The 144,179-nt window shown below is 47.7% G+C and overlaps 1 protein-coding gene across 1 annotated transcript; it reads right to left on the minus strand.

The window, feature by feature from the left end:
- Positions 1-17,039: 17,039 nt before the first annotated feature.
- LOC149975352 (solute carrier family 15 member 1-like) lies at positions 17,040-91,367 on the minus strand. Its single transcript, XM_090206949.1, has 23 exons — positions 91,098-91,367; positions 90,260-90,294; positions 76,409-76,493; positions 75,851-75,992; positions 74,714-74,833; positions 72,812-72,911; positions 69,756-69,846; positions 67,774-67,857; positions 67,565-67,647; positions 64,289-64,375; positions 62,900-62,989; positions 50,892-50,936; positions 49,762-49,794; positions 40,664-40,752; positions 36,496-36,577; positions 35,635-35,754; positions 35,380-35,520; positions 27,250-27,296; positions 26,706-26,804; positions 26,498-26,615; positions 25,745-25,882; positions 25,470-25,577; positions 17,040-17,696 (listed from the first exon to the last, which is right to left on the minus strand). Exons 1-23 carry the CDS (start codon positions 91,102-91,104, stop codon positions 17,427-17,429), a joined length of 2,214 nt encoding a protein of 737 aa, XP_090063075.1. The 5' UTR covers positions 91,105-91,367; the 3' UTR covers positions 17,040-17,426.
- Positions 91,368-144,179: the final 52,812 nt, after the last annotated feature.

Consider the following 144,179-nt stretch of genomic DNA (forward strand, 5'->3'; position numbering starts at 1 on the left):
CTGTGGTCTCCTGACTCCCCCCTGCTCCTCTCTGTGGTCTCCTGACTCCCCCCTGCTCCTCTCTGTGGTCTCCTGACTCCCCCCTGCTCCTCTCTGTGGTCTCCTGACTTCCCCCCTCTCCTCTCTGTGGTCTCCTGACTTCCCCCCTCTCCTCTCTGTGGTCTCCAGACTCCCCCCTGCTCCTCTCTGTGGTCTCCAGACTCCCCCCTGCTCCTCTCTGTGGTCTCCAGACTCCCCCCTGCTCCTCTCTGTGGTCTCCAGACTCCCCCCTGCTCCTCTCTGTGGTCTCCAGACTCCCCCCTGCTCCTCTCTGTGGTCTCCAGACTCCCCCCTGCTCCTCTCTGTGGTCTCCAGACTCCCCCCTGCTCCTCTCTGTGGTCTCCAGACTTCCCCCTGCTCCTCTCTGTGGTCTCCAGACTTCCCCCTGCTCCTCTCTGTGGTCTCCAGACTCCCCCCTGCTCCTCTCTGTGGTCTCCAGACTCCCCCTGCTCCTCTCTGTGGTCTCCTGACTTCCCCCTGCTCCTCTCTGTGGTCTCCAGACTCCCCCCTGCTCCTCTCTGTGGTCTCCAGACTCCCCCCTGCTCCTCTCTGTGGTCTCCAGACTCCCCCCTGCTCCTCTCTGTGGTCTCCAGACTCCCCCCTGCTCCTCTCTGTGGTCTCCTGACTTCCCCCTGCTCCTCTCTGTGGTCTCCAGACTCCCCCCTGCTCCTCTCTGTGGTCTCCAGACTCCCCCCTGCTCCTCTCTGTGGTCTCCAGACTCCCCCCTCTCCTCTCTGTGGTCTCCTGACTCCCCCCTGCTCCTCTCTGTGGTCTCCTGACTCCCCCCTGCTCCTCTCTGTGGTCTCCAGACTCCCCCCTGCTCCTCTCTGTGGTCTCCAGACTCCCCCTGCTCCTCTCTGTGGTCTCCAGACTCCCCCCTGCTCCTCTCTGTGGTCTCCAGACTCCCCCCTGCTCCTCTCTGTGGTCTCCAGACTCCCCCCTGCTCCTCTCTGTGGTCTCCAGACTCCCCCCTGCTCCTCTCTGTGGTCTCCTGACTTCCCCCTGCTCCTCTCTGTGGTCTCCAGACTCCCCCCTGCTCCTCTCTGTGGTCTCCAGACTCCCCCCTGCTCCTCTCTGTGGTCTCCAGACTCCCCCCTGCTCCTCTCTGTGGTCTCCAGACTCCCCCCTGTTCCTCTCTGTGGTCTCCAGACTCCCCCCTCTCCTCTCTGTGGTCTCCTGACTCCCCCCTGCTCCTCTCTGTGGTCTCCAGACTCCCCCTGCTCCTCTCTGTGGTCTCCAGACTCCCCCCTGCTCCTCTCTGTGGTCTCCTGACTCCCCCTGCTCCTCTCTGTGGTCTCCAGACTCCCCCCTCTCCTCTCTGTGGTCTCCAGACTCCCCCCTGCTCCTCTCTGTGGTCTCCAGACTCCCCCCTCTCCTCTCTGTGGTCTCCTGACTCCCCCTGTTCCTCTCTGTGGTCTCCTGACTCCCCCTGTTCCTCTCTGTGGTCTCCAGACTCCCCCCTCTCCTCTCTGTGGTCTCCAGACTCCCCCCTGCTCCTCTCTGTGGTCTCCAGACTCCCCCCTCTCCTCTCTGTGGTCTCCTGACTCCCCCCTGCTCCTCTCTGTGGTCTCCAGACTCCCCCTGCTCCTCTCTGTGGTCTCCAGACTCCCCCCTGCTCCTCTCTGTGGTCTCCAGACTCCCCCCTGCTCCTCAGGGCTGTTGCAGCAGTCTTTGTGCACCTCAGGTGAACGGCTTTAGATGGATGGCTCCTCCAAGCCACTGGGGGCACTGTGCTGTGTAGGATTTATTTGTAAACAAACCAAACTGTATATATGTTCAGCTGTCACTGACGTTGCAGACATCAGTCACCGTGTACAAACAGTCATGATGTGCTTTTGTAGATAATGTTGAAGGTAAATATTTAAGACTCTAATGGACAAAATGCCTTGACTTTGTTTTTTGAGATGCGTTGTAAACATTTGTTCAGCAGTTTTACTGAGCAGTGAAACTCAACAGCACTTGGTTTTCTTTGGGAGTTTGACCCTGTTGGGCTAGGTCAGTAACCATAGTAACCAACCACAGCAGGAAGTTCACTACAGAGGGACTGAGTTTACATGTGTTCTCACCCTCTGATCTGTACTCCCTTCAAGTGTGCACTTGTCCTTATAACAATCCACTGCTTTTAAACCCATGATGGGCAGTGAGTTCACCCAGGTCCTATCAGGTCAGTGTATATATGGACACTGTTCTGTTGATGGGTAGTGAGTTCACTCAGCTCCTCTCAGCTCAGTGTATATATAGGACTGTTCTGTTGATGGGCAGTGAGTTCACCCAGGTCCTCTCAGGTCAGTGTATATATGGACACTGTTCTGTTGATGGGTAGTGAGTTCACTCAGCTCAGTGTATATATAGACACTGTTCTGTTGATGGGTAGTGAGTTCACCCAGGTCCTCTCAGCTCAGTGTATATATGGACACTGTTCTGTTGACGGATAGTGAGTTCACTCAGCTCAGTGTATATATAGACACTGTTCTGTTGACGGATAGTGAGTTCACTCAGCTCAGTGTATATATAGACACTGTTCTGTTGATGGGCAGTGAGTTCACCCAGGTCCTCTCAGCTCAGTGTATATATAGACACTGTTCTGTTGATGGGTAGTGAGTTCACTCAGCTGTGTCGAGTGTTTGAAGGAAAAGAAGTGTTGCTAATGTCCGTCTTCTGCTATACGTTGACTCTGGCAGGGATTCAAACCTATTCCGGTTTATAGGCATTGCGGCTTTTAAAGGGGCACATTTTAAATTGAACCGCCCGTGAATGTGGTCTCCACCAACCCCTGAACAACACCTTCATCCCTTTAACTGGCACACCAAGAGAAACAATATCACCAAAAGGGTTCTGCAAAATATGTGTATTTAGCCTCAATATAGGCCGTAAATGAATCATTTTTGACTACATGACTTAAACTTTGATAGAGAATGCATCACAAACATCTCAACCCCGTTGGTTGACTTGACCAATCAGGGTAAACTGATTTAGTGTTGGATTTGCATAGACTTTTTAAATCATCTAAAAAAAAAAAATTATCCATTCATTTACATTGTCTGCTGAAGATAGGCCTAATTAAATCAGGACTGATATCTATATATTAACCAAATATTATACATTCGTGTTTAATATTTAAATGCATGTCAATTTATATTTTATATTTTACAGTTTATATGCGTAGAACACAATTAAAATGACACGCGCTGAATATATAGTGAAACACATGGAAGATGACAGGCAGTAAATAATGATATGCATTTTGAAAGGATTTTTGTATTTGCGCAGACCAGGAAATCCCATAACAATATGTCTCTATTGTCCGTCATCACTAGCTTTGATTTCATTCCTTTAATGGGCATCTCAATATGTCTCTATTGTCCGTCATCACTAGCTTTGATTTCATGGCTTTCCTTTAATGGGCAACTCAATATGTCTCTCTTGTCCGTCATCACTAGCTTTGATTTCATGGCTTTCCTTTAATGGGCAACTCAATATGTCTCTATTGTCTGTCATCACTAGCTTTGATTTAATTCCTTTAATGGGCATCTCAATATGTCTCTATTGTCCGTCATCACTAGCTTTGATTTCATGGCTTTAATGGGCATCTCAATATGTCTCTATTGTCCGTCATCACTAGCTTTGATTTCATTCCTTTAATGGGCATCTCAATATGTCTCTATTGTCTGTCATCACTAGCTTTGATTTCATTCCTTTAATGGGCAACTCAATATGTCTCTCTTGTCTGTCATCACTAGCTTTGATTTCATGGCTTTCCTTTAATGGGCAACTCAATATGTCTCTATTGTCTGTCATCACTAGCTTTGATTTCATGGCTTTCCTTTAATGGGCAACTCAATATGTCTCTCTTGTCTGTCATCACTAGCTTTGATTTCATTGCTTTAATGGGCAACTCAATATGTCTCTATTGTCTGTCATCACTAGCTTTGATTTCATGGCTTTAATGGGCATCTCAATATATCTCTATTGTCTGTCATCACTAGCTTTGATTTCATTGCTTTAATGGGCATCTCAATATGTCTCTATTGTCTGTCATCACTAGCTTTGATTTCATGGCTTTCCTTTAATGGGCAACTCAATATGTCTCTCTTGTCTGTCATCACTAGCTTTGATTTCATTGCTTTAATGGGCAACTCAATATGTCTCTATTGTCTGTCATCACTAGCTTTGATTTCATGGCTTTAATGGGCATCTCAATATGTCTCTATTGTCTGTCATCACTAGCTTTGATTTCATGGCTTTAATGGGCATCTCAATATATCTCTATTGTCTGTCATCACTAGCTTTGATTTCATGGCATTCCTTTAATGGACAACTCACCGACCTGCTAAAGCAGATGTTTCAAATTGTAAAACAACGTTAGAAATGAAATGCTCTTAAATTATGTTTTAGAGGTCAACAGCATTTTGCAACCTTGTCATTTCACATTTTAAACACACAATTAGCCCCTACGACCCTAGTACCCTACCGCTAGCCCCTATAACCCTAGAATGATACCGCTAGCCCCTATAACCCTAGTATGATACCGCTAGCCCCTATAACCCTAGTAGCCCCTTTAAGGGTTTAAAAGGGCCGATGGTATTGAATCCCAGCCTTATACGTTGACGATATGTTTCTGATTGACTACTGTAGCAACAAGGCTGAGGAGTTGCATCATCTACCCAGGGATGAAGAGAGATCTGACATGTTTATACCGTTAGAGTCCAGTATCAGAGTAAGGATATGGGCCGCAGACGGCCAACACTGAAACGCGGACATTTTGGTTCCTTTATACGATCTGCTGCTTTCTAGGACTGTCTGTGTGTATCACCTCTGCTTGTCATCCGAACCCCTCCAAGGTAATGGAAGCTCCTGTAGCTTTCAGTGACCTCACCAATAAACACTTCCTGCTAACAGACTCTGGTCCCTGGATGTATTTCTGTTCGTCACACGTGCAGAAGACCCTGGACACCACGTATCAAACTCCAGGCCTTGAGGGCCTTGTGTGTCTGGGGTTTTTCTCTCTTCACTTGATTTGATCAATTAAGGTCCTTAATGAGTTAGACTACCAGCCGAGGGGACTTCCTGTGTCGTAACTGGACAGGAAATAAGGTTGTGTCTACACTGACATGGGACTTCTGCGACCAGAATAGAAGATCACATTGAAAAGACGGGTTCTACACGCACACAAGTGTTCTTCCTGTTCAGATCTGTCTTGACCATTTCAGGTGGTGGTCGGGGATGTGCGCAGGTTTCCTCCTCAGTCTGGACCCAATCGGGCTCCTGAAAGAGCATACAGTGGTGACGTCATTACAGATGTCAGATGTCTACAGATCCACTGTATTAATGGAGGTGTGGAGGAGGTGGGTCTACAGATCCACTGTATTAATGGAGGTGTGGAGGAGGTGTCTACAGATCCACTGTATTAATGGAGGTGTGGAGGAGGTGTCTACAGATCCACTGTATTAATGGAGGTATGGAGGAGGTGTCTACAGATCCACTGTATTAATGGAGGTGTGTCTACAGATCCACTGTATTAATGGAGGTGTGCCTATTGATACACTGTATTAATGGAGGTGTGTCTATTGATACACTGTATTAATGGAGGTGTCTATTGATACACTGTATTAATGGAGGTGTGGAGGAGGTGTGTCTACAGATACACTGTATTAATGGAGGTGTGTCTATAGATACACTGTATTAATGGAGGTGTGGAGGAGGTGTGTCTACTGATACACTGTATTAATGGAGGTGTGGAGGAGGTGTGTCTACAGATACACTGTATTAATGGAGGTGTGTCTATAGATACACTGTATTAATGGAGGTGTGTCTATAGATACACTGTATTAATGGAGGTGTGGTGGAGGAGGTGTGTCTACAGATGCACTGTATTAATTAAGGTGTGGAGGAGGTGTGTCTACAGATACACTATTAATGGAGGTGTGTCTACAGATACACTGTATTAATGGAGGTGTGGTGGAGGAGGTGTGTCTACAGATGCACTGTATTAATTAAGGTGTGGAGGAGGTGTCTACTGATACACTGTATTAATGGAGGTGTGGAGGAGGTGTGTCTACTGATACACTGTATTAATGGAGGTGTGTCTACAGATACACTGTATTAATGGGGTTGTGGAGGAGGTGTGTCTACAGATACACTGTATTAATGGAGGTGTGTCTATAGATACACTGTATTAATGGAAGTGTGGAGGAGGTGTGTCTACTGATACACTGTATTAATGGAGGTGTGTCTGAAGATCCACTGTATTAATGTAGTTGTGGAGGAGGTGTCTACTGATACACTGTATTAATGGAGGTGTGGAGGAGGTGTGTCTACTGATACACTGTATTAATGGAGGTGTGTCTATAGATCCACTGTATTAATGGAGGTGTGGAGGAGGTGTGTCTACTGATACACTGTATTAATGGAGGTGTGTCTATAGATCCACAGTATTAATGGAGGTGTGGAGGAGGTGTGTCTACTGATACACTGTATTAATGGAGGTGTGTCTATAGATCCACTGTATTAATGGAGGTGTGGAGGAGGTGTGTCTACAGATACACTGCATTAATGGAGGTGTGGAGGAAGTGTGTCTACTGATACACTGTATTAATGGAGATGTGGAGGAGGTGTCTACTGATACACTGTATTAATGGAGGTGTGGAGGAGGTGTCTACTGATACACTGTATTAATGGAGGTGTGGAGGAGGTGTGTCTTCAGATCCAAGGTATTAATGGAGGTGTGTCTACTGATACACTGTATTAATGGAGGTGTGGAGGAGGTGTGTCTATAGATATACTGTATTAATGGAGGTGTGGAGGAGGTGTGTCTACAGATACACTGTATTAATGGAGGTGTGTCTATAGATACACTGTATTAATGGAAGTGTGGAGGAGGTGTGTCTACTGATACACTGTATTAATGGAGGTGTGTCTGAAGATCCACTGTATTAATGTAGTTGTGGAGGAGGTGTCTACTGATACACTGTATTAATGGAGGTGTGGAGGAGGTGTGTCTACTGATACACTGTATTAATGGAGGTGTGTCTGAAGATCCACTGTATTAATGTAGTTGTGGAGGAGGTGTCTACTGATACACTGTATTAATGGAGGTGTGGAGGAGGTGTGTCTACTGATACACTGTATTAATGGAGGTGTGTCTATAGATCCACTGTATTAATGGAGGTGTGGAGGAGGTGTGTCTACTGATACACTGTATTAATGGAGGTGTGTCTATAGATCCACAGTATTAATGGAGGTGTGGAGGAGGTGTGTCTACTGATACACTGTATTAATGGAGGTGTGTCTATAGATCCACTGTATTAATGGAGGTGTGGAGGAGGTGTGTCTACAGATACACTGCATTAATGGAGGTGTGGAGGAAGTGTGTCTACTGATACACTGTATTAATGGAGATGTGGAGGAGGTGTCTACTGATACACTGTATTAATGGAGGTGTGGAGGAGGTGTGTCTACTGATACACTGTATTAATGGAGGTGTGTCTATAGATCCACTGTATTAATGGAGGTGTGGAGGAGGTGTGTCTACTGATACACTGTATTAATGGAGGTGTGTCTATAGATCCACAGTATTAATGGAGGTGTGGAGGAGGTGTGTCTACTGATACACTGTATTAATGGAGGTGTGTCTATAGATCCACTGTATTAATGGAGGTGTGGAGGAGGTGTGTCTACAGATACACTGCATTAATGGAGGTGTGGAGGAAGTGTGTCTACTGATACACTGTATTAATGGAGATGTGGAGGAGGTGTCTACTGATACACTGTATTAATGGAGGTGTGGAGGAGGTGTCTACTGATACACTGTATTAATGGAGGTGTGGAGGAGGTGTGTCTTCAGATCCAAGGTATTAATGGAGGTGTGTCTACTGATACACTGTATTAATGGAGGTGTGGAGGAGGTGTGTCTATAGATATACTGTATTAATGGAGGTGTGGAGGAGGTGTGTCTACTGATACACTGTATTAATGGAGGTGTGGAGGAGGTGTGTCTATAGATACACTGTATTAATGGAGGTGTGTCTACTGATACACTGTATTAATGGAGGTGTGGAGGAGGTGTGTCTACAGATACACTATATTAATGGAGGTGTGTCTACTGATACACTGTATTAATGGAGGTGTGTCTATAGATCCACTGTATTAATGGAGGTGTGGAGGAAGTGTGTCTACTGATACACTGTGTTAATGGAGATGTGGAGGAGGTGTCTACTGATACACTGTATTAATGGAGGTGTGGAGGAGGTGTCTACTGATACACTGTATTAATGGAGGTGTGGAGGAGGTGTCTACTGATACACTGTATTAATGGAGGTGTGGAGGAGGTGTGTCTACAGATGCACTGTATTAATTAAGGTGTGGAGGAGGTGTGTCTACAGATACACTATTAATGGAGGTGTGTCTACAGATACACTGTATTAATGGAGGTGTGGTGGAGGAGGTGTGTCTACAGATGCACTGTATTAATTAAGGTGTGGAGGAGGTGTGTCTACAGATACACTGTATTAATGGAGGTGTGTCTACAGACACACTGTATTAATGGAGGTGTGTCTACAGATACACTGTATTAATGGAGGTGTGGAGGAGGTGTCTACTGATACACTGTATTAATGGAGGTGTGGAGGAGGTGTGTCTACTGATACACTGTATTAATGGAGGTGTGTCTACAGATACACTGTATTAATGGGGTTGTGGAGGAGGTGTGTCTACAGATACACTGTATTAATGGAGGTGTGTCTATAGATACACTGTATTAATGGAAGTGTGGAGGAGGTGTGTCTACTGATACACTGTATTAATGGAGGTGTGTCTGAAGATCCACTGTATTAATGTAGTTGTGGAGGAGGTGTCTACTGATACACTGTATTAATGGAGGTGTGGAGGAGGTGTGTCTACTGATACACTGTATTAATGGAGGTGTGTCTATAGATCCACTGTATTAATGGAGGTGTGGAGGAGGTGTGTCTACTGATACACTGTATTAATGGAGGTGTGTCTATAGATCCACAGTATTAATGGAGGTGTGGAGGAGGTGTGTCTACTGATACACTGTATTAATGGAGGTGTGTCTATAGATCCACTGTATTAATGGAGGTGTGGAGGAGGTGTGTCTACAGATACACTGCATTAATGGAGGTGTGGAGGAAGTGTGTCTACTGATACACTGTATTAATGGAGATGTGGAGGAGGTGTCTACTGATACACTGTATTAATGGAGGTGTGGAGGAGGTGTCTACTGATACACTGTATTAATGGAGGTGTGGAGGAGGTGTGTCTTCAGATCCAAGGTATTAATGGAGGTGTGTCTACTGATACACTGTATTAATGGAGGTGTGGAGGAGGTGTGTCTATAGATATACTGTATTAATGGAGGTGTGGAGGAGGTGTGTCTACAGATACACTTTATTAATGGAGGTGTGTCTACTGATACACTGTATTAATGGAGGTGTGTCTATAGATCCACTGTATTAATGGAGGTGTGGAGGAAGTGTGTCTACTGATACACTGTATTAATGGAGATGTGGAGGAGGTGTCTACTGATACACTGTATTAATGGAGGTGTGGAGGAGGTGTCTACTGATACACTGTATTAATGGAGGTGTGGAGGAGGTGTCTACTGATACACTGTATTAATGGAGGTGTGGAGGAGGTGTGTCTACTGATACACTGTATTAATGGAGGTCTGTCTATAGATCCACTGTATTAATGGAGGTGTGGAGGAGGTGTGTCTTCAGATCCAAGGTATTAATGGAGGTGTGTCTACAGATACACTGTATTAATGGAGGTGTGGAGGAGGTGTGTCTACAGATCCAAGGTATTAATGGAGGTGTGTCTATAGATACACTGTATTAATGGAGGTGTGGAGGAGGTGTGTCTACAGATACACTGTATTAATGGAGGTGTGGAGGTGTGTCCTACAGATACACTGTATTAATGGAGGTGTGGAGGAGGTGTGTCTACTGATACACTGTATTAATGGAGGTGTGGAGGAGGTGTGTCTACTGATACACTGTATTAATGGAGGTGTGTCTACAGATACACTGTATTAATGGAGGTGTGTCTATAGATACACTGTATTAATGGAGGTGTGGAGGAGGTGTGTCTACAGATACACTGTATTAATGGAGGTGTGTCTACAGATACACTGTATTAATGGAGGTGTGTCTACAGATACACTGTATTAATGGAGGTGTGGAGGAGGTGTGTCTACTGATACACTGTATTAATGGAGGTGTGTCTACTGATACACTGTATTAATGGAGGTGTGTCTACTGATACACTGTATTAATGGAGGTGTGTCTACTGATACACTGTACGGTACACTGTACCAACTCCATATTAATTCCTTCCCAGAAGAGTGGAGGCTGTTATAGCGGCAAAGGGGGGACCAACATCCTGTTAATGCCCATGATTTTGGAAAGAGATGTTTGACGAGCAGGTGTCCACATAGTAGTGTATTAGTCACTATCAGTATGTACTGTCAGTAGGCCTAATAACAACGCATATTACACTGCCAATCTACTGTTAGTTCCCTTGAGTTGGTATAGCGGGACCGACTTCAGTGGGCAAATGCTCACCTTCGATGGCCAATGGTGTGCTCTTCACGGATGAATCCCAGTTTCAATTGTTCCTAGGCAGATGGCAGACAGCATGGCATCAAATCAAATCAACGTTTATTTGTCACGTGCGCCGAATACAACAGGTAGACCTTTCAGGGAAAAGCTGAATACAACAGGTGTAGTAGACCTTAATACAACAGGTGTAGACCTTTCAGGGAAATGCTTACTTACAGGCTCTAACCAACAGTGCAAAAAAAGGTATTAGGTGAACAATAGGTAGGTAAAGAAATAAAAACAACAGTAAAAAGACAGACTATATACAGTAACCTGGAAGAATCCATTGAAGGGTTTAGGTAAACTGGGACCTGGTAGAATCCATTGAAGGGTTTAGATAAACTGGGACCTGCTAGAATCCATTGAAGGGTTTAGGTAAACTGGGACCTGGAAGAATCCATTGAAGGGTTTAGTTAAACTGGGACCTGGTAGAATCCATTAAAGGGTTTAGGTAAACTGGGACCTGGAAGAATCCATTGAAGGGTTTAGGTAAACTGGGACCTGGTAGAATCCATTGAAGGGTTTAGGTAAACTGTCTGGGACCTGGTAGAATCCATTGAAGGGTTTAGGTAAACTGGGACCTGGTAGAATCCATTGAAGGGTTTAGGTAAACTGGGACCTGGTAGAATCCATTGAAGGGTTTAGGGAAACTGGGACCTGGTAGAATCCATTGAAGGGTTTAGGTAAACTGGGACCTGGTAGAATCCATTGAAGGGTTTAGGTAAACTGTCTGGGACCTGGAAGAATCCATTGAAGGGTTTAGGTAAACTGGGACCTGGAAGAATCCATTGGAGGGTTTAGGTAAACTGGGACCTGGTAGAATCCATTGAAGGGTTTAGGTAAACTGGGACCTGGAAGAATCCATTGGAGGGTTTAGGTAAACTGGGACCTGCTAGAATCCATTGAAGGGTTTAGGTAAACTGGGACCTGGAAGAATCCATTGAAGGGTTTAGGGAAACTGGGACCTGGTAGAATCCATTGAAGGGTTTAGGTAAACTGGGACCTGGTAGAATCCATTGAAGGGTTTAGGGAAACTGGGACCTGGTAGAATCCATTGAAGGGTTTAGGTAAACTGGGACCTGGTAGAATCCATTGAAGGGTTTAGGTAAACTGGGACCTGGTAGAATCCATTGAAGGGTTTAGGTAAACTGGGACCTGGTAGAATCCATTGAAGGGTTTAGGTAAACTGGGACCTGGAAGAATCCATTGAAGGGTTTAGGTAAACTGGGACCTGGTAGAATCCATTGAAGGGTTTAGGGAAACTGTCTGGGACCTGGTAGAATCCATTGAAGGGTTTAGGTAAACTGGGACCTGGTAGAATCCATTGAAGGGTTTAGGTAAACTGGGACCTGGTAGAATCCATTGAAGGGTTTAGGGAAACTGGGACCTGGTAGAATCCATTGAAGGGTTTAGGTAAACTGGGACCTGGTAGAATCCATTGAAGGGTTTAGTTAAACTGTCTGGGACCTGGTAGAATCCATTGAAGTGTTTAGGTAAACTGGGACCTGGTAGAATCCATTGAAGGGTTTAGGTAAACTGGGACCTGGTAGAATCCATTGAAGGGTTTAGGTAAACTGGGACCTGGTAGAATCCATTGAAGGGTTTAGGTAAACTGTCTGGGACCTGGTAGAATCCATTGAAGGGTTTAGGTAAACTGGGACCTGGTAGAATCCATTGAAGGGTTTAGGTAAACTGTCTGGGACCTGGTAGAATCCATTGAAGGGTTTAGGTAAACTGGGACCTGGTAGAATCCATTGAAGGGTTTAGGTAAACTGGGACCTGGTAGAATCCATTGAAGGGTTTAGGTAAACTGGGACCTGGTAGAATCCATTGAAGGGTTTAGGTAAACTGGGACCTGAAGAATCCATTGAAGGGTTTAGGTAAACTGGGACCTGGTAGAATCCATTGAAGGGTTTAGGTAAACTGGGACCTGGTAGAATCCATTGAAGGGTTTAGGTAAACTGTCTGGGACCTGGAAGAATCCATTGAAGGGTTTAGGTAAACTGGGACCTGGAAGAATCCATTGGAGGGTTTAGGTAAACTGGGACCTGGTAGAATCCATTGAAGGGTTTAGATAAACTGGGACCTGGTAGAATCCATTGAAGGGTTTAGGTAAACTGGGACCTGGAAGAATCCATTGAAGGGTTTAGTAAACTGGGACCTGGTAGAATCCATTAAAGGGTTTAGGTAAACTGGGACCTGGTAGAATCCATTGAAGGGTTTAGATAAACTGGGACCTGCTAGAATCCATTGAAGGGTTTAGGTAAACTGGGACCTGGAAGAATCCATTGAAGGGTTTAGTTAAACTGGGACCTGGTAGAATCCATTAAAGGGTTTAGGTAAACTGGGACCTGGAAGAATCCATTGAAGGGTTTAGATAAACTGTCTGGGACCTGGAAGAATCCATTGAAGGGTTTAGGTAAACTGGGACCTGGTAGAATCCATTGAAGGGTTTAGGTAAACTGTCTGGGACCTGGTAGAATCCATTGAAGGGTTTAGGTAAACTGGGACCTGGTAGAATCCATTGAAGGGTTTAGGTAAACTGGGACCTGGTAGAATCCATTGAAGGGTTTAGGGAAACTGGGACCTGGTAGAATCCATTGAAGGGTTTAGGTAAACTGGGACCTGGTAGAATCCATTGAAGGGTTTAGGTAAACTGTCTGGGACCTGGAAGAATCCATTGAAGGGTTTAGGTAAACTGGGACCTGGAAGAATCCATTGGAGGGTTTAGGTAAACTGGGACCTGGTAGAATCCATTGAAGGGTTTAGGTAAACTGGGACCTGGAAGAATCCATTGGAGGGTTTAGGTAAACTGGGACCTGCTAGAATCCATTGAAGGGTTTAGGTAAACTGGGACCTGGAAGAATCCATTGAAGGGTTTAGGGAAACTGGGACCTGGTAGAATCCATTGAAGGGTTTAGGTAAACTGGGACCTGGTAGAATCCATTGAAGGGTTTAGGTAAACTGGGACCTGGAAGAATCCATTGAAGGGTTTAGGGAAACTGGGACCTGGTAGAATCCATTGAAGGGTTTAGGTAAACTGGGACCTGGAAGAATCCATTGAAGGGTTTAGGGAAACTGTCTGGGACCTGGTAGAATCCATTGAAGGGTTTAGGTAAACTGGGACCTGGTAGAATCCATTGAAGGGTTTAGGTAAACTGGGACCTGGTAGAATCCATTGAAGGGTTTAGGTAAACTGGGACCTGGTAGAATCCATTGAAGGGTTTAGGGAAACTGTCTGGGACCTGGTAGAATCCATTGAAGGGTTTAGGTAAACTGGGACCTGGTAGAATCCATTGAAGGGTTTAGGGAAACTGGGACCTGGTAGAATCCATTGAAGGGTTTAGGTAAACTGGGACCTGGTAGAATCCATTGAAGGGTTTAGGTAAACTGGGACCTGGTAGAATCCATTGAAGGGTTTAGGTAAACTGGGACCTGGTAGAATCCATTGAAGGGTTTAGGTAAACTGGGACCTGGAAGAATCCATTGAAGGGTTTAGGTAAACTGGGACCTGGTAGAATCCATTGAAGGGTTTAGGGAAACTGTCTGGGACCTGGTAGAATCCATTGAAGGGTTTAGGTAAACTGGGACCTGGTAGAATCCATTGAAGGGTTTAGGTAAACTGGGACCTGGTAGAATCCATTGAAGGGTTTAGGGAAACTGGGACCTGGTAGAATCCATTGAAGGGTTTAGGTAAACTGGGACCTGGTAGAATCCATTGAAGGGTTTAGTTAAACTGTCTGGGACCTGGTAGAATCCATTGAAGTGTTTAGGTAAACTGGGACCTGGTAGAATCCATTGAAGGGTTTAGGTAAACTGGGACCTGGTAGAATCCATTGAAGGGTTTAGGTAAACTGGGACCTGGTAGAATCCATTGAAGGGTTTAGGTAAACTGTCTGGGACCTGGTAGAATCCATTGAAGGGTTTAGGTAAACTGGGACCTGGTAGAATCCATTGAAGGGTTTAGGTAAACTGTCTGGGACCTGGTAGAATCCATTGAAGGGTTTAGGTAAACTGGGACCTGGTAGAATCCATTGAAGGGTTTAGGTAAACTGGGACCTGGTAGAATCCATTGAAGGGTTTAGGTAAACTGGGACCTGGTAGAATCCATTGAAGGGTTTAGGTAAACTGGGACCTGAAGAATCCATTGAAGGGTTTAGGTAAACTGGGACCTGGTAGAATCCATTGAAGGGTTTAGGTAAACTGGGACCTGGTAGAATCCATTGAAGGGTTTAGGTAAACTGGGACCTGAAGAATCCATTGAAGGGTTTAGGTAAACTGGGACCTGAAGAATCCATTGAAGGGTTTAGGTAAACTGGGACCTGGAAGAATCCATTGAAGGGTTTAGGTAAACTGGGACCTGAAGAATCCATTGAAGGGTTTAGGTAAACTGGGACCTGGTAGAATCCATTGAAGGGTTTAGGTAAACTGGGACCTATAATAATTAATTGTATGGTTTAGGTGAACTGTCTTGGAGGTATGAGTATTTGTAGACGAATTGGTGTACATTAATGTCCTAAGTAGACAGAATATTGAGTTCTTAAACAAAGGTGCAGATGGAGCAAGGTAATTAGAGAGGAGGTGGGTTGTCTTGTAAATGTATTTTGTATAATAAGGGTGTAGGTAGGAGGCATATGTACTGGTGCAGACAATATTACAGTAACTGAGATATTGGTAAATGAAGCCTAGGAAGAGTTAGGAAGCCTGGTGAACCAACCCCCTGATACCAACCCCCTGATACCAACACATTTCCTCACTTTGCTGCAGACATATTGAATGTGATGGTTCCAGGGTAACTGTTACAACTCAGAGGAATCCAGGGGATGTTCCATTTCATTCCCAAACATTCAGATTCACTCTTTTATTATGTTTTAATTATGTAATACATAATTTCAGGTTATAACCCAGCAGGTTATTGATATAGATTAGTATGGTAGAAGACCCAGCAGTAAAGTTATTGATATAGATTAGTATGGTAGAAGACCCAGCAGTCAGGTTATTGATATAGATTAGTATGGTAGAAGACCCCGCAGCAAGGTTATTGATATAGATTAGTATGGTAGAAGACCCAGCAGTAAGGTTATTGATATAGATTAGTATGGTAGAAGACCCAGCAGTCAGGTTATTGATATAGATTAGTATGGTAGAAGACCCCGCAGCAAGGTTATTGATATAGATTAGTATGGTAGAAGACCCAGCAGTAAGGTTATTGATATAGATTAGTATGTTAGAAGACCCAGCAGTCAGGTTATTGATATAGATGAAGAATAACAAGGTCTAATTATCCAACCCTGTGGTACGCCTGGACATCTTGGCCCTAGTAGATGTACAGCCGTTTGTGTTCTAGTTCCTGCCAACATCAAACTCCACACAGCCATTGAAGAGGAATGGGACATTCACAATCATCAGGCTGATCAGCTCTATGCATCACGCTGCACAAGGTAAATGGTGGTCACACCAGAACCTGACTGGTTTTCTGATCCATGCCCCTACCTTTTTTTAAGCTATCTGCATTCTCAGGCACGTGAAATCCATAGTATAGGGCATAATGAATGTATTTCAATTGACTGATTGATTTCCTTATGTGAACTGTATCTCAGTAAAGTATTTGAAATTGTTGCATGTTGTGTGTATATATAATTTACAATCCTCTTATACAAATGGCTTACTCATTTACCTAGCTCTTATCAACAGCTAAGAAAGGTGTTATCGTGCTGAAGTTCAAGGTCAGAAAACACGTAGAGAGAAAACTGCATAAAAAGGGAATGACGTTCCATTTAAGGGCGCTTACCTCGGGTTGGAATTCCGCCCTAGGAACCAAACCTAACTGGGATGGAGCGGTCTGAACTGGGATGGCGCGGTCTGATCTGGGATGGAGCGGTCTGAACTGGGATGGAGCGGTCTGAACTGGGATGGAGCGGTCTGAACTGGGATGGAGCGGTCTGATCTGGGATGGAGCGGTCTGAACTGGGATGGAGCGGTCTGAACTGGGATGGAGCGGTCTGATCTGGGATGGAGCGGTCTGAACTGGGATGGAGCGGTCTGAACTGGGATGGAGCGGTCTGAACTGGGATGGCGCGGTCTGATCTGGGATGGAGCGGTCTGAACTGGGATGGAGCGGTCTGAACTGGGATGGAGCGGTCTGATCTGGGATGGAGCGGTCTGAACTGGGATGGAGCGGTCTGAACTGGGATGGAGCGGTCTGATCTGGGATGGAGCGGTCTGAACTGGGATGGAGCGGTCTGAACTGGGATGGAGCGGTCTGAACTGGGATGGAGCGGTCTGATTTTGTCCAAAATAAACTAATTTTCATTGCAAAACAAAGTGGTTTGCTACGGTTTGGATGATTACCTTACACCTGGCTAACAATATCACCACACAAAGTTAGACTCATCCTCTTTATTGAAGCACTTGACTGCCAGGGACTCACTTGGTGTGGAATTAATACCAAGAGTCCCTGGCAACATCAAACCCAAAACAACTACATATCCAGCACACAAAACACTGTACTGGGAAATGAATAGGAATGGTCATTCATACAGTATGTCCTCTTTTGAATAAATTATAATGAGCAAAAATACATTCATAATGTTGCTTTTGCTAAATGGTGCAAAATAAATCGTTGTAAAAAATTATTTACAATATATCAAAGTCAAAATTTGCCCATAAAGCTGTATCGAAGGATTAATGTTCATAAGATTAAGTTCCAATGGTTCTCTCCCTGAGACCTCTGATTGGTTCAGGAGGAGGAAGTGGTGTGAATGGGGAGTTTTACATCTTGCTCTGTTTGACGTCTTGGTTATGCTGCTCAACAACAGAATCCCTCTTCTTCTTGTCAGAACCCTTGCTGCTCTTGCTGCAGTCTGAGTCCTTTCTCTCCATCTCAACCCGATCTCTCTTCTTCTCCTCCGGCTCGTGTTCCGGCTGGCTGAACTGGGCCTCGATCTCCGCTGGGTCAGTGTAGGTGTAGAAGTAGGACATGACGGCGAACACAATACACACCACCGCAAGGAGAGAGGCAAACAAGATGTATTCTGCCCACTGGAACACACAGACACACAGGGGTTAATATCACTACTCTGCCACCTGGAACACACAGGGGTTAATATCACTACTCTGCCCCCTGGAACACACAGACACACCGGGGTTAATATCACTACTCTACCCCCTGGAACACACAGGGGTTAATATTATTACTCTGCCCCATGGAACACACAGGGGTTAATATCACTATTCTGCCCCCTGGAACACACAGACACACCGGGGTTAATATCACTACTCTACCCCCTGAAACACACAGGGGTTAATATCATTACTCTGCCCCCTGGAACACACAGGGGTTGATATCACTATTCTGCCCACTGGAACACACAGACACACAGGGGTTAATATCACTACTCTACCCCCTGGAACACACAGGGGTTAATATCACTACTCTGCCCCATGGAACACACAGGGGTTAATATCACTACTCTGCCCCCTGGAACACACAGGGGTTAATATCACTACTCTACCCCCTGGAACACACAGGGGTGAATATCACTACTCTACCCCCTGGAACACACAGGGGTTAATATCACTACTCTGCCCCCTAGAACACAAAGGCACACAGGGGTTAATATCACTACTCTGCCCCCTGGAACACACAGACACACCGGGGTTAATATCACTACTCTGCCCCCTGGAACACACAGGGGTTCATATCATTACTCTGCCCCATGGAACACACAGGGGTTAATATCACTATTCTGCCCACTGGAACACACAGACACACAGGGGTTAATATCACTACTCTACCACCTGGAACACACAGGGGTTAATATCACTACTCTACCCCCTGGAACACACAGGGGTTAATATCACTACTCTACCCCCTGGAACACACAGGGGTTAATATCACTACTCTACCCCCTGGAACACACAGGGGTTAATATCATTACTCTGCCCCCTGGAACACACAGGGGTTAATATCACTACTCTGCCCCCTGGAACACACAGGGGTTAATATCACTACTCTACCCCTGGAACACACAGACACACAGGGGTTAATATCACTACTCTGCCCCCTGGAACACACAGCCATACAGGGGTTAATATCACTACTCTGCCCCCTGGAACACACAGGGGTTAATATCACTACTCTACCCCCTGGAACACACAGACACACAGGGGTTAATATCACTACTCTTCCCCCTGGAACACACAGACACACAGGGGTTAATATCACTACTCTGCCCCCTGGAACACACATGGGTTAATATCACTACTCTGCCCCCTGGAACACACAGGGGTTAATATCACTACTCTACCCCCTGGAACACACAGGGGTGAATATCACTACTCTACCCCCTGGAACACACAGGGGTTAATATCACTACTCTGCCCCCTAGAACACAAAGGCACACAGGGGTTAATATCACTACTCTGCCCCCTGGAACACACAGACACACCGGGGTTAATATCACTACTCTGCCCCCTGGAACACACAGGGGTTCATATCATTACTCTGCCCCATGGAACACACAGGGGTTAATATCACTATTCTGCCCACTGGAACACACAGACACACAGGGGTTAATATCACTACTCTACCCCCTGGAACACACAGGGGTTAATATCACTACTCTACCCCCTGGAACACACAGGGGTTAATATCATTACTCTGCCCCCTGGAACACACAGGGGTTAATATCACTACTCTGCCCCCTGGAACACACAGGGGTTAATATCACTACTCTACCCCTGGAACACACAGACACACAGGGGTTAATATCACTACTCTGCCCCCTGGAACACACAGCCATACAGGGGTTAATATCACTACTCTGCCCCCTGGAACACACAGGGGTTAATATCATTACTCTACCCCCTGGAACACACAGACACACAGGGGTTAATATCACTACTCTTCCCCCTGGAACACACAGACACACAGGGGTTAATATCACTACTCTGCCCCCTGGAACACACAGGGGTTAATATCACTACTCTGCCACCTGGAACACACAGGGGTTAATATCACTACTCTGCCCCCTGGAACACACAGGGGTTAATATCACTACTCTGCCCCCTGGAACACACAGGGGTTAATATCACTACTCTACCCCCTGGAACACACAGGGGTTAATATCACTACTCTACCCCCTGGAACACACAGGGGTTAATATCACTACTCTGCCACCTGGAACACACAGGGGTTGATATCACTATTCTGCCCACTGGAACACACAGACACACAGGGGTTAATATCACTACTCTACCCCCTGGAACACACAGGGGTTAATATCACTACTCTGCCCCATGGAACACACATGGGTTAATATCACTACTCTGCCCCCTGGAACACACAGGGGTTAATATCACTACTCTACCCCCTGGAACACACAGGGGTTAATATCACTACTCTACCCCCTGGAACACACAGGGGTGAATATCACTACTCTGCCCCCTGGAACACACAGGGGTTAATATCACTACTCTGCCCCCTAGAACACAAAGACACACAGGGGTTAATATCACTACTCTGCCCCCTGGAACACACAGACACACCAGGGTTAATATCACTACTCTGCCCCCTGGAACACACAGGGGTTCATATCATTACTCTGCCCCATGGAACACACAGGGGTTAATATCACTATTCTGCCCCCTGGAACACACAGACACACAGGGGTTAATATCACTACTCTACCCCCTGGAACACACAGGGGTTAATATCACTACTCTACCCCCTGGAACACACAGGGGTTAATATCACTACTCTACCCCCTGGAACACACAGGGGTTAATATCACTACTCTACCCCCTGGAACACACAGGGGTTAATATCACTACTCTACCCCCTGGAACACACAGGGGTTAATATCACTACTCTACCCCCTGGAACACACAGGGGTTAATATCATTACTCTGCCCCCTGGAACACACAGGGGTTAATATCACTACTCTGCCCCCTGGAACACACAGGGGTTAATATCACTACTCTACCCCTGGAACACACAGACACACAGGGGTTAATATCACTACTCTGCCCCCTGGAACACACAGCCATACAGGGGTTAATATCACTACTCTGCCCCCTGGAACACACAGGGGTTAATATCATTACTCTACCCCCTGGAACACACAGACACACAGGGGTTAATATCACTACTCTTCCCCCTGGAACACACAGACACACAGGGGTTAATATCACTACTCTGCCCCCTGGAACACACAGGGGTTAATATCACTACTCTGCCACCTGGAACACACAGGGGTTAATATCACTACTCTGCCCCCTGGAACACACAGGGGTTAATATCACTACTCTGCCCCCTGGAACACACAGGGGTTAATATCACTACTCTACCCCCTGGAACACACAGGGGTTAATATCACTACTCTACCCCCTGGAACACACAGGGGTTAATATCACTACTCTGCCACCTGGAACACACAGGGGTTGATATCACTATTCTGCCCACTGGAACACACAGACACACAGGGGTTAATATCACTACTCTACCCCCTGGAACACACAGGGGTTAATATCACTACTCTGCCCCATGGAACACACATGGGTTAATATCACTACTCTGCCCCCTGGAACACACAGGGGTTAATATCACTACTCTACCCCCTGGAACACACAGGGGTTAATATCACTACTCTACCCCCTGGAACACACAGGGGTGAATATCACTACTCTGCCCCCTGGAACACACAGGGGTTAATATCACTACTCTGCCCCCTAGAACACAAAGACACACAGGGGTTAATATCACTACTCTGCCCCCTGGAACACACAGACACACCAGGGTTAATATCACTACTCTGCCCCCTGGAACACACAGGGGTTCATATCACTACTCTGCCCCCTGGAACACACAGGGGTTAATATCACTACTCTACCCCCTGGAACACACAGACACACAGGGGTTAATATCACTACTCTACCCCCTGGAACACACAGGGGTTAATATCACTACTCTACCCCCTGGAACACACAGGGGTTAATATCACTACTCTACCCCCTGGAACACACAGGGGTTAATATCACTACTCTACCCCCTGGAACACACAGGGGTTAATATCACTACTCTACCCCCTGGAACACACAGGGGTTAATATCACTACTCTACCCCCTGGAACACACAGGGGTTAATATCATTACTCTGCCCCCTGGAACACACAGGGGTTAATATCACTACTCTGCCCCCTGGAACACACAGGGGTTAATATCACTACTCTACCCCCTGGAACACACAGACACACAGGGGTTAATATCACTACTCTGCCCCCTGGAACACACAGCCATACAGGGGTTAATATCACTACTCTGCCCCCTGGAACACACAGGGGTTAATATCACTACTCTACCCCCTGGAACACACAGACACACAGGGGTTAATATCACTACTCTTCCCCCTGGAACACACAGACACACAGGGGTTAATATCACTACTCTGCCCCCTGGAACACACAGGGGTTAATATCACTACTCTGCCACCTGGAACACACAGGGGTTAATATCACTACTCTGCCCCCTGGAACACACAGGGGTTAATATCACTACTCTGCCCCCTGGAACACACAGGGGTTAATATCACTACTCTACCCCCTGGAACACACAGGGGTTAATATCACTACTCTACCCCCTGGAACACACAGGGGTTAATATCACTACTCTGCCACCTGGAACACACAGGGGTTGATATCACTATTCTGCCCACTGGAACACACAGACACACAGGGGTTAATATCACTACTCTACCCCCTGGAACACACAGGGGTTAATATCACTACTCTGCCCCATGGAACACACATGGGTTAATATCACTACTCTGCCCCCTGGAACACACAGGGGTTAATATCACTACTCTACCCCCTGGAACACACAGGGGTTAATATCACTACTCTGCCCCCTGGAACACACTGGGGTTAATATCACTACTCTGCCCCCTAGAACACAAAGACACACAGGGGTTAATATCACTACTCTGCCCCCTGGAACACACAGGGGTTCATATCATTACTCTGCCCCATGGAACACACAGGGGTTAATATCACTATTCTGCCCACTGGAACACACAGACACACAGGGGTTAATATCACTACTCTACCCCCTGGAACACACAGGGGTTAATATCACTACTCTACCCCCTGGAACACACAGGGGTTAATATCACTACTCTACCCCCTGGAACACACAGGGGTTAATATCACTACTCTACCCCCTGGAACACACAGGGGTTAATATCATTACTCTGCCCCCTGGAACACACAGGGGTTAATATCACTACTCTGCCCCCTGGAACACACAGGGGTTAATATCACTACTCTACCCCCTGGAACACACAGACACACAGGGGTTAATATCACTACTCTGCCCCCTGGAACACACAGCCACACAGGGGTTAATATCACTACTCTGCCCCCTGGAACACACAGGGGTTAATATCACCACTCTACCCCCTGGAACACACAGACACACAGGGGTTAATATCACTACTCTTCCCCCTGGAACACACAGACACACAGGATTTAATATCACTACTCTGCCCCCTGGAACACACAGGGGTTAATATCACTACTCTGCCACCTGGAACACACAGGGGTTAATATCACTACTCTGCCCCCTGGAACACACAGGGGTTAATATCACTACTCTGCCCCCTGGAACACACAGGGGTTAATATCACTACTCTACCCCCTGGAACACACAGGGGTTAATATCACTACTCTACCCCCTGGAACACACAGGGGTTAATATCACTACTCTGCCACCTGGAACACACAGGGGTTAATATCACTACTCTGCCCCCTGGAACACACAGGGGTTAATATCACTACTCTGCCCCCTGGAACACACAGGGGTTAATATCACTACTCTGCCCCCTGGATCACACAGGGGTTAATATCATTACTCTGCCCCCTGGAACACACAGGGGTTAATATCACTACTCTGCCCCCTGGAACACACAGGGGTTAATATCACTACTCTGCCCCCTTGAACACACAGGGGTTAATATCACTACTCTGCCCCCTGGAACACACAGGGGTTAATATCACTACTCTACCCCCTGGAACACACAGGGGTTAATATCACTACTCTGCCCCATGGAACACACATGGGTTAATATCACTACTCTGCCCCCTGGAACACACAGGGGTTAATATCACTACTCTACCCCCTGGAACACACAGGTGTTAATATCACTACTCTACCCCCTGGAACACACAGGGGTGAATATCACTACTCTGCCCCCTGGAACACACAGGGGTTAATATCACTACTCTGCCCCCTAGAACACAAAGACACACAGGGGTTAATATCACTACTCTGCCCCCTGGAACACACAGACACACCGGGGTTAATATCACTACTCTGCCCCCTGGAACACACAGGGGTTCATATCATTACTCTGCCCCATGGAACACACAGGGGTTAATATCACTATTCTGCCCACTGGAACACACAGACACACAGGGGTTAATATCACTACTCTACCCCCTGGAACACACAGGGGTTAATATCACTACTCTACCCCCTGGAACACACAGGGGTTAATATCACTACTCTACCCCCTGGAACACACAGGGGTTAATATCACTACTCTACCCCCTGGAACACACAGGGGTTAATATCATTACTCTGCCCCCTGGAACACACAGAGGTTAATATCACTACTCTGCCCCCTGGAACACACAGGGTTTAATATCACTACTCTACCCCCTGGAACACACAGACACACAGGGGTTAATATCACTACTCTGCCCCCTGGAAAACACAGCCACACAGGGGTTAATATCACTACTCTGCCCCCTGGAACACAGGGGTTAATATCACTACTCTACCCCCTGGAACACACAGGGGTTAATATCACTACTCTACCCCCTGGAACACACAGGGGTTAATATCACTACTCTGCCACCTGGAACACACAGGGGTTAATATCACTACTCTGCCCCCTGGAACACACAGGGGTTAATATCACTACTCTGCCCCCTGGAACACACAGGGGTTAATATCACTACTCTGCCCCCTGGAACACACAGGGGTTAATATCACTACTCTGCCCCCTGGAACACACAGACACACAGGGGTTAATATCACTACTCTGCCCCCTGGAACACACAGGGGTTAATATCACTACTCTGCCCCCTGGATCACACAGGGGTTAATATAATTACTCTTCCCCCTGGAACACACAGGGGTTAATATCACTACTCTGCCCCCTGGAACACACAGGGGTTAATATCACTACTCTACCCCCTGGAACACACAGGGGTTAATATCACTACTCTGCCCCCTGGAACACACAGGGGTTAATATCACTACTCTGCCCCCTGGAACACACAGGGGTTAATATCACTACTCTACCCCCTGGAACACACAGTGGTTAATATCACTACTCTGCCCCCTGGAACACACAGACACGCAGGGGTTAATATCACTACTCTACCCCCTGGAACACACAGGAGTTAATATCACTACTCTGCCCCCTGGAACACACAGACACACAGGGGTTAATATCACTACTCTGCCCCCTGGAACACACAGGGGTTAATATCACTACTCTGCCCCCTGGAACACACAGGGGTTAATATCACTACTCTGCCCCCTGGAACACACAGGGGTTAATATCACTACTCTACCCCTGGAACACACAGACACACAGGGGTTAATATCACCACTACTCTGCCCCCTGGAACACACAGACAACAAGGTTTAGATATCAATGAACTTAGGCCCAATCTGACCTCAGTACAGTGGTCAGTATTGTTTAGAGGGTTTTATAGGGTTCTAGAGGTTAGAAGATCTGTAGTAACCTGATCTGGGAGCTGTGCTGCCTCGGCAACAATCAGCACTATGATGTTTCCCACAGCGACGGTGAACAGCCAACCAGCCTGCAGCACTGACTTCATGTTGCTAGGTGCCTGCAGAGCAAGAAGAGGTGTGCATTAGGTTTTGGGTTGAGATGAGAATTGAAAGTTAATTGACACAGTAACAGGTCGGAGTTGAGTTGTGTTTGGATGACAGAGAAGAGAGCCACTAGAGATCAAGGCTAGTGTGACGGGTGATAGAGGACAGTGGCGCCCCCTACCTGCGAGTAGGAGAACTCCAGGCCAGTCACAGAGAACACCACCTCTCCTGCTGTCATGAGGAAGTACTGAGGGATCTGCCAGCCCATGTGGATGGTGTTGGGCTTGATGTCTTCTACCACCTGGATGGCCTGCCAACACTGGACACAGTAATCAACACATGACACACTATTACTACAAAAAGAATACACAGGAAACAACAGAAACACATGTTTTAAAACCCTGGTAAACAGGCCAACATGGGCCTTCACCACACAATCAGACACAGCAAACAGAAAACCTGCTGTAAAACCCTGGTAAACAGCCCAACATGGGCCTTCACCACACAATCAGACACAGCAAACAGAAAACATGCTGTAAAACCCTGGTAAACAGCCCAACATGGGCCTTCACAACACAATCAGACACAGCAAACAACAGAAACACATGTTTTAAAACCCTGGTAAACAGGCCAACATGGGCCTTCACCACACAATCAGACACAGCAAACAGAAAACCTGCTGTAAAACCCTGGTAAACAGCCCAACATGGGCCTTCACCACACAATCAGACACAGCAAACAGAAAACATGCTGTAAAACCCTGGTAAACAGCCCAACATGGGCCTTCACCACACAATCAGACACAGCAAACAGAAAACATGCTGTAAAACCCTGGTAAACAGCCCAACATGGGCCTTCACAACACAATCAGACAGAGCACATTGCTAGTTTGGTTGAGGGTTAGGTATCAGGGGTTATAGGATAGAGGACTTACATCAGGGATTCCAATGTTGAATGTGGATGGTATGACGAGGGTGAAGGCGCTGCCAAAGCCCAGCTCTTTAGAGTACAGACACGATGCACCACCACTGTTCATGATGGTAAATTCCGCCCTGAGACACACAACAGCCAATCAGAGCTCTCTCCTTGTCCCCCCCCATACGGTATGAATGTGTGTTGATATGAAGCAAAAAGCCACTCACTTTCCCTGTGGAACCAGACTGTAGTTGGAGACAGACAGAGGAGCGATGTCACCGACTCCCAACGTAACGTTCAACGGACTGCCCAAACCATTCACAAATCTACGGTATGAAAGAGCAAAACAACAGGTCAGCAACATTTTAGATGGATAACTCATTGATCAGTTCAGAACCCAGACCCTAACCACTAACAGGACTGTTGGTAACACTCAGGGTCCTGACCCTAACGGAACTGTTGGTAACACTCAGGGTCCTGACCCTAACCACTAATGGGACTGTTGGTAACACTCAGGGTCCTGACCCTAACCACTAACGGGACTGTTGGTAACACTCAGGGTCCTGACCCTAACCACTAATGGGACTGTTGGTAACACTCAGGGTCCTGACCCTAACCACAAACAGGACTGTTGGTAACACTCAGGGTCCTGAGCCTAACCACTAACGGGACTGTTGGTAACACTCAGGGTGCAGACCCTAACCACTAACGGGAATGTTGGTAACACTCAGGGTTCGGACCCGAAACACTAATGGGACTGTTGTAACTAACCTGATGGCGTTCATGCCGTCATCGGGCTTCTTGCTCAAGTCGTAAACCTGGACAGAGCAGACGAGAGAGAAACAGGAGGGGATGTTACATTCCATAGTGGCTGACTGATAAAAACAACAGACATAGTGGCTGATAGACTGATATCAACAGCAGATATAGTGGCTGATAGACTGATATCAACAACAGATATAGTGGTTGATAGACTGATATCAACAACAGACATAGTGGCTGATATCAACAACAGATATAGTGGCTGATAGACTGATATCAACAACAGATATAGTGGTTGATAGACTGATATCAACAACAGATATAGTGGCTGATAGACTGATATCAACAACAGATATAGTGGCTGATAGACTGATATCAACAACAGACATAGTGGCTGATAGACTGATATCAACAACAGACATAGTGGCTGATAGACTGATATCAACAACAGACATAGTGGCTGATATCAACAACATATATAGTGGCTGATAGACTGATATCAACAACAGATATAGTGGCTGATATCAACAACAGACATAGTGGCTGATATCAACAACATATATAGTGGCTGATATCAACAACAGACAGTGGCTGATATCAACAACAGACATAGTGGCTGATATCAACAACATATATAGTGGCTGATATCAACAACAGATATAGTGGCTGATATCAACAACAGATATAGTGGCTGATTTCAACAACAGATATAGTGGCTGATATCAACAACAGATATAGTGGCTGATTTCAACAACAGACATAGTGGCTGATATCAACAACATATATAGTGGCTGATATCAACAACATATATAGTGGCTGATATCAACAACAGACAGTGGCTGATTTCAACAACAGACATAGTGGCTGATATCAACAACAGATATAGTGACTGATATCAACAACATATATAGTGGCTGATATCAACAACAGATATAGTGGCTGATTTCAACAACAGACATAGTGGCTGATATCAACAACATATATAGTGGCTGATATCAACAACAGACATAGTGGCTGATATCAACAACATATATAGTGGCTGATATCAACAACAGACATAGTGGCTGATATCAACAACAGATATAGTGACTGATATCAACAACAGACATAGTGGCTGATATCAACAACAGACATAGTGGCTGATTTCAACAACAGACATAGTGGCTGATATCAACAACAGATATAGTGACTGATATCAACAACAGACATAGTGGCTGATATCAACAACAGACATAGTGGCTGATTTCAACAACAGACATAGTGGCTGATATCAACAACAGACAGTGGCTGATTTCAACAACAGATATAGTGGCTGATTTCAACAACAGACATAGTGGCTGATATCAACAACAGATATAGTGGCTGATATCAACAACAGATATAGTGGCTGATTTCAACAACAGATATAGTGGCTGATATCAACAACAGACATAGTGGCTGATATCAACAACAGACATAGTGGCTGATATCAACAACATATATAGTGGCTGATATCAACAACAGACATAGTGGCTGATATCAACAACAGACATAGTGGCTGATATCAACAACATATATAGTGGCTGATATCAACAACAGACATAGTGGCTGATTTCAACAACAGATATAGTGGCTGATATCAACAACAGACATAGTGGCTGATATCAACAACAGACATAGTGGCTGATATCAACAACAGATATAGTGGCTGATATCAACAACAGACATAGTGGCTGATATCAACAACATATATAGTGGCTGATATCAACAACAGACATAGTGGCTGATATCAACAACAGACATAGTGACTGATATCAACAACAGATATAGTGGCTGATAGACTGATATCAACAACAGACATAGTGGCTGATATCAACAACAGACATAGTGGCTGATATCAACAACAGATATAGTGGCTGATATCAACAACAGACATAGTGGCTGATATCAACAACATATATAGTGGCTGATATCAACAACAGACATAGTGGCTGATATCAACAACAGACATAGTGACTGATATCAACAACAGATATAGTGGCTGATAGACTGATATCAACAACATATATAGTGGCTGATTTCAACAACAGACATAGTGGCTGATATCAACAACAGACATAGTGGCTGATATCAACAACAGATATAGTGGCTGATATCAACAACAGACATAGTGGCTGATATCAACAACATATATAGTGGCTGATATCAACAACAGATATAGTGGCTGATTTCAACAACAGACATAGTGGCTGATATCAACAACATATATAGTGGCTGATATCAACAACAGACATAGTGGCTGATATCAACAACATATATAGTGGCTGATATCAACAACAGACATAGTGGCTGATATCAACAACAGACATAGTGGCTGATATCAACAACATTTATAGTGGCTGATATCAACAACAAATATAGTGGCTGATATCAACAACAGACATAGTGGCTGATATCAACAACAGATATAGTGGCTGATAGACTGATATCAACAACATTTATAGTGGCTGATTTCAACAACATATATAGTGGCTGATATCAACAACAGACATAGTGGCTGATATCAACAACAGACATAGTGGCTGATTTCAACAACATATATAGTGGCTGATATCAACAACAGATATAGTGGCTGATTTCAACAACATATATAGTGGCTGATATCAACAACAGACAGTGGCTGATATCAACAACAGACATAGTGGCTGATATCAACAACAGACATAGTGGCTGATATCAACAACAGATATGGTGGCTGATAGACTGATATCAACAACATTTATAGTGGCTGATATCAACAACAGATATGGTGGCTGATATCAACAACAGATATAGTGGCTGACAGACTGATATTAACAAGAGGCCTAGTGGCTGATATCAACAACAGATAGAGTAGCTGATAGACTGACATCATCAACAGACAAGGTCGCTGATAGACTGATATCAACAACAGATATAGTGGCCGATAGACATATCAACAACAGACATCTTGACTGATAGACTGATTTCAACAACAGACATAGTGGCTGATATCAACAACTTATATACTGGCTGATATCAACAACAGATATAGTGGCTGATATCAACAACAGACATAGTGGCTGATATCAACAACAGATATAGTGTGCTGATATCAACAACAGATATTGTGGCTGATATCAACAACATACAGTTGAAGTCAAAAGTTTAAATACACTCAGGTTGGAGTCATTAAAACTAGTTTTTCAACCACTCCACTAATTTCTTGTTAACAAACTACAGTTTTGGCACTAAGTTACACTAAGTTGACTGTGCCTTTAAACAGCTTGGACAATTCCAGAAAATGGTGTCATGGCTTTAGAAGTTTCTGATAGGCTTATTGACATCATTTGAGTCAATTGGAGGTGTACCTGTGGATATATTTCAAGGCCTTGCCTCTTGGCTTGACATCATGGGAAAATCAAAATAAATCAGCCCTGACCTCAATCCTATAGAAAATGTGTGGGCAGAACTGAAAAAGCGTGTGCGAGCAAAGAGGCTTACCAACCTGACTCAGTTACACCAGCTCAGTCAGGAGGAATGGGCCAAAATTCACCCATCTTATTGTGGGAAGCTTGTGGAAGGCTACCCGAAACGTTTGACCTAATTTAAACAATTTAAAGGCAATGCTACCAACTACTAATTGAGCCTATGTAAACGTCTGACCCACTGTGAATGTGATGAAAAAAATAAAAGCTCAAATAAATCACTCTCTCTACTATTATTCTGGCATTTCACATTCTTAAAATAAAGTGGTGATCCTAACTGACCTAAAACAGGGAATTTTTACTAGGATTAAAATGTCAGGAATTGTGAAATAATATCAACAACAGACATAGTGGCTGAGAGACTATCAACAACAGACATAGTGGCTGAGAGACTGATATCAACAACAGACATAGTGGCTGAGAGACTGATATCAACAACATACATAGTGGCTGAGAGACTATCAACAACAGACATAGTGGCTGAGAGACTGATATCAACAACAGACATAGTGGCTGAGAGACTGATATCAACAACAGACATAGTGGCTGAGAGACTGATATCAACAACAGACATAGTGGCTGAGAGACTGATATCAACAACAGACAGTGGCTAGAGTGAGTCTTGGACTGAGACTAGAATGGTAGATCAACAGACCAAGACTAGAATGGTAGATTAACTCAGACCATGACTAGAATGGTAGATCAACAGACCAAGACTAGAATGGTAGATCAACAGACCAAGACTAGAATGGTAGATCAACAGACCAAGACTAGAATGGTAGATCAACAGACCAAGACTAGAATGGTAGATCCTATGACTATGGACCAAGACTAGAATGGTAGATCCTATGACTATGGACCAAGACTAGAATGGTAGATCCTATGACTATGGACCAAGACTAGAATGGTAGATCCTATGACTATGGACCAAGACTAGAATGGTAGATCCTATGACTATGGACCAAGACTAGAATGGTAGATCCTATGACTATGGACCAATACTAGAATGGTAGATCCTATGACTATGGACCAAGACTAGAATGGTAGATCCTATGACTATGGACCAAGACTAGAATGGTAGATCCTATGACTATGGACCAAGACTAGAATGGTAGATCCTATGACTATGGACCAAGACTAGAATGGTAGATCCTATGACTATGGACCAAGACTAGAATGGTAGATCCTATGACTATGGACCAAGACTAGAATGGTAGATCCTATGACTATGGACCAAGACTAGAATGGTAGATCCTATGACTATGGACCAAGACTAGAATGGTAGATCCTATGACTACGGACCAAGACTAGAATGGTAGATCCTATGACTATGGACCAAGACTAGAATGGTAGATCCTATGACTACGGACCAAGACTAGAATGGTAGATCCTATGACTATGGACCAAGACTAGAATGGTAGATCCTATGACTATGGACCAAGACTAGAATGGTAGATCCTATGACTATGGACCAAGACTAGAATGGTAGATCCTATGACTATGGACCAAGACTAGAATGGTAGATCCTATGACTATGGACCAAGACTAGAATGGTAGATCCTATGACTATGGACCAAGACTAGAATGGTAGATCCTATGACTATGGACCAAGACTAGAATGGTAGATCAACAGACCAAGACTAGAATGGTAGATCAACAGACCAAGACTAGAATGGTAGATCAACAGACCAAGACTAGAATGGTAGATCCTATGACTATGGACCAAGACTAGAATGGTAGATCCTATGACTATGGACCAAGACTAGAATGGTAGATCCTATGACTATGGACCAAGACTAGAATGGTAGATCCTATGACTATGGACCAAGACTAGAATGGTAGATCCTATGACTATGGACCAAGACTAGAATGGTAGATCCTATGACTATGGACCAAGACTAGAATGGTAGATCCTATGACTATGGACCAAGACTAGAATGGTAGATCCTATGACTATGGACCAAGACTAGAATGGTAGATCCTATGACTATGGACCAAGACTAGAATGGTAGATCCTATGACTACGGACCAAGACTAGAATGGTAGATCCTATGACTATGGACCAAGACTAGAATGGTAGATCCTATGACTATGGACCAAGACTAGAATGGTAGATCCTATGACTATAGACCAAGACTAGAATGGTAGATCCTATGACTACGGACCAAGACTAGAATGGTAGATCCTATGACTATGGACCAAGACTAGAATGGTAGATCCTATGACTATGGACCAAGACTAGAATGGTAGATCCTATGACTTTAGACCAAGACTAGAATGGTAGATCCTATGACTATGGACCAAGACTAGAATGGTAGATCCTATGACTATGGACCAAGACTAGAATGGTAGATCCTATGACTATGGACCAAGACTAGAATGGTAGATCCTATGACTATGGACCAAGACTAGAATGGTAGATCCTATGACTATGGACCAAGACTAGAATGGTAGATCCTATGACTATGGACCAAGACTAGAATGGTAGATCCTATGACTATGGACCAAGACTAGAATGGTAGATCCTATGACTATGGACCAAGACTAGAATGGTAGATCCTATGACTATGGACCAAGACTAGAATGGTAGATCCTATGACTATGGACCAAGACTAGAATGGTAGATCCTATGACTATGGACCAAGACTAGAATGGTAGATCCTATGACTATGGACCAAGACTAGAATGGTAGATCCTATGACTATGGACCAAGACTAGAATGGTAGATCCTATGACTATGGACCAAGACTAGAATGGTAGATCCTATGACTATGGACCAAGACTAGAGTGGTAGATCCTATGACTATGGACCAAGACTAGAATGGTAGATCCTATGACTATGGACCAAGACTAGAATGGTAGATCAACAGACCAAGACTAGAATGGTAGATCAACAGACCAAGACTAGAATGGTAGATCAACAGACCAAGACTAGAATGGTAGATCCTATGACTATGGACCAAGACTAGAATGGTAGATCCTATGACTATGGACCAAGACTAGAATGGTAGATCCTATGACTATGGACCAAGACTAGAGTGGTAGATCCTATGACTATGGACCAAGACTAGAATGGTAGATCCTATGACTATGGACCAAGACTAGAATGGTAGATCAACAGACCAAGACTAGAATGGTAGATCAACAGACCAAGACTAGAATGGTAGATCAACAGACCAAGACTAGAATGGTAGATCCTATGACTATGGACCAAGACTAGAATGGTAGATCCTATGACTATGGACCAAGACTAGAATGGTAGATCCTATGACTATGGACCAAGACTAGAATGGTAGATCAACAGACCAAGACTAGAATGGTAGATCAACAGACCAAGACTAGAATGGTAGATCAACAGACCAAGACTAGAATGGTAGATCCTATGACTATGGACCAAGACTAGAATGGTAGATCCTATGACTATGGACCAAGACTAGAATGGTAGATCCTATGACTATGGACCAAGACTAGAGTGGTAGATCCTATGACTATGGACCAAGACTAGAATGGTAGATCCTATGACTATGGACCAAGACTAGAATGGTAGATCAACAGACCAAGACTAGAATGGTAGATCAACAGACCAAGACTAGAATGGTAGATCAACAGACCAAGACTAGAATGGTAGATCCTATGACTATGGACCAAGACTAGAATGGTAGATCCTATGACTATGGACCAAGACTAGAATGGTAGATCCTATGACTATGGACCAAGACTAGAATGGTAGATCCTATGACTATGGACCAAGACTAGAATGGTAGATCCTATGACTATGGACCAAGACTAGAATGGTAGATCCTATGACTATGGACCAAGACTAGAATGGTAGATCCTATGACTATGGACCAAGACTAGAATGGTAGATCCTATGACTATGGACCAAGACTAGAATGGTAGATCCTATGACTATGGACCAAGACTAGAATGGTAGATCCTATGACTATGGACCAAGACTAGAATGGTAGATCCTATGACTATGGACCAAGACTAGAGTGGTAGATCCTATGACTATGGACCAAGACTAGAATGGTAGATCCTATGACTATGGACCAAGACTAGAATGGTAGATCAACAGACCAAGACTAGAATGGTAGATCAACAGACCAAGACTAGAATGGTAGATCAACAGACCAAGACTAGAATGGTAGATCCTATGACTATGGACCAAGACTAGAATGGTAGATCCTATGACTATGGACCAAGACTAGAATGGTAGATCCTATGACTATGGACCAAGACTAGAGTGGTAGATCCTATGACTATGGACCAAGACTAGAATGGTAGATCCTATGACTATGGACCAAGACTAGAATGGTAGATCAACAGACCAAGACTAGAATGGTAGATCAACAGACCAAGACTAGAATGGTAGATCAACAGACCAAGACTAGAATGGTAGATCCTATGACTATGGACCAAGACTAGAATGGTAGATCCTATGACTATGGACCAAGACTAGAATGGTAGATCCTATGACTATGGACCAAGACTAGAATGGTAGATCCTATGACTATGGACCAAGAATTGAATGGTAGATCCTATGACTATGGACCAAGACTAGAATGGTAGATCCTATGACTATGGACCAAGCTTTGTTCTGTAGAGTCATTTCATCAGACGTTAGGATAAGTACATATAGTGTCAACCTCACCAGGTTCATATCCAGGGTTGGAGAAACCAGGGCTGTGCGTCGGGTCTGGGACATTAAGGGCAGATCCGTCCCCGCTGACGTGTTCTTGTTGAACACCACTCTGACTGGTTTGTCAAACGTCAAGTAGCCCCCAGTATTCACCTGAAGGAAGCAGGGTCATGGTCATGGAAACAGGGATCAGAATGTGTCTTCAATGACAGACAAGAATAGTTTTTGAGCACCACTTGACATGAAAGTAGAGGCTAAATGACTTGCCTGGTGAGCTGGTACAGACACATCAGCTGTCCCATCGATAGTAACAGTCAGCGGGGCCTGGTTGAGATTCAGGAACTTGACCTGGCCTGCCACACCTTTGGGCAGCTTGGGAAGGGTTTGCTGCAAGAACAATTAAAACGTGCCCTTACCCTGCCACTCTCTTCTGCTCTCTCACTGTGTGTGTGTGTGTGTGGGTGGGGGGGGTGTGTATCTGTGGGGGGGTGTATGTGTGTTTGGAGGGGGTGTATGTGTGTGGGGGGGTGTATGTGTGTTTGGGGGAGGTGTATGTGTGTTTGGGGGGTGTATGTGTGGGGGGGTGTATGTGTGTTTGGGGGGGTGTATGTGTGGGGGGGGGTGTATGTGTGTTTGGGGGAGGTGTATGTGTGTTTGGGGGGGTGTATGTGTGGGGGGGTTGTATGTGTGTTTGGGGGGGTGTATGTGTGTGGGGGTTGTATGTGTGGGGGGGTGTATGTGTGTTTGGGGGGGTGTATGTGTGGGGGGGGTGTATATGTGGGGGGGTTGTATGTGTGTTTGGAGGGGATGTATGTGTGGGGGGGGGATGTATGTGTGGGGGGGGTGTATGTGGGGGGGGGGGGGTGTATGTGTGTGTGGGGGGGTGTATGTGTGTGTGTATGTGTATATATACTATATGTATGTGTGTGTGGGGGGGTGTATGTGTGTGTGTATGTGTATATATACTATATGTATGTGTGTGGGGGGGGGGGTGTGTGTATGTGTATATATACTATATGTATGTGTGTGGGGGGGTGTATGTGTGTGTGTATGTGTATATATACTATATGTATGTGTGTGGGGGGGTGTATGTGTGTGTGTATGTGTATATATACTATATATACTCACATCAATCTGTAACTGCAGCAGGGCAGCGGCTACAAAAGCCAACGCAGCAATCAGCATCCCTACTGTCATCCTCTTCAGAGGCCTACACACACACACAGACACAGACAGACACACACACACACACACACACACACACACACACACACACACACACACACACACACACACATACACACACACACCCAGACACAGACACAGACACAGACACAGACACAGACACAGACACAGACACAGACACACCCAGACACAGACACAGACACACCCAGACACAGACACAGACACACACACACATAACACACACCCAGACACAGACACACCCAGACACAAACACAGACACACACACACACACACACACACACAGACACAGACACAGACACACACACAGACACACACACACACACAACACACACACACAGACACAGACACAGACACAGACACACACACAGGTCACACAACAACGCGAGGCCCAATCTGTGTGACTCTGTTACAGTTTTTTCCAACTGCTTACACACAAAATCTTTTCATGTCACACGAGTTTTGAAACCTCTCACTCAAAGTGCAAAACCACACACCAAATATCCAAAACCATAGTGCAAAACCACACACCAAATATCCAAAACCATACTGCAAAACCACACACCAAATATCCAAAACCATAGTGCAAAACCACACACCAAATATCCAAAACCATACTGCAAAACCACACACCAAATATCCAAAACCATACTGCAAAACCACACACCAAATATCCAAAACCATACTGCAAAACCACACACCAAATATCCAAAACCATACTGCAAAACCACACACCAAATATCCAAAACCATACTGCAAAACCACACACCAAATATCCAAAACCATAGTGCAAAACCACACACCAAATATCCAAAACCATACTGCAAAACCACACACCAAATATCCAAAACCATAGTGCAAAAACACACACCAAATATCCAAAACCATAGTGCAAAACCACACACCAAATATCCAAACCATACTGCAAAACCACACACCAAATATCCAAAACCATAGTGCAAAACCACACACCAAATATCCAAAACCATAGTGCAAAACCACACACCAAATATCCAAAACCATACTGCAAAACCACACACCAAATATCCAAAACCATAGTGCAAAACCACACACCAAATATCCAAACCATTAGCTATTTCTCAGCCTTTGACTCAGTTGTCAATTGCATGAAACACTTTTTTCAAAACACTACACACAATTCTAACAGGAAGTGACTTGTTTTCCTTTTCCAAACACAACCAATCAAAATGCTACGCTTATTCACCAGGTCACACACACACTCCTCACATGTGCAAACACTAATAGCTTAACTGATCACTAACCAATCACTGCTTTACTGTAGTATAGGCCTATAAATAGGTCAAAGGTCAGATTACCTGTTTTGAACAATGGATGTCAACAATGGACAGAGAGCAAGAGGAGTAGGAGGGAGAGGAAGAGGAAGAAGAGGACGAGGGCAAAGAAGAGAAGGAAGGAGAGCCATCTCTGATGAGATTAGGGCAACACTTGTTGATCATGTGATCAACCACGGTTTGACCATGAGAGAGACTGGACTGAGAGTCCAGCCCAACTTGAGTCGATTTACAGTGGCGTCCATAATTCGACCCTTCAGAAATGAGAACAGGTATGCAACTATATAATGACTATTTTAGCATTACAGTAATGTACTGTAAAATACGTATGACTGCATAGTATTGCATAAACATTTGTAACTCTAAGCCATCCATTTACTGCACTGCATTGAATGAATGAGGTTGGTTATCATACTGTACTACATTTTGTACATTGTTTACAGTTCCTCTGCTGAACACAGACTGTGTTTGAATTCTGTCCAGAGTTGAAAGGCAAAGACATCATGGAGGACGAGGACGCTTGTTTACAGATGTACAAGAGACTGCAATTATAAATATGGTTTTGGCCGACAATGCAATTAGGATTCGAGAGATAAGAGAGCATATCTTGAATAATGACACCATATTTAACAACATCAATGCTGTAAGCCTGTCGACCATACAACGCATCCTCCAACGGCACCGAGTGACGATGAAACAACTTTACAAGGTGCCATTTGAGAGAAACTCTGACAGAGGCAAGAATATGCGACATGACTTTGTAGAGGTATGAATGCAACACTACATCCAGTACTTCAGACCATATTTACTCCTCTGTATATCCTTTTGTCTGTTACAGAGAGTATTGGAGCTGGATGCCCATGTAGTTCTCCATGATTTTATTTATGTGGATGAGGTTGGCTTCAACCTCACCAAAACCAGGCGCCGTGGAAGAAATGTAATAGGACAGAGGGCAATTACCAATGTCCCTGGACAGCGTGGGGGTAATATAACTATGTGTGCTGCCATCGCTCAAAACGGGGTCCTCCATCACAACGCCACACTGGGTCCGTACAACACCGGCCATATGCTCACTTTTCTGGATGCTTGTCCCTGATCCAGATCAGGAGCCTGCTAGATTTGTGGTTTTATGGGACAATGTTAGTTTTCACCGGGCTGTTCTGGTCCAAAACTGGTTTGCCACCCATCCACAATGTGTAGTTTTGTACCTACCCCCATATTCACCTTTTCTAAATCCCATAGAGGAATTCTTCTCAGCCTGGCGCTGGAAAGTGTATGATCGCCAACCCTATGCCCGCATGCCGCTTCTCCAGGCAATGGAGGACGCATGTGGGGACACAGAGGTTGCCTCTGTCCAAGGTTGGATACGCCATGCTAGGAGATACTTCCCTCCATCTGGGGACATAGAGGTTGTCTCTGTCCAAGGTTGGATACACCATGCTAGGAGGTACTTCCCTCCATGTGGGGACACAGAGGTTGCCTCTGTCCAAGGTTGGATACGCCATGCTAGGAGGTACTTCCCTCCATGTGGGGACACAGAGGTTGTCTCTGTCCAAGGTTGGATACGCCATGCTAGGAGGTACTTCCCTCCATGTGGGGACACAGAGGTTGTCTCTGTCCAAGGTTGGATACGCCATGCTAGGAGGTACTTCCCTCCATGTGGGGACACAGAGGTTGTCTCTGTCCAAGGTTGGATACGCCATGCTAGGAGGTACTTCCCTCCATGTGGGGACATAGAGGTTGCCTCTGTCCAAGGTTGGATACGCCATGCTAGGAGATACTTCCCTCCATGTGGGGACACAGAGGTTGTCTCTGTCCATGGTTGGATACGCCATGCTAGGAGGTACTTCCCTCCATGTGGGGACATAGAGGTTGTCTCTGTCCAAGGTTGGATACGCCACGCTAGGAGATACTTCCCTCCATGTTTGGCAAGAGAAAACGTATCTTGTGATGTGGACGAAGTATTGTGGCCAGACCCAGGTCGGAGAAGAGATGAAGAGTAGCTTAGCACTGGTGACTGCCCCCCCCCACCAATTCCTGGACTAACCCCCCAGGACCCCACACACACAATTGTGTTCTTTACTGTATTCTAAAGAATATACTTTTGGTTTACATATGTTTATGGGTTTGTTGTATGCTACTGTATACAACAGTAATGTTTGGCCTAATAAATGTTTTCTGTCTCTGCATTGCATTGGTGTTTACAGTGTACTTGTTACCCCTCTCAGCAGATGATTTTCACTGTAGAACATTGCATTGGTGTTTACAGTGTACTTGTTACCCCTCTCAGCAGATGATTTTCACTGTAGAACATTGTATTGGTGTTTACAGTGTACTTGTTACCCCTCTCAGCCGATTACTTTCACTGTAGAACATTGTATTGGTGTTTACAGTGTACTTGTTACCCCTCTCAGCCGATTACTTTCACTGTAGAACATTGTATTGGTGTTTACAGTGTACTTGTTACCCCTCTCAGCAGATGACTTTCACTGTAGAACATTACATTGAAATGTAGATATAAGCCTATGAAAGACCAAGGAGCTTTAGATTTAGAACAACCGTGTTTACATGGTAGATCCAGAAATGTACTATTATGAAAGCAGTGTTTGCCATTTGATGCCAATGCTTCATTCTGACATGTGTTTATGGCATTTTGAATGCAGTGTTACATTTTGTAGGAGATGTGAGGCATTTTGTGTGTGCAGTTTTGGGAATTGCGTGTAGAGTTTTGAAAAAAGGAGACAGTTTTGAAAACGTGTGTCAGCAGTCACACAACTCACGTAAAGTTCAGGTGGCATTTCTTTATGAGAGGGTAGACCAGGCTGTCCATGATGGGGACCAGGGCCAGGATCAGGATGGGGTTGACAGTCTGACAGACAGGAAGCAGAACATGGGAAGAGCATGTCACGCCTACAAATTATAGTATATATTTAATCAATAAGGCCAGAGGAGGTCTGGTATATTTAATCAATAAGGCCAGAGGAGGTCTGGTATATTTAATCAATAAGGCCAGAGGAGGTCTGGTATATTTAATCAATAAGGCCAGAGGAGGTCTGGTATATTTAATCAATAAGGCCAGAGAAGGTCTGGTATATTTAATCAATAAGGCCAGAGGAGGTCTGGTATATTTAATCAATAAGGCCAGAGAAGGTCTGGTATATTTAATCAATAAGGCCAGAGGAGGTCTGGTATATTTAATCAATAAGGCCAGAGGAGTCTGGTATATTTAATCAATAAGGCCAGAGGAGGTCTGGTATATTTAATCAATAAGGCCAGAGAAGGTCTGGTATATTTAATCAATAAGGCCAGAGGAGGTCTGGTATATTTAATCAATAAGGCCAGAGGAGGTCTGGTATATTTAATCAATAAGGCCAGAGGAGTCTGGTATATTTAATCAATAAGGCCAGAGGAGGTCTGGTATATTTAATCAATAAGGCCAGAGGAGGTCTGGTATATTTAATCAATAAGGCCAGAGGAGGTCTGGTATATTTAATCAATAAGGCCAGAGGAGTCTGGTATATTTAAGCAATAAGGCTAGTATATAGAGTTAGTATAGTTAGTATATATAGTTAGTATATAGTATATATAGTTAGTATAGTTAGTATATACAGTTAGTATAGTTAGTATATAGAGATAGTATATATAGTTAGTATATAGAGATAGTATATATAGTTAGTATAGTTAGTATATAGAGATAGTATATATAGGTAGTATAGTTAGTATATAGAGATAGTATATATAGTTAGTATAGTTAGTATATAGAGATAGTATATATAGTTAGTATAGTTAGTATATAGAGATAGTATATATAGTTAGTATATAGTATATAGAGTTAGTATAGTTAGTATATATAGTTAGTATAGTTAGTATATAGAGATAGTATATATAGTTAGTATAGTTAGTATATATAGTTAGTATAGTTAGTATAGTTCGTATATAGAGATAGTATATATAGTTAGTATAGTTAGTATATAGAGATAGTATATATAGTTAGTATAGTTAGTATATAGAGATAGTATATATAGTTAGTATATAGTATATAGAGTTAGTATAGTTAGTATATATAGTTAGTATAGTTAGTATATAGAGATAGTATATATAGTTAGTATATAGAGATAGTATATATAGTTAGTATAGTTAGTATATAGAGATAGTATATATAGTTAGTATAGTTAGTATATATAGTTAGTATAGTTAGTATAGTTCGTATATAGAGATAGTATATATAGGTAGTATAGTTAGTATATAGAGATAGTATATATAGTTAGTATAGTTAGTATATAGAGATAGTATATATAGTTAGTATAGTTAGTATATAGAGATAGTATATATAGTTAGTATATAGTATATAGAGTTAGTATAGTTAGTATATATAGTTAGTATAGTTAGTATATAGAGATAGTATATATAGTTAGTATAGTTAGTATATATAGTTAGTATAGTTAGTATAGTTCGTATATAGAGATAGTATATATAGTTAGTATAGTTAGTATATAGAGATAGTATATATAGTTAGTATAGTTAGTATATAGAGATAGTATATATAGTTAGTATATAGTATATAGAGTTAGTATAGTTAGTATATATAGTTAGTATAGTTAGTATATAGAGATAGTATATATAGTTAGTATATAGAGATAGTATATATAGTTAGTATAGTTAGTATATAGAGATAGTATATATAGTTAGTATAGTTAGTATATATAGTTAGTATAGTTAGTATAGTTCGTATATAGAGATAGTATATATAGTTAGTATAGTTAGTATATAGAGATAGTATATATAGTTAGTATATAGAGATAGTATATATAGTTAGTATATAGAGATAGTATATATAGTTAGTATAGTTAGTATATATAGTTAGTATGGTTAGTATATAGAGATAGTATATATAGTTAGTATAGTTAGTATATAGAGATAGTATATATAGTTAGTATATACAGTTAGTATAGTTAGTATATAGAGATAGTATATATAGTTAGTATATAGAGATAGTATATATAGTTAGTATAGTTAGTATATAGAGATAGTATATATAGTTAGTATAGTTAGTATATAGAGATAGTATATATAGTTAGTATAGTTAGTATATAGAGATAGTATATATAGTTAGTATAGTTAGAATATAGAGATAGTATATATAGTTAGTATATAGAGATAGTATATATAGTTAGTATAGTTAGTATATAGAGATAGTATATATAGTTAGTATAGTTAGTATATATAGTTAGTATGGTTAGTATATAGAGATAGTATATATAGTTAGTATAGTTAGTATATAGAGATAGTATATATAGTTAGTATATACAGTTAGTATAGTTAGTATATAGAGATAGTATATATAGTTAGTATATAGAGATAGTATATATAGTTAGTATAGTTAGTATATAGAGATAGTATATATAGTTAGTATAGTTAGTATATAGAGATAGTATATATAGTTAGTATAGTTAGTATATAGAGATAGTATATATAGTTAGTATAGTTAGAATATAGAGATAGTATATATAGTTAGTATATAGAGATAGTATATATAGTTAGTATAGTTAGTATATAGAGATAGTATATATAGTTAGTATAGTTAGTATATAGAGATAGTATATATAGTTAGTATAGTTAGAATATAGAGATAGTGTATATATAGTTAGTATATAGAGATAGTATATATAGTTAGTAAAGTTAGTATAGTTTGTATATATAGTTAGTATATAGAGATAGTATATATAGTTAGTATAGTTAGTATATAGAGATAGTATATATAGTTAGTGTCACGTTCTGACCTTTATTTCCTTTGTTTTGTCATTATTTAGTATGGTCAGGGCGTGAGTTGGGATGGTCAGTCTATGTTTGTTTTTCTATGATTTGGGTATTTCTATGTTTCGGCCTAGTATGGTTCTCAATCAGAGGCAGGTGTCATTAGTTGTCTCTGATTGAGAATCATACTTAGGTAGCCTGGGTTTCACTGTGTGTTTGTGGGTGATTGTTCCTGTCTCTGTGTTTGCACCAGATAGGGCTGTTTTGGTTTTTTCACATTTCTTGTTTTGTTAGTTTATTCATGTATAGTGTCTTTATTAAAGAACCATGAATAACCACCACGCTGCGTTTTGGTCCGCCTCTCCTTCACCTCAAGAAAACCGTTACAGAATCACCCACCACAACAGGACCAAGCGGCGTGGTAACGGGCAGCAGCAACAGCGGTGCAAAGAGGAATGGACATGGGACGATGTATTGGACGGCAAGGGTTGCTACACATGGGAGGAGATCCTGGCGGGAAAGGATCGCCTTCCATGGGAACAGGTGGAGGCAGCTAGGAGAGCAGAGGCAGCCGGAGAGAGGAGCCGGCGATATGAGGGAACACGGCTGGCAAGGAAGCCCGAGAGGCAATTTCTTGGGGGTGGCACACAGGAAGTGTGGCGAAGCCAGGTAGGAGACCTGCACCAACTTCCTGTGCTTACCGGGGGGCTGGAGAGACCGGGCAGGCTGTGAAGTGTACGGTGTCCCCAGTGCGGGTGCATAGCCCGGTGCGGTACATTCCAGCTCCGCGTATCGGCCGGGCTAGAGTGGGCATCGAGCCAAGTGCCATGAAGCCGGCTCTACGCATCTGGTTTCCAGTGCGTCTCCTTGGGCCGGCTTACATGGCACCAGCCTTGCGCATGGTGTCCCCGGTTCGCCTGCATAGCCCAGTGCGGGCTATTCCACCTCGCCGCACTGGCAGGGCGACCGGGAGCATGCAACCAGGTAGGGTTGGGCAGGCTCGGTGCTTAAGAGCTCCAGTGCGCCTGCATGGTCCGTCTATCCGTCACCACCTCCACGTACCAGCCCTCCAGTGGCAGCCCCCCGCACCAGGCTGTCTCTCCGGCTCATCCTTACAGGTGCTCCCGCCTGTCCAGCGCTGCCGGAGCCTTCCTCCTCTCCAGCGCTGTCGGAGTCTCCCGCCTCTCCAGCGCTGCCAGAGCCTTCCTCCTCTCCAGCGCAGCCGGAGTCTCCCGCCTGTTCGGCGCTGCCAGAGCTCCCGCCCCTCAGTCCAGAGACGCTAGAGCCCCTCATTCCAGAGGCGCCAGAGCTACTCAGTCCAGCGCTGCCAGAGCCTTCCTCTCCAGCGTTGCCGGAGCTTCCCGTCTGCCCAGCGCCATCTGAGCTACCAGTCTGCCCAGCGCCGCCAGTCTGCCCAGCGCCGCCAGTGCCGCCAGTCTGCAAGGAGCCGCCAGTGCCGCCAGTCTGCAAGGAGCCGCCAGTGCCGCCAGTCAGCCAGGGACCGCCAGTCAGCCAGGGGTCGCCAGTGCCGCCAGTCAGCCAGGAGGCGCCAGAGCCCCTCAGCCCAGAGGTGCCAGAGCCCCTCAGCCCAGAGGCGCCAGAGCCCCTCAGCCCAGAGGCGCCAGAGCCCCTCAGCCCAGAGGCGCCAGAGCCCCTCAGCCCAGAGGCGCCAGAGCCCCTCAGCCCAGAGGCGCCAGAGCCCCTCAGCCCAGAGCTTCCACCCCTCTGTCCCGAGCTGCCCCTCTGTCTAGTGGGGTCATTTAGTGGGGTCGCCGTGGTTAGGAGGCCACGGAGGCGGACAATAAGGCGGACTAAGACGATGGTGAAGTGGGGTCCGCGTCCCGCGCCAGAGCCACCACCACGGACAGACGCCCACCCAGACCCTCCCCTATAGGTTAAGGTTTTGCGGCCGGAGTCTGCACCTTTGGGGGGGGGGGGGGGGGGGGGGGTACTGTCACGTTCTGACCTTTATTTCCTTTGTTTTGTCATTATTTAGTATGGTCAGGGCGTGAGTTGGGGTGGGCAGTCTATGTTTGTTTTTCTATGATTTGGGTATTTCTATGTTTCGGCCTAGTATGGTTCTCAATCAGAGGCAGGTGTCATTAGTTGTCTCTGATTGAGAATCATACTTAGGTAGCCTGGGTTTCATTGTGTGTTTGTGGGTGATTGTTCCTGTCTCTGTGTCTCTCTTTGCACCAGATAGGGCTGTTTTGGGTTTTCCCATTTCTTGTTTTTGTTAGTTTGTTCATGTGAAGTGATTTATTAAACATGAATCAAAATAACCACGCTGCGCTTTGGTCCGCCTCTCCTTCACCTCAAGAGAACCTATAGAGTTAGTATAGTTAGTATATATAGTTAGTATAGTTCGTGTAGATAGTGTATATATAGTTAGTATATTTAGTGTATATATAGTTAGTATAGTTAATATATATATATAGTTAGTGTAGTTAGTGTGTATATATATATATAGTTAGTATAGTCAGTATAGTTAGTATATATATATAGTTATTATAGTTAGTATATATAGTCAGTGTATATATAGTTAGTAAAGCTAGTATATATAGGCAGTATAGTTAGTATACATATATAGTTAGTATATATATATAGTTAGTATATTTCGTTAGTATATTTCGTTAGTATAGTTAGTATAGTTAGTATATTTCGTTAGTATAGTTAGTATATGTAGTTAGTATAGTTCATATATAGAGTTAGTATAGTTTGTATATATAGTTAGTGTAGTTAGCATATACAGTGGGGAAAAAAGTATTTAGTCAGCCACCAATTGTGCAAGTTCTCCCACTTTAAGTTAAAAAAATGAGAGAGACCTGTAATTTTCATCATAGGTACACTTCAACTATGACAGACAAATTAGAAAAAAAATCCCAAAAATCACATTGTAGGATTTTTAATGAATTTATTTGCAAATTATGGTGGAAAATATGTATTTGGTCAATAACAAAAGTCTATCTCAATACTTTGTTATATACCCTTTGTTGGCAATGACAGAGGTCAAACATTTTCTGTAAGTCTTCACAAGGTTTTCACACACTGTTGCTGGTATTTTGGCCCATTCCTCCATGCAGATCTCCTCTAGGCAGTGATGTTTTGGGGCTGTTGGTGGGCAACACGGACTTTCAACTCCCTCCAAAGATTTTCTATGCTTCTAACGAAGCCACTCCTTCGTTGCTCGGGCGGTGTGTTTGGGATCATTGTCATGCTGAAAGACCCAGCCACATTTCATCTTCAATGCCCTTGCTGGGTTAGGGTTAGCATAACCCTAACCCTAATCCTAACCCTAACCCTTGGTTTTCACTCAAAATCTCACGATACATGGCCCCATTCATTCTTTCCTTTACACGGATCAGTCGTCCTGGTCCCTTTGCAGAAAAACAGCCCCAAAGCATGATGTTTCCACCCCCATGCTTCACAGTAGGTATGGTGTTCTTTGGCAGCAACTCAGCATTCTTTGTCCTCCAAACACGACGAGTTGAGTTTTTACCAAAATGTTATATTTTGGTTTCATCTGACCATATGACATTCTCCCAATCTTCTTCTGGATCATCCAAATGCTCTCTAGCAAACTTCAGACGGGCCTGGACATGTACTGGCTTAAGCAGGGGGACACGTCTAGCACTGCAGGATTTGAGTCCCTGGCGGCGTAGTGTGTTACTGATGGTAGGCTTTGTTACTTTGGTCCCAGCTCTCTGCAGGTCATTCACTAGGTCCCCCCGTGTGGTTCTGGGATTTTTGCTCACCGTTCTTGTGATCAATTTGACCCCACGGGGTGAGATCTTGCATGGAGCCCCAAATCGAGGGAGATTATCAGTGGTCTTGTATGTCTTCCATTTCCTAGTAATTGCTCCCACAGTTGATTTCTTCAAACCAAGCTGCTTACCTATTGCAGATTCAATCTTCCCAGCCTGGTGCAGGTCTACAATTTTGTTTCGGGTGTCCTTTGACAGCTCTTTGGTCTTGGCCATAGTGGAGTTTGGAGTGTGACTGTTTGAGGTTGTGGACAGGTGTCTTTTATACTGATAACAAGTTCAAACAGGTGCCATTAATACAGGTAACGAGTGGAGGACAGAGGAGCCTCTTAAAGAAGGTCTGTGAGAGCCAGAAATCTTGCTTGTTTTTAGGTGACCAAATACTTATTTTCCACCATAATTTGCAAATAAATTCATAAAAAATCCTACAATGTGATTTTCTGGATTTTTCCTCTCATTTTGTCTGTCATAGTTGAAGTGTACCTATGATGAAAATTACAGGCCTCTCTCATCTTTTTAAGTGGGAGAACTTGCACAATTGGTAGCTGACTAAATACTTTTTTGCCCCACTGTATATATATATATATATATAGTTAGTATATATAGTTAGTATAGTTAGTAAATATAGTTAGTATAGTTAATATATATATATATATATATATATATATATATATATATATATATATATATATATATATATATATATATATATAGTTAGTATATATAGTTAGTACATATAGTTAGTATATGGTTTATAGAGTTGGTATATGGTTTGTAGAGTTAGTATAGTTAATATATATATATATATATATATATATAGGTAGTATAGTTAATATATATATATATAGTTAGTATAGTTAATATATATATATATATATATATATATGTAGGTAGTATAGTTAGTATATATAGTTAGTATATGGTTTATAGCGTTAGTATATGGTTTATATAGTTAGTATATGGTTTATATAGTTAGTATATATAGTTAGTATATGGTTTATATAGTTAGTATATGGTTTATATAGTTAGTTTATGGTTTATATAGTTAGTATATATAGTTAGTATATGGTTTATAGAGTTAGTATATGGTTTGTATAGTTAGTCTATGGTTTATAGCGTTAGTATATATAGTTAGTATATATATAGTATATATAGTTAGTATATGGTTTATATAGTTAGTATATGGTTTATATAGTTAGTATATATAGTTAGTATATATAGTTAGTACATATAGTTAGTATATGGTTTATAGAGTTAGTATATATAGTTAGTATATATAGTTAGTATATATAGTTAGTATATGGTTTATATAGTTAGTATATGGTTTATAGAGTTAGTCTATGGTTTATATAGTTAGTCTATGGTTTATAGAGTTAGTATATATAGTTAGTATATATATAGTATATATAGTTAGTATATGGTTTATATAGTTAGTATATGGTTTATATAGTTAGTATATAGTTAGTATATATAGTTAGTACATATAGTTAGTATATGGTTTATAGAGTTAGTATATATAGTTAGTATATATAGTTAGTATATATAGTTAGTATATGGTTTATATAGTTAGTATATGGTTTATAGAGTTAGTATATATAGTTAGTATATGGTTTATATAGTTAGTATATATAGTTAGTATATGGTTTATATAGTTAGTATATGGTTTCTAGAGTTAGTACATAGAGTTAGTATATGGTTTATATAGTTAGTCTATGGTTTATAGAGTTAGTATATTATATAGTTAGTATATATAGTTAGTATATGGTTTATAGAGTTAGTATATGGTTTATATAGTTAGTATATATAGTTAGTATATATAGTTAGTATATGGTTTATAGAGTTAGTATATGGTTTGTATAGTTAGTATATGGTTTATATAGTTAGTATATATAGTTAGTATATATAGTTAGTATATGGTTTATATAGTTAGTATATGGTTTATATAGTTAGTATATGGTTTATAGCGTTAGTATATGGTTTATATAGTTACTATATGGTTTATATAGTTAGTACATATAGTTAGTATATGGTTTATAGAGTTAGTATATGGTTTATGTAGTTAGTACATATAGTTAGTATATGGTTTATAGCGTTAGTATATGGTTTATATAGTTAGTATATGGTTTATAGAGTTAGTACATATAGTTAGTATATGGTTTATAGAGTTAGTACATATAGTTAGTATATGGTTTATAGAGTTAGTATATGGTTTATATAGTTAGTATATATAGTTAGTATATGGTTTATAGAGTTAGTATATGGTTTATATAGTTAGTATATGGTTTATAGAGTTAGTCTATGGTTTGTATAGTTAGTATAGTTTAAGTTGTTAGCATATAAAGATAGGGGAAGTGGCTCACCTGCATCTGATCTGGCTGCACCATGAGAATTCCCTGCGGAGGAGAAACAGCAGTTAGTTACGCATGTTCTTGGGTGTCTTTAATTCAGGTGAACATGTCCCATTCATTCTTTCCTTTACACGGATCAGTCGTCCTGGTCCCTTTGCAGAAAAACAGCCCCAAAGCATGATGTTTCCACCCCCATGCTTCACAGTAGGTATGGTGTTCTTTGGCTGCAACTCAGCATTCTTTGTCCTCCAAACACGACGAGTTGAGTTTTTACCAAAAAGTTATATTTTGGTTTCATCTGACCATATGACATTCTCCCAATCTTCTTCTGGATCATCCAAATGCTCTCTAGCAAACTTCAGACGGGCCTGGACATGTACTGGCTTAAGCAGGGGGACACGTCTAGCACTGCAGGATTTGAGTCCCTGGCGGCGTAGTGTGTTACTGATGGTAGGCTTTGTTACTTTGGTCCCAGCTCTCTGCAGGTCATTCACTAGGTCCCCCCGTGTGGTTCTGGGATTTTTGCTCACCGTTCTTGTGATCAATTTGACCCCACGGGGTGAGATCTTGCGTGGAGCCCCAAATCGAGGGAGATTATCAGTGGTCTTGTATGTCTTCCATTTCCCAGTAATTGCTCCCACAGATGATTTCTTCAAACCAAGCTGCTTACCTATTGCAGATTCAATCTTCCTTAATTGTGTCTTTAATTCAGGTGAATTCAGGTGAACATGTCCCTGGGTGTCTTTAATTCAGGTGAACATGTCCCTGGGTGTCATTAACTCAGGGTAACATGTCATTGGGTGTCATTAATTCAGGTATACATGTCCTTGGGTATCATTAATTCAGGTTAACATGTCCTTGGGTGTCATTAATTCAGGTAAACATGTCCTTGGGTGTCATTAATTCAGGTAAACATGTCATTGGGTGTCATTAATTCAGGTAAACATGTCATTGGGTGTCATTAATTCAGGTAAACATGTCCTTGGGTGTGATTAATTCAGGTAAACATGTCTTTGGGTGTCTTTAATTCAGGTAAACATGTCCTTGGGTGTCATTTATATTGAATTCAAATATCATTTGATCAATAGTAATAACCCTAACCCTTATATCATTGTTGTTTCTGAGGGTTGAATTACACGTACAAAGTTTCCGTCCATGGTGGTGGCCTGGAGGGTCCATCTGGAGCCCTGGGGAGGAGACACAGGAGTTTAGGAGGATCTCAACCGCCTTAAAATACTGTCAGTCTACTGCCAAGGTGTAGTCTGTGGTTCTATGGCACAGCTCAGTCTACTGCCAAGGTGTAGTCTGTGGTTCTATGGCACAGCTCAGTCTACTGCCAAGGTGTAGTCTGTGGTTCTATGGCACAGCTCAGTCTACTGCCAAGGTGTAGTCTGTGGTTCTATGGCACAGCTCAGTCTACTGCCAAGGTGTAGTCTGTGGTTCTATGGCACAGCTCAGTCTACTGCCAAGGTGTAGTCTGTGGTTCTATGGCACAGCTCAGTCTACTGCCAAGGTGTAGTCTGTGGTTCTATGGCACAGCTCAGTCTACTGCCAAGGTGTAGTCTGTGGTTCTATGGCACAGCTCAGTCTACTGCCAAGGTGTAGTCTGTGGTTCTATGGTACAGCTCAGTCTACTGCCAAGGTGTAGTCTGTGGTTCTATGGCACAGCTCAGTCTACTACCAAGGTGTAGTCTGTGGTTCTATGGCACAGCTCAGTCTACTGCCAAGGTGTAGTCTGTGGTTCTATGGCACAGCTCAGTCTACTGCCAAGGTGTAGTCTGTGGTTCTATGGCACAGCTCAGTCTACTGCCAAGGTGTAGTCTGTGGTTCTATGGCACAGCTCAGTCTACTGCCAAGGTGTAGTCTGTGGTTCTATGGCACAGCTCAGTCTACTGCCAAGGTGTAGTCTGTGGTTCTATGGCACAGCTCAGTCTACTGCCAAGGTGTAGTCTGTGGTTCTATGGCACAGCTCAGTCTACTGCCAAGGTGTAGTCTGTGGTTCTATGGCACAGCTCAGTCTACTGCCAAGGTGTAGTCTGTGGTTCTATGGCACAGCTCAGTCTACTGCCAAGGTGTAGTCTGTGGTTCTATGGCACAGCTCAGTCTACTGCCAAGGTGTAGTCTGTGGTTCTATGGCACAGCTCAGTCTACTGCCAAGGTGTAGTCTGTGGTTCTATGGCACAGCTCAGTCTACTGCCAAGGTGTAGTCTGTGGTTCTATGGCACAGCTCAGTCTACTGCCAAGGTGTAGTCTGTGGTTCTATGGTACAGCTCAGTCTACTACCAAGGTGTAGTCTGTGGTCCTATGGCACAGCTCAGTCTACTGCCAAGGTGTAGTCTGTGGTTCTATGGCACAGCTCAGTCTACTGCCAAGGTGTAGTCTGTGGTCCTATGGCACAGCTCTTGTGCACAAAGTATTTACAAAGTATCCTTAATATCTAGCAGGGCTGTTTGGGCAGTAGTGTTAGGGGTTAGGGTGAGTAGTCTTAGGGGTTAGGGTGAGTAGTCTAGGGGTTAGGGTGAGTAGTCTTAGGGGTTAGGGGTTAGGGTGAGTAGGATTAGGGGTTAGGGTGAGTAGTCTTAGGGGTTAGGGTGAGTAGTCTAGGGGTTAGGGTGAGTAGTCTTAGGGGTTAGGGGTTAGGGTGAGTAGTCTTAGGGGTTAGGGTGAGTAGTCTTAGGGGTTAGGGTGAGTAGTCTTAGGGGTTAGGGGTTAGGGTGAGTAGGATTAGGGGATAGGGTGAGTAGTATTAGGGGTTAAGGGTTAGGGTGAATAGTCTTAGGGGTTAGGGGTTAGGGGTTAGGGTGAGTAGTCTTAGGGGTTAGGGTGAGTAGTCTTATGGGTTGGGTTAGGGGTTAGGGTGAGTAGTCTTAGGGGTTAGGGTGAGTAGTCTTAGGGGTTAGGGTGAGTAGTCTTATGGGTTAGGGTGAGTAGTCTTAGGGGTTAGGGGTTAGGGTGAGTAGTCTTAGGGGTTAGGGGTTAGGGTGAGTAGTCTTAGGAGTTAGAGGTTAGGGGTTAGGGGTTAGGGTGAGTAGTATTAGGGGGTAGGGGTTAGGGTGAGTAGTCTTAGGGGTTAGGGGTTAGGGTGAGTAGTCTTAGGGGTTAGGGTGAGTGGTCTTAGGGGTTAGGGGTTAGGGTGAATAGTCTTAGGGGTTAGGGTTTAGGGTGAGTAGTCTTAGGGGTTAGGGGTTAGGGGTTAGGGTGAGTAGTCTTAGGGGTTAGGGTGAGTAGTCTTAGGGGTTAGGGTGAGTAGTCTTAGGGGTTAGGGGTTAGGGTGAGTAGTCTTAGGGGTTAGGGTGAGTAGTCTTAGGGGTTAGGGGTTAGGGTGAGTAGTCTTAGGGGTTAGGGGTTAGGGTGAGTAGTCTTAGGGGTTAGGGTTTAGGGTGAGTAGTCTTAGGGGTTAGGGGTTAGGGTGAGTAGTCTTAGGGGTTAGGGGTTATGGTGAGTAGTCTTAGGGGTTAGGGATTAGGGTGAGTAGTCTTAGGGGTTAAGGGTTAGGGTGAGCAGTGTTAGGGGTTAGGGGTTAGGGTTGGTAGTCTTAGGGGTTAGGGGTTAGGGTGAGTAGTCTTAGGGGTTAGGGATTAGGGGTTAGGGTGAGTAGTCTTAGGGGTTAAGGGTTAGGGTGAGCAGTGGTAGGGGTTAGGGGTTAGGGTGAGTAGTCTTAGGGGTTAGGGTGAGTAGTCTTAGGGGTTAGGGGTTAGGGTGAGTAGTCTTAGGGGTTAGGGGTTAGGGTGAGTACTCTTAGGGGTTAGGGGTTAGGGTGAGTAGTCTTAGGGGTTAGGGTGAGTAGTTTTAGGGGTTAGGGGTTAGGGTGAGTAGTATTATGGGTTAGGGGTTAGGGTGAGTAGTCTTAGGGGTTAGGGGTTAGGGTGAGTAGCCTTAGGGGTTATGGGGTTAGGGGGTAGGGTGAGTAGTATTAGGGGTTAGGGGTTAGGGTGAGTAGTCTTAGGGGTTAGGGGTTAGGGTAAGTAGTCTTAGGGGTTAGGGGTTAGGGTGAGTAGTATTAGGGGTTAGGGTTTAGGGTGAGTAGTCTTAGGGGTTAGGGGTTAGGGGTTAGGGTGAGTAGTCTTAGGGGTTAGGGGTTAGGGTGAGTAGTCTTAGGGGTTATGGGGTTAGGGGGTAGGGTGGGTAGTATTAGGGGTTAGGGGTTAGAGTGAGTAATCTTAGGGGTTAGGGGTTATGGTGAGTAGTCTTAGGGGTTAGGGATTAGGGTGAGTAGGCTTAGAGGTTAGGGGTTAGAGTGAGTAGTCTTAGGGGTTAGGGGTTAGGGGGTAGGTTGAGTAGTCTTAGGGGTTAGGGGTTAGTGTGAGTAGTCTTATGTGTTAGGGGTTAGGGTGAGTAGTCTTAGGGGTTAGGGGTTAGGGTGAGTAGTCTTAGGGGTTATGGGGTTAGGGGGTAGGGTGGGTAGTATTAGGGGTTAGGGGTTAGAGTGAGTAATCTTAGGGGTTAGGGGTTATGGTGAGTAATCTTAGGGGTTAGGGGTTAGGGAGAGTAGTCTTAGGGGTTAGGGGTTAGGGTGAGTAGTCTTAGGGGTTAGGGGTTAGGGTGAGTAGTCTTAGGGGTTAGGGGTTAGGGAGAGTAGTCTTAGGGGTTAGGGGTTAGGGTGAGTAGTCTTAGGGGTGAGGGGTTAGGGTGAGTAGTCTTAGGGGTTAGAGGTTAGGGGTTAGGGTGAGTAGTCTTAGGGGTTAGGGGTTAGGGTGAGTAGTCTTAGGGGTTAGGGGTTAGGGTGAGTAGTCTTAGGGGTTAGAGGTTAGGGGTTAGGGTGAGTAGTCTTAGGGGTTAGGGTGAGTGGTCTTAGGGGTTAGAGTGAGTAGTCTCAGGGGTTAGGGTGAGTAGTCTTAGGGGTTAGGGGTTAGGGTGAGTAGTCTTAGGGGTTAGGGGTTAGGGTGAGTAGTCTTAGGGGTTAGGGGTTAGGGGTTAGGGTGAGTAGTCTTAGGGGTTAGGGTGAGTAGTCTTGGGGTTAGGGTGAGTAGTCTTAGGGGTTAGGGGTTAGGGTGAATAGTCTTAGGGGTTAGGGGTTAGGGTGAGCAGTCTTAGGGGTTAGGGGTTAGGGTGAGTAGTCTTAGGGGTTAGGGTGAGTAGTCTTAGGGGTTAGGGGTTAGGGTGAGTAGTCTTAGGGGTTAGGGGTTAGGGTGAGTAGTCTTAGGGGTTAGGGGTTAGGGTGAGTAGTCTTAGGGGTTAGGGGTTAGGGGTTAGGGTGAGTAGTCTTAGAGGTTAGGGTGAGTCGTCTTAGGGGTTAGGGTGAGTAGTCTTGGGGTTAGGGTGAGTAGTCTTAGGGGTTAGGGGTTAGGGTGAATAGTCTTAGGGGTTAGGGTGAATAGTCTTACGGGTTATGGGTTAGGGTGAGTAGTCTTAGGGGTTAGGGGTTAGGGTGAGTAGTCTTAGGGGTTAGGGGTTAAGGTGAGTAGTCTTAGGGGTTAGGGGTTAGGGTGAGTAGTATTAGGGGTTAGGGGTTAGGGTGAGTAGTCTTAGGGGTTAGGGTGAGTAGTCTTAGAGGTTAGGGTGAGTAGTCTTAGGGGTTAGGGTGAGTAGTCTTAGGAGTTAGGGGTTAGGGTTAGGGGTTAGGGTGAGTAGTCTTAGGGGTTAGGGGTTAGGGTGAGTAGTCTTTGGGGTTAGGGGTTAGGGTGAGTAGTCTTAGGGGTTAGGGGTTAGGGTGAGTAGTCTTAGGGGTTAGGGTGAGTAGTGTTAGGGGTTAGGGGTTAGGGTGAGTAGTCTTAGGGGTTAGGGGTTAGGGTGAGTAGTCTTAGGGGTTAGGGTGAGTAGTCTTAGGGGTTAGGGTGAGTAGTCTTAGGGGTTAGAGGTTAGGGTGAATAGTCTTAGGGGTTAGGGGTTAGGGTGAATAGTCTTAGGGGTTAGGGTTTAGGGTGAGTAGTCTTAGGAGTTAGAGGTTAGGGTGAGTAGTTTTAGGGGTTAGGGATTAGGGTGAGTAGTCTTAGGGGTTAGGGGTTAGGGGGTAGGGTGGGTAGTCTTAGGGGTTAGGGGTTAGTGTGAGTAGTCTTATGTGTTAGGGGTTAGGGTGAGTAATCTTAGGGCTTAGGGGTTAGGGAGAGTAGTTTTAGGGGTTAGGGGTTAGGGTGAGTAGTCTTAGGGGTTAGGGGTTAGGGTGAGTAGTCTTAGGGGTTAGGGGTTATGGTGAGTAGTCTTAGGGGTTAGGGGTTAGGGTGAGTAGTCTTAGGGGTTAGGGGTTAGGGTGAGTAGTCTTAGGGGTTAGAGGTTAGGGGTTAGGGTGAGTAGTCTTAGGGGTTAGGGTGAGTGGTCTTAGGGGTTAGGGTGAGTGGTCTTAGGGGTTAGAGTGAGTAGTCTTAGGGGTTAGGGTGAGTAGTCTTAGGGGTTAAGGGTTAGGGTGAGCAGTCTTAGGGGTTAGGGGTTAGGGTGAGTAGTCTTAGGGGTTAGGGTGAGTAGTCTTAGGGGTTAGGGGTTAGGGTGAGTAGTCTTAGGGGTTAGGGGTTAGGGGTTAGGGTGAGTAGTCTTAGGGGTTAGGGTTTAGGGTGAGTAGTCTTAGGGGTTAGGGTTTAGGGGGTAGGGTGAGTAGTCTTAGGGGTTAGGGGTTAGGGTGAGTAGTCTTAGGGGTTAGGGGTTAGGGTGAGTAGTCTTAGGGGTTATGGGGTTAGGGGGTAGGGTGAGTAGTATTAGGGGTTAGGGGTTAGAGTGAGTAATCTTAGGGGTTAGGGGTTATGGTGAGTAGTCTTAGGGGTTAGGGATTAGCGTGAGTAGTCTTAGGGGTTAGGGGTTAGAGTGAGTAGTCTTAGGGGTTAGGGGTTAGGGGGTAGGGTGAGTAGTCTTAGGGGTTAGGGGTTAGTGTGAGTAGTCTTATGTGTTAGGGGTTAGGGTGAGTAATCATAGGGGTTAGGGGTTAGGGAGAGTAGTCTTAGGGGTTAGGGGTTAGGGTGAGTAGTCTTAGGGGTTAGGGGTTAGGGTGAGTAGTCTTAGGGGTTAGGGGTTAGGGTGAGTAGTCTTAGGGGTTTGGGGTTAGGGTGAGTAGTCTTAGGGGTTAGAGGTTAGGGGTTAGGGTGAGTAGTCTTAGGGGTTAGGGGTTAGGGTGAGTAGTCTTAGGGGTTAGGGGTTAGGGTGAGTAGTCTTAGGGGTTAGAGATTAGGGGTTAGGGTGAGTAGTCTTAGGGGTTAGGGTGAGTGGTCTTAGGGGTTAGAGTGAGTAGTCTTAGGGGTTAGGGTGAGTAGTCTTAGGGGTTAAGGGTTAGGGTGAGCAGTCTTAGGGGTTAGGGGTTAGGGTGAGTAGTCTTAGGGGTTAGTGTGAGTAGTCTTAGGGGTTAGGGGTTAGGGTGAGTAGTCTTAGGGGTTAGGGGTTAGGGTGAGTAGTCTTAGGGGTTAGGGGTTAGGGGTTAGGGTGAGTAGTCTTAGGGGTTAGGGTGAGTCGTCTTAGGGGTTAGGGTGAGTAGTCTTGGGGTTAGGGTGAGTAGTCTTAGGGGTTAGGGGTTAGGGTGAATAGTCTTAGGGGTTAGGGTGAATAGTCTTAGGGGTTATGGGTTAGGGTGAGTAGTCTTAGGGGTTAGGGGTTAGGGTGAGTAGTCTTAGGGGTTAGGGGTTAAGGTGAGTAGTCTTAGGGGTTAGGGGTTAGGGTGAGTAGTATTAGGGGTTAGGGGTTAGGGTGAGTAGTCTTAGGGGTTAGGGTGAGTAGTCTTAGAGGTTAGGGTGAGTAGTCTTAGGGGTTAGGGTGAGTAGTCTTAGGAGTTAGGGGTTAGGGTTAGGGGTTAGGGTGAGTAGTCTTAGGGGTTAGGGGTTAGGGTGAGTAGTCTTTGGGGTTAGGGGTTAGGGTGAGTAGTCTTAGGGGTTAGGGGTTAGGGTGAGTAGTCTTAGGGGTTAGGGTGAGTAGTGTTAGGGGTTAGGGGTTAGGGTGAGTAGTCTTAGGGGTTAGGGGTTAGGGTGAGTAGTCTTAGGGGTTAGGGTGAGTAGTCTTAGGGGTTAGGGTGAGTAGTCTTAGGGGTTAGAGGTTAGGGTGAATAGTCTTAGGGGTTAGGGGTTAGGGGTTAGGGGTTAGGGTGAATAGTCTTAGGGGTTAGGGTTTAGGGTGAGTAGTCTTAGGAGTTAGAGGTTAGGGTGAGTAGTCTTAGGGGTTAGGGATTAGGGTGAGTAGTCTTAGGGGTTAGGGGTTAGAGTGAGTAGTCTTAGGGGTTAGGGGTTAGGGGGTAGGGTGAGTAGTCTTAGGGGTTAGGGGTTAGTGTGAGTAGTCTTATGTGTTAGGGGTTAGGGTGAGTAATCTTAGGGGTTAGGGGTTAGGGAGAGTAGTCTTAGGGGTTAGGGGTTAGGGTGAGTAGTCTTAGGGGTTAGGGGTTAGGGTCAGTAGTCTTAGGGGTTAGGGGTTAGGGAGAGTAGTCTTAGGGGTTAGGGGTTAGGGTGAGTAGTCTTAGGTGTTAGGGGTTAGGGTGAGTAGTCTTAGGGGTTAGAGGTTAGGGGTTAGGGTGAGTAGTCTTAGGGGTTAGGGGTTAGGGTGAGTAGTCTTAGGGGTTAGGGGTTAGGGTGAGTAGTCTTAGGGGTTAGAGGTTAGGGGTTAGGGTGAGTAGTCTTAGGGGTTAGGGTGAGTGGTCTTAGGGGTTAGAGTGAGTAGTCTTAGGGGTTAGGGTGAGTAGTCTTAGGTGTTAGGGGTTAGGGTGAGTAGTCTTAGGGGTTAGAGGTTAGGGGTTAGGGTGAGTAGTCTTAGGGGTTAGGGGTTAGGGTGAGTAGTCTTAGGGGTTAGGGGTTAGGGTGAGTAGTCTTAGGGGTTAGAGGTTAGGGGTTAGGGTGAGTAGTCTTAGGGGTTAGGGTGAGTGGTCTTAGGGGTTAGAGTGAGTAGTCTTAGGGGTTAGGGTGAGTAGTCTTAGGGGTTAGGGTGAGTAGTCTTAGGGGTTAGGGGTTAGGGTGAGTAGTCTTAGGGGTTAGGGGTTAGGGGTTAGGGTGAGTAGTCTTAGGGGTTAGGGTGAGTCGTCTTAGGGGTTAGGGTGAGTAGTCTTGGGGTTAGGGTGAGTAGTCTTAGGGGTTAGGGGTTAGGGTGAATAGTCTTAGGGGTTAGGGTGAATAGTCTTAGTGGTTATGGGTTAGGGTGAGTAGTCTTAGGGGTTAGGGTGAGTAGTCTTAGGGGTTAGGGGTTAAGGTGAGTAGTCTTAGGAGTTAGGGGTTAGGGTGAGTAGTATTAGGGGTTAGGGGTTAGGGTGAGTAGTCTTAGGGGTTAGGGTGAGTAGTCTTAGAGGTTAGGGTGAGTAGTCTTAGGGGTTAGGGTGAGTAGTCTTAGGGGTTAGGGGTTAGGGTGAGTAGTCTTAGGGGTTAGGGGTTAGGGTGAGTAGTCTTAGGGGTTAGAGGTTAGGGGTTAGGGTGAGTAGTCTTAGGGGTTTGGGTGAGTCGTCTTAGGGGTTAGGGTGAGTAGTCTTGGGGTTAGGGTGAGTAGTCTTAGGGGTTATGGGTTAGGGTGAGTAGTCTTAGGGGTTAGGGGTTAGGGTGAGTAGTCTTAGGGGTTAGGGTGAGTAGTCTTAGGGGTTAGGGTGAGTAGTCTTAGGGGTTAGAGGTTAGGGTGAATAGTCTTAGGGGTTAGGGGTTAGGGGTTAGGGTGAATAGTCTTAGGGGTTAGGGTTTAGGGTGAGTAGTCTTAGGAGTTAGAGGTTAGGGTGAGTAGTCTTAGGGGTTAGGGATTAGGGTGAGTAGTCTTAGGGGTTAGGGGTTAGAGTGAGTAGTCTTAGGGGTTAGGGGTTAGGGGGTAGGGTGAGTAGTCTTAGGGGTTAGGGGTTAGTGTGAGTAGTCTTATGTGTTAGGGGTTAGGGTGAGTAATCTTAGGGGTTAGGGGTTAGGGAGAGTAGTCTTAGGGGTTAGGGGTTAGGGTGAGTAGTCTTAGGGGTTAGGGGTTAGGGTGAGTAGTCTTAGGGGTTAGGGGTTAGGGAGAGTAGTCTTAGGGGTTAGGGGTTAGGGTGAGTAGTCTTAGGTGTTAGGGGTTAGGGTGAGTAGTCTTAGGGGTTAGAGGTTAGGGGTTAGGGTGAGTAGTCTTAGGGGTTAGGGGTTAGGGTGAGTAGTCTTAGGGGTTAGGGGTTAGGGTGAGTAGTCTTAGGGGTTAGAGGTTAGGGGTTAGGGTGAGTAGTCTTAGGGGTTAGGGTGAGTGGTCTTAGGGGTTAGAGTGAGTAGTCTTAGGGGTTAGGGTGAGTAGTCTTAGGTGTTAGGGGTTAGGGTGAGTAGTCTTAGGGGTTAGAGGTTAGGGGTTAGGGTGAGTAGTCTTAGGGGTTAGGGGTTAGGGTGAGTAGTCTTAGGGGTTAGGGGTTAGGGTGAGTAGTCTTAGGGGTTAGAGGTTAGGGGTTAGGGTGAGTAGTCTTAGGGGTTAGGGTGAGTGGTCTTAGGGGTTAGAGTGAGTAGTCTTAGGGGTTAGGGTGAGTAGTCTTAGGGGTTAGGGTGAGTAGTCTTAGGGGTTAGGGGTTAGGGTGAGTAGTCTTAGGGGTTAGGGGTTAGGGGTTAGGGTGAGTAGTCTTAGGGGTTAGGGTGAGTCGTCTTAGGGGTTAGGGTGAGTAGTCTTGGGGTTAGGGTGAGTAGTCTTAGGGGTTAGGGGTTAGGGTGAATAGTCTTAGGGGTTAGGGTGAATAGTCTTAGTGGTTATGGGTTAGGGTGAGTAGTCTTAGGGGTTAGGGTGAGTAGTCTTAGGGGTTAGGGGTTAAGGTGAGTAGTCTTAGGAGTTAGGGGTTAGGGTGAGTAGTATTAGGGGTTAGGGGTTAGGGTGAGTAGTCTTAGGGGTTAGGGTGAGTAGTCTTAGAGGTTAGGGTGAGTAGTCTTAGGGGTTAGGGTGAGTAGTCTTAGGGGTTAGGGGTTAGGGTGAGTAGTCTTAGGGGTTAGGGGTTAGGGTGAGTAGTCTTAGGGGTTAGAGGTTAGGGGTTAGGGTGAGTAGTCTTAGGGGTTTGGGTGAGTCGTCTTAGGGGTTAGGGTGAGTAGTCTTGGGGTTAGGGTGAGTAGTCTTAGGGGTTATGGGTTAGGGTGAGTAGTCTTAGGGGTTAGGGGTTAGGGTGAGTAGTCTTAGGGGTTAGGGGTTAAGGTGAGTAGTCTTAGGGGTTAGGGGTTAGGGTGAGTAGTATTAGGGGTTAGGGGTTAGGGTGAGTAGTCAGGGGTTAGGGTGAGTAGTCTTAGAGGTTAGGGTGAGTAGTCTTAGGGGTTCAGGGTTAGGGTGAGCAGTCTTAGGGGTTAGGGGTTAGGGTGAGTAGTCTTAGGGGTTAGGGTGAGTAGTCTTAGGGGTTAGGGGTTAGGGTGAGTAGTCTTAGGGGTTAGGGGTTAGGGTGAGTAGTCTTAGGGGTTAGGGGTTAGGGGTTAGGGTGAGTAGTCTTAGGGGTTAGGGTGAGTCATCTTAGGGGTTAGGGGTTAGGGTGAATAGTCTTAGGGGTTAGGGGTTAGGGTGAGTAGTCTTAGGGGTTAGGGGTTAAGGTGAGTAGTCTTAGGGGTTAGGGGTTAGGGTGAGTAGTATTAGGGGTTAGGGGTTAGGGTGAGTAGTCTTAGGGGTTAGGGTGAGTAGTCTCAGAGGTTAGGGTGAGTAGTCTTAGGGGTTAGGGTGAGTAGTCTTAGGAGTTAGGGGTTAGGGTTAGGGGTTAGGGTGAGTAGTCTTAGGGGTTAGGGGTTAGGGTGAGTAGTCTTAGGGGTTAGGGATTAGGGTGAGTAGTCTTAGGGGTTAGGGTGAGTAGTCTTAGGGGTTAGAGGTTAGGGTGAATAGTCTTAGGGGTTAGGGATTAGGGGTTAGGGTGAATAGTCTTAGGGGTTAGGGTTTAGGGTGAGTAGTCTTAGGGGTTAGGGGTTAGGGTGAGTAGTCTTTGGGGTTAGGGATTAGGGTGAGTAGTCTTAGGGGTTAGGGGTTAGGGTGAGTAGTCTAAGGGGTTAGGGGTTAGGGTGAGTAGTCTTAGGGGTTAGGGGTTAAGGGTTAGGGTGAGTAGTCTTTGGGGTTAGGAGTTAGGGTGAGTAGTCTAAGGGGTTAGGGTTTAGGGTGAGTAGTATTAGGGTTTAGGGGTTAGGGTGAGTAGTATTAGGGTTTAGGGGTTAGGGTGAGTAGTATTAGGGGTTAGGGTGAGTAATCTTAGGGGTTAGGGGTTAGGGTGAGTAGTCTTAGGGGTTAGGGGTTAGGGGGTAGGGTGAGTAGTCTTAGGGGTTAGGGGTTAGGGTGATTAGTCTTAGGGGTTAGGGTTTAGGGTGAGTAGTATTAGGTGTTAGGGGTTAGGGAGAGTAGTCTTAAGGGTTAGGGGTTAGGGTGAGTAGTTTTAGGGGTTAGGGGTTAGGGTGAGTAGTCTTAGGTGTTAGGGTGAGTAGTCTTAGGGGTTAGGGGTTAGGGTGAGTAGTCTTAGGGGTTAGGGTGAGTAGTCTTAGGGGTTAGGGGTTAGGGGTTAGGGTGAGTAGTCTTAGGGGTTAGTTTAAGGGTTACGGGGTAGTTTAGGGGTTCCCAACATGTGGGTAGGTTCAAATCTACCTTCATAATTCCATTAATTTTTCAAACCAGCACCGGGTACCGTCAGATGAATTGTCTCATGTTCTGCCAAAGAGCGCTCTCGCTCTGCCACCTTTCACTGCCGATGCTGAACATCGGCGGACGATTGGATTGAGACGCAGCCAATGCAAAAAATATATCTATCTTAAATTGATATCTGTACCATAAACAGATCTGTCTAGCTGAAACCGATCTATCTAGCTGAAACTGATCTCTCTAGTTGAAACAGATCTATCTAGCTGAAACCGATCTATCTAGCTGAAACCGATCTATCTAGCTGAAACCGATCTATCTAGCTGAAACCGATCTATCTAGCTGAAACCGATCTATCTAGCTGAAACTGATCTCTCTAGTTGAAACAGATCTATCTAGCTGAAACCGATCTATCTAGCTGAAACCGATCTATCTAGCTGAAACCGATCTATCTAGCTGAAACCGATCTATCTAGCTGAAACCGATCTATCTAGCTGAAACCGATCTCTCTAGCTGAAACTGATCTGTCTAGCTGAAACTGATCTCTCTAGCTGAAACTGATCTCTCTAGCTGAAACGGATCTATCTAGCTGAAACGGATCTCTCTAGCTGAAACTGATCTGTCTAGCTGAAACTGATCTGTCTAGCTGAAACTGATATCTCTAGCTGAAACAGATATCTCTAGATTAAACTGACACATTTTGATAGGGATTTTTTCATTATGTTACTTAGATGGATGGGTTTAGAGTTAGGGTTCTTACCTGTTGGTCAAACAGAGTCCAGAACATGGGAAGGGGGATGTAGAGAAACAGAACCTTCAGCACCATCTTCACCTGGGCCACCAGCAATTTCTGGAGGAGAGGAGGAGGAACGTGGAGGACGGGCAGGAGGAGGAGAGAGGAGAGAAGGAGGAGGAGAGAGGAGTACGGGAAGAGGAGAGAAGAAAGGAGAGGAGGAGGAGAGAGGAGGATGAGGAGGAGGAGAGCAGAAAGGAGAGGAGGAGGAGAGAGGAGGCCGGGAGGAGGAGGAGGAGAGCAGAAAGGAGAGGAGGAGGAGAGAGGAGGATGGGAGGAGGAGGAGAAAGGAGAGAAGAAGGAGGAGGAGAGAGGAGGATGGGGAGGAGGAGGAGAGAGGAGAGGAGAAGGAGGAGGACGGGAGGAGGACGGGAGGAGGACGGGAGGAGGAGGATGGGAGGAGGAGAAAGGAGAGAAGAAGGAGGAGGAGAGAGGAGGATGGGGAGGAGGAGGAAAGCAGAAAGGAGAGGATGAGAGAGGAGGATGGGAGGAGGAGGAGAGCAAAAAGGAGAGGAGGATGGGAGGAGGAGGAGAAAGGAGAGAAGAAGGAGGAGGAGAGAGGAGGATGGAGAGGAGGAGGAGGAGAGAGTAAAGGAGAAGGAGGAGGAGAAGGAGGAGGAGAGAGCAGGACAGGAGGAGGAGGAGAGCAGAAAGGAGAGGAGGAGGAGAGAGGAGGATGGGAGGAAGAGGAGAGCAGAAAGGAGAGGAGGAGGAGAGACGAGGACGGGAGGAGGAGGAGAGAGGAGGATGGGAGAAGGAGGAGAGCAGAAAGGAGATGAGGAGGAGAGAGGAGGACGGGAGGAGGAGAGCAGAAAGGAGAGGAGGAGGAGAGAGGAGGACGGGAGGAGGAGAGAGGAGGATGGGAGAAGGAGGAGAGTAGAAAGGAGAGGAGGAGGAGAGAGGAGGACGGGAGGAGGAGAGCAGAAAGGAGAGGAGGAGGAGAGAGGAGGATGGGAGGAGGAGAGCAGAAAGGAGAGGAGGAGAGAGGAGGATGGGAGGAAGAGGAGAGAGGAGGACGGGGAGGAGGAGGAGAGAGGAGAGAAGGAGGAGGTGAGAGGAGGACGGGGAGGAGGAGGAGAGCAGAGAGGAGAGGGGAAGGAGAGAGGACGGGAGGAGGAGAGAGGAGAGAAGGGGAAGGAGAGAGGAGGATGGGAGGAGGAGAGCAGAAAGGAGAGGAGGAGGAGAGAGAAGGAGAGCAGAGAGGAGAGGAGAAGGAGGAAGAAGAGGAGAGGAAGGATTTATTAATGAGTTCTCTGTGTTGTAAACATCCTTCAGTTGACTTTCATTTTCAACAGTTTTATGAACTGCTAATTTGGTTGTGCTGGTTTTCCCATTGGCCGATGAACATGGCCCTACGTCATATTTCTCATGGGCCCAGTCCATCCAGTGTTCTCTCTTAGGGAACGTCTTGCTGCGATGTCTGAAGCGGTTCTTTATGGCAAACTAGAGAGGAGCGAAAGAACACAAAAACACTTAATAGCTCTGCTGAAAACCAGACATTGTTGTTGAATATCACATTCACTTCCTGTAGAGTTTCACATGGAAAGATATGACACTGTAAGTCTTCTACTGTCTGTATTTTATTACTGTCTCATCCCTTACTGTCTGTATGTTATTAGACTGTCTCATCCCTTACTGTCTGTATGTTACTAGACTGTCTTACCCCCCTTACTGTCTGTGTGTTATCTGACTGTCTAACCTCCTTACTGTCTGTATGTTACTAGACTGTCTTACCTCCTTACTGTCTGTATGTTATTAGACTGTCTCATCCCTTACTGTCTGTATGTTATTAGACTGTCTCATCCCTTACTGTCTGTATGTTACTAGACTGTCTTACCCCCCTTACTGTCTGTGTGTTATCTGACTGTCTAACCTCCTTACTGTCTGTATGTTACTAGACTGTCTTACCTCCTTACTGTCTGTATGTTATTAGACTGTCTCATCCCTTACTGTCTGTATGTTATCTGACTGTCTTACCCCCTTACTGTCTGTATGTTATTAGACTGTCTTACCTCCTTACTGTCTGTATGTTATTAGACTGTCTAACCTTCTTACTGTCTGTATGTTATTAGACTGTCTTACCACCTTACTGTCTGTATGTTATTAGACTGTCTCATCCCTTACTGTCTGTATGTTATTAGACTGTCTCATCCCTTACTGTCTGTATGTTACTAGACTGTCTTACCACCTTACTGTCTGTATGTTATTAGACTGTCTTACCTCCTTACTGTCTGTATGTTATTAGACTGTCTCATCCCTTACTGTCTGTATGTTACTAGACTGTCTTACCACCTTACTGTCTGTATGTTATTAGACTGTCTCATCCCTTACTGTCTGTATGTTACTAGACTGTCTTACCCCCTTACTGTCTGTATGTTATTAGACTGTCTTACCTCCTTACTGTCTGTATGTTATTAGACTGTCTCATCCCTTACTGTCTGTATGTTACTAGACTGTCTTACCACCTTACTGTCTGTGTGTTATTAGACTGTCTCATCCCTTACTGCCTGTATGTTATTAAACTGTCTCATCCCTTACTGCCTGTATGTTACTAGACTGTCTCATCCCTTACTGTCTGTGTGTTATTAGACTGTCTCATCCCTTACTGTCTGTATGTTATTAGACTGTCTTACCTCCTTACTGTCTGTATGTTATTAGACTGTCTCATCCCTTACTGTCTGTATGTTACTAGACTGTCTTACCCCCTTACTGTCTGTATGTTATTAGACTGTCTTACCCCCTTACTGTCTGTATGTTATTAGACTGTCTTACCTCCTTACTGTCTGTATGTTATTAGACTGTCTCATCCCTTACTGTCTGTATGTTACTAGACTGTCTTACCCCCTTACTGTCTGTATGTTATTAGACTGTCTTACCTCCTTACTGTCTGTATGTTATTAGACTGTCTTACCTCCTTACTGTCTGTATGTTATTAGACTGTCTCATCCCTTACTGTCTGTATGTTACTAGACTGTCTTACCCCCTTACTGTCTGTATGTTATTAGACTGTCTTACCCCCTTACTGTCTGTATGTTATTAGACTGTCTTACCTCCTTACTGTCTGTATGTTATTAGACTGTCTCATCCCTTACTGTCTGTATGTTACTAGACTGTCTTACCCCCTTACTGTCTGTATGTTATTAGACTGTCTTACCCCCTTACTGTCTGTATGTTATTAGACTGTCTTACCTCCTTACTGTCTGTATGTTATTAGACTGTCTCATCCCTTACTGTCTGTATGTTACTAGACTGTCTTACCCCCTTACTGTTTGTATGTTATTAGACTGTCTTACCTCCTTACTGTCTGTATGTTATTAGACTGTCTTACCTCCTTACTGTCTGTATGTTATTAGACTGTCTCATCCCTTACTGTCTGTATGTTACTAGACTGTCTTACCCCCTTACTGTCTGTATGTTATTAGACTGTCTTACCCCCTTACTGTCTGTATGTTATTAGACTGTCTTACCTCCTTACTGTCTGTATGTTATTAGACTGTCTCATCCCTTACTGTCTGTATGTTACTAGACTGTCTTACCCCCTTACTGTCTGTATGTTATTAGACTGTCTTACCCCCTTACTGTCTGTATGTTATTAGACTGTCTTACCTCCTTACTGTCTGTATGTTATTAGACTGTCTCATCCCTTACTGTCTGTATGTTACTAGACTGTCTTACCCCCTTACTGTCTGTATGTTATTAGACTGTCTTACCTCCTTACTGTCTGTATGTTATTAGACTGTCTTACCTCCTTACTGTCTGTATGTTATTAGACTGTCTCATCCCTTACTGTCTGTATGTTACTAGACTGTCTTACCCCCTTACTGTCTGTATGTTATTAGACTGTCTCATCCCTTACTGTCTGTATGCTACTAGACTGTCTCATCCCTTGCTCTCTGTATGTTACTAGACTGTCTCATCCCTTACTGTCTGTATGTTATTAGACTGTCTCATCCCTTACTGTCTGTATGCTACTAGACTGTCTCATCCCTTGCTGTCTGTATGTTACTAGACTGTCTCAACCCTTACTGTCTGTATGTTATTAGACTGTCTTATCCCCTTACTGTCTGTATGTTATTAGACTGTCTTACCCCCTTACTGTCTGTATGTTATTAGACTGTCTCATCCCTTACTGTCTGTGTGTTATTTGACTGTCTTACCCCCTTACTGTCTGTATGCTACTAGACTGTCTCATCCCTTACTGTCTGTATGTTACTAGACTGTCTCATCCCTTACTGTCTGTATGTTATTAGTCTGTCTCATCCCTTACTGTATGTTATTAGACTGTCTTATCCCCTTACTGTCTGTATGTTATTAGACTGTCTTACCCCCTTACTGTCTGTATGTTATTAGTCTGTCTCATCCCTTACTGTATGTATGTTACTAGACTGTCTTACCCCCTTACTGTCTGTATGTTATTAGTCTGTTTCATCCCTTACTGTCTGTATGTTACTAGACTGTCTTACCCCCTTACTGTCTGTATGTTATTAGTCTGTCTCATCCCTTACTGTATGCTACTAGACTGTCTTACACCCTTACTGTCTGTGTGTTATTAGACTGTCTCATCCCTTACTGTCTGTATGTTATTAGACTGTCTTACCCCCTTACTGTCTGTGTGTTATTAGACTGTCTTACCCCGATACACTTGCAGACCTCCAGCATAATGTTGCCTTTAGGAGCAGTCTTGTTGTACATGCCACTGCCCATAATGAACACGACTGTGGAAACACAGAAATACGTCCACCTCTGTTAACTAGACAGAGACAGAGTTCAGATCAATACTGATGGTTGATAGAGGCAAGGAGAGGAAGGAAGCTCCTCCATGTAGTGGTAACAGTACTCACTGAGAGCCACCACCATGAGGGCTGCAGGGACGCCGAAGGCCAGAGGATAACACTTCTGTTGGGAGTGGATACCACACTCCTGACCTGGAGGAGGGAACACACATGCTTCTGGCTCACTGCGCTATTGGATGGAGGAACTGGCCCTATTGCACAGGCATAACCATAGTCAAGTCTGACCAGGCATTGTGTTAGTTTAGAGTTAGTAATGTCAAGTCTGACCAAGTATTGTGTTAGTTTAGAGTTAGTAATGTAAAGTCTGACCAGGTATTGTGTTAGTTTAGGGTTAGTAATGTAAAGTCTGACCAGGTATTGTGTTAGTTTAGGGTTAGTAATGTAAAGTCTGACCAGGTATTGTGTTAGTTTAGGGTTAGTAATGTAAAGTCTGACCAGGTATTGTGTTAGTTTAGAGTTAGTAATGTAAAGTCTGACCAGGTATTGTGTTAGTTTAGGGTTAGTAATGTAAACTCTGACCAGGTATTGTGTTAGTTTAGGGTTAGTAATGTAAAGTCTGACCAGGTATTGTGTTAGTTTAGAGTTAGTAATGTCAAGTCTGACCAGGTATTGTGTTAGTTTAGAGTTTATAGTAGTCAAGTCTGACCAGGTATTGTGTTAGTTTAGAGTTTATAGTAGTCAAGTCTGACCAGGTATTGTGTTAGTTTAGAGTTAGTAATGTAAAGTCTGACCAGGTATTGTGTTAGTTTAGAGTTAGTAGTAGTCACGTCTGACCAGGTATTGTGTTAGTTTAGAGTTAGTAATGTAAAGTCTGACCAGGTATTGTGTTAGTTTAGAATTAGTAGTAGTCAAGTCTGACCAGGTATTGTGTTAGTTTAGAGTTTATAGTAGTCAAGTCTGACCAGGTATTGTGTTAGTTTAGAGTTAGTAATGTAAAGTCTGACCAGGTATTGTGTTAGTTTAGGGTTAGTAATGTAAAGTCTGACCAGGTATTGTGTTAGTTTAGGGTTAGTAATGTAAAGTCTGACCAGGTATTGTGTTAGTTTAGAGTTAGTAATGTAAAGTCTGACCAGGTATTGTGTTAGTTTAGGGTTAGTAATGTAAAGTCTGACCAGGTATTGTGTTAGTTTAGAGTTAGTAATGTAAAGTCTGACCAGGTATTGTGTTAGTTTAGAGTTAGTAATGTAAACTCTGACCAGGTATTGTGTTAGTTTAGGGTTAGTAATGTAAAGTCTGACCAGGTATTGTGTTAGTTTAGAGTTAGTAATGTAAAGTCTGACCAGGTATTGTGTTAGTTTAGGGTTATGGTCGTACCTCTGAGGATGGGTGTAATGACAGTAGACAGGAGAACAGGTATTGTGTTAGTTTAGGGTTAGTATTAGTCAAGTCTGACCAGGTATTGTGTTAGTTTATAGTTAGTAATGTAAAGTCTGACCAGGTATTGTGTTAGTTTAGAGTTAGTAATGTAAAGTCTGACCAGGTATTGTGTTAGTTTAGAGTTAGTAATGTAAAGTCTGACCAGGTATTGTGTTAGTTTAGAGTTAGTAATGTAAAGTCTGACCAGGTATTGTGTTAGTTTAGAGTTAGTAATGTAAAGTCTGACCAGGTATTGTGTTAGTTTAGGGTTATGGTCGTACCTCTGAGGATGGGTGTAATGACAGTAGACAGGAGAACAGGTATTGTGTTAGTTTAGGGTTAGTATTAGTCAAGTCTGACCAGGTATTGTGTTAGTTTATAGTTAGTAATGTAAAGTCTGACCAGGTATTGTGTTAGTTTAGAGTTAGTAATGTAAAGTCTGACCAGGTATTGTGTTAGTTTAGAGTTAGTAATGTAAAGTCTGACCAGGTATTGTGTTAGTTTAGAGTTAGTAATGTAAAGTCTGACCAGGTATTGTGTTAGTTTAGAGTTAGTAATGTAAAGTCTGACCAGGTATTGTGTTAGTTTAGGGTTATGGTCGTACCTCTGAGGATGGGTGTAATGACAGTAGACAGGAGAACAGGTATTGTGTTAGTTTAGGGTTATGGTCATACCTCTGAGGATGGGTGTAATGACAGTAGACAGGAGACTACCAGCGTTGATTGACAGGTAGAAGATGGAGAAGAACGTGCTCCTCTGTTTCTCCTGGAGAATGTATGGACAGGAGGACAGGAGGACAGGAGACAGGAGGACAGGAAGACAGGAGACATGGACAGGAGGACAGGAGACAGGAGGACAGGAGGACAGGAGGACAGGAGACATAGACAGGAGGACAGGAGGACAGGAGACATGGACAGGAGGACATGAGGACAGGTGACATGGACAGGAGGACATGAGGACAGGTGACATGGACAGGAGGACAGGAGACAGGAGGACAGAAGGACAAGAGGACAGGAGACATGGACAGGAGGACAGAAGGACAAGAGGACAGGAGACATGGACAGGAGGACAGAAGACATGGACAGGAGGACAGGAGTACAGGAGACATGGACAGGAGGACAGGACACAGGAGGACAGTTGACATGGACAGGAGGACAGGAGACATGGACAGGAGGACAGGAGACATGGACAGGAGGACAGGAGGACAAGAGACATTGACAGGAGGACAGGAGACAGGAGGACAGAAGGACAAGAGGACAGGAGACATGGACAGGAGGACAGGAGACATGGACAGGAGGACAGGAGACATGGACAGGAGGACAGGTGGACAGGAAGACAGGAGGACAGGAGACATGGACAGGAGGACAGGAGGACAGGAGGACAGGGGACATGGACAGGAGACATGGACAGGAGGACAGGAGGACAGGAGACATGGACAGGAGGACAGGAGGACAGGAGACATGGACAGGAGGACAGGAGACATTTACAGGAGGATAGGAGGACAGGAGGACAGAAGGAGGACAGGAGACATGGACAGGAGGACAGGAGACATGGACAGGAGGACAGGAGGACAGGAGACATGGACAGGAGAACAGGAGGACAGGAGACATGGACAGGAGGACAGGAGGACAGGATACATGGACAGGAGGACAGGAGGACAGGAGACATGGACAGGAGGACAGGAGGACAGGAGACATGGACAGGAGGACAGGAGGACAGGATACATGGACAGGAGGATATGAGGACAGGAGGACAGGAGGAGGACAGGAGACATGGACAGGAGGACAGGAGGACAGGAGACATGGACAGGAGAACAGGAGGACAGGAGACATGGACAGGAGGACAGGAGGACAGGATACATGGACAGGAGGACAGGAGGACAGGAGACATGGACAGGAGGACAGGAGGACAGGAGACATGGACAGGAGGACAGGAGGACAGGATACATGGACAGGAGGATATGAGGACAGGAGGACAGGAGGAGGACAGGAGACATGGACAGGAGGACAGGAGGACAGGAGACATGGACAGGAGGACAGGAGGACAGGAGACATGGACAGGAGAACAGGAGGACAGGAGACATGGACAGGAGGACAGGAGGACAGGATACATGTACAGGAGGACAGGAGGACAGGAGGACAGGAGACATGGACAGGAGGACAGGATACATGGACAGGAGGACAGGAGGACAGGAGGACAGGAGGACAGGAGGACAGGAGACATGGACAGGAGAACAGGAGGACAGGAGACATGGACAGGAGAACAGGAGAACAGGAGAACAGGAGGACAGGAGACATGGACATGAGATCAGGAGGACAGGAGAACAGGAGGACAAGAGACATGGACAGGGGGACAGGAGGACATGAGACATGGACAGGAGACATGGACAGGAGAACAGGAGGACAGGAGAACAGGAGGACAGGAGACATGGACAGGGGGACAGGAGGACATGAGACATGGACAGGAGACATGGACAGGAGAACAGGTTTAGAACTGCAAACATCTGACCTTGGCATTTGTATCTAACCATAGCTAGCAGCACCATCTATCTGCTGGAGATTCAAGGTGTTTAGATTAATCCACAATCAGCAACATGATGCTCTATAACCTTTGACCTAAATGCACCTTCCAGTAGGTAACCAGGGTTAATGGTTATTAAACAACCATCTGGGATGTGTTCTGCTGGATCAGCACTGATAATGACTGAAGTCACGTTGATAAACCATGCTGATCACTACTTCCTGAGTCTGGAGTCTACACTATTGTAATGACTGAGGTCAGTAGAGACGGACTCTAACCGAGGTCGGTAGAGACAGACTCAAAAATGGAGTCTACACTATTGTAAAGACAGAGGTCGGTAGAGACAGAATCTAAAATGGAGTCTACACTATTGTAAAGACCGAGGTCAGAGGTCAGTAGAGACAGACTCTAACCGAGGTCGGTAGAGACAGACTCTAAAAGAGAGTCTACACTACCTTATAGACCGAGGTTGGTAGAGACAGACTCTAAAATGGAGTCTACACCACTGTACTGACCGAGGTCGGTAGAGACAGACTCTAACCGAGGTTGGTAGAGACAGACTCTAACCGAGGTCGGTAGAGACAGACTCTAACCGAGGTCGGTAGAGACAGACTCTAACCGAGGTCGGTAGAGACAGACTCTAACCGAGGTCGGTAGAGACAGACTCTAACCGAGGTCGGTAGAGACAGACTCTAACCGAGGTCGGTAGAGACAGACTCTAACCGAGGTTGGTAGAGACAGCCTCAAAAATGGAGTCTACACCACTGTATAGACCGAGGTCGGTAGAGACAGACTCTAACCGAGGTTGGTAGAGACAGACTCTAAAATAGAGTCTAAACTACCGTATAGACCGAGGTTGGTAGAGACAGACTCTAAAATGGAGTCTACACTACTGTATAGACCGAGGTCGGTAGAGACAGTCTCTAAAATGGAGTCTACACTACTGTACTGACTGAGGTCAGTAGAGACAGACTTTAACCGAGGTCGGTAGAGACAGACTCTAACCGAGGTCGGTAGAGACAGACTCTAAAATAGAGTCTACACTACCGTATAGACCGAGGTCAGTAGAGACAGACTCTAAAATGGAGTCTACACTACTGTAAAGACCGAGGTCGGTAGAGAAAGACTCTAAAATTAAGTCTACACTACAGTAATGACCGAGGTCGGTAGAGACAGACTCTAAAATGGCTGCTCCGCTAGCGTTACCAACCTGGTGGTCTTCAAACTGGTCTCCTCCAAAGGCAGCGACACAGGGTTTGATGCCCCCCGTCCCCAGAGCGATGAGGAACAGGCCAACCATAGACATGGCACTGAGGGGAGAGAACAGCACATCACTTATCAGTTCAACTAATGGAACTCATATCATAGCAGTTGAGTCAACATGAATTGACTAAGTTTACACAACTAAAATATTTTTACAATGCTGTTGTACAGGCTTATATACGGTGCCTTGCGAAAGTATTCGGCCCCCTTGAACTTTGCGACCTTTTGCCACATTTCAGGCTTCAAACATAAAGATATAAAACTGTATTTTTTTGTGAAGAATCAACAGCAAGTGGGACACAATCATGAAGTGGAACGACATTTATTGGATATTTCAAACTTTTTTAACAAATCAAAAACTGAAAAATTGGGCGTGCAAAATTATTCAGCCCCCTTAAGTTAATACTTTGTAGCGCCACCTTTTGCTGCGATTACAGCTGTAAGTCGCTTGGTGTATGTCTATCAGTTTTGCACATCGAGAGACTGACATTTTTTCCCATTCCTCCTTGCAAAACAGCTCGAGCTCAGTGAGGTTGGATGGAGAGCATTTGTGAACAGCAGTTTTCAGTTCTTTCCACAGATTCTCGATTGGATTCAGGTCTGGACTTTGACTTGGCCATTCTAACACCTGGATATGTTTATTTTTGAACCATTCCATTGTAGATTTTGCTTTATGTTTTGGATCATTGTCTTGTTGGAAGACAAATCTCCGTCCCAGTCTCAGGTCTTTTGCAGACTCCATCAGGTTTTCTTCCAGAATGGTCCTGTATTTGGCTCCATCCATCTTCCCATCAATTTTAACCATCTTCGCTGTCCCTGCTGAAGAAAAGCAGGCCCAAACCATGATGCTGCCACCACCATGTTTGACAGTGGGGATGGTGTGTTCAGTGTGATGAGCTGTGTTGCTTTTACGCCAAACATAACGTTTTGCATTGTTGCCAAAAAGTTCAATTTTGGTTTCATCTGACCAGAGCACCTTCTTCTACATGTTTGGTGTGTCTCCCAGGTGGCTTGTGGCAAACTTTAAACAACACTTTTTATGGATATCTTTAAGAAATGGCTTTCTTCTTGCCACTCTTCCATGAAGGCCAGATTTGTGCAATATACGACTGATTGTTGTCCTATGGACAGAGTCTCCCACCTCAGCTGTAGATCTCTGCAGTTCATCCAGAGTGATCATGGGCCTCTTGGCTGCATCTCTGATCAGTCTTCTCCTTGTATGAGCTGAAAGTTTAGAGGGACGACCAGGTCTTGGTAGATTTGCAGTGGTCTGATACTCCTTCCATTTCAATATTATCGCTTGCACAGTGCTCCTTGGGATGTTTAAAGCTTGGGAAATCTTTTTGTATCCAAATCCGGCTTTAAACTTCTTCACAACAGTATCTCGTACCTGCCTGGTGTGTTCCTTGTTCTTCATGATGCTCTCTGCGCTTTTAACGGACCTCTGAGAGTGCAGTGCAGTGCAGGTGCATTTATACGGAGACTTGATTACACACAGGTGGATTGTATTTATCATCATTAGTCATTTAGGTCAACATTGGATCATTCAGAGATCCTCACTGAACTTCTGGAGAGAGTTTGCTGCACTGAAAGTAAAGGGGCTGAATAATTTTGCACGCCCAATTTTTCAGTTTTTGATTTGTTAAAAAAGTTTGAAATATACAATAAATGTTGTTCCACTTCATGATTGTGTCCCACTTGTTGTTGATTCTTCACAAAAAAATACAGTTTTATATCTTTATGTTTGAAGCCTGAAATGTGGCAAAAGGTCGCAAAGTTCAAGGGGGCCGAATACTTTCGCAAGGCACTGTAGGATGTTGTGTTTGGGGTGCACAGCAGATGAACTCACACATGGAAGGTCATGTTGTCAGGGGTCCCGTCCCTGTCTGTGTCTGTGATGTCGTGTATGGCGCTTACTGCCATGACGACCTGTCCCACCGTATAGACAATGGATAAATAGACAATAGTCCTGGGGAGAGAGAGGAAAGAGAGAGAGGAGAGAGAGAGGAGAGAGCGAGAGGAGAGAGAGAGGAAAGAGAGTGGAGAAAGAGAGAGGAGAGAGAGGAGAGAGAGGAAAGAGAGAGAGGAAAGAGAGAGGAGAGAGAGAGAGGAGAGAGAGAGGAGAGAGAGAGGAGAGAGAGGAAAGAGAGAGGAAAGAGAGAGAGGAGAGAGAGAGAGGAGAGAGAGAGGAAAGAGAGAGAGGAGAGAGAGGAAAGAGAGAGAGGAGAGAGAGAGGAGAGAGAGAGGAAAGAGAGCGAGAGAGAGAGAGGAGAGAGAGGAAAGAGAGAGAGGAGAGAGAGAGGAAAGAGAGAGAGGAGAGAGAGAGGAAAGGGAGAGAGGAGAGAGAGAGGAAAGAGAGAGAGAGGAGAGAGAGAGGAAAGAGAGAGAGGAGAGAGAGAGGAAAGAGAGAGAGGAGAGAGAGAGGAAAGAGAGCGAGAGAGAGGGGAAAGAGAGAGAGAGAGAGAGAGAGAGAGAGGAAAGAGAGAGAGAAGAGAGAGAGGAGAGATAGAGGAAAGAGAGAGAGGAGAGAGAGAGGGAGAGAACAATTCGAAAACAAACCCAATCTTGATAAACTCCCATATCTACTGGGTTAAATTCCACAGTGTGCCATCACAGCAGCATGATTTGTGACCTGTTGCCACAAGAAACGGGCAACCAGTAAAGAACACACACCATTGCAAATACAACCCATATTTATGTTGATTTATTTTCCCTTTTGTACTTTAACCATTTGGACATCATTAAAACACTGTAAATATACATAATATGGAACTTTTGTGAGTATTATGTTTACTGTTCATTTTTTATTTAACTTTTCTATATTATCTATTTAATTTGTTTTTGCAAAGTAAAAAGTGTGTGAGGGGAGAAAAACAAATGAAAGGGATTTACCAGGAGGGCAGACAACTACAAGCGAGGGAACTACAATCCCCAGATATCCTATAGAAGATCAGATAATATGTGGATGTACTGGGTTTGGACTCACTTGAACTTCCCCAGCCAGGAGTCTGCCACTATGGCCCCCAGTATAGGAGTCAGGTAGCAGAGAGCGATGAAGGTGTGATAGATAGAGGTGGCCAGGTCATCATCCCACTTCAGGAAATACCTGAAGTACAGGACCAACACCGCTACGGGGGGACAACAGAACCTCTCAATATGTCCATCTACAGGACTAACACCGCTAGAGGAGACAACAGAACCAGTCAATATGTCCATCTACAGGACCAGTCCTTAACATTGGTCAATGAAATGTAACTACCAAAGACTTATTTACATTCTGTAGTAAACACTGCTATCTGTCAACATAGAGAGGTGTGATTGGCTCAGCTCTCTGCTATTTGTCAACAGAGAGAGGTGTGATTGGCTCAGCTCTCTGCTATCTGTAAACATAGAGAGGTGTGATTGGCTCAGCTCTCTGCTATCTGTCAACATAGAGAGGTGTGTTGTGTGATTGGCTCAGCTCTCTGCTATCGGTCAACATAGAGAGGTGTGATTGGCTCAGCTCTCTGCTATCTGTCAACATAGAGAGGTGTGATTGGCTCACCTCGCATGCCATAGTAGGAGAAACGTTCACAGAACTCATTGACCACGATGAAGAAGATACTGAGAGGATACCCGCACACATCCACCTGGACACAGAGTAGCAGACACATTTGGAGTTGACCTTTATTTGACCAAATCAAATCACATTTTATTTGTCAAATACACTTGTTTAGTAGACGTTATTGCGGGTGTAGCGAAATGCTTGTGTTTCTAGCTCCAACAGTGCAGTAATATCTAACTATTCACAACAACACACATAATACACTCAAATCTAAAAGTAAAAGAATGGAATTAAAAAATATATAAATATTTGCACGAGCAATGTGGGAGTGGCGTTGACTAACACACAGTAGAATAGAATACAGTAAATACATATGAGATGAGCAATGTGGGAGTGGCGTTGACTAACACACAGTAGAATAGAATACAGTAAATACATATGAGATGAGTAGCAGTATGTACACAGTATTAAAGTGACTAGTTAGTAAACACAGTAGAATAGAATACAGTAAATACAGTAGAATAGAATACAGTAAATACATATGAGATGAGTAGCAGTATGTAAACAGTATTAAAGTGACTAGTTAGTAAACACAGTAGAATAGAATACAGCAAATACATATGAGATGAGTAGCAGTATGTAAACAGTATTAAAGTCACTAGTTAGTAAATACAGTAGAATGGAATACAGTAAATACATATGAGATGAGTAGCAGTATGTAAACAGTATTAAAGTGACTAGTTAGTAAACACAGTAGAATAGAATACAGTAAATACATATGAGATGAGTAGCAGTATGTAAACAGTATTAAAGTGACTAGTTAGTAAATACAGTAGAATAGAATACAGTAAATACATATGAGATGAGTAGCAGTATGTAAACAGTATTAAAGTGACTAGTTAGTAAACACAGTAGAATAGAATACAGTAAATACAGTAGAATAGAATACAGTAAATACATATGAGATGAGTAGCAGTATGTAAACAGTATTAAAGTGACTAGTTAGTAAACACAGTAGAATAGAATACAGTAAATACATATGAGATGAGTAGCAGTATGTAAACAGTATTAAAGTGACTAGTTAGTAAATACAGTAGAATAGAATACAGTAAATACATATGAGATGAGTAGCAGTATGTAAACAGTATTAAAGTGACTAGTGTTCCATTATTAAAGTGTTGTGTCGTCTGCAAACTTGATGATTGAGTTGGAGGCGTGCTTGGCCATGCAGTCATGGGTGAACAGGGAGTACAGGAGGGGGCCCCTGTGTTGAAGATCAGCGAAGTGGAGATTATGTTTCCTACCTCCAACACCTGAGGGCGGCCCGTCAGGAAGTCCAGGACCCAGTTGCACAGCAGGGTGGGATTGAGACCCAGGGCCTCGAGCTTAATGATGAGCTTGGAGGGTACTATGGTGTTGATTGCTGAGCTATAGTCAATAAACAGAATTCTTACATAGGTATTCGTCTTGTCCAGATGGGATAGGGCAGTGTGCTGCTCAATGGCAATTGCATCGTCTGTGGACCTGTTGGGGCGGTATTCAAACTGAAGTGGATCTAGGGTATCAGGTAAGGTGGAGGTGACATGATCCTTAACTAGTCTCTCAAAGCACTTCATGATGACAGTATTGAGTGCTACGGGGTGATAGTCATTCAGTTCAGTAATCTATGACTTCTTGGGTTCAGGAACAACGGTGGCCATCTTGAAACATGTGGTGACAGCAGACTGGGATAGGGAGAGATTGAATATGTCCGTAAACACTCCAGCCAGCTGGTCTGGTCATGCTCTGAGGACGCGGCTGGGGATGCCGTCTGGGCCGGCAGCCTTGCGAGGGTTAACACGTTTAAATGTCTTAAATGTCAGTGTCCGTGATGTGACTGGTCTTCCCTTTGTAATCTGTGATGTGACTGGTCTTCCCTTTGTAATCTGTGATTGTCTGTAGACTGGTCTTCCCTTTGTAATCCGTGATTGTCTGTAGACTGGTCTTCCCTTTGTAATCTGTGATGTGACTGGTCTTCCCTTTGTAATCTGTGATTGTCTGTAGACTGGTCTTCCCTTTGTAATCTGTGATTGTCTGTAGACTGGTCTTCCCTTTGTAATCTGTGATTGTCTGTAGACTGGTCTTCCCTTTGTAATCTGTGATTGTCTGTAGACTGGTCTTCCCTTTGTAATCCGTGATTGTCTGTAGACTGGTCTTCCCTTTGTAATCTGTGATTGTCTGTAGACTGGTCTTCCCTTTGTAATCTGTGATTGTCTAGACTGGTCTTCCCTTTGTAATCTGTGATTGTCTGTAGACTGGTCTTCCCTTTGTAATCTGTGATTGTCTGTAGACTGGTCTTCCCTTTGTAATCTGTGATTGTCTAGACTGGTCTTCCCTTTGTAATCTGTGATTGTCTGTAGACTGGTCTTCCCTTTGTAATCTGTGATTGTCTGTAGACTGGTCTTCCCTTTGTAATCTGTGATTGTCTGTAGATTGGTCTTCCCTTTGTAATCTGTGATTGTCTGTAGACTGGTCTTCCCTTTGTAATCCGTGATTGTCTGTAGACTGGTCTTCCCTTTGTAATCTGTGATTGTCTGTAGACTGGTCTTCCCTTTGTAATCTGTGATTGTCTGTAGACTGGTCTTCCCTTTGTAATCTGTGATTGTCTGTAGACTGGTCTTCCCTTTGTAATCTGTGATTGTCTGTAGACTGGTCTTCCCTTTGTAATCTGTGATTGTCTGTAGACTGGTCTTCCCTTTGTAATCCGTGATTGTCTGTAGACTGGTCTTCCCTTTGTAATCCGTGATTGTCTAGACTGGTCTTCCCTTTGTAATCTGTGATTGTCTGTAGACTGGTCTTCCCTTTGTAATCTGTGATTGTCTGTAGACTGGTCTTCCCTTTGTAATCTGTGATTGTCTGTAGACTGGTCTTTCCTTTGTAATCTGTGATTGTCTGTAGACTGGTCTTCCCTTTGTAATCCGTGATTGTCTGTAGACTGGTCTTCCCTTTGTAATCTGTGATTGTCTGTAGACTGGTCTTCCCTTTGTAATCTGTGATTGTCTGTAGACTGGTCTTCCCTTTGTAATCCGTGATTGTCTGTAGACTGGTCTTCCCTTTGTAATCCGTGATTGTCTGTAGACTGGTCTTCCCTTTGTAATCCGTGATTGTCTAGACTGGTCTTCCCTTTGTAATCTGTGATTGTCTGTAGACTGGTCTTCCCTTTGTAATCTGTGATTGTCTGTAGACTGGTCTTCCCTTTGTAATCCGTGATTGTCTGTAGACTGGTCTTCCCTTTGTAATCTGTGATTGTCTGTAGACTGGTCTTCCCTTTGTAATCTGTGATTGTCTGTAGACTGGTCTTCCCTTTGTAATCTGTGATTGTCTGTAGACTGGTCTTCCCTTTGTAATCTTTGATTGTCTGTAGACTGGTCTTCCCTTTGTAATGCGTGATAGTCTGTAGACTGGTCTTCCCTTTGTAATCCGTGATTGTCTGTAGACTGGTCTTCCCTTTGTAATCCGTGATTGTCTAGACTGGTCTTCCCTTTGTAATCTGTGATTGTCTGTAGACTGGTCTTCCCTTTGTAATCTGTGATTGTCTGTAGACTGGTCTTCCCTTTGTAATCTGTGATTGTCTGTAGACTGGTCTTTCCTTTGTAATCTGTGATTGTCTGTAGACTGGTCTTCCCTTTGTAATCCGTGATTGTCTGTAGACTGGTCTTCCCTTTGTAATCTGTGATTGTCTGTAGACTGGTCTTCCCTTTGTAATCTGTGATTGTCTAGACTGGTCTTCCCTTTGTAATCTGTGATTGTCTGTAGACTGGTTTTCCCTTTGTAATCTGTGATTGTCTGTAGACTGGTCTTCCCTTTGTAATCTGTGATTGTCTAGACTGGTCTTCCCTTTGTAATGCGTGATAGTCTGTAGACTGGTCTTCCCTTTGTAATCTGTGATTGTCTGTAGACTGGTCTTCCCTTTGTAATCCGTGATTGTCCGTAGACTGGTCTTCCCTTTGTAATCCGTGATTGTCTGTAGACTGGTCTTCCCTTTGTAATCCGTGATTGTCCGTAGACTGGTCTTCCCTTTGTAATCCGTGATTGTCTAGACTGGTTTTCCCTTTGTAATCCGTGATTGTCTGTAGACTGGTCTTCCCTTTGTAATCTGTGATTGTCTAGACTGTTCTTCTCTTTGTAATCTGTGATTGTCTGTAGACTGGTCTTCCCTTTGTAATCTGTGATTGTCTAGACTGGTCTTCCCTTTGTAATGCGTGATAGTCTGTAGACTGGTCTTCCCTTTGTAATCTGTGATTGTCTGTAGACTGGTCTTCCCTTTGTAATCCGTGATTGTCCGTAGACTGGTCTTCCCTTTGTAATCCGTGATTGTCTGTAGACTGGTCTTCCCTTTGTAATCCGTGATTGTCTGTAGACTGGTCTTCCATTTGTAATCCGTGATTGTCTAGACTGGTCTTCCCTTTGTAATCCGTGATTGTCTGTAGACTGGTCTTCCCTTTGTAATCTGTGATTGTCCGTAGACTGGTCTTCCCTTTGTAATCCATGATTGTCTGTAGACTGGTCTTCCCTTTGTAATCCGTGATTGTCCGTAGACTGGTCTTCCCTTTGTAATCCGTGATTGTCTGTAGACTGGTCTTCCCTTTGTAATCTGTGATTGTCTAGACTGGTCTTCCCTTTGTAATCTGTGATTGTCTGTAGACTGGTCTTCCCTTTGTAATCTGTGATTGTCTGTAGACTGGTCTTCCCTTTGTAATCTGTGATTGTCTGTAGACTGGTCTTCCCTTTGTAATCTGTGATTGTCTGTAGACTGGTCTTCCCTTTGTAATCCGTGATTGTCTGTAGACTGGTCTTCCCTTTGTAATCTGTGATTGTCTAGACTGGTCTTCCCTTTGTAATCTGTGATTGTCTGTAGACTGGTCTTCCCTTTGTAATCCGTGATTGTCTGTAGACTGGTCTTCCCTTTGTAATCCGTGATTGTCTGTAGACTGGTCTTCCCTTTGTAATCCGTGATTGTCTAGACTGGTCTTCCCTTTGTAATCTGTGATTGTCTGTAGACTGGTCTTCCCTTTGTAATCTGTGATTGTCTGTAGACTGGTCTTCCCTTTGTAATCCGTGATTGTCTGTAGACTGGTCTTCCCTTTTTAATCCGTGATTGTCTGTAGACTGGTCTTCCCTTTGTATTCCGTGATTGTCTGTAGACTGGTCTTCCCTTTGTAATCTGTGATTGTCTGTAGACTGGTCTTCCCTTTGTAATCTGTGATTGTCTGTAGACTGGTCTTCCCTTTGTAATCCGTGATTGTCCGTAGACTGGTCTTCCCTTTGTAATCTTTGATTGTCTGTAGACTGGTCTTCCCTTTGTAATCTGTGATTGTCTAGACTGGTCTTCCCTTTGTAATCTGTGATTGTCTGTAGACTGGTTTTCCCTTTGTAATCTGTGATTGTCTGTAGACTGGTCTTCCCTTTGTAATCTGTGATTGTCTAGACTGGTCTTCCCTTTGTAATGCGTGATAGTCTGTAGACTGGTCTTCCCTTTGTAATCTGTGATTGTCTGTAGACTGGTCTTCCCTTTGTAATCCGTGATTGTCCGTAGACTGGTCTTCCCTTTGTAATCCGTGATTGTCTGTAGACTGGTCTTCCCTTTGTAATCCGTGATTGTCCGTAGACTGGTCTTCCCTTTGTAATCCGTGATTGTCTAGACTGGTTTTCCCTTTGTAATCCGTGATTGTCTGTAGACTGGTCTTCCCTTTGTAATCTGTGATTGTCTAGACTGGTCTTCTCTTTGTAATCTGTGATTGTCTGTAGACTGGTCTTCCCTTTGTAATCTGTGATTGTCTAGACTGGTCTTCCCTTTGTAATGCGTGATAGTCTGTAGACTGGTCTTCCCTTTGTAATCTGTGATTGTCTGTAGACTGGTCTTCCCTTTGTAATCCGTGATTGTCCGTAGACTGGTCTTCCCTTTGTAATCCGTGATTGTCTGTAGACTGGTCTTCCCTTTGTAATCCGTGATTGTCTGTAGACTGGTCTTCCCTTTGTAATCCGTGATTGTCTAGACTGGTCTTCCCTTTGTAATCCGTGATTGTCTGTAGACTGGTCTTCCCTTTGTAATCCGTCATTGTCCGTAGACTGGTCTTCCCTTTGTAATCCGTGATTGTCTGTAGACTGGTCTTCCCTTTGTAATCTGTGATTGTCTGTAGACTGGTCTTCCCTTTGTAATCTGTGATTGTCTGTAGACTGGTCTTCCCTTTGTAATCCGTGATTGTCTGTAGACTGGTCTTCCCTTTGTAATCTGTGATTGTCTAGACTGGTCTTCCCTTTGTAATCTGTGATTGTCTGTAGACTGGTCTTCCCTTTGTAATCCGTGATTGTCTGTAGACTGGTCTTCCCTTTGTAATCCGTGATTGTCTGTAGACTGGTCTTCCCTTTGTAATCCGTGATTGTCTAGACTGGTCTTCCCTTTGTAATCTGTGATTGTCTGTAGACTGGTCTTCCCTTTGTAATCTGTGATTGTCTGTAGACTGGTCTTCCCTTTGTAATCCGTGATTGTCTGTAGACTGGTCTTCCCTTTGTAATCCGTGATTGTCTGTAGACTGGTCTTCCCTTTGTAATCCGTGATTGTCTGTAGACTGGTCTTCCCTTTGTAATCTGTGATTGTCTGTAGACTGGTCTTCCCTTTGTAATCTGTGATTGTCTGTAGACTGGTCTTCCCTTTGTAATCCGTGATTGTCCGTAGACTGGTCTTCCCTTTGTAATCTGTGATTGTCTGTAGACTGGTCTTCCCTTTGTAATCTGTGATTGTCTAGACTGGTCTTCCCTTTGTAATCTGTGATTGTCTGTAGACTGGTTTTCCCTTTGTAATCTGTGATTGTCTGTAGACTGGTCTTCCCTTTGTAATCTGTGATTGTCTAGACTGGTCTTCCCTTTGTAATGCGTGATAGTCTGTAGACTGGTCTTCCCTTTGTAATCTGTGATTGTCTGTAGACTGGTCTTCCCTTTGTAATCCGTGATTGTCCGTAGACTGGTCTTCCCTTTGTAATCCGTGATTGTCTGTAGACTGGTCTTCCCTTTGTAATCCGTGATTGTCCGTAGACTGGTCTTCCCTTTGTAATCCGTGATTGTCTAGACTGGTTTTCCCTTTGTAATCCGTGATTGTCTGTAGACTGGTCTTCCCTTTGTAATCTGTGATTGTCTAGACTGGTCTTCTCTTTGTAATCTTTGATTGTCTGTAGACTGGTCTTCCCTTTGTAATCTGTGATTGTCTAGACTGGTCTTCCCTTTGTAATGCGTGATAGTCTGTAGACTGGTCTTCCCTTTGTAATCTGTGATTGTCTGTAGACTGGTCTTCCCTTTGTAATCCGTGATTGTCCGTAGACTGGTCTTCCCTTTGTAATCCGTGATTGTCTGTAGACTGGTCTTCCCTTTGTAATCCGTGATTGTCTGTAGACTGGTCTTCCCTTTGTAATCCGTGATTGTCTAGACTGGTCTTCCCTTTGTAATCCGTGATTGTCTGTAGACTGGTCTTCCCTTTGTAATCCGTGATTGTCCGTAGACTGGTCTTCCCTTTGTAATCCGTGATTGTCTGTAGACTGGTCTTCCCTTTGTAATCCGTGATTGTCTGTAGACTGGTCTTCCCTTTGTAATCCGTGATTGTCTGTAGACTGGTCTTCCCTTTGTAATCCGTGATTGTCTGTAGACTGGTCTTCCCTTTGTAATCCGTGATTGTCTAGACTGGTTTTCCCTTTGTAATCCGTGATTGTCTGTAGACTGGTCTTCCCTTTGTAATCTGTGATTGTCCGTAGACTGGTCTTCCCTTTGTAATCCATGATTGTCTGTAGACTGGTCTTCCCTTTGTAATCCGTGATTGTCTGTAGACTGGTCTTCCCTTTGTAATCTGTGATTGTCTGTAGACTGGTCTTCCCTTTGTAATCCGTGATTGTCTGTAGACTGGTCTTCCCTTTGTAATCCGTGATTGTCTGTAGACTGGTCTTCCCTTTGTAATCCGTGATTGTCTAGACTGGTTTTCCCTTTGTAATCCGTGATTGTCTGTAGACTGGTCTTCCCTTTGTAATCTGTGATTGTCCGTAGACTGGTCTTCCCTTTGTAATCTGTGATTGTCTAGACTGGTTTTCCCTTTGTAATCCGTGATTGTCTGTAGACTGGTCTTCCCTTTGTAATCTGTGATTGTCCGTAGACTGGTCTTCCCTTTGTAATCTGTGATTGTCTGTAGACTGGTCTTCCCTTTGTAATCCGTGATTGTCTAGACTGGTTTTCCCTTTGTAATCCGTGATTGCCTGTAGACTGGTCTTCCCTTTGTAATCCGTGATTGTCTGTAGACTGGTCTTCCCTTTGTAATCTGTGATTGTCTGTAGACTGGTCTTCCCTTTGTAATCTGTGATTGTCTGTAGACTGGTCTTCCCTTTGTAATCTGTGATTGTCTGTAGACTGGTCTTCCCTTTGTAATCCGTGATTGTCTGTAGACTGGTCTTCCCTTTGTAATCTGTGATTGTCCGTAGACTGGTCTTCCCTTTGTAATCCGTGATTGTCTGTAGACTGGTCTTCCCTTTGTAATCCGTGATTGTCCGTAGACTGGTCTTCCCTTTGTAATCCGTGATTGTCTGTAGACTGGTCTTCCCTTTGTAATCCATGATTGTCTGTAGACTGGTCTTCCCTTTGTAATCTGTGATTGTCCGTAGACTGGTTTTCCCTTTGTAATCCGTGATTGTCCGTAGACTGGTCTTCTCTTTGTAATCCGTGATTGTCTGTAGACTGGTCTTCCCTTTGTAATCCGTGATTGTCTGTAGACTGGTCTTCCCTTTGTAATCCGTGATTGTCTAGACTGGTCTTCCCTTTGTAATCCGTGATTGTCTGTAGACTGGTCTTCCCTTTGTAATCCGTCATTGTCCGTAGACTGGTCTTCCCTTTGTAATCCGTGATTGTCTAGACTGGTTTTCCCTTTGTAATCCGTGATTGTCTGTAGACTGGTCTTCCCTTTGTAATCTGTGATTGTCCGCAGACTGGTCTTCCCTTTGTAATCTGTATACTGTATTCTAGTCATGGTTCATCCTGCTGTCCACTACATATGAATATACTGTATTCTAGTCATGGTTCATCCTGCTGTCCACTTCATATGTATATACTGTATTCTAGTCATGGTTCATCCTGCTGTCCACTTCATATGTATATACTGTATTCTAGTCATGGTTCATCCTGCTGTCCACTTCATATGAATATACTGTATTCTAGTAATGGTCCATCCTGCTGTCCACTTCATATGTATATACTGTATTCTAGTTCATCCTATATAACTACTGCTGTCCACTTCATATGAATATACTGTATTCTAGTCATGGTCCATCCTGCTGTCCAATTCATATGAATATACTGTATTCTAGTCCTGGTCCATCCTGCTGTCCACTTCATATGTATATACTGTATTCTAGTCATGGTCCATCCTGCTGTCCACTACATATGAATATACTGTATTCTAGTCATGGTTCATCCTGCTATCCACTTCATATGTATATACTGTATTCTAGTCATGGTTCATCCTATATAACTACTGCTGTCCAACTACATATGTATATACTGTATTCTAGTTCATCCTATATAACTACTGTTGTCCACTACATATGAATATACTGTATTCTAGTCATGGTTCATCCTGCTGTCCACTACATATGAATATACTGTATTCTAGTCATGGTCCATCCTGCTGTCCACTTCATATGAATATACTGTATTCTAGTCCTGGTCCATCCTGCTGTCCACTACATATGAATATACTGTATTCTAGTCCTGGTCCATCCTTCTGTCCACTACATATGAATATACTGTATTCTAGTCATGGTTCATCCTATATAACTACTGCTGTCCACTTCATATGAATATACTGTATTCTAGTCATGGTTCATCCTGCTGTCCACTTCATATGTATATACTGTATTCTAGTCATGGTTCATCCTGCTGTCCACTTCATATGTATATACTGTATTCTAGTCATGGTCCATCCTGCTGTCCACTACATATGAATATACTGTATTCTAGTCATGGTTCATCCTGCTGTCCACTTCATATGTATATACTGTATTCTAGTCATGGTCCATCCTATATAACTACTGCTGTCCACTTCATATGAATATACTGTATTCTAGTCATGGTTCATCCTATATAACTACTGCTGTCCACTTCATATGTATATACTGTATTCTAGTCATGGTTCATCCTGCTGTCCACTTCATATGTATATACTGTATTCTAGTCATGGTTCATCCTGCTGTCCACTACATATGAATATACTGTATTCTAGTCATGGTTCATCCTGCTGTCCACTACATATGTATATACTGTATTCTAGTCATGGTTCATCCTGCTGTCCACTTCATATGTATATACTGTATTCTAGTCATGGTTCATCCTGCTGTCCACTACATATGAATATACTGTATTCTAGTCATGGTTCATCCTGCTGTCCACTACATATGTATATACTGTATTCTAGTTCATCCTATATAACTACTGTTGTCCTCTTCATATGTATATACTGTATTCTAGTCATGGTTCATCCTGCTGTCCACTACATATGAATATACTGTATTCTAGTCATGGTTCATCCTATATAACTACTGCTGTCCACTTCATATGTATATACTGTTTTCTAGTTCATCTTATATAACTACTGCTGTCCACTTCATATGTATATACTGTATTCTAGTTCATCCCATATAACTACTGCTGTCCACTTCATATGTATATACTGTATTCTAGTCATGGTTCATCCTATATAACTACTGCTGTCCACTTTATATGTATTTACTGTCTTCTAGTCATGGTTCATCCTGCTGTCCACTTCATATGAATATACTGTATTCTAGTCATGGTTCATCCTATTTAACTACTGCTGTCCACTTCATATGTATATACTGTATTCTAGTTCATCCTATATAACTACTGCTGTCCACTTTATATGTATTTACTGTATTCTAGTCATGGTTCATCCTGCTGTCCACTTCATATGTATATACTGTATTCTAGTCATGGTTCATCCTATATAACTACTGCTGTCCACTTTATATGTATTTACTGTATTCTAGTCATGGTTCATCCTGCTGTCCACTTTATATGTATTTACTGTATTCTAGTCATGGTTCATCCTGCTGTCCACTTTATATGTATTTACTGTATTCTAGTCATGGTTCATCCTGCTGTCCACTTTATATGTATTTACTGTATTCTAGTCATGGTTCATCCTGCTGTCCACTTTATATGTATTTACTGTATTCTAGTCATGGTTCATCCTATATAACTACTGCTGTCCACTTCATATGTATTTACTGTATTCTAGTCAAAAATTTGGAGATTTCCATACCCAACTACAACATTTTCCGTCAACATAGAACTGCGAAAGGGGGAGGAGTTGCAGTCTACTGCAGAGATAGCCTGCAAAGCTCTGTCATACTTTCCAAGTCTATGCCCAAACAGTTCGAACTTCTAATTTTTAAAATGAATCTCTCCAGAAATAGTCTCTCACTGTTGCCACCTGTTATAGACCCCCCTCAGCTCCCAGCTGTGCCCTGGACACCATATGTGAATTGATTGCCCCCATCTATCTTCAGAGTTCGTTCTGTTAGGTGACCTAAACTGGAATATACTTAACACCCCAGCAGTCCTACAATCTAAGCTAGATGCCCTCAACCTCACACAAATTATCAAGGAAATCACCAGGTACAACCCTAAATCCGTAATCATGGGCACCCTCATAGATATTATCCTGTCAACTTGCCCTCCAAATACACCTCTGCTGTTTTCAATCAGGATCTCAGCGATCACTGCCTCATTGCCTGCATCCGCTGTGGGTCCGCGGTCAAACGACCACCCCTCATCACTGTCAAACGCTAAAACACTTCTGCAAGCAGGCCTTTCTAATTCATCTGGCCCGGGTATCCTGGAAGGATATTGACCTCATCCCGTCAGTCGAGGATGCCTGGTCGAACTTTAAAAGTAATTTCCTCACCATCTTAAATAAGCATGCCCCTTTCAAAAACTGTAAAACTGAGAACAGATATATCCCTTGGTTCACTCCAGACCTGACTGCCCTTGACCAGCACAAAAACATCCTGTGGCGGACTGCAATTGCATCGAATAGTCCCCACGACATGCAACTGTTCAGGGATGTCAGGAACCAATACACGCAGTCAGTCAGGAGAGCAAAGGCTAGCTTTTTCCTCCCAACCCCGGCCAACAGCTCCGCACCCCTCGCAGCTTCTTGCCCGAGCCTCCCCAGTTTCTCCTTCACCCAAATCCAGATCGCAGATGTTCTGAAAGAGCTGCAAAACCTGGACCCGGACAAATCAGCTGAGCTAGACAATCTGGACTCTCTCTTTCTAAAATTATCCGCCGCCAATGTTGCAACCCCTATTACCAGCCTGTTCAACCTCTCTTTCGTATAGTCCGGGATCCCTAAAGATTGGAAAGCTGCCGCGGTCATCCCCCTCTCAAAGGGGGTGACACCCTCGACCCAAACTGTTACAGACCTATATCCATCCTGCCCTGCCTTTCTAAAGTCTTCGAAAGCCAAGTTAATAAACAGATCAGTGACCATTTTACTGTTGGAGCTAGAAACACAAGCATATTGTTAGGTATTACTGTTGGAGCTACAAACACAAGCATATTGTTAGGTATTACTGTTGGAGCTAGAAACACAAGCATATTGTTAGGTATTACTGTTGGAGCTAGAAACACAAGCATATTGTTAGGTATTACTGTACTGTTGGAGCTAGAAACACAAGCATATTGTTAGGTATTACTGTACTGTTGGAGCTATAACCTGCACTTGCGATGAATAGTGATAACAGAATGATAGACAGTGAGAATACAGAGTAGGGAATAGAGGAGTGAATAGAGTAGGGAATAGAAGAGTGAATAGAGGATGGAATAGAGGAGTGAATAGATGAGGGAATAGAGTAGGGAATAGAGTAGGGAATAGAGGAGTGAATAGAGTAGGGAATAGAGGAGGGAATAGAGGAGGGAATAGAGGAGTGAATAGATGAGGGAATAGAGGAGGGAATAGAGGAGGGAATAGAGTAGGGAATAGAGGAGGGAATAGAGGAGGGAATAGAGGAGTGAATAGATGAGGGAATAGAGTAGGGAATAGAGGAGGGAATAGAGTAGGGAATAGAGGAGGGAATAGAGGAGGGAATAGAGGAGTGAATAGATGAGGGAATAGAGTAGGGAATAGAGGAGGGAATAGAGGAGTGAATAGATGAGGGAATAGAGGAGGGAATAGAGGAGGGAATAGAGGAGTGAATAGAGGAGGGAATAGAGGAGTGAATAGAGGAGGGAATAGAGGAGGGAATAGAGGAGTGAATAGATGAGGAAATAGAGTAGGGAATAGAGGAGGGAATAGAGGAGGGAATAGAGGAGGGAATAGAGGAGGGAATAGAGGAGTGAATAGATGAGGAAATAGAGTAGGGAATAGAGGAGGGAATAGAGGAGGGAATAGAGGAGGGATAACAGAATGATAGACAGTGAGAATACACATAAAACTGGACCTTATAATAGAATAGAGGAGGGAATAGAGGAGGGAATAGAGGAGGGAATAGAGGAGGGAATAGAGGAGGGAATAGAGGAGGGAATAGAGGAGGGAATAGAGGAGGGAATAGAAGAGGGAATAGAGGAGGGATAACAGAATGATAGACAGTGAGAATACACGTAAAACTGGACCTTATAATCATGCATGTTGGTACTTACATCAGATATTTTCTTAAAGACAGCTTTGAGTGAAACTGCAAGTTGATGAGAAAAGATAAACAACCCAGGGAAAGAAGGAGAGAAAGAGAGGTGGCATGAAAGGCGTGGGTGTCTGGTTCTTACCTTTCTTTTGGGCTTCTTCACATCGATGTCTTTGTCTGTCAGGGAACAATAAAGAGTTCATGACACAATCATGATGACGGTTCAGTGTTACACAGAACGCCAACGAAGAGTGTGGTTGGTAGATACCTTTGTTTAAAGGTGGATTCCACCTCATCATATACCAATACAGCAATGGCTGCTCACATTCAAGGAAATGGTTTAGGGAGTTCATTATATATATATTGGGGCGGCAGGGTAGCCTAGTGGTTAGAGTGTTGGACTAGTAACCGGAAGGTTGCGAGTTCAAACCCCCGAGCTGACAAGGTACAAATCTGTCGTTCTGCCCCTGAACAGGCAGTTAACCCACTGTTCCCAGGCCGTCATTGAAAATAAGAATTTGTTCTTAACTGACTTGCCTGGTTAAATAAAGGTTAAATAAAAAAAAAATTAAAAAAATGTATTGTATGAATCCTATAAATGGTTTAGGGAGTTCATTATATATATATAATGTATTGTATGAATCCTATAAATGGAAATAATACAAAATGAATGTGGTAAAATTCAATCACGCAAATTGACCAAACACCTAATGATTAAACGATCCAAAATTATCATTCTTCAGTACAGCAAAATATAATTAGCATTAATTAATAGAATTAATAGTTAACAAATATTTGTCTTTTTTTGCCAAGTCAATTATTATAAATAGCTAATTCATTCGGGACTGAATGCATTTCATGTTTGTCCTGGTTATATTGTCTACATTAAATTCTGAAAGAAACATTTAGAAATATTCCCAAAGATGCTGTGATCCCCTGGGAGAGGATGGAGTTGTATCCAGTATTCTCCTCTCACCCACCTGTCATGGCTGAGTTGAGAAGACTCCTAGTCCTCTCTCTGTTTAATATCCTTCACAAGGTATATGGAGTATAAATGGTTAGTATATCAGGAAGTATCTCCCTCTGATCCCGAGGAAGACTCTGCACGGGGCTTTTGTAACCTGTCCCCCAGCAGAGCCCTCACCTCCCCCACAATGCACCTCCCACTGGACTGGTATAGAACCTGTCCCCCAGCAGAGCCCTCACCTCCCACAATGCACCTCCCACTGGACTGTGCCCTGTCTTTATGGTGCCTTGTGCCACAACACCAGAGGAGAGGTGGGACAGGTCAAATATGGGGGCGGGAGTCAGGAGGCAGAGATACAGGTACAGAACTATATTGAACAGAATAAGCTGCCCGTCAATAATTACTGTATGACTCAGGGAGAATGATGAGGGTCCTCTCATACAAAGAGAGATAGTATAGAGGAATAGAGTATAGAGAAATGTATAATAAAATTTGAAGGAGAGACAGAGAGAGGCGAGAGAGAGAGAGAGAGGGTACAGAGAGAGAGATACAGAGCGATAGGATAGACAGAGAGAGAGATAGAGACAGAGAGATAGACAGAGACAGAGAGAGGCGAGAGAGAGAGAGGGGACAGACAGAGAGAGAGAGTGGGGACAGACAGAGAGAGAGAGAGAGAGAGAGAGAGAGAGAGAGAGAGAGAGAGGGGACAGACGGAGAGAGAGAGAGATACAGAGAGATAGGATAGACAGAGAGAGAGAGAGACCCAAACAAACACAAACACACCCTACAGAGCCCCAGGACAGCAGCACAATTAGACCCAACCAAATCATGAGAAAACAAAAAGATAATTACTTGACACATTGGAAAGAATGAACAAAAAAACAGAGCAAACTAGAATGCTATTTGGCCCTAAACAGAGAGTACACAGCGGCAGAATACCTGACCACTGTGACTGACCCAAAATTAAGGAAAGCTTTGACTATGTACAGACTCAGTGAGCATTGCCTTGCTATTGAGAAAGGCCGCCGTAGGCAGACATGGCTCTCAAGAGAAGACAGGCTATGTGCTCACTGCCCACAAAATGATGTGGAAACTGAGCTGCACTTCCTAACCTCCTGCCCAATGTATGACCATAGTAGAGAGACATATTTCCCTCAGATTACACAGATACACAAAGACTTCGAAACCAAATCCAATTTTGAAAAACTCCCATATCTACTGGGTGAAATTCCACAGTGTGTCATCACAGCAGCAAGATTTGTGACCTGTTGCCACGAGAAAAGGGCAACCAGTGAAGAACAAACACCATTGTAAATACAACCCATATTTATGCTTATTTATTTTATCTTGTGTCCTTTAACCATTTGTACATTGTTAAAACACTGTATATATATATATATATAATATGACATTTGGATTGTCTTTATTGTTTTGAAACTTCTGTATGTGTAATGTTTACTGTTAATTTTTATTATTTATTTCACTTTATATATTCACTTTATATATTATCTACCTCACTTGCTTTGGCAATGTAAACACATGATTCCCATGCCAATAAAGCCCCTTGAATTGAAAATAATTTAATTGACAGAGAGATAGACAGAGACAGAGAGAGGTGAGAGAGAGAGGCGAGAGAGAGTGAGAGAGAGAGAGAGGGAGAAAGAGAGAGACAGAGAGATAGACAGACAGAGAGAGGCGAGAGAGAAAGAGAGAGAGAGAGAGAGGGGGAGAGAGAGAAAGAGATAGAGAGGATATATATAGAGAGAGATGTGATAAAGGACTACCTTAAGGGGTGTGTACTGAATTCTCTGAGATATTATCAGACAGGATATAGGGCTTTAAATGACTAAACTATATCCTCTCTAAGATATTATCAGACAGGATCTAGGGCTTTAAATGACTAAACTGTATCCTCTCTAAGATATTATCAGACAGGATCTAGGGCTTTAACTGACTATACTGTATCCTCTCTAAGATATTATCAGACAGGATCTAGAGCTTTAAATGACTATACTGTATCCTCTCTAAGATATTATCAGACAGGATCTAGTGCTTTAAATGACTATACTGTATCCTCTCTAAGATATTATCAGACAGGATCTAGGGCTTTTAATGACTATACTGTATCCTCTCTAAGATATTATCAGACAGGATCTAGGGCTTTAACTGACTATACTGTATCCTCTCTAAGATATTATCAGACAGGATCTAGGGCTTTAAATGACTATACTGTATCCTCTCTAAGATATTATCAGACAGGATCTAGGGCTTTTAATGACTATACTGTATCCTCTCTAAGATATTATCAGACAGGATCTAGGGCTTTAACTGACTATGAGGGACATAGAGATAGACTATGAGGGACACCAGAGATAGACTAGTACAGGAATGTACAATATATAACCCCTGACATCACTATTTAACCAGAGATAGACTAGTACAGTATATAACCCCTGACTTCACTATTTAACCAGAGATAGACTAGTACAGTAATGTTCAGCATATCACCCCTGACATCACTATTTAACCAGAGATAGACTAGTACAGTATATAACCCCTGACTTCACTTTTTAACCAGAGATAGACTAGTACAGTATATAACCCCTGACTTCACTATTTAACCAGAGATAGACTAGTACAGTAATGTACAGTATATAACCCCTGACTACACTATTTAACCAGAGATAGACTAGTACAGTATATAACCCCTGACTTCACTATTTAACCAGAGATAGACTAGTACAGTATATAACCCCTGACATCACTATTTAACCAGAGATAGACTAGTACAGTATATAACCCCCGACTTCACTATTTAACCAGAGAGAGACTAGTACAGTAATGTACAGTATATAACCCCTGACATCACTATTTAACCAGAGATAGACTAGTACAGTATATAACCCCTGACTTCACTATTTAACCAGAGAGAGACTAGTACAGTAATGTACAGTATATAACCCCTGACATCACTATTTAACCAGAGATAGACTAGTACAGTATATAACCCCTGACTTCACTATTTAACCAGAGATAGACTAGTACAATATATAACCCCTGACTACACTATTTAACCAGAGATATACTAGTACAGTATATAACCCCTGACTACACTATTTAACAAGAGATAGACTAGTACAGTAATGTACAGTATATAACCCCTGACATCACTATTTAACCAGAGATAGACTAGTACAGTATATAACCCCTGACTTCACTATTTAACCAGAGATAGACTAGTACAGTAATGTACAGTATATAACCCCTGACTACACTATTTAACCAGAGATAGACTAGTACAGTATATAACCCCTGACTAGTACAGTATATAACCCCTGACTTCACTATTTAACCAGAGATAGACTAGTACAATATATAACCCCTGACTTCACTATTTAACCAGAGATAGACTAGTACAGTAATGTACAGTATATAACCCCTGACTACACTATTTAACCAGAGATAGACTAGTACAGTATATAACCCCTGACTTCACTATTTAACCAGAGATAGACTAGTACAGTAATGTACAGTATATAACCCCTGACTACACTATTTAACCAGAGATAGACTAGTACAGTATATAACCCCTGACTTCACTATTTAACCAGAGATAGACTAGTACAGTATATAACCCCTGACTACACTATTTAACCAGAGATAGACTAGTACAGTAATGTACAGTATATAACCCCTGACTACACTATTTAACCAGAGATAGACTAGTACAGTATATAACCCCTGACTTCACTATTTAACCAGAGAGAGACTAGTACAGTAATGTACAGTATATAACCCCTGACATCACTATTTAACCAGAGATAGACTAGTACAGTATATAACCCCTGACTTCACTTTTTAACCAGAGATAGACTAGTACAGTATATAACCCCCGACTTCACTATTTAACCAGAGATAGACTAGTACAGTATATAACCCCTGACTACACTATTTAACCAGAGATAGACTAGTACAGTAATTTACAGTATATAACCCCTGACTTCACTATTTAACCAGAGATAGACTAGTACAGTAATGTACAGTATATAACCCCTGACTACACTATTTAACCAGAGATAGACTAGTACAGTATATAACCCCTGACTAGTACAGTATATAACCCCTGACTTCACTATTTAACCAGAGATAGACTAGTACAGTAATGTACAATATATAACCCCTGACTTCACTATTTAACCAGAGATAGACTAGTACAGTAATGTACAGTATATAACCCCTGACTTCACTATTTAACCAGAGATAGACTAGTACAGTAATGTACAGTATATAATCCCTGACTACACTATTTAACCAGAGATAGACTAGTACAGTATATAACCCCTGACTTCACTATTTAACCAGAGATAGACTAGTACAGTATATAACCCCTGACTTCACTATTTAACCAGAGATAGACTAGTACAGTAATGTACAGTATATAACCCCTGACTACACTATTTAACCAGAGATAGACTAGTACAGTATATAACCCCTGACTTCACTATTTAACCAGAGATAGACTAGTACAGTAATGTACAGTATATAACCCCTGACTACACTATTTAACCAGAGATAGACTAGTACAGTATATAACCCCTGACTTCACTATTTAACCAGAGATAGACTAGTACAATATATAACCCCTGACATCACTATTTAACCAGAGATAGACTAGTACAGTAATGTACAGTATATAACCCCTGACTACACTATTTAACCAGAGATAGACTAGTACAGTAATGTACAGTATATAACCCCCGACATCACTATTTAACCAGAGATAGACTAGTACAGTAATGTACAGTATATAACCCCTGACTACACTATTTAACCAGAGATAGACTAGTACAGTAATGTACAGTATATAACCCCCGACATCACTATTTAACCAGAGATAGACTAGTACAGTAATGTACAGTATATAACCCCTGACTACACTATTTAACCAGAGATAGACTAGTACAGTAATGTACAGTATATAACCCCCGACATCACTATTTAACCAGAGATAGACTAGTACAGTAATGTACAGTATATAACCCCTGACTACACTATTTAACCAGAGATAGACTAGTACAGTAATGTACAGTATATAACCCCCGACATCACTATTTAACCAGAGATAGACTAGTACAGTATATAACCCCTGACTTCACTATTTAACCAGAGAGAGACTAGTACAGTATATAACCCCTGACATCACTATTTAACCAGAGATAGACTAGTACAGTAATGTACAGTATATAACCCCTGACTTCACTATTTAACCAGAGATAGACTAGTACAGTATATAACCCCTGACTTCACTATTTAACCAGAGATAGACTAGTACAGTATATAACCCCTGACATCACTATTCAGTAGAATGAAAAGCAGCAGATCATCTGATGATACCTGTTGAGTGACGTGGTCACAGCTAATCAGCCCCTTGGCAGACAACCCTCACGTGCCTCAGGGAATTAGTGATAAACCAACACGTTCCTCGTAACCAGGTAGTATTATCTTGGTTCAAAGAGCAATGCATTAAGACTCTATGCCAAGTTAACAACAATAGCACATTACTTTCTTCATCAATCTAACTAATGTCAACAGTATTAAAAAAGTTCTCCCTTTTTTCCCTCTCTCTCAAAACACGCATTTTGTATATTAAATCCAGCAGATTTCTCTCAACCACTAGATCAAACGGAATGAATAAACAGTGAATTAGACAGTCACTCACAGATGAACCATGGTGTTTGTCGCCTTCCCCGTCTCATTGAATGAGACACACAGAACGCAAACAAGCCCCCACCAATGATGTGTTGCGTTGAGGGGGGGGGGGGGGGGGTCAGGTAAGTTATTTTACACGGTAGAGAGAGACGTTTCGTTAGACTCAGCTGCCTGCTTTCAGTCCCAACGTCACATATCCTCTCCTACCCTCTGTAACCCTATACGCCACAGATCCCTGAACATCATATAAGGCACTATCTCTTAGCTCAGCCAGGGTTTGAAATAATAATGAATAGATCCTAATCAACAGGCCCATAAATTGTGTTGCAATAGAGCAGGGCAGCTACCCAGCTAACAATTATATGGAGAGAGAACGTTTTCATAATGTTACCGGTAGATACCCTATTGTTTGAGGGTCCAGTTTTCCATTAGTTAGAGGAACGTTCTATTTATGTTAACAAAAACCTTCTAAAGAACCTTTTTAGTATGTTTTGGTGTTAAAGTTAGGAGAGCATTCCATTAATGTTAGTTTGTCTCTGTGAATGGTTTGTCCTCTGACAAATCAAATGTAAATTTCGGTGTTCCTCAAGGTTCCGTTTTAGGACCACTATTGTTTTCACTATATATTTTACCTCTTGGGGATGTCATTCGAAAACATAATTTTAACTTTCACTGCTATGCAGATGACACACAGCTGTACATTTCAATGAAACATGGTGAAGCCCCAAAATTGCCCTCGCTAGAAGCCTGTGTTTCAGACAAAAGGAAGTGGATGGCTGCAAACGTTCTACTTTTAAACTCGGAAAAAACAGAGATGCTTGTTCTAGGTCCCAAGGAACAAAGAGATCTTCTGTTGAATCTGACAATTAATCTTGATGGTTGTACAGTCGTCTCAAATAAAACTGTGAAGGACCTTGGCGTTACTCTGGACCCTGATCTCTCTTTTGACGAACATATCAAGACTGTTTCAAGGACAGCTTTTTTCCATTTACGAAACATTGCAAAAATCTGAAATTTTCTGTCCAAAAATGATGCTTTTGTTACTTCTAGGTTAGACTACTGCGATGCTCTACTTTCTGGCTACTTCAGTTTGTGCTAAATACGGCTGCTAGAATCCTGACTAGCCTCTCTACAATGGCTTCCTGTTAAGGCAAGGGCTGATTCCAAGGTTTTACTGCTGACCTACAAAGTATTACATGGGCTTGCTCCTACCTATCTTTCCGATTTGGTCCTGCCGTACATACCTACACGTACTCTACGGTCACAAGACGCAGGCCTCCTAATTGTCTCTAGAATTTCTAAGCAAACAGCTGGAGGCAGGGCTTTCTCCTATAGAGCTCCATTTTTATGGAATGGTCTGCCTACCCATGTGAGAGACGCAGACTCGGTCTCAACCTTTAAGTCTTTATTGAAGACGTATCTCTTCACTAGGTCATATGATTGAGTGTAGTCTGGCCCAGGAGTGTGAAGGTGAACGGAAAGGCTCTGGAGCAACGAACCGCCCTTGTTGTCTCTGCCTGCCCGGTTCCCTTCTCTCCACTGGGATTCTCTGCCTCTAACCCTATTACAGGGGCTGAGTCACTGGCTTACTGGTGCTCTTCCATGCCGTCCCTAGCAGGGGTGCGTCACTTGAGTGGATTGAGTCACTGACGTGGTCTTCCTGTCTGGGTTGGCGCACCCCCCTTGGGTTGTGCCGTGGCAGAGATCTTTGTGGGCTATACTCGGCCTTGTCTCAGGATGGTAAGTTGGTGGTTGAAGATATCCCTCAAGTGGTGTGGGGGCTGTGCTTTGGCAAAGTGGGTGGGGTTATATCCTGCCTATTTGGCCCTGTCCAGGGGTATCATCGGATGGGGCCACAGTGTCTCCTGACCCCTCCTGTCTCAGCCTCCCGTATTTATGCTGCAGTAGTTTATGTGTCGGGGGGCTAGGGTCAGTCTGTTATATCTTGAGTACTTCTCCTGTCTTATCTGGTGTCCTGTGTGAATTTATGTATGCTCTCTCTCTCTCTCTCTCTCTCTCTCTCTCTCTCTCTCTCTCTCTCTCTCTCTCTCAGAGGAGGAGGAGGAGGAGGAGGAGGAGGAGGAGGACCTGAGCCCTAGGACCATGCCTCAGGACTACCTGGCATGATGACTCCTTGTTGTCCCCAGTCCACCTGGCCGTGCTGCTGCTCCAGTTTCAACTGTTCTGCCTGCGACTATGGAACCTGTTCACTGTGATTACTATTATCTGACCCTGCTGGTCATTTATGAACATTTGAACATCTTGGCCATGTTCTGTTATAATCTCCACCCGGCACAGCCAGAAGAGGACTGGCCACCCCACATAGCCTGGTTCCTCTCTAGGTTTATAATCTCCACCCGGCACAGCCAGAAGAGGACTGGCCGCCCCCCGTAGCCTGGTTCCTCTCTAGGTTTCTTTCTAGGTTTTGACCTTTGTAGGAAGTTTTTCCTAGCCGCCGTGCTTCTACACCTGCATTGCTTGCTGTTAGGGGTTTTAGGTTGGGTTTCTGTAGAGCACTTTGAGATATCAGCTGATGTAAAAAGGGCTATATAAATACATTTGATTTGAATGATCCATTCACAGCTCTTAGGTTAGGGATACTCCCACACACAGTGATTTTAACATAGTGTTTTAACATGGATATATTTGGCACACTTTGAAATACATTCTGCATGTTATTACAACTGAGTGCCGTTGCCTGGCATGAAGTGAGAAGGATCTCGGGCCCCGGGGTAATCGCCTTGGCTCTATAATGGCAAGACAGCGTATCAGGCTTGACATTCTTGGATCCCGGCCAGTATGAGAGGGAGAAGTTGAACCGTGTTAACAGCAGGGCCCATCTAGATTGCCTGAGAGTTGAGGCGTTTGGCATTGCGGAGAAACTCCATATTTTTGTGGTCGGTCCTGAACATTAACGTTCTAGACACGTTTCATGAGAACATTTCAAGAACATTCCTGCGTCCAGTTTTCTGATGGTTAGGAGAATATTCCATCAACGTTACATGAAAAATACACAGAACATGGTGCCATGTTCTCAGAACAAGATATTCATGTTGTAGACCCATTTCCTGGAACCATTCCAATAACATTCCTGTGTATTTTATTACACAGCAAGCCTTGTTACTGCTGCCAAGCCCATCAAGGCCCTGATTGGTGAACCACTGATCCATTCACAGCTCTTAGGTTAGGGATACTCCCACACACAGTGATTTTAACATAGTGTTTTAAACTGACATATTTGACACACTTTGCATTCTGCATGTTCATTTATACAGTAATTAAAATTCAACATGTCCTCACCTGGGATTTGAACTCGCAGCCTCTTGGTTCACGGCATTCAGAGCTTGTTGCTACTCCACAGTTATCAGTTGACTTAACTATTCTCTCTCATCATTGATTGATTTACTTATTTCAACAATTTTTATTTCAACAGTTTTTTGTATAGTTGTCAAATGTTGGTGGGGCATATTAACCCTACTCCTGGGTTCGCGACCCACTAGGGGAGTTACACTACTCCTGGGTTCGCGACCCACTAGGGGAGTTAAACTACTCCTGGGTTCGTGACCCACTAGGGGAGTCACCCTACTCCTGGGTTCGTGACCAACTAGGGGAGTCACGCTACTCCTGGGTTTGTGACCCACTAGGGGAGTCACGCTACTTCTGGGTTTGTGACCCACTAGGGGAGTCACGCTACTCCTGAGTTCGTGACCCACTAGGGGAGTCACCCAACTCCTGGGTTCGTGACCCACTAGGGGAGTCACCCTACTCCTGGGTTCGCGACCCACTAGGGGAGTAACCCTACTCCTGGGTTCGCGACCCACTAGGGGAGTCACTCTACTCCTGGGTTCGTGACCCACTAGGGGAGTCACCCTCCTCCTGGGTTTGTGACCCACTAGGGGAGTCACCCTACTCCTGGGTTCGCGACCCACTAGGGGAGTAACCCTACTCCTGGGTTCGCGACCCACTAGGGGAGTCACTCTACTCCTGGGTTCGTGACCCACTAGGGGAGTCACCCTACTTCTGGGTTTGTGACACTAGGGGTGTCACCCTACTTCTGGGTTCGCGACCCACTAGGGGAGTAACCCTACTCCTGGGTTCGCGACCGCCAGGGGAGTCACCCTACTCCTGGGTTTGCAACCCACTAGGGGAGTCACACTACTTCTGGGTTCGTGACCCACTAGGGGAGTCACCCTCCTCCTGGGTTTGTGACCCACTAGGGGAGTCACCCTACTCCTGGGTTCGCGACCCACTAGGGGAGTAAACCTACTCCTGGGTTCGCGACCCACTAGGGGAGTCACTCTACTCCTGGGTTTGTGACCCACTAGGGGAGTCACCCTACTCCTGGGTTCGCGACCCACTAGGGGAGTAACACTACTCCTGGGTTCGCGACCCACTAGGGGAGTTAAACTACTCCTGGGTTCGTGACCCACTAGGGGAGTCACCCTACTCCTGGGTTCGCGACCCACTAGGGGAGTCACGCTACTCCTGGGTTTGTGACCCACTAGGGGAGTCACCCTACTCCTGGGTTCGCGACCCACTAGGGGAGTAACCCTACTCCTGGGTTCGCGACCCACTAGGGGAGTCACTCTACTCCTGGGTTCGTGACCCACTAGGGAAGTCACCGTACTTCTGGGTTTGTGACACTAGGGGTGTCACCCTACTTCTGGGTTCATGATCCACTAGGGGAGTCACTCTACTTCTGGGTTCGCGACCCACTAGGGGAGTCACCCTACTTCTGGGTTCGCGACCGCCAGGGGAGTCACCCTACTCCTGGGTTTGCGACCCACTAGGGGAGTCACACTAGTTCTGGGTTCGTGACCCACTAGGGGAGTCACCCTACTTCTGGGTTCGCGACCGCCAGGGGAGTCACCCTACTTCTGGGTTTGTGACACTAGGGGTGTCACCCTACTTCTGGGTTCATGATCCACTAGGGGAGTCACTCTACTTCTGGGTTCGCGACCCACTAGGGGAGTCACCCTACTTCTGGGTTCGCGACCGCCAGGGGAGTCACCCTACTCCTGGGTTTGCGACCCACTAGGGGAGTCACACTACTTCTGGGTTTGTGACCCACTAGGGGAGTCACCCTACTCTCACATTGTATTTGTTAATGTCATTATTTGGTAGCATTTACAACACATCTATCTGATGTAATAAAAATGTGTTTTTATTGAAAGATGGGAATCAGGGGGGCTGTCACGAACCGGCTCAAAGCCCGTAACAAAGGCAGACAACGTGGAGATAAGGAGTAACAAAATATATATTTATTAACTAAAGCAACTAAGGAAAATATACAATGGTGTGTGTAATCAGTAATCAGTAGTGTAAGTGAGTGTTATGCATGCATGAATGTGATAATGCAGGGTGTTGAAAGGTGCCAAAGCAAACAAACAAAAGGCCACCAAGAACCACAACACAATCTACAAACGTGTCTGCATGGAGAGAGTCTCCTCCATGAATGTGGAAGAGGTCTATTTATCCTGGGAAACACCTGTTGCCTGAAGCTGACGACCCTCCCAACTCCGCCCACCGGCATCCTAATAAGGAAACAAGAACAAAGACAGAATACGGCAGACAGAGTGGGAGGGTCGTCACAGGGCGCACCAATGATGTAACACGTTTCCCAGCACTCCTACCAGTTGTGACCAGTTGAATTTACCTTTTCATTTATTTTGCTTAACTATGATAACATAGTTTGATATCTTGTTGCTCTTCCGAAAGGTAACAATGGCGTGATTAGCTGAATGGGACATTGCTAAAGTAGGCAGCAGCAAAGGGTTGGATTTCCCTGAAAGAGCTACCAACTGGAGAGACGCTCATATTTGTCTGCACCTGCCACAATTCCGGTTTAAGTTATCTTGGTATAAATGATCTTGGACGGCAGAATATCCGAAGCAGTAATTGTCATCTATGCTCTGTTCAAAACAGTGAAAGAAGCAATACAATTACTGTAAAATGTTTTGCCATGTTTGCAGTTTTCCTGCCAAATTAATCTACTTTGAAAACGATGTCGCGGGTGAAAATGTATTGGTCGTGGGTGAAAATGTATTGGCCGTGGGTGAAAATGTATTGGTCGTGGGTGGAAATGTATTGGTCGTGGGTGAAAATATATTGGTCGTGGGTTGAAAATGTATTGGTTGTGGGTGAAAATGTATTGGCCGTGGGTGAAAATGTATTGGTCAAGGGGTGAAAATGTATTGGCCGTGGGTGAAAATGTATTGGGCGTGGGTGAAAATGTATTGGTCGTGGGTGAAAATGTATTGGCCGTGGGTGAAAATGTATTGGTCATGGGTGAAAATGTATTGGCCGTGGGTGAAAATGTATTGGCAGTGGGTGAAAATGTATTGGTCGTGGGTGAAAATGTATTGGCCGTGGGTGAAAATGTATTGGCCGTGGGTGAAAATGTATTGGTCGTGGGTGAAAATGTATTGGCCGTGGGTGAAAATGTATTGGCCGTGGGTGAAAATGTATTGGTCGTGGGTGAAAATGTATTGGCCGTGGGTGAAAATGTATTGGCAGTGGGTGAAAATGTATTGGCCGTGGGTGAAAATGTATTGGCCGTGGGTGAAAATGTATTGGTCGTGGGTGAAAATGTATTGGCCGTGGGTGAAAATGTATTGGCCAAGGGGTGAAAATGTATTGGCAGTGGGTGAAAATGTATTGGTCATGGGTTGAAAATGTATTGGTCGTGGGTGAAAATGTATTGGTCGTGGGTGAAAATGTATTGGTCGTGGGTGAAAATGTATTGGCCGTGGGTGAAAATGTATTGGTCATGGGTTGAAAATGTGGTGGGGAGGACCGGAGGGTTGTGTGTGTAAGAGTTGCCAGGTCGAGCTAAAATCTCTGGCCCAAAACCCACACAAAAGGCCTGAAAACTAGTCCAACATTTTTTTTACACAGCAAGAGTTATCTATACAATAAACCCTTTTTCCATAACGATATCGAGCGAATTCAGAAGGAATATAATAGTAACCTGTAATGACGTTATCGAGCCAATCAGAAGGAATATCACAGTAACTGTAATGATCTTGGTCACACTAGCCTTGTACAGCATGATATTCAGATGTTGCCTGGGCCTGGGACGCCTTTGTGTTGCCTGGGCCACCTGCGTGTTGCCTGGGCCGCCTGCGTGTTCCCTGGGCCGCCTGCGTGTTGCCTGGGCCACCTGCGTGTTGCCTGGGCCGCCTGCGTGTTGCCTGGGCCGCCTGCGAAGCAGCAATCAGGGCAGATGACAATTAAAAAGCTGCTCAATGCCGACCAGCAAAGTCTTGAAACAAGAGTAGCATCTCCAAGCCACGGCAGCTGTGTTTCACCGATAGTCATGATAGGCAAAAAGGACCAGACATAACGTCTATGTGTGGACTACAGGGCTCTAAATGAGCTTACTGTTAAGGATGCATATCCACTTCCTTTCCTCGTATCCAAGACACTCTAGATACCCTGTCGACAGCCAAATGGTTTAGCACTTTGGACTTTCTCCCAGGGCCTGTAAGGCGGCCGGCCGCTTTCTGCAGCAGGAAGGGCCTCTGAGAGGAATGTGATGCCTTTTGGGCTCTGCAACGCACAAGCGACGTTTCAACATCTAATGGACCGCGTCCTGACCTGAATGCAATGGGAGACCTGCCTAGTAAATCTAGATGGCATCATGTTTCATCTCCTGTGTTCGATCGTCTACGCCAAGCCAACCTGAAATTGAAACCCCCCGAGGGCTGTCTCTTCCACTGACAGGTAACCTACATTGGACACATCGTTTCCAAACATGGCATCACCACAGATTCCCAGAAAGTCCATGAATGGCCCCACAGTCTAATAGATTTGTATTTCACTACTGTAGCCAAACCCCTTCATGAGTTTACAAAGAAGCTTGTTTCCGGTGGACACCAGACTGCCAGGAGGCATTCAGGGATCGGCGTCCCGTCAACGGATGTAAATCATGCAGCGCCTTGTGTCACGATCGCAGATTTTAGAGAAACAACAAATGTCGATACATATAAGTCGGTACATACTGCACTGTCCAATTTACAGTAGCTATTACTGCGAAAAATTCCATGCTGTTGTTTGAGGAGAGCTCCTAACAACAAAACATTTTTTCACCGCGATAGGTTTGATAAATTCTCCTCTGAAGGTGAAATGTGTACTTACATTCTGAAATCTTGCTCTGATTTATCATCCAAAGGGTCCCAGAGATAACACGAAGTGTCGTTTTGTTAGATAAAATCCTTATTCATATCCGAAAAAAAGTCCATATAGCATGCAAGATAGATTTTGTATTTCCACTCGTTCAATTTGTAAAGAAATGAATCTGTGAAAACATAACCCTAAATGTCGTTTCAACCAGTCAAATCACGTTGGTATTAATTCCTCAGAGATCCTAGAACGTAGAATGTACCTGAGTGACTTCACACTAAATGTCACACCTCAAGTTATCCGTCTGAAACTTTGAACATACACTACTGCCATCTTGGAATTACAACCAGAGAAATGGCTGGAACTGGAACCTTTTTTTTCTTTACCCCCTATTTCTCCCCAAGAAACACAACCCAACCAAGCCGCACTGCTTCTTAACACAGCGCCATCCAACCCGGAAGCCAGCCGCACCACTGTGTCGGAGGAAACACCGTGCACCTGGCTACCTTGGTTAGCGCGCACTGTGCCCGGCCCGCCACAGGAGTCGCTGGTGCGCGATGAGACTCTACAGCAGGAAGTGGTCTCCTGCCTGACAGAATCCACTCACACAGTTCTGGGCTGTTCATCTACAACAGGAAGTGGTCTCCTGCCTGACAGAACCCACTCACACAGTTCTGGGTTGTTCATCTACAACAGAAAGTGGTCTCCTGTCTGACAGAACCCACTCACACAGTTCTGGGTTGTTAATCTACAACAGGAAGTGGTCTCCTGCCTGACAGAACCCACTCACACAGTTCTGGGTTGTTCATCAGGAAGTGGTCTCCTGTCTGACTGAGAACCCACTCACACAGTTCTGGGTTGTTAATCTACAACAGGAAGTGGTCTCCTGCCTGCCTGAGAACCCACTCACACAGTTCTGGGTTGTTCATCTACAACAGGAAGTGGTCTCCTGTCTGACTGAGATCCCACTCACACAGTTCTGGGTTGTTCATCTACAAAAGGAAGGTGTCTCTGCCTGACTGAGAACCGGTTCTGGGTTGTTCATCTACAACAGGAAGGGGTCTCTGCCTGACTGAGAACCCACTCACACAGTTCTGGGTTGTTCATCAGGAAGTGGTCTCCTGTCTGACTGAGAACCCACTCAAATCAAATCAAATCAAATCAAATCAAATGTATTTATATAGCCCTTCGTACATCAGCTGATATCTCAAAGTGCTGTACAGAAACCCAGCCTAAAACCCCAAACAGCAAGCAATGCAGGTGTAGAAGCACTCACACAGTTCTGGGTTGTTCATCAGGAAGTGGTCTCCTGTCTGACTGAGAACCCACTCACACAGTTCTGGGTTGTTCATCTACAACAGGAAGTGGTCTCCTGCCTGATTGGAACACACTCACACAGTGCTGGGTTGTTCATCTACAACAGGAAGGGGTCTCCTGCCTGACTGAGAACCGGTTCTGGGTTGTTCATCTACAACAGGAAGTGGTCTCCTGCCTGACTGAGAACCCACTCACACAGTTCTGGGTTGTTCATCTACAACAGGAAGTGGTCTCCTGCCTGATTGGAACACACTCACACAGTTAAGGATGCATATCCACTTCCTTTCCTCGTATCCAAGACACTCTAGATACCCTGTCGACAGCCAAATGGTTTAGCACTTTGGACTTTCTCCCAGGGCCTGTAAGGCGGCCGGCCGCTTTCTGCAGCAGGAAGGGCCTCTGAGAGGAATGTGATGCCTTTTGGGCTCTGCAACGCACAAGCGACGTTTCAACATCTAATGGACCGCGTCCTGACCTGAATGCAATGGGAGACCTGCCTAGTAAATCTAGATGGCATCATGTTTCATCTCCTGTGTTCGATCGTCTACGCCAAGCCAACCTGAAATTGAAACCCCCCGAGGGCTGTCTCTTCCACTGACAGGTAACCTACATTGGACACATCGTTTCCAAACATGGCATCACCACAGATTCCCAGAAAGTCCATGAATGGCCCCACAGTCTAATAGATTTGTATTTCACTACTGTAGCCAAACCCCTTCATGAGTTTACAAAGAAGCTTGTTTCCGGTGGACACCAGACTGCCAGGAGGCATTCAGGGATCGGCGTCCCGTCAACGGATGTAAATCATGCAGCGCCTTGTGTCACGATCGCAGATTTTAGAGAAACAACAAATGTCGATACATATAAGTCGGTACATACTGCACTGTCCAATTTACAGTAGCTATTACTGCGAAAAATTCCATGCTGTTGTTTGAGGAGAGCTCCTAACAACAAAACATTTTTTCACCGCGATAGGTTTGATAAATTCTCCTCTGAAGGTGAAATGTGTACTTACATTCTGAAATCTTGCTCTGATTTATCATCCAAAGGGTCCCAGAGATAACACGAAGTGTCGTTTTGTTAGATAAAATCCTTATTCATATCCGAAAAAAAGTCCATATAGCATGCAAGATAGATTTTGTATTTCCACTCGTTCAATTTGTAAAGAAATGAATCTGTGAAAACATAACCCTAAATGTCGTTTCAACCAGTCAAATCACGTTGGTATTAATTCCTCAGAGATCCTAGAACGTAGAATGTACCTGAGTGACTTCACACTAAATGTCACACCTCAAGTTATCCGTCTGAAACTTTGAACATACACTACTGCCATCTTGGAATTACAACCAGAGAAATGGCTGGAACTGGAACCTTTTTTTTCTTTACCCCCTATTTCTCCCCAAGAAACACAACCCAACCAAGCCGCACTGCTTCTTAACACAGCGCCATCCAACCCGGAAGCCAGCCGCACCACTGTGTCGGAGGAAACACCGTGCACCTGGCTACCTTGGTTAGCGCGCACTGTGCCCGGCCCGCCACAGGAGTCGCTGGTGCGCGATGAGACTCTACAGCAGGAAGTGGTCTCCTGCCTGACAGAATCCACTCACACAGTTCTGGGCTGTTCATCTACAACAGGAAGTGGTCTCCTGCCTGACAGAACCCACTCACACAGTTCTGGGTTGTTCATCTACAACAGAAAGTGGTCTCCTGTCTGACAGAACCCACTCACACAGTTCTGGGTTGTTAATCTACAACAGGAAGTGGTCTCCTGCCTGACAGAACCCACTCACACAGTTCTGGGTTGTTCATCAGGAAGTGGTCTCCTGTCTGACTGAGAACCCACTCACACAGTTCTGGGTTGTTAATCTACAACAGGAAGTGGTCTCCTGCCTGCCTGAGAACCCACTCACACAGTTCTGGGTTGTTCATCTACAACAGGAAGTGGTCTCCTGTCTGACTGAGATCCCACTCACACAGTTCTGGGTTGTTCATCTACAAAAGGAAGGTGTCTCTGCCTGACTGAGAACCGGTTCTGGGTTGTTCATCTACAACAGGAAGGGGTCTCTGCCTGACTGAGAACCCACTCACACAGTTCTGGGTTGTTCATCAGGAAGTGGTCTCCTGTCTGACTGAGAACCCACTCAAATCAAATCAAATCAAATCAAATCAAATGTATTTATATAGCCCTTCGTACATCAGCTGATATCTCAAAGTGCTGTACAGAAACCCAGCCTAAAACCCCAAACAGCAAGCAATGCAGGTGTAGAAGCACTCACACAGTTCTGGGTTGTTCATCAGGAAGTGGTCTCCTGTCTGACTGAGAACCCACTCACACAGTTCTGGGTTGTTCATCTACAACAGGAAGTGGTCTCCTGCCTGATTGGAACACACTCACACAGTGCTGGGTTGTTCATCTACAACAGGAAGGGGTCTCCTGCCTGACTGAGAACCGGTTCTGGGTTGTTCATCTACAACAGGAAGTGGTCTCCTGCCTGACTGAGAACCCACTCACACAGTTCTGGGTTGTTCATCTACAACAGGAAGTGGTCTCCTGCCTGATTGGAACACACTCACACAGTTCTGGGTTGTTCATCTACAACAGGAAGTGGTCTCCTGCCTGATTGGAACACACTCACACAGTTCTGGGTTGTTCACCTACAACAGGAAGTGGTCTCCTGCCTGATTGGAACACACTCACACAGTTCTGGGTTGTTCATCTACAACCGGAAGGGGTCTCCTGCCTGACTGAGAACCGGTTCTGGGTTGTTCATCTACAGCAGGAAGTGGTCTCCTGCCTGACTGAGAACCAGTTCTGGGTTGTTCATCTACAACAGGAAGTGGTCTCCTGCCTGACTGAGAACCCACTCACACAGTTCTGGGTTGTTCATCTACAACAGGAAGGGGTCTCCTGCCTGACTGAGAACCGGTTCTGGGTTGTTCATCTACAGCAGGAAGTGGTCTCCTGCCTGACTGAGAACCGGTTCTGGGTTGTTCATCTACAGCAGGAAGTGGTCTCCTGTCTGACTTAGAACCCACTCACACAGTTCTGGGTTGTTCATCTACAAACATGAAGTGGTCTCCTGCCTGACTGAGAACCGGTTCTGGGTTGTTCATCTACAGCAGGAAGTGGTCTCCTGCCTGACTGAGAACACACTCACACAGTTCTGGGTTGTTCATCTACAACAGGAAGGGGTCTCTGCCTGACTGAGAACACACTCACACAGTTCTGGGTTGTTAATCTACAACAGGAAGTGGTCTCCTGCCTGACTGAGAACACACTCACACAGTTCTGGGTTGTTCATCTACAACAGGAAGTGGTCTCCTGCCTGACTGAGAACACACTCACACAGTTCTGGGTTGTTCATCTACAACAGGAAGGGGTCTCTGCCTGACTGAGAACCGGTTCTGGGTTGTTCATCTACAGCAGGAAGGGGTCTCTGCCTGACTGAGAACCGGTTATGGGTTGTTCATCTACAACAGGAAGTGGTCTCTGCCTGACTGAGAACCGGTTCTGGGTTGTTCATCTACATCAGGAAGTGGTCTCCTGTCTGACTTAGAACCCACTCACACAGTTCTGGGTTGTTCATCTACAACAGGAAGGTGTCTCTGCCTGACTGAGAACCGGTTCTGGGTTGTTCATCTACAACAGGAAGGTGTCTCTGCCTGACTGAGAACCGGTTTTGGGTTGTTCATCTACAACAGGAAGTGGTCTCCTGCCTGACAGAACCCACTCACACAGTTCTGGGTTGTTCATCAGGAAGTGGTCTCCTGTCTGACTGAGAACCCACTCACACAGTTCTGGGTTGTTCATCTACAACAGGAAGTGGTCTCCTACCTGCCTGAGAACCGGTTCTGGGTTGTTCATCTACAACAGGAAGGGGTCTCTGCCTGACTGAGAACCGGTTCTGGGTTGTTCATCTACAACAGGAAGGTGTTTCTGCCTGACTGAGAACCGGTTTTGGGTTGTTCATCTACAACAGGAAGGGGTCTCCTGCCTGCTTGAGAAAGCAGTAGATGTTCTGGCCCAGTTTGGCACCACATGCCTATGTCCGTCAGGGTTCTCAACTCTGGATTACTTAAAACACAAGTACAGAAACCGTCTCAATGCTGAGCATGACCTCAGTGTTACACTGTCAAACTGATCCCAGAATAGACCTGGTTGTTGAAAACTTCAACCAGCAACACACCTCTCATTAGGACTATGTGTGTGTGTGTTTTCTGATCTACAGTACATCCATCTGATTGTTTTTTGAAATATTTATAAATATTTGAAATACTTTATTTCAATTGAACCTTTATTTAACTTAATGACGGCCTACATCCGGCCAAATCTGGACGACACTGGGATAATTAGTGCCGCCTTATGGAACTCCCAATCACAGCCGGATGCGATACAGCCTGGATCCATCAGTTTATTCCACTTCACAGCCGGATGCGATACAGCCTGGATCCATCAGTTTATTCCACTTCACAGCCGGATGCGATACAGCCTGGATCCATCAGTTTATTCCACTTCACAGCCGGATGCGATACAGCCTGGATCCATCAGTTTATTCCACTTCACAGCCGGATGCGATACAGCCTGGATCCATCAGTTTATTCCACTTCACAGCCGGATGCGATACAGCCTGGATCCATCAGTTTATTCCACTTCACAGCCGGATGCGATACAGCCTGGATCCATCAGTTTATTCCACTTCACAGCCGGATGCGATACAGCATGGATCCATCAGTTTAATTCCACTTCACAGCCGGATGCGATACAGCCTGGATCCATCAGTTTATTCCACTTCACAGCCGGATGCGATACAGCCTGGATCCATCAGTTTATTCCACTTCACAGCCGGATGCGATACAGCCTGGATCCATCAGTTTATTCCACTTCACAGCCGGATGCGATACAGCCTGGGTCCATCAGTTTATTCCACTTCACAGCCGGATACGATACAGCCTGGATCCATCAGTTTATTCCAATTCATAATAAAAATGACGACTTCTATTTTAACAGCAACAGCTCCAACCTAGACTTTCTCTCAACAATATTTTCTATAGTAAGATATAACAGTAGGCCTGGTCATTTTTCATCTGGTCTGTTACTTAGGGTTGCACTATCAAAAAGCCTGTGTGTGTTCTGTTATGCATCTGTGTGATGTGATTAATCAGTTTGTTCCAGTTCAGAATTAACTGTTCAGAAAAGTTTAATGGGGGAAAATAAACATGAATAGCTATTTACTGTATATGGCTATTTAATTGAATTGCTTATTTGTTTTTGTCTATATTGCATTTGCTTTAGGCATAAGAGCAATGTACCAATATTTACATATAGTTGCAGATATTCCTTAGCTTGGGTCCCAAGAAAACACAGAATTTCTAATTTGGGTTCCAGGCTGAGAAAGTTTAAGAACCTCTGGTCTAGAACATTGATATCTTATGTTCTGAGAACATGGCAACCATGTTCTGTGTATGTTTGGTGGGACGTTAATGGGATCGTCCCCTAACCCACACAACAGGACACAGGCATGTTCTGTGTATGTTTGGTGGGACGTTGATGGGATCGTCTCCTAACCCACACAACAGGACACAGGTACAGTGCCTTGCGAAAGTATTCGGCCCCCTTGAACTTTGCGACCTTTTGCCACATTTTAGGCTTCAAACATAAAGATATAAAACTGTATTTTTTTGTGAAGAATCAACAACAAGTGGGACACAATCATGAAGTGGAACAACATTTATTGTATATTTCAAACTTTTTTAACAAATCAAAAACTGAAAAATTGGGCGTGCAAAATTATTCAGCCCCTTTACTTTCAGTGCAGCAAACTCTCTCCAGAAGTTCAGTGAGGATCTCTGAATGATCCAATGTTGACCTAAATGACTAATGATGATAAATACAATCTACCTGTGTGTAATCAAGTCTCAGAGAGCGCAGAGAGCATCATGAAGCCCAAGGAACACACCAGGCAGGTCCGAGATACTGTTGTGAAGAAGTTTAAAGCCGGATTTGGATACAAAAAGATTTCCCAAGCTTTAAACATCCCAAGGAGCACTGTGCAAGCAATAATATTGAAATGGAAGGAGTATCAGACCACTGCAAATCTACCAAGACCTGGCCGTCCCTCTAAACTTTCAGCTCATACAAGGAGAAGACTGATCAGAGATGCAGCCAAGAGGCCCATGATCACTCTGGATGAACTGCAGAGATCTACAGCTGAGGTGGGAGACTCTGTCCATAGGACAACAATCAGTCGTATATTGCACAAATCTGGCCTTTATGGAAGAGTGGCAAGAAGAAAGCCATTTCTTAAAGATATCCATAAAAAGTGTTGTTTAAAGTTTGCCACAAGCCACCTGGGAGACACCAAACATGTGGAAGAAGGTGCTATGGTCAGATGAAACCAAAATTGAACTTTTTGGCAACAATGCAAAACGTTATGTTTGGCGTAAAAGCAACACAGCTGAACACACCATCCCCACTGTCAAACATGGTGGTGGCAGCATCATGGTTTGGGCCTGCTTTTCTTCAGCAGGGACAGGGAAGATGGTTAAAATTGATGGGAAGATGGATGGAGCCAAATACAGGACCATTCTGGAAGAAAACCTGATGGAGTCTGCAAAAGACCTGAGACTGGGACGGAGATTTGTCTTCCAACAAGACAATGATCCAAAACATAAAGCAAAATCTACAATGGAATGGTTCAAAAATAAACATATCCAGGTGTTAGAATGGCCAAGTCAAAGTCCAGACCTGAATCCAATCGAGAATCTGTGGAAAGAACTGAAAACTGCTGTTCACAAATGCTCTCCATCCAACCTCACTGAGCTCGAGCTGTTTTGCAAGGAGGAATGGGAAAAATGTCAGTCTCTCGATGTGCAAAACTGATAGAGACATACCCCAAGCGACTTACAGCTGTAATCGCAGCAAAAGGTGGCGCTACAAAGTATTAACTTAAGGGGGCTGAATCATTTTGCACGCCCAATTTTTCAGTTTTTGATTTGTTAAAAAAGTTTGAAATATCCAATAAATGTCGTTCCACTTCATGATTGTGTCCCACTTGTTGTTGATTCTTCACAAAAAAATACAGTTTTATATCTTTATGTTTGAAGCCTGAAATGTGGCAAAAGGTCGCAAAGTTCAAGGGGGCCGAATACTTTCGCAAGGCACTGTATGTTCCTGCAGCGTTCCCATTAAACATATCTAGGACATTAATATCTTAAGTTCTGAGAACATGGTAACCACATTCTGGGTTACTTCTATTTTACATTAAGGGAATGGTTTCTTGGAAACATTCCTATGAAAACATAATTTAATGACCTAAGGATACTCTTAAGGGAACGTTCTCTAAAATTGTGGGAACGTTTGTTGTTAGCTGGGTATGCAGCTGTCAAATTAATGTTAGAGGCATTATTTACTACACAGGCTAACTACTATCAAAACCGGCTACTAACAGGAAGCAACGGGATTGGTGCAGGCTGTGCTCAATCCGCTGGTGAGCACTAAACTAAACTAAACACACACACCACACCACACACACACACACACACCACACACAAACAAACAACACAACACTAAACTTATCACTTACCAAAACTACTGCTTGTTTACTTCTTCTTGCAGTATACCAGATCTTTCTGTTGATCCATCCATCCATCCATTTACATGTTCTACAGACAAAACCACCTCCACCAGAAAAAGCAGTCCAGCTGGTCAGCTGAAGGACAGTTTGAAAAAGCAGTCCAGCTGGTCAGCTGAAGAACAGTTTGAAAAAGCAGTCCAGCTGGTCAGCTGAAGGACAGTTTGAAAAAGCAGTCCAGCTGGTCAGCTGAAGAACAGTTTGAAAAAGCAGTCCAGCTGGTCAACTGAAGGACAGTTTGAAAAAGCAGTCTAGCTGGTCAACTGAAGGACAGTTTGAAAAAGCAGTCCAGCTGGTCAGCTGAAGGACAGTTTGAAAAAGCAGTCCAGCTGGTCAACTGAAGGACAGTTTGAAAAAGCAGTCCAGCTGGTCAACTGAAGGACAGTTTGAAAAAGCAGTCCAGCTGGTCAACTGAAGGACAGTTTGAAAAAGCAGTCCAGCTGGTCAACTGAAGGACAGTTTGAAAAAGCAGTCCAGCTGGTCAACTGAAGGACAGTTTGAAAAAGCAGTCCAGCTGGTCAACTGAAGAACAGTTTGAAAAAGCAGTCTAGCTGGTCAACTGAAGGACAGTTTGAAAAAGCAGTCCAGCTGGTCAACTGAAGGACAGTTTGAAAAAGCAGTCCAGCTGGTCAACTGAAGGACAGTTTGAAAAAGCAGTCCAGCTGGTCAACTGAAGGACAGTTTGAAAAAGCAGTCCAGCTGGTCAACTGAAGGACAGTTTGAAAAAGCAGTCCAGCTGGTCAACTGAAGGACAGTTTGAAAAAGCAGTCCAGCTGGTCAACTGAAGAACAGTTTGAAAAAGCAGTCCAGCTGGTCAACTGAAGGACAGTTTGAAAAAGCAGTCCAGCTGGTCAACTGAAGGACAGTTTGAAAAAGCAGTCCAGCTGGTCAACTGAAGAACAGTTTGAAAAAGCAGTCTAGCTGGTCAACTGAAGGACAGTTTGAAAAAGCAGTCCAGCTGGTCAACTGAAGGACAGTTTGAAAAAGCAGTCCAGCTGGTCAACTGAAGGACAGTTTGAAAAAGCAGTCCAGCTGGTCAACTGAAGGACAGTTTGAAAAAGCAGTCCAGCTGGTCAACTGAAGGACAGTTTGAAAAAGCAGTCCAGCTGGTCAACTGAAGGACAGTTTGAAAAAGCAGTCCAGCTGGTCAACTGAAGAACAGTTTGAAAAAGCAGTCCAGCTGGTCAACTGAAGGACAGTTTGAAAAAGCAGTCCAGCTGGTCAACTGAAGGACAGTTTGAAAAAGCAGTCCAGCTGGTCAACTGAAGAACAGTTTGAAAAAGCTGAAAAGTCCAGCTGAATAGACAGTATATAAGGGTGTGTATAGACAGTATATAATGGTGTGTATAAACAGTATATAATGGTTTGTATAGACAGTATATAATGGTGTGTATAGACAGTATATAATGGTGTTGTATAGACAGTATATAATGGTGTGTATAAACAGTATATAATGGTGTGTATAGACAGTATATAATGGTGTGTATAGACAGTATATAATGGTGTGTATAAAATGGGTGTATGGACAGTATGGTGTCAATGGTGTCAATATACATCATGTAATGGTGTGTATACACAGAATGGACAGTATATAATGATGGTATAAATAGTATGGACAGCATATATTGGTGTGTATAAACAGTATGTAATGGTGTGTATATATAGTGTGAACAGTTTATAACGGCGTATAGACAGTATATAATGGTGTACATAGTTAATATATAATGGTGTATGACTGTATATACTTTAGACAGTATATAATGGTGTGTATGGACAGGATGTAATGGTGTGTATAGACAGTATGGACAGGATTTAATGTGTGTATAGACAGTATGGACAGGATGTAATGGTGTGTATAGACAGGATGTAATGGTGTGTATAGACAGTATGGACAGGATGTAATGGTGTGTATAGACAGTATGGACAGGATGTAATGATGTGTATAGACAGTATGGACAGGATGTAATGGTGTGTATGGACAGGATGTAATGGTGTGTATAGACAGGATGTAATGGTGTGTATAGACAGTATGGACAGGATATAATGTGTGTATAGACAGTATGGACAGGATGTAATGTGTGTATAGACAGTATGGACAGGATGTAATGGTGTGTATAGACAGGATGTAATGGTGTGTATAGACAGTATGGACAGGATGTAATGGTGTGTATAGACAGGATGTAATGGTGTGTATGGACAGTATGGACAGGATGTAATGGTGTGTATGGACAGGATGTAATGGTGTGTATAGACAGTATGGACAGGATGTAATGTGTGTATAGACAGTATGGACAGGATGTAATGGTGTGTATAGACAGGATGTAATGGTGTGTATAGACAGTATGGACAGGATGTAATGGTGTGTATAGACAGTATGGACAGGATGTAATGGTGTGTATGGACAGTATGGACAGGATGTAATGGTGTGTATAGACAGTATGGACAGGATGTAATGGTGTGTATAGACAGTATGGACAGGATGTAATGTGTGTATAGACAGTATGGACAGGATGTAATGGTGTGTATGGACAGTATGTGTACAGACAGTATATAATGGTGTATGTACAGACAGTATGTAATGGTGTGTATAAACAGGATGTAATGGTGTGTATAAACAGGATGTAATGGTGTGTATGGACAGTATATAATGGTGTATGTACAGACAGGATGTAATGGTGTGTATGGACAGGATGTAATGGTGTGTATAGACAGTATATAATGGTGTATGTACAGACAGGATGTAATGGTGTGTATAGACAGTATGTATAGTATATAATGTGTATAGACCGTATAAATTGGTGCGTATAGACAGTATATAGTGTGTATGTATAAACAGGATGTAATGGTGTGTATGGACAGTATGTAATGGTGCGTTTTTTTTCCTCATTTTGTCTGTCATAGTTGAAGTGTATCTATGATGAACATTACAGGTCTCTCTCATCTTTTTAAGTGGGATAACTTGCACAATTGGTGGCTGACTAAATACTTTTTTGCCCCACTGTATGAAGTGGACAGCAGTAGTTATATAGGATGGACCATGACTAGAATACAGTATATACATATGAAGTGGACAGCAGTAGTTATATAGGATGGACCATGACTAGAATACAGTATATACATATTGTCACGATCGTCGTAGTGAGGAGACCAAAGCGCAGCGTGACGTGAATACATCTTTTTAATGAAAGACGGAAAACACGAAGTACACTAAACAAACAAACAAAATAACAAGACGAACGTGACCGTTATCAAAACTGAGTGCAAACATGCAACATCACATAGACAATAACCCACGAAATACCCAAAGAAGATGGCTGCCTAAATATGGTTCCCAATCAGAGACAACGATAAACAGCGGCCTCTAATTGAGAACCAATCTAGGCAACCATAGACAAACATAAACACCTAGATGGTAAACAACCCCATAAACCTACTGTAACGACGAGTGAGTGAAATGAGTGAGGAGTCAGATGCAGAGAGCGAAATATACGAGAAAACGCTTTAATGTCCTTCAAAACGTAACAGGTCCAAAACCTAGATACAAACCCTGGACAGAGAAAACCCCAAACAAAACACGATACATCACCAAACGTAACAACCAACAAGCCCGCACAAACACCAGCGGGCAGAACGAACACCCATCCCATAACACCCATCCCAAAACCCCAACAAGGAACAGGTGAAAACAATTAGACCAAAACAAACGAAAAGGAAAAATGGATCGGTGGCAGCTAGTAGACCGGCCACTACGACCTCCGAGCGCCACCCGAGCAGGAAGGGGAGCCACCTTCAGTGGCAGCTAATAGACCGCCGAGCGCCACCCGAGCAGGAAGGGGAGCCACCTTCAGTGGCAGCTAATAGACCGCCGAGCGCCACCCGAGCAGGAAGGGGAGCCACCTTCAGTGGCAGCTAATAGACCTCCGAGCGCCACCCGAGCAGGAAGGAGAGCCACCTTCAGTGGCAGCTAATAGACCGGCCACTACGACCTCCGAGCGCCACCCGAGCAGGAAGGGGAGCCACCTTCAGTGGCAGCTAATAGACCTCCTAGCGCCACCCGAGCAGGAAGGGGAGCCACCTTCAGTGGCAGCTAATAGACCGCCGAGCGCCACCCGAGCAGGAAGGGGAGCCACCTTCAGTGGCAGCTAATAGACCGCCGAGCGCCACCCGAGCAAGAAGGGGAGCCACCTTCAGTGGCAGCTAATAGACCGCGGAGCGCCACCCGAGCAAGAAGGGGAGCCACCTTCAGTGGCAGCTGATAGACTGCCGAGCGCCACAAGAACAGGAAGGGGAGCCACCTTCAGTGGCAGCTAATAGACCGACGACTTCCGCCGAGCGCCACCCGAGCAGGAAGGGGAGCCACCTTCAGTGGCAGCTAATAGACCGGCCACTACGACCTCCGAGCACCACCCGAGTCGGAAGGGGAGCCACCTTCAGTGGCAGGTAATAGACCGCCGAGCGCCACCCGAGCAGGAAGGGGAGCCACCTTCAGTGGCAGCTAATAGACCGGCCACTACGACCTCCGAGCGCCACCCGAGCAGGAAGTGGAGCCACATTCAGTGGCAGCTAATAGACCGGCCACTACGACCTCCGAGCGCGACCCGAGCAGGAACGAGCGCCACCCGAGCAGGAAGGGGAGACAACTTCAGTGGCAGCTAATAGACCGCCGAGCGCCACCCGAGCAGGAAGGGGAGCCACCTTCAGTGGCAGCTAATAGAACGCCGAGCGCCACCTGAGCAGGAAGGGGAGCCACCTTCAGTGGCAGCTAATAGACCGCCGAGCGCCACCCGAGCAGGAAGGGGAGCCACCTTCAGTGGCAGCTAATAGACCGCCGAGCGCCACCCGAGCAGGAAGGGGAGCCACCTTCAGTGGCAGCTAATAGACCGGCCACGACCGCCGAGCGCCACCCGAGCAGGAAGGGGAGCCACCTTCAGTGGCAGCTAATAGACCGACGACGACCTTCCGAGCGCCACACGAGCAGGAAGGGGAGCCACCTTCAGTGGCAGCTAATAGACCGCCGAGCGCCACCCGAGCAGGAAGGGGAGCCACATTCAGTGGCAGCTAATAGACCGGCCACTACGACCACCGAGCGCCACCCGAGCAGGAAGGGGAGCCACCTTCAGTGGCAGCTAATAGACCGGCCACTACGACCTCCGAGCGCCACCCGAGCAGGAAGGGGAGCCACCTTCAGTGGCAGCTAATAGACCGCCGAGCGCCACCCGAGCAGGAAGGGGAGCCACCTTCAGTGGCAGTTAATAGACCGGCCACTACGACCTCCGAGCGCCACCCGAGCAGGAAGGGGAGCCACCTTCAGTGGCAGCTAATAGACCGGCCACCATGACCTCCGAGCGCCACCCGAGCAGGAAGGGGAGCCACCTTCAGTGGCAGCTAATAGACTGCCGAGCGCCACCCGAGCAGGAAGGGGAGCCACCTTCAGTGGCAGCTAATAGACCGCCGAGCGCCACCCGAGCAGGAAGGGGAGCCACCTTCAGTGGCAGCTAATAGAACGCCGAGCGCCACCCGAGCAGGAAGGGGAGCCACCTTCAGTGGCAGCTAATAGACCGGCCACTACGACCTCCGAGCGCCACCCGAGCAGGAAGGGGAGCCACCTTCAGTGGCAGCTAATAGACCGCCGAGCGCCACCCGAGCAGGAAGGGGAGCCACCTTCAGTGGCAGCTAATAGACCGGCCACTACGACCTCCGAACGCCACCCGAGCAGGAAGGGGAGCCACCTTCAGTGGCAGCTAATAGACCGGCCACTACGACCTCCGAGCGCCACCTGAGCAGGAAGGGGAGCCACCTTCAGTGGCAGCTAATAGACTGCCGAGCGCCACCCGAGTAGGAAGGGGAACCACCTTCAGTGGCAGCTAATAGACCGCCGAGCGCCACTCGAGCAGGAAGGGGAGCCACCTTCAGTGGCAGCTAATAGAACGCCGAGCGCCACCTGAGCAGGAAGGGGAGCCACCTTCAGTGGCAGCTAATAGACCGCCGAGCGCCACCCGAGCAGGAAGGGGAGCCACCTTCAGTGGCAGCTAATAGACCGCCGAGCGCCACCCGAGCAGGAAGGGGAGCCACCTTCAGTGGCAGCTAATAAACCGCAGAGCGCCACCCGAGCAGGAAGGGGAGCCACCTTCAGTGGCAGCTAATAGACCGCCGAGCGCCACCCGAGCAGGAAGGGGAGCCACCTTCAGTGTTAGCTAATAGACCGGCCACGAACGCCGAGCGCCACCCGAGCAGGAAGGGGAGCCAACTTCAGTGGCAGCTAATAGACCGACGACGACCGCCGAGCAGGAAGGGGAGCCACCTTCAGTGGCAGCTAATAGACCGGCCACTACGACCTCCGAGCGCCACCCGAGCAGGAAGGGGAGCGACCTTCAGTGGCAGCTAATAGACCGGCCACTACGACCTCCGAGCGCCACCCGAGCAGGAAGGGGAGCCACCTTCAGTGGCAGCTAATAGACTGCCGAGCGCCACCCGAGCAGGAAAGGGAGCCACCTTCAGTGGCAGCTTATAGACCGCCGAGCGCCACCCGAGCAGGAAGGGGAGCCACCTTCAGTGGCAGCTAATAGACCGCCGAGCGCCACCCGAGCAGGAAGGGGAGCCACCTTCAGTGGCAGCTAATAGACCGCAGAGCGCCACCGGAGCAGGAAGGGGAGCCACCTTCAGTGGCAGCTAATAGAACGCCGAGCGCCACCCGAGCAGGTAGGGGAGCCACCTTCAGTGGCAGCTAATAGACCGCCGAGCGCCACCCGAGCAGGAAGGGGAGCCACCTTCAGTGGCAGCTAATAGAACGCAGAGCGCCACCCGAGCAGGAAGGGGAGCCACCTTCAGTGGCAGCTAATAGACCGGCCACGACTGCCGAGCGCCACCCGAGCAGGAAGGGGAGCCACCTTCAGTGGCAGCTAATAGACCGCCGAGCGCCACCCGAGCAGGAAGGGGAGCCACCTTCAGTGGCAGCTAATAGACCGCCGAGCGCCACCCGAGCAGGAAGGGGAGCCACCTTCAGTGGCAGCTAATAGACCGCCGAGCGCCACCCGAGGAGGAAGGGGAGCCACCTTCAGTGGCAGGTAATAGACCGGCCACTACGACCTCCGAGCGCCACCCGAGCAGGAAGGGGAGCCACCTTCAGTGGCAGCTAATAGACCGGCCACTACGACCTCCGAGCCCCACACGAGCAGGAAGGGGAGCCACCTTCAGTGGCAGCTAATAGACCGCCGAGCGCCACCCGTGCAGGAAGGGGAGCCACCTTCAGTGGCAGCTAATAGAACGCCGAGCGCCACCCGAGCAGGAAGGGGAGCCACCTTCAGTGGCAGCTAATAGACCGGCCACTACGACCGCCGAGCCCCACCCGAGCAGGAAGGGGAGCCACCTTCAGTGGCAGCTAATAGACCGCCGAGCGCCACCCGTGCAGGAAGGGGAGCCACCTTCAGTGGCAGCTAATAGAACGCCGAGCGCCACCCGAGCAGGAAGGGGAGCCACCTTCAGTGGCAGCTAATAGACCGCCGAGCGGCAACCGAGCAGGAAGGGGAGCCACCTTCAGTGGCAGCTAATAGACCGGCCACTAAGACCTCCGAGCGCCACCCGAGCAGGAAGGGGAGCCACCTTCAGTGGCAGCTAATAGACCGCCGAGCGCCACCCGAGCAGGAAGGGGAGCCACCTTCAGTGGCAGCTAATAGACCGCCGAGCGCCACCCGAGCAGGAAGGGGAGCCACCTTCAGTGGCAGCTAATAGACCGGCCACGACCGCCGAGCGCCACCCGAGCAGGAAGGGGAGCCACCTTCAGTGGCAGCTAATAGACCGACGACGACCTTCCGAGCGCCACACGAGCAGGAAGGGGAGCCACCTTCAGTGGCAGCTAATAGACCGCCGAGCGCCACCCGAGCAGGAAGGGGAGCCACCTTCAGTGGCAGCTAATAGACCGGCCACTACGACCTCCGAGCGCCACCCGAGCAGGAAGGGGAGCCACCTTCAGTGGCAGCTAATAGACCGGCCACTGCGACCTCCGAGCGCCACCCGAGCAGGAAGGGGAGCCACCTTCAGTGGCAGCTAATAGACCGCCGAGCGCCACCCGAGCAGGAAGGGGAGCCACCTTCAGTGGCAGCTAATAGACCGGCTACTACGACCTCCGAGCGCCACCCGAGCAGGAAGGGGAGCCACCTTCAGTGGCTGCTAATAGACCGGCCACTGCGACCTCCGAGCGCCACCCGAGCAGGAAGGGGAGCCACCTTCAGTGGCAGCTAATAGACCGCCGAGCGCCACCCGAGCAGGAAGGGGAGCCACCTTCAGTGGCAGCTAATAGACCGGCTACTACGACCTCCGAGCGCCACCCGAGCAGGAAGGGGAGCCACCATCAGTGGCAGCTAATAGACCGGCCACTACGACCTCCGAACGCCACCCGAGCAGGAAGGGGAGCCACCTTCAGTGGCAGCTAATAGACCGGCCACTACGACCTCCGAGCGCCACCCGAGCAGGAAGGGGAGCCACCTTCAGTGGCAGCTAATAGACTGCCGAGCGCCACCCGAGCAGGAAGGGGAGCCACCTTCAGTGGCAGCTAATAGACCGCCGAACGCCACCCGAGCAGGAAGGGGAGCCACCTTCAGTGGCAGCTAATAGACCGCCGAGCGCCACCCGAGCAGGAAGGGGAGCCACCTTCAGTGGCAGCTAATAGACCGCAGAGCGCCACCCGAGCAGGAAGGGGAGCCACCTTCAGTGGCAGCTAATAGACCGCCGAGCGCCACCCGAGCAGGAAGGGGAGCCACCTTCAGTGGCAGCTAATAGACCGCCGAGCGCCACCCGAGCAGGAAGGGGAGCCACCTTCAGTGGCAGCTAATAGACCGGCCACTACGACCTCCGAGCGCCACCCGAGCAGGAAGGGGAGCCACCTTCAGTGGCAGCTAATAGACCGGCCACTACGACCTCCTAGCGCCACCCGAGCAGGAAGGGGAGCCACCTTCAGTGGCAGCTAATAGACCGCCGAGCGCCACCAGAGCAGGAAGGGGAGCCACCTTCAGTGGCAGCTAACAGACCGCCGAGCGCCACCCGAGCAGGAAGGGGAGCCACCTTCAGTGGCAGCTAATAGAACGCCGAGCGCCACCCGAGCAGGAAGGGGAGCCACCTTCAGTGGCAGCTAATAGACCGCCGAGCTCCACCCGAGCAGAAAGGGGAGCCACCTTCAGTGGCAGCTAATAGACCAACGACAACCGCCGAGCTCCACCCGAGCAGGAAGGGGAGCCACCTTCAGTGGCAGCTAATAGACCGCCGAGCGCCACCCGAGCAGGAAGGGGAGCCATCTTCAGTGGCAGCTAATAGACCGGCCACTACGACCTCCGAGCGCCACCCGAGCAGGAAGGGGAGCCACCTTCAGTGGCAGCTAATAGACCGCCGAGCGCCACCAGAGCAGGAAGGGGAGCCACCTTCAGTGGCAGCTAATAGAACGCCGAGCGCCACCCGAGCAGGAAGGGGAGCCACCTTCAGTGGCAGCTAATAGACCGCCGAGCGCCACCCGAGCAGGAAGGGGAGCCACCTTCAGTGGCAGCTAATAGACCGGCCACGACTGCCGAGCACCACCCGAGCAGGAAGGGGAGCCACCTTCAGTGGCAGCTAATAGACCGCCGAGCGCCACCCGAGCAGGAAGGGGAGCCACCTTCAGTGGCAGCTAATAGAACACCGAGCGCCACCCGAGCAGGAAGGGGAGCCACCTTCAGTGGCAGCTAATAGACCGCCGAGCGCCACCCGAGCAGGAAGGGGAGCCACCTTCAGTGGCAGCTAAAGACCGGCCACTACGACCTCCGAGCGCCACCCGAGCAGGAAGGGGAGCCACTTTCAGTGGCAGCTAATAGACCGCTGAGTGCCACCCGAGCAGGAAGGGGAGCCACCTTCAGTGGCAGCTAATAGAACGCCGAGCGCCACCGCAGCAGGAAGGGGAGCCACCTTCAGTGGCAGCTAATAGACCGCCGAACGCCACCCGAGCAGGAAGGGGAGCCACCTTCAGTGGCAGCTAATAGACTGCCGAGCGCCACCCGAGCAGGAAGGGGAGCCACCTTCAGTGGCAGCTAATAGAACGCTGAGCGCCAACCGAGCAGGAAGGGGAGCCACCTTCAGTGGCAGCTAATAGACCACCGAGCGCCACCCGAGCAGTAAGGGTAGCCACCTTCAGTGGCAGCTAATAGACCAACGATGACCGCCGAGCGCCACCCGAGCAGGAAGGGGAGCCACCTTCAGTGGCAGCTAATAGACCGGCCACGACGACCGCCGAGCGCCACCCGAGCAGGAAGGGGAGCCACCTTCAGTGGCAGCTAATAGACCGCCGAGCACCACCCGAGCAGGAAGGGGAGCCACCTTCAGTGGCAGCTAATAGACCTCCGAGAGCCACCCAAGCAGGAAGGGGAGCCACCTTCAGTGGCAGCTAATAGACCGCCGAGCACCACCCGAGCAGGAAAGGGAGCCACCTTCAGTGCAGCTAATAGACCTCCGAGCGCCACCCGAGCAGGAAGGGGAGCCACCTTCAGTGGCAGCTAACAGACCTCCAAGCGCCAACCGAGCAGGAAGGGGAGCCACCTTCAGTGGTAGCTAATAGACCGGCCACGACCGCCGAGCGCCACCTGAGCAGGAAGGGGAGCCACCTTCAGTGGCAGCTAATAGACCGCTGAGCGCCACCCGAGCAGGAAGGGGAGCCACCTTCAGTGGCAGCTAATAGACCGCCGAGCGCCACCCGAGCAGGAAGGGGAGCCACCTTCAGTGGCAGCTAATAGACCGGCCACGACTGCCGAGCGCCACCCGAGCAGGAAGGGGAGGCACCTTCAGTGGCAGCTAATAAACCGCCGAGCGCCGCCCGAGCAGGAAGGGGAGCCACCTTCAGTGGCAGCTAATAGACCGCCGAGCGCCACCCGAGCAGGAAGGGGAGCCACCCTCAGTGGCAGCTAATAGACCGCCGAGCGCCACCCGAGCAGGAAGGGGAGCCACCTTCAGTGGCAGCTAATAGACCACCGAGCGCCACCCGAGCAGGAAGGGGAGCCACCTTCAGTGGCAGCTAATAGACCGGCCACTACGACCTCCGAGCGCCACCCGAGCAGGAAGGGGAGCCACCTTCAGTGGCAGCTAATAGACCGGCCACTACGACCTCCGAGCGCCACCCGAGCAGGAAGGGGAGCCACCTTCAGTGGCAGCTAATAGACCGCCGAGCGCCACCCGAGCAGGAAGGGGAGCCACCATCAGTGGCAGCTAATAGAACGCCGAGGCCACCCGAGCAGGAAGGGGAGCCACCTTCAGTGGCAGCTAATAGACCGCCGAGCGCCACCCGAGCAGGAAGGGGAGCCACCTTCAGTGGCAGCTAATAGACCGCCGAGCGCCACCCGAGCAGGAAGGGGAGCCACCTTCAGTGGCAGCTAATAGAACGCAGAGCGCCACCCGAGCAGGAAGGGGAGCCACCTTCAGTGGCAGCTAATAGACCGCCGAGCGCCACCCGAGCAGGAAGGGGAGCCACCTTCAGTGGCAGCTAATAGACCGGCCACTACGACCTCCGAGCGCTACCCGAGCAGGAAGGGGAGCCACCTTCAGTGGCAGCTAATAGACCGGCCACTACGACCTCCGAGCGCCACCCGAGCAGGAAGGGGAGCCACCTTCAGTGGCAGCTAATAGAACGCAGAGCGCCACCCGAGCAGGAAGGGGAGCCACCTTCAGTGGCAGCTAATAGACCGGCCACGACTGCCGAGCGCCACCCGAGCAGGAAGTGGAGCCACCTTCAGTGGCAGCTAATAGACCACCGAGCGCCACCCGAGCAGGAAGGGGAGCTACCTTCAGTGGCAGCTAATAGACCGCCGAGCGCCACCCGAGCAGGAAGGGGAGCCACCTTCAGTGGCAGCTAACAGACCGCCGAGCGCCACCCGAGCAGGAAGGGGAGCCACCTTCAGTGGCAGCTAATAGAACGCCGAGCGCCACCCGAGCAGGAAGGGGAGCCACCTTCAGTGGCAGCTAATAGACCGCCGAGCGCCACCCGAGCAGGAAGGTGAGCCACCTTCAGTGGCAGCTAATAGACCAACGACAACCGCCGAGCTCCACCCGAGCAGGAAGGGGAGCCACCTTCAGTGGCAGCTAATAGAACGCCGAGCGCCACCCGAGCAGGAAGGGGAGCCACCTTCAGTGGCAGCTAATAGACCACCGAGCGCCACCCGAGCAGTAAGGGTAGCCACCTTCAGTGGCAGCTAATAGACCAACGATGACCGCCGAGCGCCACCCGAGCAGGAAGGGGAGCCACCTTCAGTGGCAGCTAATAGACCGGCCACGACGACCGCCGAGCGCCACCCGAGCAGGAAGGGGAGCCACCTTCAGTGGCAGCTAATAGACCGCCGAGCACCACCCGAGCAGGAAGGGGAGCCACCTTCAGTGGCAGCTAATAGACCTCCGAGAGCCACCCAAGCAGGAAGGGGAGCCACCTTCAGTGGCAGCTAATAGACCGCCGAGCACCACCCGAGCAGGAAAGGGAGCCACCTTCAGTGCAGCTAATAGACCTCCGAGCGCCACCCGAGCAGGAAGGGGAGCCACCTTCAGTGGCAGCTAACAGACCTCCAAGCGCCAACCGAGCAGGAAGGGGAGCCACCTTCAGTGGTAGCTAATAGACCGGCCACGACCGCCGAGCGCCACCTGAGCAGGAAGGGGAGCCACCTTCAGTGGCAGCTAATAGACCGCTGAGCGCCACCCGAGCAGGAAGGGGAGCCACCTTCAGTGGCAGCTAATAGACCGCCGAGCGCCACCCGAGCAGGAAGGGGAGCCACCTTCAGTGGCAGCTAATAGACCGGCCACGACTGCCGAGCGCCACCCGAGCAGGAAGGGGAGGCACCTTCAGTGGCAGCTAATAAACCGCCGAGCGCCGCCCGAGCAGGAAGGGGAGCCACCTTCAGTGGCAGCTAATAGACCGCCGAGCGCCACCCGAGCAGGAAGGGGAGCCACCCTCAGTGGCAGCTAATAGACCGCCGAGCGCCACCCGAGCAGGAAGGGGAGCCACCTTCAGTGGCAGCTAATAGACCACCGAGCGCCACCCGAGCAGGAAGGGGAGCCACCTTCAGTGGCAGCTAATAGACCGGCCACTACGACCTCCGAGCGCCACCCGAGCAGGAAGGGGAGCCACCTTCAGTGGCAGCTAATAGACCGGCCACTACGACCTCCGAGCGCCACCCGAGCAGGAAGGGGAGCCACCTTCAGTGGCAGCTAATAGACCGCCGAGCGCCACCCGAGCAGGAAGGGGAGCCACCATCAGTGGCAGCTAATAGAACGCCGAGGCCACCCGAGCAGGAAGGGGAGCCACCTTCAGTGGCAGCTAATAGACCGCCGAGCGCCACCCGAGCAGGAAGGGGAGCCACCTTCAGTGGCAGCTAATAGACCGCCGAGCGCCACCCGAGCAGGAAGGGGAGCCACCTTCAGTGGCAGCTAATAGAACGCAGAGCGCCACCCGAGCAGGAAGGGGAGCCACCTTCAGTGGCAGCTAATAGACCGCCGAGCGCCACCCGAGCAGGAAGGGGAGCCACCTTCAGTGGCAGCTAATAGACCGGCCACTACGACCTCCGAGCGCTACCCGAGCAGGAAGGGGAGCCACCTTCAGTGGCAGCTAATAGACCGGCCACTACGACCTCCGAGCGCCACCCGAGCAGGAAGGGGAGCCACCTTCAGTGGCAGCTAATAGAACGCAGAGCGCCACCCGAGCAGGAAGGTGAGCCACCTTCAGTGGCAGCTAATAGACCGGCCACGACTGCCGAGCGCCACCCGAGCAGGAAGTGGAGCCACCTTCAGTGGCAGCTAATAGACCGCCGAGCGCCACCCGAGCAGGAAGGGGAGCTACCTTCAGTGGCAGCTAATAGACCGCCGAGCGCCACCCGAGCAGGAAGGGGAGCCACCTTCAGTGGCAGCTAACAGACCGCCGAGCGCCACCCGAGCAGGAAGGGGAGCCACCTTCAGTGGCAGCTAATAGAACGCCGAGCGCCACCCGAGCAGGAAGGGGAGCCACCTTCAGTGGCAGCTAATAGACCGCCGAGCGCCACCCGAGCAGGAAGGTGAGCCACCTTCAGTGGCAGCTAATAGACCAACGACAACCGCCGAGCTCCACCCGAGCAGGAAGGGGAGCCACCTTCAGTGGCAGCTAATAGAACGCCGAGCGCCACCCGAGCAGGAAGGGGAGCCACCTTCAGTGGCAGCTAATAGACCGCCGAGTGCCAACCGAGCAGGAAGGGGAGCCACCTTTAGTGGCAGCTAATAGACCGGCCACTAAGACCTCCGAGCGCCACCCGAGCAGGAAGGGGAGCCACCTTCAGTGGCAGCTAATAGACCGCCGAGCGCCACCCGAGCTGGAAGGGGAGCCACCTTCAGTGGCAGCTAATAGACCGCCGAGCGCCACCAGAGCAGGAAGGGGAGCCACCTTCAGTGGCAGCTAACAGACCGCCGAGCGCCACCCGAGCAGGAAGGGGAGCCACCTTCAGTGGCAGCTAATAGAACGCCAGGCGCCACCCGAGAAGGAAGGGGAGCCACCTTCAGTGGCAGCTAATAGACCGCCGAGCGCCACCCGAGCAGGAAGGGGAGCCACCTTCAGTGGCAGCTAATAGACCAACGACAACCGCCGAGCTCCACCCGAGCAGGAAGGGGAGCCACCTTCAGTGGCAGCTAATAGACCGCCGAGCGCCACCCGAGCAGGAAGGGGAGCCACCTTCAGTGGCAGCTAATAGAACGGCCACTACGACCTCCGAGCGCCACCCGAGCAGGAAGGGGAGCCACCTTCAGTGGCAGCTAATAGAACGCCGAGCGCCACCCGAGCAGGAAGGGGAGCCACCTTCAGTGGCAGCTAATGGACCACCGAGCGCCACCCGAGCAGGAAGGGGAGCCACCTTCAGTGGCAGCTAATAGACCGCCGAGCACCACCCGAGCAGGAAGGGGAGCCACCTTCAGTGGCAGCTAATAGACCTCCGAGAGCCACCCAAGCAGGAAGGGGAGCCACCTTCAGTGGCAGCTAATAGACCGCCGAGCACCACCCGAGCAGGAAAGGGAGCCACCTTCAGTGCAGCTAATAGACCTCCGAGCGCCACCCGAGCAGGAAGGGGAGCCACCTTCAGTGGCAGCTAACAGACCTCCAAGCGCCAACCGAGCAGGAAGGGGAGCCACCTTCAGTGGTAGCTAATAGACCGGCCACGACCGCCGAGCGCCACCTGAGCAGGAAGGGGAGCCACCTTCAGTGGCAGCTAATAGACCGCTGAGCGCCACCCGAGCAGGAAGGGGAGCCACCTTCAGTGGCAGCTAATAGACCGCCGAGCGCCACCCGAGCAGGAAGGGGAGCCACCTTCAGTGGCAGCTAATAGACCGGCCACGACTGCCGAGCGCCACCCGAGCAGGAAGGGGAGGCACCTTCAGTGGCAGCTAATAAACCGCCGAGCGCCGCCCGAGCAGGAAGGGGAGCCACCTTCAGTGGCAGCTAATAGACCGCCGAGCGCCACCCGAGCAGGAAGGGGAGCCACCCTCAGTGGCAGCTAATAGACCGCCGAGCGCCACCCGAGCAGGAAGGGGAGCCACCTTCAGTGGCAGCTAATAGACCACCGAGCGCCACCCGAGCAGGAAGGGGAGCCACCTTCAGTGGCAGCTAATAGACCGGCCACTACGACCTCCGAGCGCCACCCGAGCAGGAAGGGGAGCCACCTTCAGTGGCAGCTAATAGACCGGCCACTACGACCTCCAAGCGCCACCCGAGCAGGAAGGGGAGCCACCTTCAGTGGCAGCTAATAGACCGCCGAGCGCCACCCGAGCAGGAAGGGGAGCCACCATCAGTGGCAGCTAATAGAACGCCGAGGCCACCCGAGCAGGAAGGGGAGCCACCTTCAGTGGCAGCTAATAGACCGCCGAGCGCCACCCGAGCAGGAAGGGGAGCCACCTTCAGTGGCAGCTAATAGACCGCCGAGCGCCACCCGAGCTGGAAGGGGAGCCACCTTCAGTGGCAGCTAATAGACCGCCGAGCGCCACCAGAGCAGGAAGGGGAGCCACCTTCAGTGGCAGCTAACAGACCGCCGAGCGCCACCCGAGCAGGAAGGGGAGCCACCTTCAGTGGCAGCTAATAGAACGCCGAGCGCCACCCGAGAAGGAAGGGGAGCCACCTTCAGTGGCAGCTAATAGACCGCCGAGCGCCACCCGAGCAGGAAGGGGAGCCACCTTCAGTGGCAGCTAATAGACCAACGACAACCGCCGAGCTCCACCCGAGCAGGAAGGGGAGCCACCTTCAGTGGCAGCTAATAGACCGCCGAGCGCCACCCGAGCAGGAAGGGGAGCCACCTTCAGTGGCAGCTAATAGAACGGCCACTACGACCTCCGAGCGCCACCCGAGCAGGAAGGGGAGCCACCTTCAGTGGCAGCTAATAGAACGCCGAGCGCCACCCGAGCAGGAAGGGGAGCCACCTTCAGTGGCAGCTAATGGACCACCGAGCGCCACCCGAGCAGGAAGGGGAGCCACCTTCAGTGGCAGCTAATAGACCGGCCACGACGACCGCCGAGCGCCACCCGAGCAGGAAGGGGAGCCACCTTCAGTGGCAGCTAATAGACCGCCGAGCACCACCCGAGCAGGAAGGGGAGCCACCTTCAGTGGCAGCTAATAGACCTCCGAGAGCCACCCAAGCAGGAAGGGGAGCCACCTTCAGTGGCAGCTAATAGACCGCCGAGCACCACCCGAGCAGAAAAGGGAGCCACCTTCAGTGCAGCTAATAGACCTCCGAGCGCCACCCGAGCAGGAAGGGGAGCCACCTTCAGTGGCAGCTAACAGACCTCCAAGCGCCAACCGAGCAGGAAGGGGAGCCACCTTCAGTGGTAGCTAATAGACCGGCCACGACCGCCGAGCGCCACCTGAGCAGGAAGGGGAGCCACCTTCAGTGGCAGCTAATAGACCGCTGAGCGCCACCCGAGCAGGAAGGGGAGCCACCTTCAGTGGCAGCTAATAGACCGCCGAGCGCCACCCGAGCAGGAAGGGGAGCCACCTTCAGTGGCAGCAAATAGACCGGCCACGACTGCCGAGCGCCACCCGAGCAGGAAGGGGAGGCACCTTCAGTGGCAGCTAATAAACCGCTGAGCGCCGCCCGAGCAGGAAGGGGAGCCACCTTCAGTGGCAGCTAATAGACCGCCGAGCGCCACCCGAGCAGGAAGGGGAGCCACCCTCAGTGGCAGCTAATAGACCGCCGAGCGCCACCCGAGCAGGAAGGGGAGCCACCTTCAGTGGCAGCTAATAGACCACCGAGCGCCACCCGAGCAGGAAGGGGAGCCACCTTCAGTGGCAGCTAATAGACCGGCCACTACGACCTCCGAGCGCCACCCGAGCAGGAAGGGGAGCCACCTTCAGTGGCAGCTAATAGACCGGCCACTACGACCTCCGAGCGCCACCCGAGCAGGAAGGGGAGCCACCTTCAGTGGCAGCTAATAGACCGCCGAGCGCCACCCGAGCAGGAAGGGGAGCCACCATCAGTGGCAGCTAATAGAACGCCGAGGCCACCCGAGCAGGAAGGGGAGCCACCTTCAGTGGCAGCTAATAGACCGCCGAGCGCCACCCGAGCAGGAAGGGGAGCCACCTTCAGTGGCAGCTAATAGACCGCCGAGCGCCACCCGAGCAGGAAGGGGAGCCACCTTCAGTGGCAGCTAATAGAACGCAGAGCGCCACCCGAGCAGGAAGGGGAGCCACCTTCAGTGGCAGCTAATAGACCGGCCACTACGACCTCCGAGCGCTACCCGAGCAGGAAGGGGAGCCACCTTCAGTGGCAGCTAATAGACCGGCCACTACGACCTCCGAGCGCCACCCGAGCAGGAAGGGGAACCACCTTCAGTGGCAGCTAATAGAACGCAGAGCGCCACCCGAGCAGGAAGGGGAGCCACCTTCAGTGGCAGCTAATAGACCGGCCACGACTGCCGAGCGCCACCCGAGCAGGAAGTGGAGCCACCTTCAGTGGCAGCTAATAGACCGCCGAGCGCCACCCGAGCAGGAAGGGGAGCTACCTTCAGTGGCAGCTAATTGACCGCCGAGCGCCACCCGAGCAGGAAGGGGAGCCACCTTCAGTGGCAGCTAACAGACCGCCGAGCGCCACCCGAGCAGGAAGGGGAGCCACCTTCAGTGGCAGCTAATAGAACGCCGAGCGCCACCCGAGCAGGAAGGGGAGCCACCTTCAGTGGCAGCTAATAGACCGCCGAGCGCCACCCGAGCAGGAAGGTGAGCCACCTTCAGTGGCAGCTAATAGACCAACGACAACCGCCGAGCTCCACCCGAGCAGGAAGGGGAGCCACCTTCAGTGGCAGCTAATAGAACGCCGAGCGCCACCCGAGCAGGAAGGGGAGCCACCTTCAGTGGCAGCTAATAGAACGGCCACTACGACCTCCGAGCGCCACCCGAGCAGGAAGGGGAGCCACCTTCAGTGGCAGCTAATAGAACGCCGAGCGCCACCCGAGCAGGAAGGGGAGCCACCTTCAGTGGCAGCTAATGGACCACCGAGCGCCACCCGAGCAGGAAGGGGAGCCACCTTCAGTGGCAGCTAATAGACCGCTGAGCGCCACCCGAGCAGGAAGGGGAGCCACCTTTAGTGGCAGCTAATAGACCAACGACAACCGCCGAGCTCCACCCGAGCAGGAAGGGGAGCCACCTTCAGTGGCAGCTAATAGAACGCCGAGCGCCACCCGAGCAGGAAGGGGAGCCACCTTCAGTGGCAGCTAATAGACCGCCGAGTGCCAACCGAGCAGGAAGGGGAGCCACCTTCAGTGGCAGCTAATAGACCGGCCACTAAGACCTCCGAGCGCCACCCGAGCAGGAAGGGGAGCCACCTTCAGTGGCAGCTAATAGACCGCCGAGCGCCACCCGAGCTGGAAGGGGAGCCACCTTCAGTGGCAGCTAATAGACCGCCGAGCGCCACCAGAGCAGGAAGGGGAGCCACCTTCAGTGGCAGCTAACAGACCGCCGAGCGCCACCCGAGCAGGAAGGGGAGCCACCTTCAGTGGCAGCTAATAGAACGCCGAGCGCCACCCGAGAAGGAAGGGGAGCCACCTTCAGTGGCAGCTAATAGACCGCCGAGCGCCACCCGAGCAGGAAGGGGAGCCACCTTCAGTGGCAGCTAATAGACCGGCCACTACGACCTCCGAGCGCCACCCGAGCAGGAAGGGGAGCCACCTTCAGTGGCAGCTAATAGACCAACGACAACCGCCGAGCTCCACCCGAGCAGGAAGGGGAGCCACCTTCAGTGGCAGCTAATAGACCGCCGAGCGCCACCCGAGCAGGAAGGGGAGCCACCTTCAGTGGCAGCTAATAGACCGGCCACTACGACCTCCGAGCGCCACCCGAGCAGGAAGGGGAGCCACCTTCAGTGGCAGCTAATAGAACGCCGAGCGCCACCCGAGCAGGAAGGGGAGCCACCTTCAGTGGCAGCTAATGGACCACCGAGCGCCACCCGAGCAGGAAGGGGAGCCACCTTCAGTGGCAGCTAATAGACCGCCGAGCGCCACCCGAGCAGGAAGGGGAGCCACCTTCAGTGGCAGCTAATAGAACGCAGAGCGCCACCCGAGCAGGAAGGGGAGCCACCTTCAGTGGCAGCTAATAGACCGCCGAGCGCCACCCGAGCAGGAAGGGGAGCCACCTTCAGTGGCAGCTAATAGACCGCCGAGCGCCACCCGAGCAGGAAGTGGAGCCACCTTCAGTGGCAGCTAATAGACCAACGACGACCGCCGAGCTCCACCCGAGCAGGAAGGGGAGCCACCTTCAGTGGCAGCTAATAGACCGCCGAGCGCCACCCGAGCAGGAAGGGGAGCCACCTTCAGTGGCAGCTAATAGACCGCCGAGCACCACCCGAGCAGGAAGGGGAGCCACCTTCAGTGGCAGCTAATAGACCGGCCACTACGACCTCCGAGCGCCACCCGAGCAGGAAGGGGAACCACCTTCAGTGGCAGCTAATAGAACGCAGAGCGCCACCCGAGCAGGAAGGGGAGCCACCTTCAGTGGCAGCTAATAGACCGGCCACGACTGCCGAGCGCCACCCGAGCAGGAAGTGGAGCCACCTTCAGTGGCAGCTAATAGACCGGCCACTACGACCTCCGAGCGCCACCCGAGCAGGAAGGGGAACCACCTTCAGTGGCAGCTAATAGAACGCAGAGCGCCACCCGAGCAGGAAGGGGAGCCACCTTCAGTGGCAGCTAATAGACCGGCCACGACTGCCGAGCGCCACCCGAGCAGGAAGTGGAGCCACCTTCAGTGGCAGCTAATAGACCGCCGAGCGCCACCCGAGCAGGAAGGGGAGCTACCTTCAGTGGCAGCTAATTGACCGCCGAGCGCCACCCGAGCAGGAAGGGGAGCCACCTTCAGTGGCAGCTAACAGACCGCCGAGCGCCACCCGAGCAGGAAGGGGAGCCACCTTCAGTGGCAGCTAATAGAACGCCGAGCGCCACCCGAGCAGGAAGGGGAGCCACCTTCAGTGGCAGCTAATAGACCGCCGAGCGCCACCCGAGCAGGAAGGTGAGCCACCTTCAGTGGCAGCTAATAGACCAACGACAACCGCCGAGCTCCACCCGAGCAGGAAGGGGAGCCACCTTCAGTGGCAGCTAATAGAACGCCGAGCGCCACCCGAGCAGGAAGGGGAGCCACCTTCAGTGGCAGCTAATAGACCGCCGAGTGCCAACCGAGCAGGAAGGGGAGCCACCTTCAGTGGCAGCTAATAGACCGGCCACTAAGACCTCCGAGCGCCACCCGAGCAGGAAGGGGAGCCACCTTCAGTGGCAGCTAATAGACCGCCGAGCGCCACCCGAGCTGGGAGGGGAGCCACCTTCAGTGGCAGCTAATAGACCGCCGAGCGCCACCAGAGCAGGAAGGGGAGCCACCTTCAGTGGCAGCTAACAGACCGCCGAGCGCCACCCGAGCAGGAAGGGGAGCCACCTTCAGTGGCAGCTAATAGAACGCCGAGCGCCACCCGAGAAGGAAGGGGAGCCACCTTCAGTGGCAGCTAATAGACCGCCGAGCGCCACCCAAGCAGGAAGGGGAGCCACCTTCAGTGGCAGCTAATAGACCGGCCACTACGACCTCCGAGCGCCACCCGAGCAGGAAGGGGAGCCACCTTCAGTGGCAGCTAATAGACCAACGACAACCGCCGAGCTCCACCCGAGCAGGAAGGGGAGCCACCTTCAGTGGCAGCTAATAGACCGCCGAGCGCCACCCGAGCAGGAAGGGGAGCCACCTTCAGTGGCAGCTAATAGACCGGCCACTACGACCTCCGAGCGCCACCCGAGCAGGAAGGGGAGCCACCTTCAGTGGCAGCTAATAGAACGCCGAGCGCCACCCGAGCAGGAAGGGGAGCCACCTTCAGTGGCAGCTAATGGACCACCGAGCGCCACCCGAGCAGGAAGGGGAGCCACCTTCAGTGGCAGCTAATAGACCGCCGAGCGCCACCCGAGCAGGAAGGGGAGCCACCTTCAGTGGCAGCTAATAGAACGCCGAGCGCCACCCGAGCAGGAAGGGGAGCCACCTTCAGTGGCAGCTAATAGACCGCCGAGCGCCACCCGAGCAGGAAGGGGAGCCACCTTCAGTGGCAGCTAATAGACCGCCGAGCGCCACCCGAGCAGGAAGGGGAGCCACCTTCAGTGGCAGCTAATAGAACGCCGAGCGCCACCCGAGCAGGAAGTGGAGCCACCTTCAGTGGCAGCTAATAGACCAACGACGACCGCCGAGCTCCACCCGAGCAGGAAGGGGAGCCACCTTCAGTGGCAGCTAATAGACCGCCGAGCGCCACCCGAGCAGGAAGGGGAGCCACCTTCAGTGGCAGCTAATAGACCGCCGAGCACCACCCGAGCAGGAAGGGGAACCACCTTCAGTGGCAGCTAATAGACCGGCCACTACGACCTCCGAGCGCCACCCGAGCAGAAAGGGGAGCCACCTTCAGTGGCAGCTAATAGACCGCCGAGCGCCACCCGAGCAGGAAGGGGAGCCACCTGCAGTGGCAGCTAATAGAATGCCGAGCGCCACCCGAGCAGGAAGGGGAGCCACCTTCAGTGGCAGCTAATAGACCGCCGAGCGCCAACCGAGCAGGAAGGGGAGCCACCTTCAGTGGCAGCTAATAGACCGGCCACTAAGACCTCCGAGCGCCACCCGAGCAGGAAGGGGAGCCACCTTCAGTGGCAGCTAATAGACCGGCCACTAAGACCTCCGAGCGCCACCCGAGCAGGAAGGGGAGCCACCTTCAGTGGCAGCTAAAAGAACGCCGAGCGCCAACCGAGCAGGAAGGGGAGCCACCTTCAGTGGCAGCTAATAGACCGTCGAGCGCCACCAGAGCAGGAAGGGGAGCCACCTTCAGTGGCAGCTAACAGACCGCCGAGCGCCACCCGAGCAGGAAGGGGAGCCAGCTTCAGTGGCAGCTAATAGAACGCCGAGCGCCACCCGAGCAGGAAGGGGAGCCACCTCCAGTGGCAGCTAATAGACCGCCGAGCGCCACCCGAGCAGGAAGGGGAGCCACCTTCAGTGGCAGCTAATAGACCAACGACAACCGCCGAGCTCCACCCGAGCAGGAAGGGGAGCCACCTTCAGTGGCAGCTAATAGAACGCCGAACGCCACCCGAGCTGGAAGGGGAGCCACCTTCAGTGGCAGCTAATAGACCGCCGAGCGCCAACCGAGCAGGAAGGGGAGCCACCTTCAGTGGCAGCTAATAGACCGGCCACTAAGACCTCCGAGCGCCACCCGAGCAGGAAGGGGAGCCATCTTCAGTGGCAGCTAATAGACCGCCGAGCGCCACCCGAGCAGGAAGGGGAGCCACCTTCAGTGGCAGCTAATAGACCGCCGAGCGCCACCAGAGCAGGAAGGGGAGCCACCTTCAGTGGCAGCTAACAGACCGCCGAGCGCCACCCGAGCAGGAAGGGGAGCCACCTTCAGTGGCAGCTAATAGAACGCCGAGCGCCACCCGAGCAGGAAGGGGAGCCACCTTCAGTGGCAGCTAATAGACCGCCGAGCGCCACCCGAGCAGGAAGGGGAGCCACCTTCAGTGGCAGCTAATAGACCAACGACAACCGCCGAGCTCCACCCGAGCAGGAAGGGGAGCCACCTTCAGTGGCAGCTAATAGACCGCCGAGCGCCACCCGAGCAGGAAGGGGAGCCACCTTCAGTGGCAGCTAATAGACCGGCCACTACGACCTCCGAGCGCCACCCGAGCAGGAAGGGGAGCCACCTTCAGTGGCAGCTAATAGACCGCCGAGCGCCACCAGAGCAGGAAGGGGAGCCACCTTCAGTGGCAGCTAATAGAACGCAGAGCGCCACCCGAGCAGGAAGGGGAGCCACCTTCAGTGGCAGCTAATAGACCGCCAAGCGCCACCCGAGCAGGAAGGGGAGCCACCTTCAGTGGCAGCTAATAGACCGCCGAGCGCCAACCGAGCAGGAAGGGGAGCCACCTTCAGTGGCAGCTAATAGAACGCCGAGCGCCACCCGAGCAGGAAGGGGAGCCACCTTCAGTGGCAGCTAATAGACCAACGACGACCGCCGAGCTCCACCCGAGCAGGAAGGGCAGCCACCTTCAGTGGCAGCTAATAGACCGCCGAGCGCCACCCGAGCAGGAAGGGGAGCCACTTTCAGTGGCAGCTAATAGACCGCCGAGCGCCACCCGAGCAGGAAGGGGAGCCACCTTCATTGGCAGCTAATAGAACAACGACAACCGCCGAGCTCCACCCGAGCAGGAAGGGGAGCCACCTTCAGTGGCAGCTAATAGACCGCAGAGCGCCACCCGAGCAGGAAGGGGAGCCACCTTCAGTGGCAGCTAATAGACCGGCCACTACGACCTCCGAGCGCCACCCGAGCAGGAAGGGGAGCCACCTTCAGTGGCAGCTAATAGACCGCCGAGCGCCACCAGAGCAGGAAGGGGAGCCACCTTCAGTGGCAGCTAATAGATCGCAGAGCGCCACCCGAGCAGGAAGGGGAGCCAGCTTCAGTGTCAGCTAATAGAACAACGACAAACGCCGAGCTCCACCCGAGCAGGAAGGGGAGCCACCTTCAGTGGCAGCTAATAGACCGCAGAGCGCCACCCGAGCAGGAAGGGGAGCCACCTTCAGTGGCAGCTAATAGACCGGCCACTACGACCTCCGAGCGCCACCCGAGCAGGAAGGGGAGCCACCTTCAGTGGCAGCTAATAGACCGCCGAGCGCCACCCGAGCAGGAAGGGGAGCCACCTTCAGTAGCAGCTAATAGAACGCCGAGCGCCACCCGAGCAGGAAGGGGAGCCACCTTCAGTGGCAGCTAATAGACCGCCGAGCGCCACCCGAACAGGAAGGGGAGCCACCTTCAGTGGCAGCTAATAGACCGCCGAGCGCCACCCGAGCAGGAAGGGGAGCCACCTTCAGTGGCAGCTAATAGACCTCCAAGCGCCACCCGAGCAGGAAGGGGAGCCACCTTCAGTGGCAGCTAATAGACCGGCCACGACCGCCGAGCGCCACCCGAGCTGGAAGGGGAGCCACCTTCAGTGGCAGCTAATAGACCGCCGAGCGCCACCCGAGCAGGAAGGGGAGCCACCTTCAGTGGCAGCTAATAGACCGCCGAGCGCCACCCGAGCAGGAAGGGGAGCCACCTTCAGTGGCAGCTAATAGACCTCCAAGCGCCACCCGAGCAGGAAGGGGAGCCACCTTCAGTGGCAGCGAATAGACCGGCCACGACCGCCGAGCGCCTCCCGAGCTGGAAGGGGAGCCACCTTCAGTGGCAGCTAATAGACCGCCGAGCGCCACCCGAGCAGGAAGGGGAGCCTACTTCAGTGGCAGCTAATAGACCAACGACGACCGCCGAGTGCCAACCGAGCAGGAAGGGGAGCCACCCTCAGTGGCAGCTAATAGACCGCCGAGCACCACCCGAGCAGGAAGGGGAGCCACCTTCAGTGGCAGCTAATAGACCGGCCACTACGACCTCCGAGCGCCACCCGAGCAGGAAGGGGAGCCACCTTCAGTGGCAGCTAATAGACCGCCGAGCGCCACCCGAGCAGGAAGGGGAGCCACCTTCAGTGGCAGCTAATAGACCGCCGAGCGCCACCCGAGCAGGAAGGGGAGCCACCTTCAGTGGCAGCTAATAGACGAACAACGACCGCCGAGCTCCACCCAAGCAGGAAGGGGAGCCACCTTCAGTGGCAGCTAATAGAACGCCGAGCGCCACCCGAGCTGGAAGGGGAGCCACCTTCAGTGGCAGCTAATAGACCGCCGAGCGCCAACCGAGCAGGAAGGGGAGCCACCTTCAGTGGCAGCTAATAGACCGGCCACTAAGACCTCCGAGCGCCACCCGAGCAGGAAGGGGAGCCATCTTCAGTGGCAGCTAATAGACCGCCGAGCGCCACCCGAGCAGGAAGGGGAGCCACCTTCAGTGGCAGCTAATAGACCGCCGAGCGCCACCAGAGCAGGAAGGGGAGCCACCTTCAGTGGCAGCTAATAGACCGCCGAGCGCCACCCGAGCAGGAAGGGGAGCCACCTTCAGTGGCAGCTAATAGACCAACGACAACCGCCGAGCTCCACCCGAGCAGGAAGGGGAGCCACCTTCAGTGGCAGCTAATAGACCGCCGAGCGCCACCCGAGCAGGAAGGGGAGCCACCTTCAGTGGCAGCTAATAGACCGGCCACTACGACCTCCGAGCGCCACCCGAGCAGGAAGGGGAGCCACCTTCAGTGGCAGCTAACAGAACGCCGAGCGCCACCAGAGCAGGAAGGGGAGCCACCTTCAGTGGCAGCTAATAGACCGCCAAGCGCCACCCGAGCAGGAAGGGGAGCCACCTTCAGTGGCAGCTAATAGACCGCCGAGCGCCAACCGAGCAGGAAGGGGAGCCACCTTCAGTGGCAGCTAATAGACCGCAGAGCGCCACCCGAGCAGGAAGGGGAGCCACCTTCAGTGGCAGCTAATAGACCGGCCACTACGACCTCCGAGCGCCACCCGAGCAGGAAGGGGAGCCACCTTCAGTGGCAGCTAATAGACCGCCGAGCGCCACCAGAGCAGGAAGGGGAGCCACCTTCAGTGGCAGCTAATAGATCGCAGAGCGCCACCCGAGCAGGAAGGGGAGCCAGCTTCAGTGGCAGCTAATAGAACAACGACAAACGCCGAGCTCCACCCGAGCAGGAAGGGGAGCCACCTTCAGTGGCAGCTAATAGACCGCAGAGCGCCACCCGAGCAGGAAGGGGAGCCACCTTCAGTGGCAGCTAATAGACCGGCCACTACGACCTCCGAGCGCCACCCGAGCAGGAAGGGGAGCCACCTTCAGTGGCAGCTAATAGACCGCCGAGCGCCACCCGAGCAGGAAGGGGAGCCACCTTCAGTAGCAGCTAATAGAACGCCGAGCGCCACCCGAGCAGGAAGGGGAGCCACCTTCAGTGGCAGCTAATAGACCGCCGAGCGCCACCCGAACAGGAAGGGGAGCCACCTTCAGTGGCAGCTAATAGACCGCCGAGCGCCACCCGAGCAGGAAGGGGAGCCACCTTCAGTGGCAGCTAATAGACCTCCAAGCGCCACCCGAGCAGGAAGGGGAGCCACCTTCAGTGGCAGCTAATAGACCGGCCACGACCGCCGAGCGCCACCCGAGCTGGAAGGGGAGCCACCTTCAGTGGCAGCTAATAGACCGCCGAGCGCCACCCGAGCAGGAAGGGGAGCCACCTTCAGTGGCAGCTAATAGACCGCCGAGCGCCACCCGAGCAGGAAGGGGAGCCACCTTCAGTGGCAGCTAATAGACCTCCAAGCGCCACCCGAGCAGGAAGGGGAGCCACCTTCAGTGGCAGCTAATAGACCGCCGAGCGCCACCCGAGCAGGAAGGGGAGCCACCTTCAGTGGCAGCTAATAGACCAACGACGACCGCCGAGCTCCACCCGAGCAGGAAGGGGAGCCACCCTCAGTGGCAGCTAATAGACCGCCGAGCACCACCCGAGCAGGAAGGGGAGCCACCTTCAGTGGCAGCTAATAGACCGGCCACTACGACCTCCGAGCGCCACCCGAGCAGGAAGGGGAGCCACCTTCAGTGGCAGCTAATAGACCGCCGAGCGCCACCCGAGCAGGAAGGGGAGCCACCTTCAGTGGCAGCTAATAGACCGCCGAGCGCCACCCGAGCAGGAAGGGGAGCCACCTTCAGTGGCAGCTAATAGACGAACAACGACCGCCGAGCTCCACCCAAGCAGGAAGGGGAGCCACCTTCAGTGGCAGCTAATAGAACGCCGAGCGCCACCCGAGCTGGAAGGGGAGCCACCTTCAGTGGCAGCTAATAGACCGCCGAGCGCCAACCGAGCAGGAAGGGGAGCCACCTTCAGTGGCAGCTAATAGACCGGCCACTAAGACCTCCGAGCGCCACCCGAGCAGGAAGGGGAGCCATCTTCAGTGGCAGCTAATAGACCGCCGAGCGCCACCCGAGCAGGAAGGGGAGCCACCTTCAGTGGCAGCTAATAGACCGCCGAGCGCCACCAGAGCAGGAAGGGGAGCCACCTTCAGTGGCAGCTAACAGACCGCCGAGCGCCACCCGAGCAGGAAGGGGAGCCACCTTCAGTGGCAGCTAATAGAACGCCGAGCGCCACCCGAGCAGGAAGGGGAGCCACCTTCAGTGGCAGCTAATAGACCGCCGAGCGCCACCCGAGCAGGAAGGGGAGCCACCTTCAGTGGCAGCTAATAGACCAACGACAACCGCCGAGCTCCACCCGAGCAGGAAGGGGAGCCACCTTCAGTGGCAGCTAATAGACCGCCGAGCGCCACCCGAGCAGGAAGGGGAGCCACCTTCAGTGGCAGCTAATAGACCGGCCACTACGACCTCCGAGCGCCACCCGAGCAGGAAGGGGAGCCACCTTCAGTGGCAGCTAACAGAACGCCGAGCGCCACCAGAGCAGGAAGGGGAGCCACCTTCAGTGGCAGCTAATAGACCGCCAAGCGCCACCCGAGCAGGAAGGGGAGCCACCTTCAGTGGCAGCTAATAGACCGCCGAGCGCCAACCGAGCAGGAAGGGGAGCCACCTTCAGTGGCAGCTAATAGACCGCAGAGCGCCACCCGAGCAGGAAGGGGAGCCACCTTCAGTGGCAGCTAATAGACCGGCCACTACGACCTCCGAGCGCCACCCGAGCAGGAAGGGGAGCCACCTTCAGTGGCAGCTAATAGACCGCCGAGCGCCACCCGAGCAGGAAGGGGAGCCACCTTCAGTAGCAGCTAATAGAACGCCGAGCGCCACCCGAGCAGGAAGGGGAGCCACCTTCAGTGGCAGCTAATAGACCGCCGAGCGCCACCCGAACAGGAAGGGGAGCCACCTTCAGTGGCAGCTAATAGACCGCCGAGCGCCACCCGAGCAGGAAGGGGAGCCACCTTCAGTGGCAGCTAATAGACCTCCAAGCGCCACCCGAGCAGGAAGGGGAGCCACCTTCAGTGGCAGCTAATAGACCGGCCACGACCGCCGAGCGCCACCCGAGCTGGAAGGGGAGCCACCTTCAGTGGCAGCTAATAGACCGCCGAGCGCCACCCGAGCAGGAAGGGGAGCCACCTTCAGTGGCAGCTAATAGACCGCCGAGCGCCACCCGAGCAGGAAGGGGAGCCACCTTCAGTGGCAGCTAATAGACCTCCAAGCGCCACCCGAGCAGGAAGGGGAGCCACCTTCAGTGGCAGCGAATAGACCGGCCACGACCGCCGAGCGCCACCCGAGCTGGAAGGGGAGCCACCTTCAGTGGCAGCTAATAGACCGCCGAGCGCCACCCGAGCAGGAAGGGGAGCCACCTTCAGTGGCAGCTAATAGACCAACGACGACCGCCGAGCTCCACCCGAGCAGGAAGGGGAGCCACCCTCAGTGGCAGCTAATAGACCGCCGAGCACCACCCGAGCAGGAAGGGGAGCCACCTTCAGTGGCAGCTAATAGACCGGCCACTACGACCTCCGAGCGCCACCCGAGCAGGAAGGGGAGCCACCTTCAGTGGCAGCTAATAGACCGCCGAGCGCCACCCGAGCAGGAAGGGGAGCCACCTTCAGTGGCAGCTAATAGACGAACAACGACCGCCGAGCTCCACCCAAGCAGGAAGGGGAGCCACCTTCAGTGGCAGCTAATAGAACGCCGAGCGCCACCCGAGCTGGAAGGGGAGCCACCTTCAGTGGCAGCTAATAGACCGCAGAGCGCCAACCGAGCAGGAAGGGGAGCCACCTTCAGTGGCAGCTAATAGACCGGCCACTAAGACCTCCGAGCGCCACCCGAGCAGGAAGGGGAGCCATCTTCAGTGGCAGCTAATAGACCGCCGAGCGCCACCAGAGCAGGAAGGGGAGCCACCTTCAGTGGCAGCTAACAGACCGCCGAGCGCCACCCGAGCAGGAAGGGGAGCCACCTTCAGTGGCAGCTAATAGAACGCCGAGCGCCACCCGAGCAGGAAGGGGAGCCACCTTCAGTGGCAGCTAATAGACCGCCGAGCGTCACCCGAGCAGGAAGGGGAGCCACCTTCAGTGGCAGCTAATAGACCAACGACAACCGCCGAGCTCCACCCGAGCAGGAAGGGGAGCCACCTTCAGTGGCAGCTAATAGACCGCCGAGCGCCACCCGAGCAGGAAGGGGAGCCACCTTCAGTGGCAGCTAATAGACCGGCCACTACGACCTCCGAGCGCCACCCGAGCAGGAAGGGGAGCCACCTTCAGTGGCAGCTAACAGAACGCCGAGCGCCACCAGAGCAGGAAGGGGAGCCACCTTCAGTGGCAGCTAATAGACTGCCAAGCGCCACCCGAGCAGGAAGGGGAGCCACCTTCAGTGGCAGCTAATATACCGCCAAGCGCCAACCGAGCAGGAAGGGGAGCCACCTTCAGTGGCAGCTAATAGAACGCCGAGCGCCACCCGAGCAGGAAGGGGAGCCACCTTCAGTGGCAGCTAATAGACCAACGACGACCGCCGAGCTCCACCCGAGCAGGAAGGGCAGCCACCTTCAGTGGCAGCTAATAGACCGCTGAGCGCCACCCGAGCAGGAAGGGGAGCCACCTTCAGTGGCAGCTAATAGACCAACGATGACCGCCGAGCGCCACCCGAGCAGGAAGGGGAGCCACCTTCAGTGGCAGCTAATAGACCGCAGAGCGCCACCCGAGCAGGAAGGGGAACCACCTTCAGTGGCAGCTAATAGACTGCCGAGCACCACCCGAGCAGGAAGGGGAGCCACTTTCAGTGGCAGCTAATAGACCTCCGAGCGCCACCCCAGCAGGAAGGGGAGCCACCTTCAGTGGCAGCTAATAGACCTCCAAGCGCCACCCGAGCAGGAAGGGGAGCCACCTTCAGTGGCAGCTAATAGACCGGCCACGACCGCCTAGCGCCACCCGAGCAGGAAGGGGAGCCACCTTCAGTGGCAGCTAATAGACCGCCGAGCGC

Source organism: Oncorhynchus mykiss, chromosome 18 (genome assembly GCF_057628025.1).
Source record: "Oncorhynchus mykiss isolate SJ-2025 chromosome 18, ASM5762802v1, whole genome shotgun sequence".
Taxonomy (NCBI): domain Eukaryota; kingdom Metazoa; phylum Chordata; class Actinopteri; order Salmoniformes; family Salmonidae; genus Oncorhynchus; species Oncorhynchus mykiss.

Bases quoted from the DNA above. Each gene is read 5' to 3' on its own strand.
- LOC149975352 (XM_090206949.1), bottom strand. The intron at 75,993-76,408 runs GTGAGCCAATCA...GTCCCCCCGTAG, and splicing joins CTCCTACTATGGCATGCGAG to CGGTGTTGGTCCTGTACTTC. The intron at 50,937-62,899 runs GTAAGAACCCTA...TCTCCTCCCCAG, and splicing joins GGACTCTGTTTGACCAACAG to GGCTCCAGATGGACCCTCCA.